We start from the raw sequence: 144,179 nt of genomic DNA, 5'->3' as shown, positions 1-144,179 counted from the left end.
ACTGGGGTGTACTGTAGGTCGACGCAAAAATGCATAACCCGCATTTTGGAGGGAGAAAACTGGAAGCCATGGGAGATGGCCCACGCAGAGGTCTGTCGGATGCCGCTTTGGAGCCGGCGCTCAGCAGATGCTACTGACAAGGGAACCTCCCCATCGCACTCCCCTCAGATTTAGTTATAAGTTGGCACAGTGGATAGGTCTTGAAAAACTGAACACAGATCAATCGAGAAAAATGGAAGAAGTTGTGTGGTACTATGAAAAAAATAAGCAAGATATACAAACTGAGTAGTCCATGTGTAAGATAGGCAACATCAAGGAGAGTGTGGGCTAAGGAGCGCCGTGGTCCCGTGGTTAGCATGAGCAGCTGTGGAATGAGAGGTCCTCTGTTCACGTCTTCCCTCGGGTGAAAAGTTTAATTTTTTATTTTCAGACAATTATCAATGTTAAGGCACTCACACATAATCAACTTCGCTCTCCAAAATTCCAGGACATGTTCAGATTTGCTTGGACATATGCAGGATTTGACGGTCTACACACAGAAAAATTTGAAAACGTTAAAAACATATGTTTTGACAGAGCACAGGGAAAACTGTTCAACTGTTGCATTAATTTGTTGCAGTTTATGTGACAAACTCTTATGCCTTCATCACTTTTTGGAAGTGATTATCACATCCACAAGAAAACCTAAATCAGGCAAGGTAGAAGAACCTTTTTACCCATTCGCCATCGTGTGGAGGAATCGGTTGACCTATGACCTTGCGGTTCCCATTGGAGAGGCACGTCCTTTCGTCTACTAATCGCACGGTTTTGCGGTGCGGTCGCAAAACACAGACACTAAACTTTATACAGTGAACAGAGACGTCAATGAACGAACGGACAGATCATAACTTTGCGAAAATAAAAATAGTCAACTTTTCGCTCGAGGGAAGACTTGAACCTGGGACCCCTCGTTCCGCAGCTACTCACGCTAACCACAGGACCACGGCGCTCCTTAGCTCATTTTATCCTTGATGTTGCCTGTCTACCTCATGGACTACTCAGTTTGTATATTTTGCTTATTTTTTTCGTAGTTCCACACAACTTCTTCCTATTTGCTCGATTGATCTGTGTTCAGTTTTTCAAGGCCTATCCACTGTGCCAACTTATAACTAAATCTGAAGGGGGTGCGATGGGGAGGTTCCCTTGTGAGTGGGAGCTGCACCAGATGCAAAAATAGTCAATGTACAATGCTGGGGTAACCAGGTGCCCAACAGGTCACAAGCCCATTGATAGCAATGAGGAAGAGTGTGACAGCACAGAACATTGTTCTCCTGAATCAGAGGGGTGCTGAGTGAAGTGATAAGAACCTGGAAGAGCCAGTGAGATAAAAACTCATGGATAAAAACCGGAATGGGGCCACGGAAGCCCCAGTCATGAAGGGTAACTAAAATGTGATGCTACCAAGCCATGTCGTATGCCTTATGTAGGTCAAAGAAGACTGTGACAAAGTGCTGGCAATGAGTAAATGCCTGACAGATGGCTAATTCCAATCAGAGTAAATGGTCAGTTGGAGACCATCTTTCCCAAAAAGCTCATTGATACAGGGACAAAAGACCCTGAGATTCGAGTACCCAACATAATCTGAAGCTGGCCATCCTCTTAAGCAGTTTACAAAGTACATTAGTCAGGCTAATTGGGTGGTAGCTGTTGAGAGACATTGGGTTCTTCCTGGGCTTAAGGACAGGAATATCTATACTGTATCGCCATTGTAACAGAAAAGCACGTGTGAGCCAAATGTGGTTGGAGACCCTGAGGAGATATTGCCTCTGAAAAACGTCCAAGTGTCGGATCATCTGGTTGTGGATGGAATCGAGGCCTGGGGCCATGTCTTGTGAAGAGCTAAGGCCCTGCAAAAATTCTCATTCACTGAAGGGTTCATTATAGGGTTCAGTGTTGTGCAGGACGAAACAGAGGGGATCTATTCAACTCTGCATTTCTGTCAGAGGTTGTAGTATAGGAAGAGGACATCGATGACGTCACAAAGTGTGTCGTGAGGTGCTCCGCGAGGACCAATGGATCAGCGCACAGAGCACCTTGGAGGTTAAGACCCTCGACAGTTGACTGTTGTAGGTGGTCCAGAACGCTATGGACCTTGGACCAAACCTGTGATGAAAAGGCATACATCTGCACGGAGATAACATAGCGCTCCCAACATTCCTTTTTACTCTGCCTAACGTAACGAGACTTAGCATGGAGATGCTTAAAAGTGAGGAAGTTGATTTGTGAAGGGTGTTGCTTAAATCGCTGCAGCGCCCGTCGGTGGTTCTGGACAGTGACAGCGACATCTTTGGTCCACCACACTACCACCCGATGATGAAGGGGACCTGTGAATAGGGGGACCGCAGTGCCAGCAGTATGAAGAATAGTAGCAGAGAAACCTTGTATGACTACATCAATGGAATTCGAGAGGGAGGTGTCAAAGTGCATAGCAGATGTATATAAAGGCCAATTGGCCCTGCACAATGCCCACCATGGGAGTCAGTCTGCCTGGTGGCAGCAGGAGAACGACAGAATCACTGGAAAGTGACCACTGTCACAAAGGTCATCATGGGATGACCAATGTAGGGAAGCCACAAGGGCAAGGGAGGAGATGGTGAGATCGATAGCAGAGAAGGTGTCATGAGCGGCACTGAAGTGGGTAGAGGAACCATCGTTGAGGAGACACATATCGAGGTCTGTGATAAGTTGGTCAATTAGGAGACCCCTAGGCGTTGAAGTGACACTCCCCCACAGTGGGTGGTGGGCACTGAAGTCCCCAAGGAGGAGAAACAGGGATGAGAGTTGCTAGATTAAGGTAGACAGTGCAATGTGAGGAAGTGGCCTATCTGGAGGGAGGTAGACATTGCAAATGGTGACTGCCAGAGTCGTTTGCACTCGAACCACTGTTGCTTCCAAGTTAGTACGTAGAAGGATCCAGTCATTAATGATTGAGAGAACCAAAGTGCAGACCCCACCAGATGCTACCCCGGGGCAAGCATGGTTCTGACAGAATGCCCGATAACCACGAAATGTTGGAGAGTGGTCATCACAGAAATGTGTTTCTTGAAGAATAAACAGAATGCAGAATAGGAGGAGACAAGACGTTGCATTTCCGGTAGGCGATGATAGTATGCATTGCAATTCCACTGGATGACCATGTTGTGAAAGTTTGTTAGGCATTAAGAAGCTGAGAGGAGGTAATGTCACTTGGTCTGTAGTCATCGTCAACAAGGACAAGTGACATCCATAAATAAAATGTTAGACTCACGTTGCGAGGTGAGAGATGGCACATCCAGGGGCTCCGGAGGGTCCTTGTCTTGGAATTTATTCTTCTTGTTCTTCTCTTTCGGTGCATCTCGTGTCCAAGTGGTGGTAGGCGTCTTCTGGTCTGAGAGACGCTGGGGAGATGGGTCTTTGGAGGGAGCCCGATCACGGGCAGCTGATGAAGAAGAGGGCACTTCTTCGGCGGGAGTGGCTCTCGGATGGGAGGTTGTGGGAACTGCAGGGGAGGGGGAGGGGATAGGCGGATGTGGCTGGGATAAGGAAGAGATAGAAGGAGGGAAATAAAGTAACAGAGGCAAAAGTTGAAGATAGTGACACTATATTAAGTCTCTGATACTTTTGGCGAGCCTCAGCATAAGACAGACGATCTAGGGACTTGTATCCTTGGATCTTCTTTTCTCTCTTGTAAGCTGGGCAGCCTGGCGAATGAGGGGAGTGGCAGTCAGCACAATTGACACGCACACACAGGTGGCGGAAAACTGGGGTTTCCCTCATGAAGTGGGTGTCCACAGTCAGCACACAGAGGGACCACCATACAGCAGGTAGACATATGCCCAAAATTCATGCACCGAAAGCACCACAGAGGTGGAGGAACATACAGCTTCACGTCACATCTGTAGCACATAACCTTGACCTTCCCCGGGTATCTCCCACGAAAGCCAGAATGGAGGCGACAAAATGAATACCACACACCACTCCAGATTAGGCCGGAGTTGCTCATCAGTTGGCACGATGAGGTCCTTATGAAAAATCACTCCCCGGACCATATTCAGAGACTGGTGAGGAGTAATAGACACCAGGACATTGCCAAGACGATCACAGGCTTGAAGAGCTGTGGCCTGGGCGGCAGAAGAAGCTTTGATCAAGAGGGCCCCGACCGCATCTTAGTAAGAGAGTCCACTTCACCAAACGTGTCCTCAACATTTTCCACGAAAAACCACAGTTTTGTGGCAATGAATGTATCATCATCCATCCTAGTACATATGAGGTAACGGGGAAAGAGTTTCATCCCAAGACGGCGATCCTGGCCCTCCTCCCATGGTGCAGCCAGGTAAGGGAAGGTTGTTGGGTCATACAAAGCACCATTCAATGATCCTTCACCATTCGAAGAGATGGCTGTTTGAGAACAGCCGAATTTTTGCAACTTGTTACACTTCATGTGCCAGGCAACTGCCCTGATACCACCCACTCCGACCAGGGGCTCTCCCCATGGGTGCTACCCAGCCAAAGCAAGGGCCGTCTGACATGGCAGCCATTGCCAGGAGTTCTGGTGCTCCAAGAAGATAAGCTACTACTCCTTGGCATACATGGGGAGGGAACAGCTCGGGTATCAGTAGTGTGGTCCCTATGTTACCAGGGGGCTCAGCCAAATGGGTACATAACAGCCCCACCACATGGACTGGCTACACATGCTGGTGATCTAGCAGGGTGGAAGGGGGATACAGTGGGAAAGGGAGAGTGGAAGGAAAGTGGGAGAAGAGTACACACCGTAGATGCTAGGGAAGGAGTTCTTCCCCATATGGCTCACACTAAAAACAGGAAATTTTGAAGTGGAGGTTAGACCTCAAGCGGGGACCTAAGCGCCAAGAAGGATGAAAGAACAGGCAAAAGGAACAAAATTGCAATCAATACAGGAAACCAGGTGCATAGCCAGGTCGACATAAATCAGAACACAGAGAGGGGTAGGAGGGGACAATAGGGAGGGAGCGAGGATAGGGAGGGAGGACAGGTTGAAGGAAATGCAGCCAGGGAAGGAAGAATTGGCTTTAGTAGCTAGGGACCCCATGTGCGCCAACACGAACTCATGAGAGAACAGTGAGCCCCATGGAGGTCAAAGAAAGTCCTGATTGATTTATGATTGTAGCAAGGAAGGACCCTCAGCAGCTAAGATTTTCGAGTTTGAACACGAAATGGACAAATCAATGTACTGAGATTAGGAGTTGTTGGCAGCTTGGAGCTGAATCACTTATGATTTGTCAGACTTTTTGAACGTGAGTGCGGGAACAGTACTAACATTGCAACCGGTGTCCATGAGGAAGTATGTGCCCGAGTTGTGATCTATTACATACAGTCAGCATTGTGATAGTTTATCCATTGTTGAGGAAGTGTGTCTGGGTCAATAAGTGTGAAGACAGCTTATCGTTTGTGGATGGCCTGATACAACTAATTCGGTTCACACTTGGAATTTTGGGTGTGAGCAGGGAAGCTGACAATTGCTTGCAGTGTCGCCAAATTGTGTGTGGTACCACACAACAGGTGTAGTAGTGGCAATGGGGATGGGAATTGCACTGTTATAAGCTGCAGCAGTGATGCCTTGCACAGCTGGATGGGTACGCCCAAGGTTACAACAGTGACATCTCTGTCAATTGTTCTCAACTCTATTCAGGGTGGCTCGGAGTGTCATTGGTTGCAGCGTTCAGATGAACTGTGATGGTATGGTGTTTTGAAAGTTTTTATGGTGTCGATGTTGTAGGCCCATATGTAATCAGACTGCTAGGGCAACTTTTCTCTCTATCAGCTAAGTTTTATGCAGAATCAAGGCGAGTTACAGCTGCTGAGGAAGTTTCACTATACAGAGATTCCAAAGAATGTTGTCCGGCATGAGATTTGTGCCCAGCAGAGTTTGCTGTCAGCACAACTATGATGGAGGTTTGTATTGCAACAATGTATTGTCTATGGTCTATCCTAACTGTTGTTCTGGGGTATATGCCAATTGTCATAGTAAGGCTGATTTTACTGTGGCATATTTCTCATGCACAGGTGGCGCAAGGGTGATGTTGCTAATGGTGTCGCCAAGCTCAGCAAAGTGGCAGACCAATGTCATGAACTCAGAATTGTTGATCAATATTCCAAGCGCTGCCAAAATGTATTCTGCTGATACGAACTATAGGGCTGATTGCTCAGGGTAGAATGGAGGCAGTCTAGGATGGTTAGAAAGTTCGGAGGGCCGGTGTAGAGCATGTAACAGCAACTGCTAGATAAGAACACTGGTGCCATACGTTGTCCGGAACAGCAGTATGTGCAGCTGAAATTTGCCGTACGGCTGGCATGGTTGACACAATCAGCTTAGAATGTTTGGACATTGATCCTCAAGTCCTGGATGATGATGACTTGAAGGGAGGGGCACTCAACATCATGGTCATCAGCGCCATGACGAAATGTCAGCATGCCAGTTTCATGGGTGGGGATGTAGGCTGCCCCCACATGTGTAGCTGGCTATAATGTATGAAAGTCTGCCTCCCTTCCCCACCAATTTAGGGATGAGGCCAGAGAGTTCACAAAATTTCACCACTCTTTTAACACTGGAATCAGTATCTGTGAGGATGGTGGGCAGAACTCCATGGAGACTGAGAACTTAAGTGTTGCAGAGCACTGAGTGAGTCAGGATAGACAAGAAATCTTTTACAGTGATGTCTGTGAATCCTCTCCATTGTCATCAGAATGCCATGTAATTCCACATCATAATTTGTAAATTGTTCGGGACAATGGACTTTAAAAGACCCTATCAGAGAAAACAGCAGAATAACCGAAGATGGGGATCCATCTGTATAAACAATGATAAAACTGTGGTATGTACTTAAAATGGACGAAAACAAAGTTGTAAAAACATAATCTGCAATACAAGTTTCTTCGTATTGCGTCAAGCTTAAAATCATTTTGGTCCTCTGAAGATACCAAGGCAGCAGTGTGTTCCATCCCTGGCTGTGTATTTTGATACCTGATAGATCCAGATCCTTGAGACTGTGGCATGTATGCCAAACTGCTTGGTCGCATGGGACTGATTCCTGAACAGCCGTTCAAAGGTGGATTGGACCACTGCACTAAATGCCAATGACTGAGGTGATGCTGAGATTTTTAGTGCCTATCGAGCCAAAAGGATACAGCACCGAATCCAGAGTGGTGGTTCACCAGCCTCTGCATACAGACTCGAAACTGGGCTGGTCCGAAAGGCTCCAGTCAATATCCGAATGCCTACATGGTGGACAGCAGTAACATCTTCAGGTAGGAGGTACAGCTGATTTTTAGATCACACCCCATGATTGAAGAAATGCCCTATTAAACTGTTGGAGGCAGGACCTGTCAGCTCCTCATACTTCTCTGCTAAGGCATTTCAAAATATTCGGCTTGAAGCCCTTTGTTTGTGGGTCTTTCAAGTGTGGGAGCCAAGTTAATTTCTAGTCAAATAATAACCTCAAAAAACGCGCAGTTTCTTGAAAACGTAAAATATTGTACACCACTGTGAGCACTGGTTCGCTAAAACTTCGATGAGTATGGTTAAAATTGATACATGTAGTATTCTCGGGTGAGAACCAAAAACCAGTTGTCCTGGCCCAGGTTTCCAGCCTCCTAATAGTCAGCTGTAGCTGCCTCATCATTGTTATAAGATCAGATGAAGAGGAGAAGATTACAAAGTCATTCACAAACAAAGACCATTTGACAGGGCTCCTGACTGTGGAGGAAATGCCACTGATAGCGGCGGCAAACAATGTGACACTGAGAACACTGCCTTGGGGGACCCCATTCTCTTGTTGAACATAGCACTCAGACAAGGCATCGCCAAAGTGATATTGAAAATGCTGGTCCTTGAGAAAAGATTGGCTAAGAAGAGGCAGGTGTCCACGTAGTCCCCAGTCATAAAAATTGGTGAAGAATGTTGTATCTCCAAGTAGTCATATGCTTTTTTGACTTTAAAATAAAAACCAACAAACCTGTATCGTCATCTCCAGTAGAATTAAATTGTTGAGGGATGGAGCAGTACCGCCTCAAACTGCACTAGGTGACCTCAGGATTTTAGCAGCCTGACGAGGCAGCAGCTGACCATGCGTTCAAGAGTCTTACCATACAACTGGTGAGGGCTACAGTCCGGTAACTGTTAGGGGCACTATGGTCCTTCTCTTGTTTCCAGAATGGAATTAATGTTGCCTCCTTCCAAGTCGTGGGGTTCTGTCCATCAAACCAGATCTGATTGAAAAAGAGAGGAGCTATTCTTTCACTTCAGGGCTCAGATGATGAAGTATGGTGTAACAGTCTCATCACATCCTGGAGCAGTGTCTCTGGCTCCAGACAAAGCTAATTCCAGTTCCCACATGGAAATGGAAGGTTGTAGACTTCCTCATGATGCGAGAAGAAATCGAGCTCTCTCATGTCTGCAGTCCTATGAAGCACCTGAAAAACAGGAGCTTGTCTGGATGACATAGTGACATTAAAGAAGGGTTGAGCTAAAATCTCAGCCATGTCTTCTGATGTGTGCACCAAGATCCCATTACTTGGCAAAGTCATAAGGGGACATGTACTGCCCTTGCCTGAAATCTATCTTATTGAGTCGGAAACTTGTGCAGTGAAAGTGGACCGATTAATGGAAATCATGAATTCCCTCCAGGAAGTCCTCTTTCATTCTCTTATCACTTGCCTCGCACGTGCTCTCACAGATCTGAAGGCATTATGGTTTTCTGTAGTTGGACGGTGTTTGAAGTTCTGCAGAGCTGTTCGTCTGGCCCCGATTGCCAATTGACAGTTGTCATTCCACCAAGGTACAGGCTTTCATCTAAGTTGGTTACTAGATAGAGGGAGGGACTGTGGCAGCCTGTTGGATCTCACAAGTGATATGGGCCACCATCTCCTGTGCACAATCGTTTTATTCAAAAATAGCTTGTCGACTGTACGGAAACCAATTTCCTCTTTGTATCATCCATCTGCATGATCTCCTGTCAGACGCCATCCCAGTTGCCACACAGATCCACACCGGGAAGTGGTCACTAGAATGTAAATCTGTAGCTACTTCCCACTGAACTGAGTCTACAATAGCTGGGGGAACAAAAACAAATGTCAATGGCTGAAAAAGACCCTGTAGCTGTGGAAAAGTGTGTCATCTGACCTGCGTTCAGAAGGCAGATATTCTCACAATAGACGAGTCACTCGATCATACGACCCCTGGAGCAAGTGGTAGCCGAGCCCCACAGCACAGTGTATGCATTGAAGTCCCACACAAGGAGGAATGGGCGTGGGAGTGCCTGGAAGAATTCTTTCAGTGTGTCTGCATCCAAAGTGTCATTAGATGGAAAATACAAGGAATGCACTGTGATATTAAAGGGTGCCAGAACTTTCACAGCAATTGCTTGTATGGTCGTGGTAAGAGAGATAGGAGAGCAGCGGCATCTGTCATAAATGAAAACAGCCACTCCATCTTTAGCCCTATCTCCAGTAATATCGTCCTTCCTGTATAGGTGGTAACCCATAATGCAGGTGTGTGAGTGACTAAGATGTGTTTCTTGTAAGCAGATGCAGAATGGTTTCTGCTGGACTAGGAGCTGTAATTCTTCCTAATGTGAGCAATATCCATTTAAATTTCACTGCAACACAGAAGTCCTTGTGGAAGCCATTGTTTAACAAAGGTTGTTCTTGTCTTTCTCCCTCAGAGATGGTGATTTACTGGGGAGTTCAGGAGGAACGTTAGCCAGTTCCCAGCTCTCCAGTTCCTCTGATTGGGAGTCCTTATCCTCAAGAGCATAGTCCCTATCAGAGAGGGAGAGAGATTGCTGATCTAAAGGTTTAACTAAGACTTTCTTCGATTTGGAACAACTTTTTAAAGGACAGTTTTCTTTCCTTATGAGAGGAGGTGGTTGCTTGGGTTGAGTGGACGGCTTAGTTGGCTTTTGATGGTGGACAGTGGTATGTGGCTTAGATGATAAGCTCATTGCTGACGGCTTCCAAGTGACTTCTGTTCCAAGTGGAACATTTTCCCCACAGGTACACTAACAAGTGCATGTGCTCATACTTGAATTTGTGGTCCGAGTTTGTGTGGGGGCATCACACTTAGCAATTGGCATCTTAAGGGCTGATGCAAAAGAAGTAGTAAAAACTGGCGGTTGCATAGCTTTGAAAGCCTTGCTAGCCCCACCATCAGGTATGCGCCTGGACTTTCAACTCCTGAATTTGCCTTTCCTCGTTGTAAATCTTACACTTTCTGCTCCATACTGGGTGACCCTGGTGCAGTTTACACATTTCGGAGGAACTGCACAATTGCCCGATTCGTGAGCTGAGCCTTCACAATTGCTACACGTAGCCTCCCATTACACCCCATAGTGGCATAGCCCAATCGCTGATGTTTTTAGCATCGCATTGGGTTAGGAACAAATGGGCGAACCTTAAGATGGATATAGCCTGCAAGGAAATGCTCGGGTAATTCCAGAATACTAAACTTTAGAATAAATGTTGCAGATTTTTCCAATTTGCCATTGACTCTCCTCATATACTTCTGCACATCCGTGACAATCATTTTTCCATTCTTCACACAACTCTCAGGGTCCACCTCCATTATATTGGAGGAGATAAACAAAACCTTCCTAATGTTTAGTCACCTGAGGCCTTACATCGCAGAAGCTTACATATTTGGTTTGCATTAGCAGTTTCAGCTACATGTGTTCCATTATGAAGTTCTTTGACACTTTTTAGAGACCCAGTGATACCTTCCAGTGCCTTGTGAATATAGAAAGGGGAGATCTTATCAAAGGTTTCCCCTGTTCGCTTGATTACAATGAAAGTGTAATGGCACACTAATGCCCTGTTACTATGATCTTGAGACATCTTTTTGGGAGGACTACCAACCAAGATCTCTTTTGTGAGTGGGTGTAGGTACTGCCTGATGGTACACCCATCCTGGCAGTAGTAGTAGTTTCGTGAGACCATACCACTGGGATCCCACAAGAAGCTAGGGACACACCCATTGACCCAGGCAATGTCCTGCATGCCTGAGCAAGCCTTATACAACTGGATGGCAGTAGGTGCCCCAGAGGTTGCCCGATAGACTCTTTTACCTCAACATCCATTCACTTCATCAGGATGTAGCACACCCTGAGGTTGAGGGGATTTCTTTAGAGAGGTGTCTACCTTTCTTGCAGTCCAGACGGTGAAGCCAAGGCACCCATTCTCCGAATCACACAACATTCCACCACTGTGCACCTGGAAGCAGCATGTGCAGTGCTGGATGATGATGATGATGATGGTAATAGTATGTCGGACAGTGGTGGCCATTGTTGGGGTGCTTGGCACTGAATTACACACACACACACACACACACACACACACACACACACACACACGAGACTGGGTAGTGCGCTTGCTCCAATTTAATCCTTGTTTCTTGATTAAAACACTTACTGCACTGACAGCACACACTGAAGCAGAATCAATGTGCTGTCCTCATGTGGAGCAGCTGATGTGTACAGTGAAGCAGAAGGTGGCTACATTGTGAGTGCAAAGTAGAATAAAGCAAGCAAATTTTCTTCTGGCGTGGTTGTCACGGGTCACCAATGTGGTACACCTTCACTACGAGTATGGAAGGAGGTACCAGTAAGTCATTCAACACGGTAATGAATAGATAACACTTTATTACATGAGAACACATGCAAGACACCTACACAGTGCAAAGTTTGAAACCAGACTGTCTTTGATCTCCAGTCCCACCTCAGAACTGTGGCTCTGTGGTCCCTGGCATTGACAGTGCTTGTCACCAAACACTATTGTATGTTATTTTTAATTTTGTCCTCTGCCGGAAGCAGTTGCTCTTATTTCTAGTATAATAATTATGCGTATCACCACACTTGGTTACTTCGTTTCTACTATTCAGAAACACAAAGCAAGTTTATACAGATATACGGAATATACTGTTAAATATTTATAGTCCACAAAGGTTTCATTAAAGGACTCTCTGGACCTTAGTCCATACATTACTCTAACTGCTCTCTCCTGTAATATTAATATTCTATTCAGGGGCAGGTTTGCAGCACAGCCACACAGTTCAATATCATAATAAGGAATGGATAAATTGTTCCATAGTACACAATTTTTAGAGTCTGATTTGGATCAGACCAGTTGGCTTATCCAATACCAGCTGCTGCTGATTTTTTCACATACAGAACAAATGTGGTCTATCCAACAAAGATTTTTTTTCCATGTGAACACCAAGAAATTTAATGTTATCTGTTTGTAATGATGTAATACCACATATATATTTCTTAATTTACACTTCATGAGAGCCAGTTGTTTTAAATGTTAGAGGCTGGTATTTACTGATGCTAGTGATTAGATCTTGGTGTCAAACATATGTGGTTACTTGGGTGAAAGATTGTGTCATGCCATTGAAATAAACCACGAAGAGGAAGGAACCAAGGCTTGACCCCTGCTGCACCCTCTGGATTACTCTACTTCTTGAAGACTAGAAATCTATGACATTTATTTATTTTGCATGAAAGTTTAGTTCACTGCTTGCGATTTCTTAAGTATGTGGACAGTAACTGCACATGTAAGTCCTTAGTGTTATCAATTCCTTAACGAGCCTCCCATGGTTGACAGAGTCAAAGACATTGGAAAGAATTAAGAATATACCTGTTGTCCTTATTCCTTCATCTAGAAGGTTGCACATTTTATGCGAATTCAGTAACTGCAGTTGTGCAGCTATCTTTCCTAAAGCCGTGCTGTGTTTCTTTTAAACTATTTGTTTTTTGTAAATTAACCAGAGAGCAGTGGAATGATGTTGTTGTTGTTGTGGTCTTCAGTCATGAGACTGGTATGATGCAGCTCTCCATGCTACTCAATCCTGTGCAAGCTTCTTCATCTCCCAGTACCTACTGCAACCTACATCCTTCTGAATCTGCTTGGTGTATTCATCTCTTGGTCTCCCTCTACGATTTTTACCCTCCACACTGCCCTCCAATACTAAATTGGTAATCCCTTGATGCCTCAGAACATGTCCTACCAATTGATCCCTTCTTCTAGTCAAGTTGTGCCACAAACTCCTCTTCTCCCCAATCCTATTCAGTACCTCCTCATTAGTTCTGTGATCTACCCATCTAATCTTCAGCATTCTTCTGTAGCACCACATTTCAAAAGCTTCTATTCTCTTCTTGTCCAAAGTATTTATCGTCCATGTTTCACTTCCATACATGGCTACACTCCATACAAATACTTTCAGAAACGACTTCCTCACACTTAAATCAATACTCAATGTTAACAAATTTCTCTTCTTCAGAAACGCTTTCCTTGCCATTGCCAGTCTACATTTTATATCCTCTCTACTTCGACCATCATCAGATATTTTGCTCCCCAAATAGCAAAACTCCTTTACTACTTTAAGTGGCTCATTTCCTAATCTAATACCCTCAGCATCACCCGACTTAATTCGACTACATTCCATTATCGTCGTTTTGCTTTTGTTGATGTTCATCTTATATCCTTCTTTCAAGAGACTGTCCATTCCGTTCAACTGCTCTTCCAAGTCCTTTGCTGTCTCTGACAGAATTACAATGTCATCGGCGAACCTCAAAGTTTTTATTTCTTCTCCATGGATTTTAATACCTACTCCGAATTTTTCTTTTGTTTTCTTCATTGCTTGCTCAATATACAGATGGAATAACATCGGGGATAGGCTACAACCCTGTCTCACTCCCTTCCCAACCACTGCTTCCCTTTCATGTCCCTCAACTCTTATAACTGCTATTTGGTTTCTATACAAATTGTAAATAACCTTTCGCTCCCTGTATTTTACCCCTGCCACCTTTTGAATTTGAAAGAGAGTATTCCAGTCAACATTGTCAAAAGCTTTCTCTAAGTCTACAAATGCTAGAAACGTAGGTTTGCCTTTCCTTAATCTAGCTTCTAAGATAAGTCGTAGGGTCAGTATTGCCTCAAGTGTTCCAACATTTCTACGGAATCCAAATTGATCTTCCCCGCGGTCGGCTTCTACTAGTTTTTCCATTCGTCTGTAAAGAATCCGCATTAGTATTTTGCAGCCGTGACTTATTAAACTGATAGTTCAATAATTTTCACATCTGTCAACACCTGCTTTCTTTGGGATTGGAATTATTATATTCTTCTTGAAGTCTGAGGGTATTTCGCCTGTGTCATACATCTTGCTCACCAGATGGTAGAGTTTTGTCATGACTGGCTCTCCCAAGGCCATCAGTAGTTCTAATGGAATGTTGTCTACTCCCGGGGCCTTGTTTCGACTCAGGTCTTTCAGTGCTCTATCAAACTCTTCACGCAGTATCTTATCTCCCATTTCATCTTCATCTACAACCTCTTCCATTTCCATAATATTGTCCTCAAGTACATCACCCTTGTATAGACCCTCTATATACTCCTTCCACCTTTCTGCTTTCCCTTCTTTGCTTAGAATTGGGTTTCCATCTGAGCTCTTGATATTCGTACAAGTGGTTCTCTTCTCTCCAAAGGTCTCTTTAATTTTCCTGTAGGCAGTATCTATCTTACCCTTAGTGAGATGAGCCTCTACATCCTTACATTTGTCCTCTAGCCATCCCTGCTTAGCCATTTTGCACTTCCTGTCGATATCATTTTTGAGACGTTTGTATTCCTTTTTGCCTGCTTCATTTACTGCATTTTATATTTTCTCCTTTCATCAATTAAATTCAATATTTCTTCTGTTACCCAAGGATTTCTACTCGCCCTCGTCTTTTTACCTACTTGATCCTCTGCTGCCTTCACTACTTCATCCCTCAAAGCTACCTATTCTTCTTCTACTGTATTTCTTTCCCCCATCCCTGTCAATTGTTCCCTTATGCTCTCCCCTCTCTGAAACTCTGTGGAATGTTAACCACTTCAAAAACTTTTCTAAAGGTAGGAATCAATGATATTTGGCAGAAATCTGAAGCCTCTTTTGTACTCCTTTCTTATGCACTAGATTTTAACAACACTTATTTTTAGACTACTAGGACGTTTTATTTAATACTACAGTATTTAAGGTAAGTTATTGATTTGACTACTACTTTGATACTTTTATTTTAAACATAGCATTCGATACCATCCCATGAAGCTGAGTATTTGTTTTTTAATGTAAGGATTATCTTGCTCATATCATTTACCTTAACCTCCTGATTCAAAATCCACTGTTTGAGTGAACTAATTCAGTATCACTGAATCACATCACTCGAACAATAGATTTTGAATCTGAGGAGGTTAAAGTAAATGAAATAAACAAGATAATCCTCACATTAAAGAACCAACACAGCTGGATGGCATGGTATATCAGGTGCTATGGTTAAAAAATGTATAAAAGAAATAGTTAAATCACTAACTTACCTCAAACTGCAGCATTAAAGAAAACACCCTGGTAATCTAAAAATAAGTCAATATCAATAATATGTGATTGATTTTCTGCTGATGATATGAAATATTTATTAAAAAGGTTGCATACTGCATCTGGGTCTTTTATAGTATTATCATCCCGTATAATGCACAAGAGTCTGCTATCCCTAGCCGTGTAGGTTTTTAATACTTACTGATCAGTTTATTGGAGGCCTTGCTTACATTAGTGGACGGTGATATTTCATTACCATGGATCTGTTTTCTAAGGTTTGAAAGTTCTGCTTTAGTTTTTTTCTGTTTGGAAATATGCAGTTTTGTTCATCTGTACACGACATGTAGGTCATGAATATTCTGTCTAAGTTCATCAAAGGTGGCTGGAAAACTTGGTTTTGTTATTTCTTTCACTTTGGGTGCATATGGGCCCTGCCTGCATTTCTATAATGGAGCAGCAGGAATCAAAGTGTCTCAGTAAAATAGTGTTATATGACACTTCCACATGGTAGACTGGGTACATCTCTCTCCAGATTTTTTAATTTTAAGGGAGCTGATGTTACTGTTATGTGGTTACTTCCCCAAGCATTTACTTAAGGTTTGTTCATTTGTAGATGCAGATGACAAACTTAATGATTATCAGTAAGCAGTATAAAGGACACACTCCAAGGCACAGTCAATGAAAACACTGACAAATACACAGAAAACTGTAAGCATGAACCTCCAACATGTGAGAATATTATCCCTTGTTATGCACATACACATGTTGGCAGAAACAGTATTTTAAATCTACAGCATAACATATTTCCTGGCCTTCACTCACATAAAATTTTTATATTACTGAAACAAGCTATGAGAATAATAGCATCTAAGAAAGCTGAGCACCATGAACCACTCTTCCAATCGTTATAAATCCTGCCATCACCAAGCACTTATATACTACATTTAACAGAAAAGTGCTTATAACCCTTTCACAAAAATGAAGACACTAGTAAAAAAATGTAATTATAAAACAAAACTACATGTCAATTGTGTCAAATGTACAGTAGTAAAAAATACAGCCACCTCCATGCAGATAAAAGGACACCCAATGGCCATTCAAAATAAGATATACACTGAAACAGTTGCTATAAAGTTACTGTTTCTATATTTCTAGAAACAAAACTGTACATATGTTATCTTTCTAGTCATACAAGTATGGTATTTAATATGGTATACTTCTTAGTAAAGCTTATGTGTTGTAACTCAGCATATAGTGGAGATGCTGAGTTGCAGATAGGCACAACAAAGAGACCCTATCAATTAAAGCTTTCGGCCATTAAGACAGTGCATGATGGGAGTGATGACTGAGTGGGGGTAAGGAGAAGGCTGGGGGTGGGGAGGGGGGGATAGTATGGTAGGGGTGGTGGACAGTGAAGTGCTGCAGGTTAGACGGAGGGCAGGGGAGAGGTGGGGAGGGGAGGGGGGGGGGAGTAGTGAAAAATGAGAGAAATAAAAAAAAACTGGGGGTGTTAGTGGAATGACAGCTGTGTAGTGCTGGAATGGGAACAGGGAAGTGGCTGGATGGATGAGGACAGTGACTAACAAGGGTTGAGGCCAAGAGGGTTATGGGAATGTAGGATGTATTGCAGGGAAAGTTCCCACCTGCACAGTTCAGCAAAGCTGTTTTTGGTGGGAAGGATCCATATGGCACAGGCTACAAAGCTGTCATTGAAATGAAAGATATCATGTTTGGCAGCTTGTTTAGCAACAGGGTCGTCCACTTGTTTCTTGGCCACAGTTTGTCGGTGGCCATTCGTGTGGACAGATAGCTTGTTGGAAGTCAAGCCTACATAGAATGCAGCACAGTGGTTGCAGCTTAGCTTGTAGACCACATGACTGGTTCCACAGGTAGCCCTGCCTTTGATAGGATAGGTGATGTTAGTGACCAGACTGGAGTAGGTGGTGGTGGGAGAATGTATGGGACAGGTCTTATATCTCGGTATATTACAGGGGTATGAGCCATTAGGTTAGGGACTGGGAGCGGGGGTTGTGTAAGAACGGAGAGCGGGGGTTGTGTAAGGACAGACAAGTATATTGTGTAGGTTCGGTGGACAGCAGAATACAACTGTGGGAGGGGTGGGGAAGATAGTGGGCAGGACATTTCTCACTTCAAGGCACGATGAGAGGTAATCGAAAGTTTGTTGCCGGGAATTCCGACGTGTCCTGGGGTCTACACAAACACCATGGAATGGTGGGACTGTTCTGGGCATAGGTGGACTCCTGAATTGACGTTACTGGAGGGTGGCGTGGGTAGCACTGGTCGATAGCTTGTTAGCTGCTCAATGAGTCAGTACACAGTAGAAATGACTTACCAGGGCATGAGCGGATGTACTCAAGAGCATGAGATATGGCCGCCAGCTCTGCAGTGAGAACACTGCAGCCAACTGGCAAGGAGTGCTGCTCAATATGTCCTCCATGAACATATGCGAAGCCTACGTGACCATCAGCCACTGAGCTGTCAGTGTAAACCACTTCACAGCCCCGGAACACGTCAAGAATTGAGGGGACGTGACAGCGAAGAACAGCGGGGTTAATGGAGCCCTTAGGGCCATGAAAAAGGTCCAGACAAAGCTGCGGCTGAGGCATACACAATGTAGGCGTACGTGAATGGACCACAAGTAGAGGTGGTAAAGGGAAGGACTCCAGTTCGTAGAGAAGAGAGCGCACGTGAACCGCAATTGTTAGGCCAGATCTGGGCCGCCGATGCAGGAGATGGACTGCTGTGGGCAGGAAAAGTAGACGGTAATTCGGATGCTCAGGGGAACCATTAATGTGTGCTGCATAACTGGCGAGCAGTTGTGCACATCCGATCTGCAATGGAGGGACACCAGCCTCAACCAGTACGCTGGTCACCGGAACTCGTCCTAAAAGCTCCTGTCGCTAATCGAACCCCACACTGGTGCACAGGGTCGAGTAAGTGCAATGCTGAAGGCACTGTTGAACCATAAACCACACTCCCATAGTCAGTTCGGGTTGGGCAAGGGCTCTGTAGAGCTGCAGCAGTGTACAGCGATCTGCACCCCAATTGGTGTTGCTCAGGCAACAGAGGGTATTGAGGTGCTGCTAGCACTTCTGCTTAAGCTGATGAAGATGAGGGAGCCAAGTCAATCGAGAATCAAAAACAAGTCCTAGGAATTCATATGTCTCCACTATAGTGAGTGGATCATCATTCAAGTAAAGTGTGAGTTCCGGATAAATGGTACGATGCCAACAGAAGTGCAGGATACACGACTTTGTGGCTAAAAACTGGAATATGTGGGCTAGAGTCCATGACTGTGCCTTGTGGATGGCTCCCTGGAGGCGCCACTCAGCAACAATAGTACTGGAGGAGCAGTACGAAATGCAGAAGTCATCTGCATACAGAGAATGTGAGACGGAGGGGCCGCTAGACCATTAAAAATAGAGAGACACTCAATACAGAGCCCTGCGGGACTCCATTCTCCTGGATATGGATGGAACTATGGGAGTCACCAACTTGGACACGGGAAGTACGGAGCGACAGGAAGTTTTGGATAAAAATCGGGAGTGGTCCCCAGAGATCCCACTCATACAATGTGGCAAGGATATGATGTAGCCAAGTCGTGTCATATGCTTTACGTAAGTCAAGAAAGACAGCAACCAGGTGCTGCCATCTGGAAAAGGCTGTTCGGATGGCAGACTCAATGGACACAAGATTATCAGTGGTAGAGCGACCCTGGTGGTAGCTGCCCTGACATGGAGCCAGCAAGCCACATGACTTCAGGACCCAACCCAACTGCCGACATACCATACGTTCCAGCAGCTTACAAACAACATTGGTGAGGCTGATGGCCGATAGCTATCCACATCAAGTGGGTTTTTACTGGGTTTGAGCACCAGAATGATGGTGCTCTCCCACCACTGCGATGGAAAGACACCATCGCACCAGATACAGTTGAATATGACGAGAAGATGTCACTTGTAGTCAGATGACAGATGGTTAATCATCTGGCTGTGGATGTGATCAGGCCCAGGAGATGTGATGGGGCAATGTGCAAGGGCACTGAGGAGCTCCCACTCTGTAAATGGGGCGTTATAGGATTCACTGCAGTGAATGAGAGGACATTCCCTTCCAGCTGCCGTTTGAGTGTGCGAAAGGCTGGGGAGTAATTCTCCAATACAGAGGCGCGAGTATAGTGCTCAGCAAAGTGCTCCGCAATGGCATTTGCGTCGGTAAACAACTCGACATTTATGGTAACACTGGGGACAGCTGTTGGGGCCTGGTACACGAAAAGACGTTTGATCTATGCCCAGACTTGGGAAGGTGATGTGTGGCACCCAATGGTGGAGACGTATAACTCCCAACACGCTTCCTTCCGTTGTTTGATAAGGTAGCGAACACATGCACGGAGCCGTTTAAAGGCTATGAGGTGCTCCAGGGAAGGGTGCCGCTTATGCCGCTGTAAAGCTCGCCGATGCTCCTTAATTGCTTCAGCGACTTACGGCGACCACCAAAGGACTGCCTTATGCCTCGGGCACCCTAAAGATCGAGCGGTCGCATTTTCTGCCACAGAAACAATTGTGCTAGTCACCTACTCAACCATCACATCGAAATTACCGTGTGGGGGAGATTCAGCGCTGACAGCAGATGTGAAAGTTCCCCAGTCCACCTTGTTCAAAGCTCATCTGGGCAGGCGTTGTCGTGCCTGATGCTGGGGCAGTGACAGGAAGATGGGGAAGTGGTCACTATCATACAGGTCATCATGTGCTCTCCAGTGGATAGATGGGAGTAATTACCATGAGCCACACTGAAATGTGTGGCAGCCCCAGTAATTAAGAGGCAAAGGTCGAATTGCGACAGTAAAGTTTCGACATCTCTGCCTCGGACAGTAAGCATGGAACCACCCCACAAGGGGGTTATGGGCGTTAAAATCTCCTAGAAGTAGGAAAAGTTTAGGGAGTTGATCAATCAGTGCAACTAATACATTCAAGGGTACTGCACTATCTCGAGGAAGATATACATTGCAGACAGTTATTTCCTGCGTCATCCTCTGACAGCCACAGTTTCAAGAGGGGTTTGAAGGGGCATATGTTCACTACAGAGCGGGTTTAGGACATAAACACAAACTCCACCTGACACTCGATTATAGTCTTTACGGTTCCTGTAATATCCCTTATAGCCGTGGAGGGCAGGGGGTCAGCAATGCTGGGAACCACGTTTCCTGAAGGGCATTGCAGATAGCAGGTGTAAAGCTTAACAGTTGCCGTAGCTCAGCCAGGTGGTAGGAAAAACTGCCGCAATTCCACTGCATGACGACATCGTGAGACTGGGAAGCTGGGAAGGCATGGAACATTTAAGGAGGCAGTTTACGCCTCAGAGTCACCTGCTGCCACCGATTTATTGCCAGAGCAGCCTATATCCATTGTGTCTGTGGGTCTGGCGAGATCTAGGTCCTCAATGGATGCCAAAATCTCCACCCCATCCTCAGCCGCAGAGGTTGTAGGTAGCTGTGGTGTGGGTGCCACCACAATTTCCTTGGTCTTAAGGGTTTTCTTTTTAGATTTCTCTCATTGCTCCTTGGATTTCCCTGGCTGGGAGGACTTCACCGGCTAAGTCTCCAGGACTGAGGATGAGCATGAAGCCCAATGACCAGCTGCTTTTGGGCTCTTCAGCCACTGGCGGGTGTCGTCTTTCCCACTAGAAGAAACCTGAGAAGGAAGTAACCCAAGGGACCCCTTCATAGCGAGAAAATCCGAAGAAGACTTACGTTTCTCCGGCTTAGAAGTGGGGATGGATGTCCCCAATGGTTTGGGGGTGGGGTGGGGGGCATTGCTCCCGAAGTAGGTGGTACAGGAGAAACAAGGAGGGAAATGGCCCCCACCATCAAGGGGGCAGGTGTAGTCTTCTGGCTCTGAGAGGTGACCTGGGTTGGAGGAGCTGATGGTGCCAGAACTGTTGTGGCAGCGGCATAAGACGATGTAATACGCACAGGATGCAGGCATTCAAATTTTCTCTTAGCCACAGTGTGGACCAGTCTGTCCAGGGTCTTATACTCCATGATTTTCCTTAATTTCTGGTGAATCCTGCAGTCAGGCGAGCAAGGCAAATGGTGCTCTCCGCAATTGTCACAGATGGGAGGTGAGGCACATGGAGTATTGGGATGTGATAGGCGTCCGCAATCTCAGCATGTGACGCCGGAAGTACAGTGGGAAGACATGTGGCCGAACTTCCAGCACTTAAAACACCGCATCGGGGAGGGATATAGGACTTTACATCTCACCGGTAGACCATCGCCTTGACCTTCTCGGGTAATGTATCACCCTCAAAGGCCAAGATGAAGGCACCGGTGGCAACCTGATTATCCTTTGGACCCCGGCGGACACGTCAGACGAAATGTACACCACGCCGCTATAAATTGGTGCGCAGCTCATCATTGGACTGCAAAAGAAGATCCCTGTGAAATGTGATACCCTGGACCATATTTAAGCTCTTATGGGGCGTGATGGTCACAGAAACATCCCCCAGCTTGTCACAATTGAGCAACTCCAGTGACTGGGCACAGGATGCTGTTTTGATCAAGACTGACCCAGGTCTCATTTTGGACAATCCCTCCACTTCCCCAAACTTGTCCTCTAAATGCTCAACAAAAATCTGAAGCTTCATCACCATGAAAGATTCCCCATCAGATCTTGAACATACAAGGTACCTGGACAAATAAGATCCGCTGTTTTCCTTAGCCTGATGTTCCTCCCACGGTGTGGCCAGGGAAAGGAACGATTTGGGGTTGTGCTTCTGTGTGTTGAATTGAGCTCGTGATCACTTAGAGACTGCTGGTGTTTCACCACCAGCAAGAGACGATTGTCTACACTTCATCGCTTGTCATGCACCCTGATGCTACCCACTCTGACCAGGGGCCCTCCCCACAGGCACTACCCAGCCACAGCAAAGGCCACCTGGCGGGATGGCCATTGCCAGGAGTCCCAATGATGCCCCAGGGGGATGGGCATCTACCCCTCGGCATACATGGGGAGTTAATGGCGCAGGTATCAGCAGAGTGATCTCTGTGTGGTCAGGGGGCAACAACCAACAGGGTACATGGTGGCCCCACCACAACTGACTGGCTACCGTGCTGGATATCAGGTGCATTGTCAATGCAGAAATGGACACTGAAAATGCACCCAGGAAGGTGTCCTCGCCCAAGAGATGGAGAATGAGCGGGACTGCAATGCGATGACGAGGAAGTGGGCTAAAGATCTCAATGCACGATGGACACAATGCACCTTGTAAGGCGCCCTTCCCCATTTGGTTCGCTCTTCGGGAAAATTTTGAAGAATGGAGGTCAAACCCTACAGGGGACCATCACATAAAGGCCGAAACGTGTGAAACGCCTTTTAGTCGCCTTGTACGACAGGCAGGAATACCTCGGGCCTATTCTAAGCCCCGGACCCGCAAGGGGGTGTACACCTGACTCTACTGATTTAATTCATGAGAAAAATTAAAATAAAATATATGGTAATCTTCCATGAGAAATAAAATCAAGAAAATGAGATGCAAGGTTTGAATCATATTTTAATCTTTACTGGTAGAACACAGTTCCTGTTCTATTAAAGAATGTCTGGCAGTGTACTTCTAATTTTTGTATTCTTTAATAGTTTACTGTTAAATTATTTCAGGAATATTTTATTGTAGTGCTGTACTTTCATAGTATGTAAAAAAGTTGTTATAATGTAATGCACTTTGCAGCCATACATTCCAGTAAAACTGCTTAAATCTTGGTTAATCAAATTACTGTATTAATAAGTCTATTTCAGCGAGGAAAATGCAGTTCACAAATGTACTTATTGAAGTCTTTCACAAAACACCCACAATTACTTCATTATAATGCCATATCACAAATCATATGTACACGCATCATGCATGCAAACACTTTTAATCTAGTTTGTAAACTTAATATTACTTCATTAATATTCCCGATTTCTTTGAGCTTCACATCCGCGAATCATTAGACTTCAAGAGTGAATTTAGAGTTAAAAATATTTCATGAATGTACTAACAGAAGAAGATATTTCCGATGGCATGTGTATGATGATGTCAGTGATTGTACAGTGTGCTCAGTGAAAATAGATGCAGATGGCATTTAACTATATTTTGACCGCTCTCTATAGACCACAACTAAATACTCTCGTCTTGGTTATTTTGTACTTATAATGCTGAATATCACTGATTGTTTCTGTGCTAGTGTGGTGGTTTCTTTGTTAGTGTGGTGGTGAGTTTGACAGTGTCATTGACATGTGAATTGTATTCTGCAGGCCCTGTCTACATCTTGCATAGTACACCTGCAGGGTGTTTCACAATTCACATTACACACTTCTAGAAGCTGTAGAGGGGACTTGTTAGATGAAGTTTTACACTGGAGCCTATGTCCGGAAACTTCATCCGACGATGATATAGAGTGTCAAAGTTTTAAGCGTTGGCACCTGAATTTGTATGTATATATACGATGTGATTCTATGATGATGTTCCAGTCTTTCAAGGATGATGGAGAAGGATAAATGCATGAATCTGAGGAGAGGAACTGTTCTGATACCTCCGACAGTGGAATACATGTACTAGTACCTTTGTTGCTGAGATTGTAGAATACGCAACTTTCAAAGATGGTAGTATGACCCAAGAAAAGGAAACAATATCCAGTAAATATGGGCCCTAACAGGCAGACCTGAGGAGAGATGAACACTTTTACATCTTTGCTCCTGTGAAATACATCTCCTCTCCTAAACAAGTGCTCATAGCTCGTAAGGTATGTATTTTAGAGTGCATATTTACTGCCCATTTTTTCTTGCTTTGGTCCATGTTACCTCCCCTGAATGTTGCCTGCCCTACAATCTTAGCAGTAATAACACCAGTATATGTATTCCACCGTCAGATGTATAATGACAGTTTTCACTTAAACTTTACACTCATTTGTTTCTGGTACAGGAACCCTTAACCTCAAATTAATACAATTATCCTTCTCCATCATCCTGGAAAGTTTGTAAAATCATCATCACAGAATCATGCTGTATATACACATTCAAATACAGGAGCTGGTGCCTATAGCTTAGATGCTCTGTAGCATCATCAGATGACGTCTCGACATTAGTTCCTGTGTAAAACTTCATCTATTAAGTCCCCTCTACAACCTTTAGATGTGGGTAATATGAATTGTTAAACACCCTGTATGTATTATTGGCTGTTTAGCATACGTGCATGTTGTTGAGCACAACAATTTGACACAAATTTTATGTAATTTGTGGAAGTCTTAACAAATATACCGAAGTTACTCTTAATTTCATTATTCCTTTGGGTTTAGTTGTAAGTGTATGGTGGTGAGAATACTACATGTAAGTCTTTTTTGGTAAATTTTCTTGACAAATTATGTATTAGTATCTTCACGATATGGATGATAAATAAAGCTACATTACTAGTGCTCCCCTTCTTCGGAAATAGCCCCCCCCCTCCTCCCAAAACACACACACACACACACACACACACACACACACACAAAACAGAAGATTACTTGCTGTTTGTGATTTAATCACAGTGTGCCTTGCCCACATGAATTTTTAATGGCTGATGGAACATTTGCTGAAGCTGTCCTTGCAGGAAGGAAGATCAGGGTTTCATATACCAGTGAAGATAAGGTCATTAGCGATGGAGCTTAAGCTCGCTTGGATCAGAGAACCAGTGTTCTTTTCACAGAACCATGTCTGTATCTATGTTGTTTAAGGTAACTATGTGTAAACTTCACTCTGAATGCCTAGATGGAAATTTGAACTGCTGTTCTCTCACATGTTGGTCCATTGTGTTAATTTGTTCACAAGCTTGCTTCATAAATTACCCTCGGACATGGCTCTGAAGACACACTGCACATCATGGCATCAGAACTTGTAAAATTCAATGTAGTGTGAGATGACAGTAGAAGCCACTGAAACAGGCCCTTTAACAGATTCTGTAAAAATAATCTTCATAATTTGTTAGCAGTTGTTCACTGTTCACATTACACTTCCTTCCATTCTTGCAGTTTCCTCTTTGAGACTACTACTTCATAAACATACTGCCTCCGCAACTACTGAGTCATATTTAGCAGGTATTTTATAAGGAGTGAGTGTCTCATCTCTTGTGGAAACTGGTAGATTTAGTCATGGACAAGTCTCTAAGTACAACTTATTTCAATTTCTTTCAGTGTCATATTATTAATGACCAGTTACTATGGAAACACTCCAGACATGGCACAGAAATTCTAAAAATGTAAAGGATCATGCCACTGTTAGAATAATGTGCAAATGTAGACCCAAGGGAGACTGTCAACTCTCTTTTATTAACATGAAAATAGTAAGAACAATTCTAGAATGATGTTCTGATCAATCTACAGCCTTCAGCAGCTTCAAAGTTACTGTTTATGACTGTTTACTGAACGGGGGAGGGGGGGGGGGGGGAGGGGAGGGGAGAAAGAGTTCTATCAACTGAGTGAATTCCTTGATACGAGCAACACTGGTATTAGCGTTGAAGAATACCTGCATAAAAGTAATCCTACTTTTTAAAAGAATTACGGAGTGAAACAAGAAACAAAAGCAATAGCTACTTTAATGATGAAGACTATTCCACTGTTTGTAGTCAACAGTAAATGAAGCGTTGAGATTAATTGAACTCTAATCAGGCTATTTGTTATAACATCATTGTGATATGATTTTCAACATTTTATTCCACAATGTTATTGTCATGACTTGCTTCACCACTATTAACCTCTTCCAAATTTTTTGCATTCCACAATAGTTATAGTTTTATTAAATAAATTGGAAAATGTGCAAGCATTAGGCATAATGTAATTTAAAATTTTTGAATAAGATATTACTTTCCATCTGCCAGGCACAGTGTAAGAATATAATTTTGGTCTGACAGCTCAATCTGTTTTCAGCTTATAAACTGCCTTTATTTTAACACACAAAGAAGATATTTATTCATTCACACATCCTTTCCCACAAATCCCACCATCAAGGAGAGCCTTCAGGGATATTGAACGAGCAATGTTAAGCATTTCCATGGAGAAGCAACCAGCAAGTTCTATAATGTATACTAACAGCCAATTAAAATGACAGTGAAATCCCTATTTTACATTTTCGTGCCGTCCAGACCTAAGAAACGCAAAACTGAGGAAAATGTTACCCCCCCCCCCCCCAGAATATGAATAAAAATACACGTAACTGGAATATATGATTAAAAATTACAATCCTCTCCCATACTTTGTATAAAATCTGTCTAAGTGAAGGAAATTAAAAGTACAATACAATTTTTAGAAAATTATTTGCAGTAATGAATTTCATCAGTTCTCAAAAAATTGCAGATGTGTAACAGCAAGTAAAAACTCTTCAAAAAATTGAAATTTGCATCTGGGTACAAGGTCATTGAGCTGTTTTCAGACACGCTATTACTACAAATTACATGTTCAAAACATGCATTTTTGAGAGATCATCCTTTGTGCTCACCCAGGGAAAAGGAAAAATTGATGAACATGTTGAATTAAACCAAAAACATCACAGCAGATAACTGGTTAAACGTCAAGCATAATTGTTGAGGTCTGCTTAAAGACATACTTCATCACCAGTTAAATGCTCGCCTTATGAGCTTCACTTTATACACTCACCACTGTTAAAGTGTTACAGTTTGTGGTGCAAAGTACATACATGAGTAGTGCACTTAGTTGGTGCAACTGTATCATGTCTGATGTGAACATGAAAGTCTTTAAAATGTGCTATCGCAATACCCTCCTTCTATTTCCTTCTGATATCTTTGTCACGGTACATCACCTGCACGCAAAGTATATTTTCAGCACTTCACAAAATGCTTTCATCCCTACCTGCAGTCCTGTTGCTGAAGGGCCACCCCCCTCTGCACACATCCAGTACGTGTTAGTGTGATGGCTGCACTGGCTACTGAGTGACTTAACAAGTCGTCAGCAAATAAGAGTTCACTAACCGAAAATGAGTGAAGTTTCCTTGATTATGACTGAGCGTATTCTTCGAGACTCAGTGTTTGAATTTAAAAAGGTTGACGATTTGACATTGTTGCTGATTACAGTACATCAGAAACACATGCAAAAAGATGAGACTGAGTTATAAATAGCACAAGAAAAGACAGTGGCTGGACCCATTCGTCACGTATTGGCTCAGTCCAGAACACTTCGCATTTACTGTCATGTTTTTCCATTACTGCTGCAACCTAGCAGTACTTATTTCATAATTATGTGGTGAAGCTAAATGTTTCAAGTTGTGCTGGCAACACAGATTGCGGATTATGTCAGCATTTCCTCTCTCACATCTCCCCTCTCCACAATGGCCTAAAATATTCCCTTAATTTCACCACCACCCGTGGTGCAAACCATCTGTGTTTTGAGGTGCATATAACTTGTTCAGTCACATCAAATATCAATAGGAAGAAAACAGTGTGAAGTCAAGCAAGATGTCAAGTAAGAACTTAGAATCGAGGTAAATCTTACCGGGAAGAAATGTAAAACTGGGGAATTTTTAGCATTGATCTTATGGGTTTTGACAGGGGCTACAAATTAATTGTGTAAAATCATGAAAAACGTAAAATCAGAGAATGTAAAATCAAAGTTCCACTGTAGTTCTAATCCAATCATATTGTCCGCCCCTGGTAGCTGAGTTGTCAGCGCGACGGAATGTCATACCTAACGGCCAGGGTTCGATTCCCAGCTGGGTTGGAGATTTTCTCCGCTCAGGGACTGGGTGTTGTGTTGTCCTTATCATCATTTCATCCCCATTGACATGCAAGTCACCAAAGAGGTGTCAACTTGAAAGACTTGCACCAGGCGAACGGTCTATGTGACAGGAGGGCCTATCCACAGGGCATTTCCGTTTATCTAATCATATTGATATTTGCAGTAATCACTTGCATTCCTTCTGTCCAGACTCTGCAGCAAAAATCCTTAAATATGCAAGCCCCTCACTAGACTCATATCTCTTTCGACAGACCTCTTATCACCCCCTGATCCATACACCACCGCCTTCTACCTGCTTGCTAAAATTAACAAAAACAATCATCCTGGCTGCCGTACAGTAGCTGGCTTTCAAAGTCCTCAGAGAATGCACCTTGGCCCTGATTGAACAGCAACTCGAAACTTTCATCCAGAGCCTCGCATCTTATATAAAAGACACCACCACCTTCTTGAATGTCTGTCAAATCCATTCCACACAGTAGTGTTTTTATTTAGAACAGGATGTAGCAGAAAGATCTGACAGTTCTCAAATAATAATACCCAATTTGTCACGCCTTTTAATATGTTTACTGATACAAGATTTTGAGAGTATTTTACAAGGGAGGGGGGATCTATAAAATGAAGTCTTAGGACTTGAAACTGATGCCACCTTAGTGGTGTCCATTTTTTTGCTATGCACTCTTTGAGTCTCCTTTCGCCTCAACATTTGGTACAGCTTGATAGAGACTTTCTAGCGAATGGCCTCTTTTGGCTTTTACTATGTCTTTAACCCTCGAATAATCAATCACAATGGTGACAAGTATAAGGTAGAAAACTAAGGCCAATATCACTCCTTCCAGCATTAACCAAAATATTAGAAAAATTGATGAAGCACAGAACCAACAAATAGCTAAATGACACTTTATTGCTAAACAGTACTCAGCACGCGTTTCAGGCAGGTAAAAATATAGAAACAGCAGAAATGTACTTCATCGAAGGAATAATTAAAAATATAGAAAAAGACAATAGCGTAGTAGGAGTAAATTTACATCTCTCCAAGGCATTTGATATTGTCAGTCATGGCATTCTTTTAGAAAAATTGGATATATTAGTTATTCAAGGGTCAGGGAAAAGTGGTTTGAGTCATAACTGTAAAACAGAACACAGATTGTAGGATGATATCAGCTTGCTTCAACCACAAAATAAATTTTATATCATATGAAAAAAAAAAAAGTGGAAATAGAAGTAACACAAGACAGTATCCTAGGTCCCACATTGTTTCCTGTCTAACAAATGACATCCACACATCAGATGGTGTATCACACGGCATTCTATTCACAGATGGTACTAGTGTGATAATAAGTGCACCAAAGCAACTGCTTCAAACAACTACTGATCAAGTCATAAATAACGTCCACACCTGGTTCAGTGCAAACAGGTTGCACTAAACACAAATAAAACAAATTACACCCAGTTCGAAAATATAAGCCAAAACATAAATCTTCATCTGCTGTTGGGTAACAAAACCATAGACAGAGTGACACCTACAAAATTTCTGGGGATTCTTGTTTATGAAAACTTAAATTTTAATGACCATGTACTGAAGCTTTCACAGAAACTAAATTCAGCCTGTTTTGCTATTATAATTATTGTAAATGATTGTATCACAGAGGTTTTGAGGTTCCAGAACTTGCCACATAAAACATTTTTATATATTTTTTTTTTTGCAGATGACTATATGAATAACACCACACCGTCATCCACAGGCACACTGCAAACCCTTATTCACAAAGTTTCAAATACTAAAAATATTCATTACAGACATACAAATGTGTTGTATATGACAGGGCTCACCTTGTAGATTTTCAAACAAATGCCAACTTCCATAACAGCAATAACTGAAATAGCACAGCAGTCTATACTTTGCGAACTAAAAGAACAAACACTCAAAGGCATGTGAGCCATGCTGGTCCACACCTTTACAACAGGCTGCCAGTCAACATTAGAAAGTTAGACATGAAAACAAATTTAAAGCAGAATTTAAAAAAATTCTATCCTAACAATGTTTCTCCTTAGTAAATGATTATGTATACCAACAAACATTTTCTGAAATTATTTATATTAGGGTAAAACTGAAAATTCCATCTTTCACCCCTAAACCTCTTAAGTTATTAGAATATGTAACAGAAAGCTGTTGTGTGGTGTACCACAAGCATAAAGTTGTTGTACAACGTATTCTATGATTTTGCATTATTCTGTGTTATATTTTATGACCTTATTTGCTTGTGCCTGTACTTTTTTATTTACCTATGTGTATGTTCTATTTGCTTGAAATGGTTTCCCGTAAATTACATGTACACTTGGCCAACATCCATAAAATATTTATTGTCTATGAATGGATACCCCATCTGGTTGGGACCACATTAATTTAAGATTTTGAAGCTGTCTTCTTAATTCAGCTACCGAAATGTTCAAGTAATGCTCTTCAGTTACCGTAACTGTCTGCATATCTAAGGCTCACATGATGCAGTTCAAAACCAAACAGTCAAAATGTGAGCAGATTAAGATTGTGCACAACAATCAAGGTATAAAAGAAATTGACTCAGTCAAATTCTTAGGTTTAAATGTAGATAAAAATTTGAGCTGGCAGGCACACATTGAACACCTGGCAAACAAACTGAGCAGCTTTGCTTTTGCAGTGCAAATATTATAAACTGCAACTGACATGGACACATGAAAAGTAGAATATATGAGCTACTTCGAATCCATTATTAGGTATGGTATTGTTTTTTTGGGATAACTTGCCAAACATGGTGCAGATACTAAAAATACAGAGAAAAGTAATACGAAATATGTGCACTGCAAACCACAAAGAACCATGTCGACCATTATTTAGAAAACTAAAAATATTAATTTTGCTGTCCTTATACATAAATAAGATTATTATATTTTTGTACACCAGACATTAAACTCCCCACCTACCACCTCAGACTGTATGCCCAGGGACCTCAATACATGAGAATGAAAATTTGAAGTAAATTAAAAGGGAAACAGTTTATGCAGATGAATTTAGATTCACTTAAAAGAAACCTATATGAGGTACTAACACTGAAGTGTTATTACTCAGTGGATGAATTCATGTGGGACAAACAGGAAATTTGAGTTGGATACAATGTATTACATATTCCAAGAAATATCCTTATTATAGTGCTATTATTTATTAATGTAAAAATCATTGTAACTGTTTTATAAATTATTGACATGTCTCCTGTACACAAACAAAATGGATTGCAATTGTACACCATGAGATGAATAAAACACAATTCACAATTCTGCCATCCCCCTCTAAGAACTATTGCTGAATGAGATACAACTACTTTCAAGTCACCATATCACTGTTGAAGACATGTTATTGCAAGTCTTTAGGGATTTTATTTAACAAACAGCATAAGTTAAATAGTGAACATAATCAAATAAATGGAAACGAGCTTTGTCATTCATCATGAGATCAATATCCCCAGCAAAGCATTTGTTCTTCACCCAGCGAAGCATTTGTTCTTCAACTATTACATAGTCTGAGTGACCTTGGAATTCCATTGCTGAACCATGGCTATTTGTAATGATGAAAGTGTAAATTCTAATGAAGTATTCATATTACACTGTGGTCAGAGGCATGCATAGCAGAAGCATGCTTTCCAAACTGGATCATGTAACTAATGTTCACAACCTGTCTAACTTATTGGAGTTTTCTGGTTTTTGGGTTGATAAGGGACCTGCTAATTGTCATTTTAGAGCTGAAGCTGTATTTTCTTTCATCCTTAATAAAATTGTTTTATGGAATAGAACCTGTCCTTTTTGATCCTCCTGAAAGTCCTGGCAGAACTGATCCCAGAGTTACAAAGTAAGAATTGCTAATTCAAAACAATGTTTTCACAACAAATGCATAGTGCATATACATCCAGATCTTCAGGGTTACTGAAATGAAATGAAATAAGCAACAATGTGTTGGTGTGCAACAATGTTAGCTCCATTCACGTAAAGCAGGTCGTACCGTACACTTCGGTTTAACGGTAGAATGCTAGGGAAGTGCAACCAGTCTACAAAGGAGACCGCTTGCAAATCACTTGTTCCACCGGTTCTAGAGTATTGGTTGAGTGTGGGAGACCATACCAAATAGGACTAACAGTGGAAATTGAACATCTACAGAGACAGGCAGCATGTTTGTTTAATCCATGGCAGAGTTTCACAGAGATACTGAAGGAACTGAACTGGAAGGCTTTTGAAGATAGCTGTAAACCTTCCCAAAAAAAGGATATTAACAAAGTTTCAACAACCGGCTTTAAATGGTGGCTCTAGGAATATATTACAATTCCCAACATATTGCTCACATAGGGATCGTGAGAATCACCATAATGGAACAGAGAGAAACGCTAAAAACTGGTACAGTGGGATGTACCCTCCACCATGCACCTCACAGTGGTTTGCAAAGTATAGATGCAGAGGTAAATGAAAATGTTGTGATATGAGTTACCTTGTCCTTCATAAAAAAAAACTTTACTGTTCAGACAGCACTGTAGCTGATTATATACCGGAAGAGTTAAAAACCAGAGCAGTATGAATTTTAGACACTGCAAATCTTTTACGACTAGCAATGATCTTAGCTGGGGTTGGTGTAGGAGCTGCATTAATGGAAGGAAGTAAAGAAAATGAGAATTGGCAAAGGAAAGAAAAAGGTGGGTGTACAGATGGCATGGTGGCAGTAATGAGGAAATGGTTGGGCAAAGGTGATGGACCAAGGACAACGATTAGCATATAGTATATCAATGTGTTTGCTAAACACAGAATATGTTATAGAAGAATTCCATTCCTCTTACACTATAGTAGGGGGGTGGCGGGAAGGTTGACAGCATGGTTTCAAGCATATCTGTTACAATCTGTCTCAATAATCCCTATCCTTCATCTGTCCCATCTCTCATCCCCTTTCTTTCTCTAGTTCCTAAGACAGTCTCCCATTCTCCCTTGTCATTTTTTCATTCCACACTTGGGCTTCACTTATATTAGTTTTCCTATCGAATTCTCTTGACGTCTTCCTTTTTCTGTACTATTTTCCAAGTATTTCTTCTAACAGTTTCTACTCTGCCCATTAACAGTTTAATACTGACTGTACAAAAGTATTACTGTTTCACCACTCTATTGAAAATCGTAAACAATACGTCGCAATACGAAAATATTGCAACAAAACAACTGACAAATTAACAGGATCTGCATGGGAATCTGAAGTTTGGGCCAGGGTAAGAAAACACTTTGCGAGATGTAGGCATGTGTCCGTTGTTCAGTCTACAAAGAAATACTCTTGAAACGAAGAACACTCTTCTAGCGATACGCTTACATCTGCTATCCGCACATATACACCATTAACATTATTTCACTTAATATGAGAACCATATGTCCTGATTAATGACGCGTTTAAAATTGTTCAACGAAGTTGCCGATTCCATCTGGAAGCACATAATTTTCCAATCACGCCGAGAAAACCGGTGACTCACAAACTTTCTGATCTTTAACTGCGTCTCGTTTATTTACGTTTCATTAACTTTTAGCTAGTCACAGGCGATTCTGGATTGAAATGAGTAATTTTGTTAATTTACAACATCATCAACCCACCTGCCACTCGCATTTAATAGTAACTTCATAGCTTAAGTTTTTTAGTAGGATGAACACGCAAAATATTTTTTTCACAAAAAGATGACAGCATCCCACTTCGTATCTTAGTCTCTATCATGTGCTGTGTGATATCCGACTATCTGGTAACACTTCTGCAAAAACGAATATTAAACCGTATTTTCAACTACGCAAAGTATTACAAAGCAAACTACGTTAGTATATTTTCAGGCATTACATGTCTCGTCTATTAGGAGATAAACCAAGCAAAATTGGGCTTTATTACGATGATACTGCGAACGGACAAGATGTAGTGGTACCCAAGCGTTCCCGCGCATACTTCGTATTCCTCGACAGAAATGCTACTTCCTCTCTCACCCATAACACAAATTTAAGTTGCTCTTTCTATTTCTGCTTTTCATATTGGTATCACTGTCATCGTTACAGAGCTTAAAGATCACAGTACTGCTTATGGACTTCCTGAGCCGGAGGGGCGGAACACATGCGCACAACTAAGTTCTTAGAAAAATGTGCAATGTGAGAAAGGCTTCTATGCAAATCCAAAATTGATATTCTTACTTTAAGAATCTATAATAGTATTTATAAGGAACAACTTACCAATATTGCCTTCATTTAACACTTAAAATGCTATTCATTCACATGTTTATTTCTCAGTAACAGGTCTAAGTTACTTTATGTTGTTTGAAAACATTATTTCTCTTAAAAATATGTATATGAAGAATGTTTCAACTAACAATTAGGATTTTTGCTCTGAAAAATTTCTTTGCTATTTCATGTATCGAGAGCAAGGAAGTTCGGTGCAAAGACCCACCAATGGAATGCACCCTTCGTAATCCCGCCGACCAAGCGCTCGGAACAATAGAACGCCATCGTATCGCCATTTTGTAATCTGTCGAGAGGTTGGAGGCATTGAGCGTTTAGTTGTGTTGTGTAATATTTGATCATTTTTACCAACTTTTCTGCAAATTGCGGCAGTATGGCAGAACTTCAGGGGCCAGCAGTGTCGCAAGATGCGTTATCCGTAGCACAGTTGGAGTTAGGAGGTAATCCAAACGCATTTGCATTAAGGAGGCCTTTTGATCCTGTTGCACATGAGTTAGACGCTACTTTCCGTCTGACGCGTTTTGCTGATCTGAAAGGATGAGGGTGTAAAGCTCCTCAGGAGGTTCTGTGGAAACTCCTCGAGGGGCTCCAGCAAGACGATAACAATGCACAGGATGAACATGCACACTTCATGCATATGCATATTCCTCGTATTGGAATTGGTATGGATTCCTCCGTGACTCCACTGAGGCATGGAGGGCTGTGTCTTGTGCAAACAACAGATTTCTTTTATCCATTAGTTGACGATCCCTACATGATGGGTAAGATTGCTTGTGCCAATGTGTTGAGTGATCTTTACGCCATGGGTGTTACGGAATGCGACAACATGCTGATGTTACTTGGTGTGTCAACAAAAATGACTGAAAAGGAAAGGGATGTTGTTATTCCACTGATTATGAGAGGATTTAAGGATTCGGCGTGGGAGGCAGGCACCACCGTGACAGGAGGTCAAACTGTTGTGAATCCCTGGTGTACAATTGGAGGTGTAGCGACATCTGTGTGCCAACCAAATGAATATATTGTTCCTGATAATGCAGTTGTTGGAGATGTATTGGTTTTGACTAAGCCTTTAGGCACACAAGTAGCAGTTAATGCACATCAGTGGTTAGAGCAGCCAGAGAGATGGAACCGCATTAAACTTGTTGTGTCAGAGGATGATGTTAGAAAGGCCTATCAGAGATCGATGGATTCCATGGCAAGACTTAATCGTATAGCAGCTCGTTTGATGCACAAGTACAACGCACATGGTGCGACAGATGTTACAGGCTTTGGATTACTTGGTCACGCTCAAAATCTTGCTAGACATCAAAAGAATGAGGTGTCTTTTGTGATTCATAACTTACCAGTTATAGCTAAAATGGCAGCTGTTGCAAAAGCATGTGGTAATATGTTTCAACTTCTCCAAGGACATTCCCCTGAGACATCAGGGGGGTTGTTAATTTGCCTACCAAGAGAACAAGCAGCAGCATACTGTAAAGATATTGAGAAACAGGAAGGTTACCAGGCATGGATAATTGGTATAGTAGAGAAAGGGAATCGCTCTGCAAGAATAATTGACAAACCTCGTATCATTGAAGTTCCAGCAAAAGAAAAGGATGGAGAGTTGTGGTAATACAAGTAAGTTGTAATAATTTACTTTTCTGTATCTCATATTAAAGATGTTTAAGTTTCTGTATTGGCAGACTAAAATAGTATTACTCATTCAGATATCTATTGTGTGAAATGAGAATTGGAGAACTTATTTTATTTGCTGTAATGAAATCCTGCTTTATTTGCATAATGGTGACCTACTGGATGTAATAATGTTTTACTAAAACATGTATTTAAATGCACACTGTAGAATTACAGGATGTTTTTGACGTCAGCAGTTTGAGTTGTTTACTCATAGATTTTGTAATTGGTAAATGTTGCTTGACAGCTTGTTTACCACAAGTTCACTTTATTTTGCCTTTTCTGTATCTAGAGAAACTCATTTAGCTTATTGTTGTTGTTGCCAGTGTTACTTGAGTGTTTAATAATTAACATCTGTTAGCATATGTCAAAATATTCAGCATTTTAAAATCAGCTTTCTTTTCTGTAAAGGAACTTAAGATTTCATCTTCAAATTTATGTTTCATATTTACGTTAAAGCTCGCTTCAAAATATGGAGAAAACATTGACTATTTGCAAATCAGTTCAGCATCAAAGCTGCAATTTTCTGGGGGGGGGGGACGACGACGACACTAGATTTCCTGGGCTAGGATCTGTGGTGTAGCCTGGACTGAAACTGATGATTGTACCAGATTGAACTGTCTTTTTATGATCACACTGTTTATTGCACTTTTGCTTTTAAAAACTAAAACTGCAAGTAAAATTCATAAAACCTGTATTACATAGGTGACCAGTCTTGTATGGATATGTTGGCACATGTTATCTACTTTGTATTGTCCGTATTCTGTGAAAAGTGAGAGGAGTGGGCATGTATGTATATACTTGTTTCTATATGGGAGATATGAAGTTAAGGATATTAGCTCAGTAACTTATCAGTAAAAATGTTCAATTTAAACTCAATCTTATATTTGTACAGGTGAATTGCTTTCAGTGTATTGAAAGTGATTCCAATACGAGTCAGAATATTTCTCAGTCGACTCACCAGAGTTTCCCTGCAAAGCTAACAGTGCATCTAATTTAACACTCCCAACTCCTCATTCAATATTTTCGTGAATCTTGTGATGTCTGTATGTTGTAGTGTAGTAATGCTTATAGCTGAATTAGATTAAGCTGTATAATATAATGTGCAGCATGAAATGAAAAGTGATTCCTGACATTTAGTGTGGTAAAGGGGGAAGGTAGCATCATTGCAATATGTGTTGAGCAAACCAGACGGAAGTCACTGATGCCCCCAACCGAGTACTGTTTCCAGACAAAAGTGCCAACAGTATGGTTTACCAGTGGAATTTCTGGTGACATGGGGTTGGCCATAGTTATTCATCAGAACAACTATGCTATTACCCTCCTCTGAGTTACATATAAAGTCACAGGCTATTTGAACAACACTATAGGTGGTGGTCTTAACTGAGAAGCCGAAACAATGAGAACTCCTACTTCGTAGCTAATTGACCTCTTTTTGAAATGCAGTACAGCAGTCTCTCTTTGTAACATGGATTCAGCTACTTGACAGGTTTCTAATGGTAAGTGACACTGGATGTCGGTACACAGGTCATGCAATTTCAGTAAATTATGGGCATGTGGTTTGTGGGTGTGGAGCTGGCGGGTGATACTGTACCAAGTGGATTTCATTGTGTTCTGATCAGGTAAATTTGATGGCAAATTCTACACGACTTCACTATTATGCCCCTTAAACCACTGTAGCTTGGTCCTGATATTCGATGTGGACAGTTATCCTGCTGGAAGATGCCATCACTGTTGAAGAAATAAAGCATGAGGGAAAGCAGGCAGTCCACAAGGTAGACATGATCCACAGTGGCTATTGTGCGTTAGATTCCTATCATTGGCCCCATGGAAGTGCTGGTGAATGTGCACCATAGCATAATAGGGGTCAACAGAAACATCCGATCTCACGCGTCGGCTTTGACCCGTGACGTAAGGGTGTTGTGGTGTGTGATGTCATTACGGCGCGGAGTTTGGTTTGTGAGTGTGGCATGTTTGTAGATGTCGTGTTGTTTGTTGTGCCCTCTGGTGGTATGTTCATGATTTTCGTTTGTTTGGTGTGTTGGGCTCAGTTTGCTGTTGCTCAGTGGTGAGTGCTGCGTGCGTCTTTTTGAAGCGGAATTTGTATCAGTGAGTTAACGGTTTTGTGTGATGGTTAATGTAATGATGATTGCTGTACGTCGGGTGAGTTTGTTATTAAGTGTATTCGGTTGTGGTTTTTTGTTCAGGAATGGATATGAAAGACCAGATTAATAGTTCTCGGTTGAGGGCTATGATGGGGGGGACAGCTTTAGAGCTGATTAAATTCCTTCAGCTATTTGGCTTAATTGCCGAAGTCGTGAAGTGCGGTGTGTGCCGTGAACCAATGAAATTGGTTAAAGTTCCGGCCTCTCGGACCAGGGACGGTTACATGTGGCGCTGTCGCAAAGATGACATATGGCGTTCCATACGGCGTGGTACCTGGTTCGAGAAGTCTAGATTGGGCATGCGTGAGATTGTGCTTGTTACATATTATTTTTGTTATAGATCCCCACAGAGTTTTTGCGCGCATGAGACTGGTGTGAATGAGAGGACTGTTTTAGATTGGTATTCTTTTTGTCGTGAAGTGTGTTCAGAATTTATTAAGTACAGGGGTAAGTTGGGGGGGCATGGGGTGGTTGTGGAGGTGGACGAGTCACAGTTTGGGAAAAGGAAGTATGGGAGGGGGAAGTCTGTGGCTGGTCTTTGGGTGTGGGGGGGCTGTTGTTCCGGGGGGTGGGGGTTCCAAATGTGTTTTTAGGGTTGTGGAAGGGAGGTCGAAGGCTGAATTAGTGGGGTTAATTGAGGAATATATAGAGCCGGGGTCCACAATAGTGTCTGATGCTTTTTTTTCTTATAGGGGGTTGGGTGAGAGGGGATTTAATCATTTAGTAGTGAACCATAGTTTAGAGTTTAAGAATTATGATACAGGGGCTTGTACTAATACAATAGAGGGGATGTGGGGGGCGGTTAAGTCAGTTCTTGGGAGGGGGAAGAGGCGCTTTTTGTTGAGTTGTAGTGTGTGATTGAGATGTTTTTTATGTTGCATTTGGTTTTTGTTTGTGGGTTTTTTATTTTGGGGTTGTGGGGGGGGAGGGGGTTGAGGTGTGGGTGGGTTGGGTTTTTCTTTTGGTTCAGTATTTTTTCGTTGGTTTGTGTGTGTGTGTGTGTGTGTGTGTGTGTGTGTGTGTGTGTGTGTGTGTGTGCGCGTGTGTGTGTGGTGGCCAATCTAGTTTGTGGGGCTGGAACTTTCTTGTGGTAAGTTCCCTTTTTTTTGTTTTTGGCGTATGTGTTGTGTATTGGGGTATAGGAAGTGTTTCATTGAAATTTGTGGCTGTGAAGGTTGGTATTGGTATTTGTATTGGGAGATGTTTTTGAGTTACATAGGTCAAGGGTAATGGTCGATCGTAAGTTATGGGATTGGTAGCTGCTGTTGAGCTATATAGTTGGGGGGAAGTGTTCAATCTCAATGTTTGGTGGAGTATGTTGATTTTTGTAATGGGAGATGGGATCGGGAGTTGCTGTTGAGCTATATAGGTCAAGGGAAGTGTTCGATCCCAATTTATGGGATCGGGAGCTGCTGTAGATATATGTAGGTCAAGGGAAGTGTTTGTTCGCAATGTTTTGCGGTGTATTTTGATTTTTGTATTGGGAGATGGAATCGGGAGATGCTGTTGAGCTATATAGGTCAAGGGAAGTGTTCGATCCCAATTTATGGGATTGGGAGCTGCTGTTGATATATGTAGGTTAAGGGAAGTGTTTGTTCGCAATGTTTTGCGGTGTATTTTGATTTTTGTATTGGGAGATGGGATCGGGAGCTGCTGTTGAGCTATATAGGTCAAGGGAAGTGTTCGATCCCAATTTATGGGATCGGCAGCTACTGTAGATCTATATAGGTCAAGGGAAGTGTCCGATTCCAGATAATAATGTGTTTGTGGTATTTGGTGAGTTTTGTGATGTTGATTTTTTTCGTCGTCTTGCGTGGTTTTGTATGCCGGTGGGTGGTTAAATTTGTTTATATTTAGTTTTTCCCCACCCAAAACCCCCCAATTTCCCACGCTGGTCCCGTTAGAGTCATTAGGCTTTCTGTGAAACCTGTGTGTGTGTTGTTTTTCTATGTATTTTCGTCATTATGATACGTATGCAATGTTTTTATATCCGCCATATTGGAATTGTCGTTTATGGTCGTTTCCGCCATATTTGTGACGTCATGGGTCAAAGCCGACATGTGGGATCGGACGCTTCCGTATTTCCCATAATAGCGACTCCACTGAACAACCATCTGTGGTACAGTAGGTGTTTCAAGCTGCTGGTCACGTGGCCGACTGCAAATCTAGACATGATCATAACCTGGTGTCATAAGAAACTTGTTTCATGCAACCAGGCGACCCATTTCCTTTCATCCATGGGCCAATTTCTATGGTCCTTTATTCACTACAATCGCAAATGACAATGTCATTGGGTCAAGCTGGCAATGTGTAAGGTTAGTCAGGCATGAAGCCCCATGTTCAACATTGTGTATTCAATTGTCTTCACTGAAACGCTTCTGCCATCACAAACATTGTACTGTACAGATTGCTGTCTATCTTGCATTACGGTGTTGGCATACCTCTGACCTCCATGTTCTGTGATGTATGGAAGTGCAACACTTTGTCACCTACTCCTTGTTTCACTGCCCTAGAACCTCCTTCCATAAATGCTCATGACAGTATCGTGCAAACAGCCAACATCCAGCACTATTTCAAAGATGCCCTTTTGCTGGTGTAGGGCCACAACAGTCTGCCCATAATGAGTCACTTATATCAGTGGATTTCCCCATTTACAGCCTGTATCATTGCTAAACTTATTCCCCATTCGTTGCTACTCCAGTTGTTACTTTCATCTCACCAATTGCTTTCAATGCCACCAAACTGCATGTAATCATATTGTGGGTTGATGCTCATAATAGTTTGGTTCATCAGTATGCGTGGTCACAATTTAAGGTCCAGTATCCTTAAACGACCTTCTTGAAACTAGTGGATGTGATCCAAATTCAAAGAGCTGCAGCACTTTAAAATAAGTTAACCTTACAGTATAGAAAAGGAATACTGTGTTAAATTGTACACAAGTTGGAACATATTTTCACTACAGTTTAATTTTAAACTTGTTATGCGCAGTTTAACATTTTTTTTCTCATCAGTTATTGGAACTGAATTGTTGGGTGCAGCTGTGCTTTAATGATTGATGGCGAAACTGTGGGATTGAATTGGAATGTTTGAATTCTGCCCTTTCCAAACTAATTTTAAGGATTTCTTGCTAAATAAGTAATTTGAAGTGTTGTTAACATGCATAAAAATATTTATGTAGTACCAGTAGGGTGGCATCTACAGGACATTTGATAGATTTTCTGCTAATGTGTATAATAGAGCTACTGCTACTTGGTGGCAGCTCTTATTTCTTGCTGTTAAATTATTGCCTGTTCAATCATTTTTTTGTTAATATTGTTGTTCGACTCAGCAGTGTCATAGTAGGGTGCTGGCGAGTTGAAAAACATTTCAGATGGGATGTATTAATAAACTGGATTTTCAGTTGGAATGATTCACTACAACCAGTATGTCTTAAAATATAATGGCAGTACCATAAATATAATGGCAGTACTGTATTTTAATCCAGGTATCCTCTACAGTTTGCCGATTTCAGCACTGCAGTGGCTTTTACGTGGGTGCCGTAGTAGATGTCATCTACTTTAATAATTTGATTTTACTGCTTACATTAATATTCCAGGCAATAATGAAGACTGCTCTAACTTGTGTTTTGCTAATGACATAGTTGTCCGTGGTTTCAATTGGTATAGTGTAATTATTTGTCCATGAATCACTTTAAAAACCGTATTGGACATAAATTCTGAAAATATGTAATTACATTGAAAATATAAATTTGCTGTAATGACATCAGATGATTATTCTATTTGCCACAAATGTGTGTGTAATGAGTGTTGTCTTGTGTGCTGGTGCCCCCGCTCCTATCAGTTCATCCATATCCAACAAGATCTGGCTTGTGATGAAAAGCTAATCATTGGCATAGCGCAAGGTTTAGGAAGGAAGGTGACAGATTGTTTTGAAAGTCAGTGAAAGAATAAGACTGCAAAATATTTGTTGTGCTGACAGTCAGATCTGTTGTGTAGCCGGAGGTCCAAGACATCAGTGACAGTAATCTTTCCATATTACATTCACATCAACTGGACATGTGAATCTTGCCTTGTGATTGATGCAGACATTTTTAATTTCACGCAGAATAACTGTTGCCAATGTTTGCTCTCTTTTTATGGATATTGAAAATTGCCTGGTAAATTTACACACATTGTGTTATTAAATGGGTAAATATCCGATGTTTATTTTAGCCTGCATTATTTAAAATTGGTAAACCCCAATTGCTTAAAGAATCCAACTCACATATAAAAAAAAAAAAAAAAAAAAAAAAAAACTTCAAATGTCTGATTACTTTACAAATGAGTCCGTCACATATTTGTCGTTAAGTCTATAAGTGAGAAAAAGTTTAGAACAGGTTTTGAAATTATGCTTACAGTTCGTTGGAAGTTAGTTGGTTTTGTGTTCCACGGATCATTTGCACAGTAAATCGTAGTGGTGTAGAATCAGACATTTGGTATTCACATCACAAATTGTAAAGGTTGAAATTACGTGTAAATTCTGTTGGAAGTTGCTAATGCACTCATTCTGCACTGTCAGTTACCCTGCCTCAAGACACAGGCAGTTTCTAACGGTAATGCTTATTATATTAATCAGTATAACATAATATTATATGTCTTAATTCAGTGAATAATTGTGAAATATCGAAAAAACATTTATTTGCCTCTGGAAGTTGTTAGCTAAGCATCCTACAACTAGGTTTGGATTCCAGGATAGTCACCAAGTAATGTAGATGTCCTATATTATCTGTGTAAAATTTCAAAAGGCGGCGGGGGAGGTGTGTGTGTGTGTGTGTGTGTGTGTGTAGTGTAGTGTAGTGTAAATTTTATTGTCTTTCTGCTTGTATTCCTGTTGATGTAAAAATCATTACTGGTGATTGCCATGTGTGCTGCTATACCAACACTTAATGCTCCACCAAACATATGTTGCACATTTTTAAAAGCAGCATCACTGTTCTTGAACTTTGCTTGTCATTCATACTATTGATGATTTGTTCTGTTTTTCTGTGCCATTATACATTGGTTAACAATAAATTATGTAGATCACATGGAGTTGGTGTTCTGCAAATTAATTCTGCCATTGAATAAAATCTTCTCAGTTTTCAAGCCACATGAATGCCAATAAATTTCAATGGCTAGCTCTGACATCGTCGTCTGGAGTAAATCTACTCTGTCAGAACTGGCAATATTTCCTACTTATATACCTACCGTAACGACCGCTGGCACCAATCGGAGAGGGTCGAAATAACGTGTGAACAGAAGGAGAGTTGGGCAGTTACTAGCAGCTCCAGTCCGCTGTGGGGCCGAGTGATGTCAGGTGGCTCAAGGGGCCGGCACCACGTTTGAAACTGCCGTTCCCACCTCCCTACAAGCGTTAAGCAGCCACCGTTGCTTCCTTTCGACATCCAAAGTCCACCCCTCAGCTGCAGCTTAATGTGTACCCCTGGTATCTGTTGAAATTGTTGCTGTTCATTCTAATATCGGCCACCTCTTTTATAACTGAGTCCCAGCATGTTGACGCATGGGCCAAGACTCTTGTGTTCTCACACCTTATTTTGTGATCGTTTTTGACGCAGTGCTCAGCTATGGCTAAGTTGTTGAGCTCCCTTTGCTTAATATGTCACTTGTGCTTCGTACAATGCTCTGCAAGTGGGTGAATTGTCTGGCCCATGTACACAAAACATATTAAGCAAAGGGAGCTCAACCCAAGTTGGCCATAGCTGAGCATTGCCTCGAAAATGGTCACAAAATACAGTTCGAAGACACAATATTCTTGGCTCAACCGTCAGCATACTGGGACTCAGTTATAAAAGAGGCAGTTGAGATTTGAATGAACAGCAAAAATTTCAACAGAGACCAGGACTACACACTTAAGTGGGGGGTGGGCTTTGTATTTCGAAAGGAAGCAACAGCAGATGCTTAATGCTTGTAGGGAGGCGGGAGCGGCAGTTTCAAATGTAGTGCTGGTCCATTGCGCCATCTGACGTCACTCGGTCCCATGTTGGGTTGGAGCTGCCATGAGCTGCCCAACTCATCCTCCATGCATGCGTCATTTCAGCCCTCTCTTAATTGGTGCCAGTGGCCATAATCATAGGTATATAAGTGAGGAATAGTGCCAGTCCTGGCAGTCAGTAGTTTTACTCCTGATGACGATGGCAGAGCTAGCCATCGAAAGCTCGAGAATTTTATTGGAATTGATGCAGTTTGCAAATTGAAGATTTTATCCAGTCATGCCCCCGCGAAAGACTTGGAAGACATTCTGCCATTGGTGAAGCAAAGCTGATATGCTGCCAACCTACACACAATAGAGGTAGTGACCTTGTTTTCACTGCTCCTGTCGTAACTTTGGGCCACAAGTGTCAAGAGAGAATTCAATTTTAAAACAGTGAGATTTAGAGTGTACAGGATGGAGAAAAATTGTCACGAAATTTTAACCTGGATAGCTGATGCACAACATGCTCCGATTGGCTGTGGGATTGCCCTGTTGCTGGATGCTCTGGACAATGCATGACCGCGAATGCTTTGCCTGCCGGAGATCATGATGTATCCAAGGTGAGGGACGTTTGTATGTGTGAACTGACATCATAGTGCTGCCCACCAACCAACGAATGGCAACAGAGCAATCCCACAGTCAACTAGGCTGTGTGGTGTCAAGTTTCTGTAGTTTAAAAATGGTGCGTTGTCGACCTACACAACATTACTATTTTTGGTTCCTACTGGCTTCAGCTATCCAGATTTAATGTTTTGTGACACAATTTTTCTTCACCCTGTATAATAGACTGAAATTAAGTAGACGCTTTGTTGTAGAGATGGATTTGAATAAGTTCACTAAGGAATTAAATACAGTATTATGATGTAGAACTCCTGTTATCTGAAGAGTCAAAATATTTTTTCCTTCCCGAGCAGAATTTCCCTGTAGCGCATTAATAATTTTTTACTCCCCATTTTGTAGTAGAAATGGGCATGTCTTTGGAGTCTTTTTTTATGTATAAAATTTGTAACCCTTTTTCACTTGAATTGAGATGTTGTGTCGAGTTTGCAATCATCATTTGATCTTCTGATTGAATTGGGTGTAAAGATAAAGTTGTTCAATGTTTTGATCCTGCTCACACATTTCTATAAGCTCATCAAATGTCAGTTTCTGAGTGTGTGAATCCAGCAGTTCTTGAATGTCGTCACCAATCACTTCCAAATTTCTGGTAATATCGACCACTTCCTAGTCACATTATCAATTTAATCAGGATCTAGGTTTCAGTCGTGGCAAAAAAATACAGACAGATTTCTTCCAGGCACCATTTAAAGTACTTTGTGTGTGTGTGTGTGTGTGTGTGTGTGTGTGTGTGTGTGTGTGTTTGTGTTTGTGTTTGTTTGTTTGAAGTTTCATTCCAAAATGTCCAGTAATTCTCATGGTATGTGAAACATTAAATTGCTTCCAAAAGTCTTCAACATAGAGCTCATTTTGTCTCATAGTTACATGGAGATATGCAAATAACTGTCCTGTGTAGTAAACCTTAAATGTTTTAATGACACCTTAGTCCATCGATTGAAGCCAGCTGGTCATATTCAGTGGCAAAAATGCTGCTTTTCACAAGCACGTCAAATTAATTGGATTAAAAGGAGGATGATTTGGTGCATTGTCAATTAATAGCATCACTTTAAATGAGATTTGTTTTAATTGGCAATAATGGTATAGAGTGATGACCAAGCAAGTCAAAAATGGAATCTGTCACGGAAGCTCAAAATTTCTGTCAATCCAGCTTTAGATGTATTTTTAATGCATTTGGATTTTCTGATCACAAACTAAAAGTGATTTTAATTTACAGTCACAAGCTCCATTTGCAACTCTCAGTTGGTCTTGGACAGCTTCAAAACCTGGAAAGATATTCTCTTCATGCACGATAAGTTCTTTTAGGCACCTTCTTGTGGAACAGACCCGTTTCATCTACACTGAATATTGTTTGGCTTGAATAGCCGCTTTCTTCTATCATTACCTTGAGTTTCTCTGGAGAGAGCCACAGTCTCTTAATCAACACTGGCCACATGTATTTTAAGTTTAGAGAAGTTTCTTTTATAGGCTTAGAGTTTTGTGTTATTTTCAAAGTCTGTCTTTAGCTTCATCATTATTTGACATTAATGATATGAGATGCCAAGACCTTTTACGCGTGTACTGTAATTTTTTCTACTGATATCTCTAGGTACATGGTCCAAGACATGCTGATTTATTTATTTTTAAAATCCTCATAGAATTATTGAGTGAGGTAGAACAATGGCCTCACATTTAGGAGGATAACAGGTTCACATCCACATTAGAATTGCCTAAAACACTCTTTGTATTCAAAATGTGTAGGAAGTTAAATCATTTCATTATTATGTTAATGTTCACATCTCAACAAAAAATAATTTTTTGGAGCTGAGACTCCGCCGCATTTTTTAATAGTAAGTGTCTATATCGTCATTAGGAGTGCATTACAAAAAATTGAGCTTTTTATAGATGTTCAGTTAGTCAGTCCAGTGGCTGACATTTCATTATCTACACAAGTTACAGTCGGAACTTTCCCATCTTTAATCCTTTTGCTGCTACAGACGTGCTCTCTGCATTGAGGATTTTTTATATACCGGGTGATGCAGCTAAGTCATAACACCCCTTGTTTCTCCCCAACTGTAATAGATACAAAGATGCTGTTTGGACAGTGAATTGCAGGGACAGGGCTACTTGAATACATCACATTTCATGTTTGTGCTGTTTTTTATTACAGAGATACGAGGCCAACTTTAGTTTTTTAAATGGGAGCCTATGTTAAATTTTAGCGTAACATGATGGGCTTAAAAAATGGTTTCAAATATCTGTATATCATAATATTTAGGCAAATAGTTTTTGCGACCTTTCATGTTGTGTAGAGTACGTGAGTCCGTCCTTACACACACACACACACACACACACACACACACTCTTACCCGACAATAGTAATACATACTGTGATATTTTGCGCAAAAATTAACTGATGATTTCGCACAAATATTATTCAGTTGTTTGACAACTGTGATACCAAAATAGTAGACAATGTACAGTATTAAAATACTACAAGATGTTAATATGTTTTAAGTAACAGAAATACAAATGTAAATGAGGAGCAGCTTATAGGTCACAATTACTTCATACGTATTTATTTTTTATTTGAAAATATTTACTATTGATCACAATACAAAGCAAATACACACAAAGATGCAAAATACGTACTATACGTGATACAAAACTTTACTGAAGCATGTGCTCAAAATGTTTCCCCTCTGCTGCAGTGCACATTTGTAGTTGCCGTTCGAACGATTTGTGAATGGCTGCGAGGGTGTCACTTGAGATATCAGCACACGCTTCGATGATACATTGCTTCATGTCGTCAGGTGCAGTTGGTATTTGAGCATACAATTTGTTTGATTGCTCCCCACAGAAAAAATCAAGAGGGGTCAAATCAGGAGACTGGGCTGGCCACTTCACTTCACCACGCCATCCTATCAACAATCCAGGAACTTTTCATTTAACAGCTCTGTTGCCACACGAGAAGAGTGAGCAGAACAGCTCTCATGTTGGAACCACATGCACTGACTAGTAGTGGTACCTCTTCCAGCACAATGGGCAGATCCTCTCGCTGGAACTGTGCATAGCTATTGCTATTTAGTATACCCGGAATGACGTATGGCCGCACAATGACTTTTCCGATGATGCTGCACCACACGTTAACACTCCACGGTTGCTGATGCTGTACCTGTCGAAGCCAATGAGGGTTCTCTATTGACCAGTAATGCATATTATGCAAATTCACATTACCGTGGCTGGTGAAAGTCTCTTCATCAATAAAAAAAACTCCCATTGAAAAAATCGTTAGATCATCTCGTAGGCGCTGCAGAGGGAAGTGGCAAAATTCCTGGCGCCGTTCTAAATCCACACTGGAGAGTGCTTGATGTAATGAGAGGTGAAACGGGTGAAATCTATGCTGGTGCAATATGCGTAGAACACTTCTCTGACTTAACACCACATTCCGAGGCGATACTTCGTGACGAAACAGTAGGGTCGTTATGCGCCAATGCTAGAACGCTTTCTTCATGTACCTCGCCAGTTGTAGTTTCTGCCTTGTCCTCTGTATGGCGTTCCATGATCCCAATTCAAGTAGTTTCTTGCAAACATGTGGAAGAAGCTGGTGCATAGAATGCTCACGATCAGGATACCAGCTCTCCATATTGCTTTATTGCTCTAACAGCATTCCTTCTGCTTGTACCATACAGTAGAAGCATATCTAACTTTTCTTTGTTGGTATACATGTCTGCCCCAAGAAACTGACGGAAATGCACTGTCTCATTACCACAGTAGCACATTTATACCCTTCTCTCCAGCGAACTTGTGTGTCACCTTGTGGAATTATCGAGAAGCAGGAAAACAACGCCTTCCTTGTTAAGTTCCTCAGTGGTCAACAGGAAAGGTCGCATTGGACAACGCTGCTTCGAAGGACGAATACAATACAGGAACGTATCTGTGTCTCAAAACTATTTGCCAAAATATTATGATATATACATATTTGAAACTGTCTTTTTAAGCCCATCATGTTACGCTAAAATTTAACATAGGGTTCCATTTAAAAAACCAAATATGGCCTCTTATCTTTGTAATAAAAAATAACACAAACATGAACTGTGATGTATTCAAGTAGCCCCTGCCCCTGCCCCTGCAATTCACTGTCCAAACGGCATCTTCGTATCTATTACAATTATCGAGATACAAGGAGTGTTATGACTTAGCTGCCTCACCCTGTATAATACTGCTCGCCAAATGCTGGTGCTTGTGTTGACAGATGGCAATATGAAATACTTACCTTCATATTTTTCAAAAATTAATAGGTGAAAAAATTTGAATTTTTTTATCTTACGGTCTTATATCTTTGCTAGATAAGACTGAATTTCTTTCCATTATATGTCATAGTTACTGTGCAGGATTAAATAAAGTAAAACATTGCGCGAAATTTTAAGATCTTGCAGAGGTAAAAATGCATTCCTTAGACTTTTCCTGTGGTTGATTTTAATTTGCACATTGCAGTCAATGAAATGTAGGTAAAAGATGGAAAATTTTTTTGTATTGAGAGCAGAATTGAAATCTCATTTTGTTCTTGATTTAAGGGCTTTTATATTTGAAGGGTGGCCGCGAACAATTCACCTATTCACTTCCTTGCGCATAACAAATAGTGTCATAACAATCGTCATATCTCATACATGATTCAGGGTATCAAAATTAGATATTTTTGCAAATGATAGCACACAATGAGGCACGTACATTGTATGATAAATACTTGAAACTTTGTCGCTCTGTGGCAGCACTGAGTTTGTGGTTCAGGAAACATGCAGACATCTGTAGCACTGTAAGGAAAACCAAGTGGCACTCGTATATTTGTCCATAGCATCTGGGGGAATGATGTAGCAGGGCGTGTAACCATGCCCACGGAAGCCAAAGTGTTGAAAAGCCTCTTGGAGGCCTCAAGATTCTTTTGTGAAGCATGTTTCGAGCAAGGGCTTCCAAGCTATTGCGGAAACTATTTCCTTTCTTTGTGTGGCAGTCAACAGTCTTGAGTATACTTACTTCACTTCCATTCTTGTTTTGGCTGCCTTTGATGTTCACCGTATTATTTCACTAGTTTCTGCTGTATTTCATCATCATCGTCATTCATTTTCCCAATCGCTTTGTGGCTGAAACAGTTTTGTTCCTCCTCCTGGGTTTGACATCCATTTAAAAAAATTTTTTCTGTAGCATTGACCAACTGGAGAAGAATGCATTCGCTTAAAAGCCAACATGGCAGCCACTCCATTGTGGTGGGGTTGTTATGTATCCTTTTGGTAGAACCCCTGACAACACAGGGGTCATACCTGATGACTGAGCTGCTAATGCCATACTTGGGTCAAAGAGTTAATGTCCATTTTATTGGGGAATCAGGACTCCCAGCAACAGCTCATGCTGTATTATCTTTGCTGTGACTAGGTGGTGAGCCTTTGCTGTGGCTAGGTGGTGACTGGGGAGAACCTTCGATCAGAGTAAGTGGCATCAGGACAGGTGTTTTGGGCTAAAACATATTGAATTGAACGAATGCAATTCTGCTATCTCAGCAAACATATCTAAGAAAGAAAAGAAAAGAAACACACAGTGCGAGGTATGTTGTGTGGGAAGGCACACACATCTGGAAACGCACAGCTCGGGCACTGGAGTGTGTCGAAGCCTGAGGCTGAACTGTAGTGACTGTGTGTTCTGATTTGTTTGGGTTTCTGAATACAGAAGATATGTAACCCTTTTGCCATCTGTATATTGCAGATGGATGACCTGAGCCTGACAACATTCCTATGCATGTGCTACATTCCTCCACACAGTTCTTGTATGGACTTCTGGCACAGTAATGTTGATGATAGCAGTGCAACATGTACCAGTTCACTGCAGAAATGTGTATGGCAAAGCAGATGGCAATGAGAGAGCTGCGGCAAGGTCATATGCAGAGTATTTTCCAGGCAGATGTAACCATCATTCCATGTCTGTGGCCATTCATAGATGCCTCAGAGGAGTGGAGAAGTTGCATGTAGTTGTTTTCTGCCTGAGGTTTGTCCATTGTACAGTAAAGTAGTAGCACTTCATGCTTGGTACTTGCAAATACTATCCCCAGGCTACTGTTTGCCCTCTGTTAACTGCCAAAATGTTATCTACATCTATACTCCGCGAGCCACCTTACGGTGTGTGGCGGAGGGTACTTATTGTACCACTATCTGATCCCCCCTTCCCTGTTCCATTCACGAATTGTGCGTGGGAAGAACGACTGCTTGTAAGTCTCCGTATTTGCTCTAATTTCTCGGATCTTTTCGTTGTGATCATTACGCGAGATATATGTGGGCGGTAGTAATATGTTGCCCATCTCTTCCCGGAATGTGCTCTCTCGTAATTTCGATAATAAACCTCTCCGTATTGCGTAACGCCTTTCTTGAAGTGTCCGCCACTGGAGCTTGTTCAGCATCTCCGTAACGCTCTCGCGCTGACTAAATGTCCCCATGACGAATCGCGCTGCTTTTCGCTGGCTCATGTCTATCTCTTCTATTAATCCAACCTGGTAAGGGTCCCATACTGATGAGCAATACTCAAGAATCGGACGAACAAGCGTTTTTTAAGCTACTTCTTTCGTCGATGAGTCACATTTTCTTAGAATTATTCCTATGAATCTCAACCTGGCGCCTGCTTTTCCCACTATTTGTTTTATGTGATCATTCCACTTCAGATCGCTCCGGATAGTAACTCCTAAGTATTTTACGGTCGTTACCGCTTCCAATGATTTACCACCTATGGCATAATCGTACTGGAATGGATTTCTGCCCCTATGTATGCGCATTATATTACATTTATCTACGTTTAGGGAAAGCTGCCAGCTGTCGCACCATTCATTAATCCTCTGCAGGTCTTCCTGGAGTACGTACGAGTCTTCTGATGTTGCTACTTTCTTGTAGACAACCGTGTCATCTGCAAATAGCCTCACGGAGCTACCGATGTTGTCAACTAAGTCATTTATGTATATTGTAAACAATAAAGGTCCTATCACGCTTCCTTGCGGTACTCCCGAAATTACCTCTACATCTGCAGATTTTGAACCGTTAAGAATGACATGTTGTGTTCTTTCTTCTAGGAAATCCTGAATCCAATCACAAACCTGGTCCGATATTCCGTAAGCTCGTATTTTTTTCACTAAACGTAAGTGCGGAACCGTATCAAATGCCTTCCTGAAGTCCAGGAATACGGCATCAATCTGCTCGCCAGTGTCTACGGCACTGTGAATTTCTTGGACAAATAGGGCGAGCTGAGTTTCACATGATCTCTGTTTGCGGAATCCATGTTGGTTATGATGAAGGAGATTTGTATTATCTAAGAACGTCATAATACGAGAACATAAAACATGTTCCATTATTCTACAACAGATTGACGTAAGTGAAATAGGCCTATAATTATTCGCATCTGATTTATGACCCTTCTTGAAAATGGGAACGACCTGCGCTTTCTTCCAGTCGCTAGGTACTTTACGTTCTTCCAGAGATCTACGATAAATTGCTGATAGAAAGGGGGCAAGTTCTTTAGCATAATCACTGTAGAATCTTACAGGTATCTCGTCTGGTCCGGATGCTTTTCCGCTACTAAGTGATAGCAGTTGTTTTTCAATTCCGATATCGTTTATTTCAATATTTTCCATTTTGGCGTCCGTGCGACGGCTGAAGTCAGGGACCATGTTACGATTTTCCGCAGTGAAACAGTTTCGGAACACTGAATTCAGTATTTCTGCCTTTCTTCGGTCGTCCTCTGTTTCGGTGCCATCGTGGTCAACGAGTGACTGAATAGGGGATTTAGATCCGCTTACCGATTTTACATATGACCAAAACTTTTTAGGGTTCTTGATTAGATTGTTTGCCAATGTTTTATGTTCGAATTCGTTGAATGCTTCTCTCATTGCTCTCTTTACGCTCTTTTTCGCTTCATTCAGCTTTTCCTTATCAGCTATGATTCGACTACTCTTAAACCTATGATGAAGCTTTCTTTGTTTCCGTAGTACCTTTCGTACATGATTGTTATACCACGGTGGATCTTTCCCCTCGCTTTGGACCTTAGTCGGTACGAACTTATCTAAGGCGTACTGGACGATGTTTCTGAATTTTTTCCATTTTTGTTCCACATCCTCTTCCTCAGAAATGAACGTTTGATGGTGGTCACTCAGATATTCTGCGATTTGTGCCCTATCACTCTTGTTAAGCAAATATATTTTCCTTCCTTTCTTGGCATTTCTTATTACACTTGTAGTCATTGATGCAACCACTGACTTATGATCACTGATACCCTCTTCTACATTCACGGAGTCGAAAAGTTCCGGTCTATTTGTTGCTATGAGGTCTAAAACGTTAGCTTCACGAGTTGGTTCTCTAACTATCTGCTCGAAGTAATTCTCGGACAAGGCAGTCAGGATAATGTCACAAGAGTCTCTGTCCCTGGCTCCAGTTCTGATTGTGTGACTATCCCATTCTATACCTGGTAGATTGAAGTCTCCCCCTATTACAATAGTATGATCACGAAACTTCTTCACGACGTTCTGCAGGTTCTCTCTGAGGCGCTCAACTACTACGGTTGCTGATGCAGGTGGTCTATAGAAGCATCCGACTATCATATCTGACCCACCTTTGATACTTAACTTAACCCAGATTATTTCACATTCGCATTCGCTAATAACTTCACTGGATATTATTGAATTCTTTACTGCTATAAATACTCCTCCACCATTGGCGTTTATCCTATCCTTGCGGTATATATTCCATTCTGTGTCTAGGATTTCGTTACTGTTCACTTCCGGTTTTAACCAACTTTCCGTTCCTAATACTATATGCGCACTATTTCCTTCAATAAGCGATACTAATTCAGGAACCTTGCCCTGGATACTCCTGCAGTTTACCAATATTACGTTAACTTTTCCTGTTTTTGGTCTCTGAGGACGGACGTTCTTTATCAACGATGCTGATGTTCTCTCTGGTAAGCCGTCAGGTATTTTATCGTTTCGCCCAAGGGGGGGTCCCTCTAACCTAAAAAATCCCCGTGTGCACGCCACACGTACTCTGCTACCCTAGTTGCTGCTTCCGGTGTGTAGTGCACGCCTGACCTGTCTAGGGGGCCCTACAGTTCTCCACCCAATAACGGAGGTCGATGAATTTGCAACCATTATAGTCGCAGAGTCGTCTGAGCCTCTGGTTTAGACCCTCCACACGGCTCCAAACCAGAGGACCGCGATCGACTCTGGGCACTATGCTGCAGATATTAAGCTCAGCTTGCACTCCGCGTGCGATGCTGGTTGTCTTCACCAAATCAGCCAGCCGCCGGAAGGAACCAAGGATGGCCTCAGAACCCAAGCGGCAGGCGTCATTCGTTCCGACATGTGCTACTATCTGCAGCCGGTCACACCCAGTGCGTTCAATAGCTGCCGGAAGGGCCTCCTCCACATTACGGACGAGACCCCCCGGCAAGCACACCGAGTGCACACTGGCATTCTTCCCCGACCTACCCGCTATTTTCCTGAGGGGCTCCATAACCCGCCTAACGTTGGAGCTCCCTATAACTAATAGGCCCGCCCTCTGTGACTGTCGGGACCTTGCCGGAGAATCGGCCACTGGCCCAACAGGCGAGACATCCTGTGGTGGCTCGGAAACGATGTCATCACCACTAGGAATCACCCCGTACCTGTTGGAAAGGGGTAAGGCAGCTGCCACGCGGCCAGATCCCACCTTCGCCTTTCGGCCAGGCACACGCGAGCCCACCACTGTCCGCCATTCACCCTGGAGTGATGGCTGACCGGTAAGATGCTCACTGCCGGAAGACGCAGCGACATCAGGGGTTCCATGTGATTCCAAGGCCACCGAAGTAGGCATAGGTCTCACCACAGTTGCCCCAACGCCACTACGAGCCGACGCCTGCGCCTCGAGCTCGATGAGCCTAACAGACAAAGCCTCCACCTGCCCCCGAAGAGTGGCCAATTCTCCTTGCGTCCGCTCACAACAACCACAGTCCCTACACATGACTATGTTTACCCTACTCTATACGGTGACAAATTCCCAAGATAATCTTCTGATGAGCTACTCTGATAATCAAGAAACACTCACTGAAATACGAGACGCGAAAACTACGCTAGGTTTTCCCAGAAAAACTATTTAAAAGCTAAGCGCAGCAAATAAGTACAGGGTGGAGTTTGCACAGAGGTACAATGCCTACTCCAGCCACAGTTCCCGAGCTTCGGATGAATGCACGTTTACTAGAGATGACATATGAAGATGATTACCTGACATTGCCAGCTTCATTGGAAATGCTCTCAGAATCTAAATACAGTTCTTACTACACAGTGTGTATTTTTGTGTAATCTGGGCGAATAAAGTTCTGTAATGACAGCTGTGTTTATGGCATTTTAAACTTGGACAACATGTGTTTGTGCAGACACAAATTCTCATGTTCAGATGATTCAAAATTACCAACACAGGATTGGTATTAACGTTGGGGAAGGCATAATTGGTGACCCTATCATTGGGCCATATCTACTGCTAGACGGACTAACCTCACATTTATTAGAGATGTTTTGCCTACACTAATGCGTTTAGTGCCACTAGATGTTCTGAGACACATGAGACAGAAACACAATGGATCTCCAGCACACTTTGATGTCGATATCTGAAATCACCTCAATGTTGCATATCCCAGTCGATGGATTGGTAGAGGTGGACCACGCTCATCGGATCTGACACCTCTCGCCTACTTTCTGTGAAATAGCATGAAGTGTGTTGCGTATGGCACACTTGTAATGTCAGCAGAGGACCTTATTGTTTGTCCACAGAGTGATTGAAATGTTTCAGAGACAACTGCACATATTTGCTCATGTGCGTGAGGTTAAGACCACTGATACAGGCTTTGCATTGACGTAGGAGGCATGCTGTTTGAAGCCTGTTTGTAATGGAGACAGAGCGATAGGCTGCTCATGTTGGTTTATCGACTTAATGTGGAATTCACATGCCTCTCAGACTGCCACACTCTCCAGTGCCGTAGTTCTTTGTCTCTGGAGATGGGTTCCTTCTTGAAAACCGGTCAGTGTGTGTTCCTGCACAGCATACTTAAGCATTGTCTGTATCGCCACAGATAAAACTCACTTCGCTGATACCATTACCCAACACTTTGTGGGTACCGTGCATTGAGTCGCAATCTTACTGGCCCTAAGAGGATTATTGCTGGGGCTTGTATGTTGTTCCGTAAAGATGTCAGTGAGTGGATTCCCCTCCATACCATGTTGGAAGCAGTAGCAGTTAAAGTGCAAATTGCCACAGTGATCATCATTTGTGACATTTATTTATCTCCCTTGAAGTGACCAACTGCTCTCCCCCATTTCTCTCCTACTTGGGGATTTCAGAATGCACAATCCCTGTGGGGAAGTAATACTTAATCTGGTAGGGGTCTTCTGATTGACCAGTTTCTTTCTGATATCTCTCTGTGTCTCCTCAACGACTGTACTCGTACCCACTTTAGTGCCACTCGTATGACCTTTTCAGTTATTGGCCTTTCAGTCTGTTCCCCCAGTCTCATGACTTCGCTACATTGGTTACTCCAGATGGTATTTGTGACAGAGACCACTTTTCTGCCCCACCAGGGGGCTTGCCACTCTCTGGTGGGTTTGTGCCTGGCTACCACGGGCCCCCAGCCTTTGCAGCATTTTTTACCTTCCATGCTACATGTCTATCCTCTTGCTATTCTTTTTCCCCTCCCTTAGGGAACATATCTGGGATGTTATTGGGAATGTTCTGCATTGTGTGTTGCTGATGTAAGAACAGTCTCGCTTTGTTTTGTGCTCCCTTTTCTTTTCTTTGTTTCCCTTTTCCTCTCGTTCCTCCGCTTCGGCATTTGAGGTTCCTCTTTTTCTTCTTCCTCCCTGTGTGCTCCTGAAGGCCGGCCCATGGTGACTGGGTAACGCATAATTCCCAGCCCCGGGTTGACGGGTAGGGTTTCCATGTACCTCCTGGTACAGGCCAGGCCCAGGGAGAGGTGATTGCCTGAGCTGCAATCTCCCCAAATTGCTGATTGGTCCCTCTGTCAGGTGTTTGGGAGTTGTGACCTGAGGTGTGAACAGTCAGCTAAGATGGGTGTGCCCCCTTGTGAAGGGAGCCTACAGTTGGAAGGAGCACACTGTCGGAGACGCTGGCAATCATGGGAGATTTTCTCACAATGAGTCAATCATCTTCCCAATCAACGTCCATGAAACGTAAATGTACTGAGGATAGTGATTCAAAGGCACTTCCTGCTGCACTATGGTTCCTCATGGTCTCACGTACTGAAGACAGTCCTTCGCCACGGTCAATCCATTCATTATTCAGGAACATGTTGATGCAATTGTCGGCCCTGTGAAATCCTGCTCTCATTTACAGAGTGGTACTTTGCTTTTGGATACTACTTCTGATTCTCAAGCACAAGAACTGCTTGCTGCCTTACTTCTCCATGGCTACCATGTTTGTGTCGAGGCCTATAGAACTTTGAATTCTTCCTGCGGAATAATTTACACCAGGCTGCTCGACGGTCTGAGGCCAAAATCCAATCTTACCTCTCTGTTCAGGGTGTCATTGCTGTCCATCGTGTAATGAAAAATGTAGATTCCTCCTTAGTGCCCACCCCCACTTTTTTCCGCAGCCAAATGTGTAACCTGTGGTAGGGATGCAAACGAGAGCGATTGTCTGCCTCCGCCTCCCCTCTGTATCAACTGCAATGTTGACCATGCCACCTCCTCTCAGGATTGTCCCTTGTATCTTGATGAGCACGCTGTCCAAGAGTTCCGGGTGAAGGAAAAAGTACCTTACCCAGTCGCTCGCAAGTTACTGGCTAGTTGCAAACCCTGTGTTCTCCCGTCTGGCACCTATAGTTCTGTTCTTGTTACCCCTCGCTCCATGAAGGACATGGCCACACAGAGATGCAAACACAAATTCAGCTCTGAGGTTGTGAAATTGCCCAGAGTCAAGGTACCATCGCAGTCCCCCTTACAGCTGTGCAACACACTGTCAAACTCTCGCCTCTAGGGACGAAGCCACCAGCTACACAACCAGTAGGCCGGAAAGGACAGGAGTAGTACTCTCGTGTAGACTTCCTGTGTCCCTCCAGCCAAACAACACCCGAGTCTTCATCTGCTAACTGGAAAGGCTCGAAGAAGTCCACCAAAGGCAAACCATCTCTTTCGCCAACTCAAAGATCCTCTTCTACGGTGTTGCCACGTGGTACCTTAGCCTGGCCGGCCTCCATATCACCAGTGTGCACGACCAACCGATTTTCAGTGTTGGACTCCATAGACCGACCACACACGCAATGCGATGCTTCTGTTGACCCTATGGAGCAGGATCCTGCTTCTGTGCCCTATAGTAGCAACTCTACACTGGCTGTCACACGGCAGTTGCCGAGTTGACACCCCTACATTTTTTCCACATCATGACAGTCCTCCAATGGAACGTTCATGGCCTTCAGTCCCACGAAGAGAATTTATGGCTGCTTTTAGCATCACAGCATCCCCTTCAAGAAATGAAATTGCACCCTCACGATTGCTTTGAGCTTTTACATTTTTTACTGATTCGCTTTGACATTCCCCCTAAGGTCGGCATTCCATCTCAAGGGGGCGTTATGCCCCTCGTACGGGATGACATACATAGTCAGCGAATCTCTCTGACTACCCATCTTTAAGCTGCTGCAGTTCGCCATTTCCTTCCCCCACCTGACTTTTCCCACTGTACCATTTATATCCCTCCATCATTTGATGCCACCAGGGCAAACTTCCTTCAGTTTATTGGGCAGCTACCTCCCCCACTTTTGCTACTCATTGACTTCAATGCACATCATCCCCTTTGGGGTTCTCCCAGGACCTGTCAGAGAGGTGCCCTCTTGGCTGACCTTTTTAACCAACTTAACCTCTTCTGCCTTAATACTGGAAAACCCACTTTCCTTTCAGACTCTTCGCACACCTATTCCCATTTGTACCTATCCTTTTGCACAGCCCAGCATGCCCATCGTCTCTAGTGGTACGTTCATTCTGACACCTACTAGAGTGTCCATTTCCCATGTGCTATCAGTAGCTGACTCCTACCCCATCCGCGTCCATGCCCAGATGGTATCTTACTAAGGCTGACTGGCAGCTTTACTCCTCCCTGGCGACCTTGGAAGAACAAGATTTCCCCAGTTGAGATGGCCAGGTGGAATATCTCACAAACGTTATCCTTACTGCTGTAGAACGTTCCATTCCTTTCACTTCCCCTTTACCATGTCATGACCTAGTTCACTTGGTGGACTGAGGCATGCCTCAATGCCATTCGCACAGGGAGATGTGCTCTCATTGTTTTCAACCGTCATCTTACAATGGCGTGCTCCATTCATTATTAACAGATGCGTGCAAATTGTCGTTGTGTCCTTCGGGATAGCAAAAGAACTAGCTGCATTTCATTCACTAGTACTTTTAACAGTTCCATCCCTTCCTCTGTCATGTGGGCCAACCACTTACTGTTCTCTGGGACCAAGATCCATTCCCCAATCAATTTCCGGTCTGACAGTAGCAGACAATGTTATCAAGGATGTTATTGCTATCTCAGACACCTTGGGCCACCATTTTGCGGAAGTTTCAAGGTCTTCTGACTATCGCCCTGCTGTCCTCCATCGCAAACGAGCGGAGGAGGCTCGGGCAAAACCCTTGTTCTCTGAATCATGAGTACTACAATGCCGCCTTTACTATGAGGGAGCTAGATCATGCTCTCAGTCCATCCCGATCTTACGGCCCAGTGCCAGACACCATCCATATTCAGATGTTCCAGCACCTTTCTCCTGTGGGCAAGCACTTTCTGCGTAAAATGTACAACCGCATCTGGGCAGAGGCCATATTTCCCGGCCACTGGCATGAAGCCACTGTCATACCCATACATAAGCCTGATAAGGTCAAAAACCTTCCTTCTAGCTACTGCCCCACCTTTCCTACCAGCTGTGTTTGCAAGGTCTTGGAATGTATGATTCATGTGCAGCTGGTTTGGTGGCTAGAGTTTTGCAGTTTACTGATGAATGCACAGTGTGGATTTCGAGCGCGGCATTCTGTAGTTGACCATCTCATTACTTTGTCCACGCACGTCTTGAATGGTTTTCTGCGGAAATCCCAGACTGGTTGTGTTTTTCAATTTGGAGAATGCCTCAGACACCAGCTGGAGAACTGGTATCCGTACTCTTTACACATGAGGCTTCTATGGCCGCCTGTCCTTCAAATTTTAAATGTAAGAGTTTTCAAGATGAGTGTGGGTTCTGTCTTGTCAGACACCTTTACCCAGGAAAACGTTGTGCCTCAGGGTTCCGTCCTGAGTGATGTCCTCTTTGCTATCGCCATTAGCCTTTCAATGACCTGTCTCCCGCCGGGCATCTCTGGCTCCCTTTTTGTTGACGATTTTGCCATCTTTTGCAGTTCTCCAAAGACCTGTCTCACTGAGTGGTGCCTTCAGCGATGTCTTGAGTTTCTTTACTCCTTGAGCATAGACCCCCCAGGGGGTCCACATCTCTTTTGTGGATACGTGCGTGGCGAGCACGGGGCCCCGAGCCATTGCAGCCTTCTTTCTCTCCCGGGCTGCATTTCCTTTTCCTTCCCCTCCTTTCCCCTTCATGCTCCTTTCCCCTCGCCCTCTCCTCTCCCACTATTGGTGTCCTTGCTTATGTTGGCCCCGCTATCCTCCTGGTTCTGTTGGTTTTACTCTCTGGCTTTGTTGCGTCCTTATCTCCTCTTTTTGGCATTCCTTGGTCCCCCTCTGGGGTTTGACCTCCATTCCAAAATTTCTCTTCCGTAGTGTGAGCCATTTGGGGAAGAGCACCTTACCTAGTGTCTCCGACGTGCGCCCTCCTAGTACATTCCACCTTTTCTTTCACGTCGTGGTCTGATGCTAGGGTGCATAGCCAGCACGGTAGCCAGCCCGTGTGGTGGGGTCGCTATGTACCCTTTTGGTTGAGCCCCCTGAACACACAGGGATCACACTTCTGATACCTGAGCTGTGACCTCCTCATGCATGCCTTGGAGTGGTTGCTCGTCATCCTGGAGCATCGGAACTCCCGGCAATGGCCGCCGTGCCAGACGGCCCTTGCTGTGGCTGGGTGGCGCCCGTGAGGAGAGCCCCTGATCGGAGTGGGTGGTATCAGGGCGGACGCTATGCAGATGAAACGCATAAGGGTCCAAAACTCTGGCCGTTCTGCGGCCGTCTCTCTGCGTGGTACTGATTCCTCAAGTGCTGCTTCTCTTGCCCCTTCGGCCTTCCCTTCCATGGCTACCCCCTGGGAAGAGGGTCAGGCCCGTCGTCTAGGGGCAAAACCTTTCCCCCGTTATCTAGTTTGCACCAGGACTGATGGAGATACTTTCACCAGTGTCAAGCCTTTATTCTTTGTGGAACACATTGAAGACAAGTTTGGCGAAGTGGACTCCCTGAGCAAGATGTGGTCGGGTTCGTTGCTGATTAAAACTACTTCAGCTGCCCAATCTGCGGCCCTTCGTGCCTGTACCCATCTTGGCACAATTCCTGTGTCTATTACCCCTCACCAGTCTCTAAATATGGTACAAGGTGTGATTTTCCACAGGGACCTCATCCTTCAAACTGATGAGGAACTTCGGGACAATCTCGCACGGCGGGGTGTTCACTTTGTTCGGCGTGTTCAGAAGGGTCCTAAAGATAACCGTATTGATACTGGTGCCTTTATCCTGGCCTTTGAAGGGGATACCCTTCCTGAGAAAGTTAAGATTATGGTCTATCGCTGTGATGTGAAGCCGTACATCCCACCTCCTATGCGGTGTTTTAAGTGCTTGCGTTTTGGCCACATGTCTTCTCGCTGTTCCCAGGACCCTCTCTGTGGTGACTGTGGACGTCCACTCCATGAGGGGAGTCCCTGTGTTCCCCCTCCTGTATGTGTAAATTGTCGTGGTAGTCATTCTCCACGTTCACCAGATTGCCCAGTTTATAAGAAAGAAAAAAAGATCCAAGAGTATAAGTCCCTCGATCGTTTAAGCTACACAGAGGCCCGTAAGAAATATGCACGACTGCACCCTGTGTCTATGACATCAAGTTACGCCTTGGTTACATCTTCCCCCCCTTCCCCCCCCCTTCCTTACCCCCATCCCGGACCCCCCTCCTCCCCCCCTCCCCTGCGGCTCCCACACCTTCTCCTCTGGGTGCTGCTCCCCCTCCCCAGCCGGAGAAGTGTCCCACTCCTTCGGCGTCTGCCGGTCAAGGGCGCCTCTCCCGGGATGCCCCTTCCCGGCACCTTCCAGGTCAAAGGTCTGCTGCCGCGCGGCGACCGCGAGAGCCGCGGTCTGTCGGCCCCCAGGTCGCCCGGTCTCTTTCTGTTCCTGATCTTGCTGCAGCTGGCTCCTTTATGCCACACAGCCCTCCTCGATCTCAGCCTGAAAAGAAGAAGAAACATAAGTCCCGGGACAAAGAGCCTCTGGTGTCACCGGAGGTCCCTTCCCCGACTTCACAACTGGATTCTGACCTGTCGTTTATGGATGTCGCCCCCTCCTTGTCTGTGACGGGTGGGGACCCGGCAGTATGACTGGATTTAGCGTGTTCAGCCCTCATTTAAACCATCGTTCTGTGGTTCTCCAATGGAATTGTAATGGCTACTATCGACACCTTCCGGAATTGAAATCCCTTCTTTCGTCCTACTCTGCAGCTTGTGTGGTTCTCCAGGAATCACATTTTACTGATGCTCACTCACCGACCCTCCGTGGGTTCCGTGTTTTCTGTCGCAATCGGGTCGGACCCTTGCGGGCTTCTGGTGGCGTTTGTACGTTGGTCCGTACCGACATTGCTTGCACGTGGATTCCTCTCCAAACTACATTGGAAGCGGTTGCTGTTAGGGTCCACTTAGACTCTGCAGTCACCGTTTGCAATCTTTATCTCCCTCCTGACAGGGCTCTTACACCTGCTGCCTTAACCACCCTTCTTCAGCAACTTCCTCCTCCCTTCCTCCTCCTTGGGGATTTTAATGCTCATCATCCTTTGTGGGGCAGTGCCTTTCCATCTAGACGAGGTCTTCTTATAGACCAATTTATTGCAGACCACGACCTGTGCCTTCTTAATGATGGCTCCCCTACTCATTTCAGTGCTGGTCATGGTACCTTTTCTGCCATTGATCTTTCTCTTTCTTCTCCCTCTCTCCTCCCTTCATTACACTGGTCGCCACACGACGACCTTTGTGATAGTGACCATTTCCCGTTGATTCTCACGCTCCCTTCGCGCTCCCCGATGGACAGGTTACCTCGTTGGTCTTTCCACCGCGCCGATTGGCCTCTATACACTGCACAGGTCGAGTTTTCTCCCTCTTTGTCGGGTTGTATTGATGACGTCCTACGTGACGTGTCTGACGCGATTGTTCGCGCTGCTAACGTTGCTGTCCTGCGCTCATCTGGACTATTTCGTCACCGGCAAGTCCCGTGGTGGAGTCCGGCCATTGCCATTGCCATCCGTGATCGCCGTCGAGCTTTGCAACACTTCAAGAGGCACCCATCCGTAGCCAGCCTTACTACTTTTAAACGCCTTCGCGCTAAAGCCCGTTATTTAATCAAACAGAGCAAGCGGATATGTTGGGAACGATTCGTTTCTTCCCTTGGTTCCACTGTCCCTCTGTCGCGGGTATGGGCTACACTTCGTTCTCTCCAAGGTTGCCATCGGCAGTCCACCCTACCAGGCCTTCACCTCCCAGATGGCATTTGTACGGACCCATTAGTTATCGCCGAACATCTTGCGACCCATTTTGCAGTGGCATCGGCGTCAGCCTCCTATCCCGCTGCTTTCCTTCATCACAAGCAGTAGGCTGAAGCTCTCACCTTATGTTTCACCACTTGTGAGTCAGAATCTTATAACGCACCTTTTACTGAATGGGAATTTCTTTCTGCTCTGTCTTCTTCTCATGATACGGCCCCTGGCCCAGATTCCATTCATAACCAACTGCTTCAACATCTCAGTGCTCCACAACGGCAACATCTTCTTCGGGTGTTTAACCGTATCTGGCTCCAGGGTGACTTCCCTTCTCAGTGGAGGGATAGCATTGTGGTTCCTGTCCTTAAGCCTGGTAAGAACCCCCTATCTGCTGACAGCTATCGGCCAATTAGTTTGACCAATGTTGTTTGTAAGTTACTTGAACGGATGGTAGCCCGTCGGCTCACTTGGGTCCTCGAATCTCGGGATCTATTGTCCCCTTACCAGTGTGGCTTTCGAGAGGGACGATCTCCAATCGATCATTTACTTCGCTTGGAATCCGCAGTTCGGCAGGCTTTTTCCCAGCGCCGCCATTTGGTTGCAGTGTTTTTTGACCTTCGCAAGGCCTATGACACGGCCTGGCACTATCACATCTTACTAACCCTTCATCAGTGGGGTCTTCGGGGCCCACTCCCGAATTTTATCCGCCAGTTCCTGATCCATCGGTCATTCAGAGTTAGAGTTGGTACTGCTTTTAGTTCTCCACGGACCCAGGAGACGGGCATCCCACAGGGTTCTGTCTTGAGCGTCCTTCTTTTCCTCATTGCTATCAATGGACTTGTGGCCTCTGTCGGTCCCTTGGTCCCCCTGCCCTGTATGTGGATGATTTCTGCATTTGGGTTAGTTCCTCCTCGATGGCATCTGCAGAACGGCAGCTCCAGGTGGCTATACGGCGTGCCTCTGCATGGACCCTCTCACACGGGTTTCAATTCTCTCCTTTAAAATCGCGGGTGGTCCACTTCTGTCGCCGTACTACGGTCCACCCTGATCCAGAGCTCTATCTCGCTGCACAACGATTGCCTGTGGTTTCACAGTTTCGTTTCCTGGGTCTTCTTTTCGACAACAAGCTCACTTGGTTGCCCCATATCAGACTCCTGAAGGTAGGATGTTTACGTAAACTCAATGTCCTTCGCTTCCTTGCCCACTCCTCTTGGGGTGCGGACCGTTCTCTCCTCCTCCGTCTTTATCGTGCTCTAGTTCTGTCTCGTTTGGACTATGGTTGTCAAGTTTATGGTTCAGCTGCTCCTTCCACACTGCACGTGCTGGATCCAGTCCACCATCGTGGTATCCGTTTGGCCACCGGTGCCTTCCCTACTAGCCCTGTTGATAGTCTCCTGGTTGAAGCTGGGATCCCACCCCTTTCTGTTCGGCGGTCCCAGCTTCTGGTGTCTTATGCCCTCACTATCCGTTCTTCTCCCTCTCATCCTTCCTATTCTATCCTGTTCCCAGACCATGGACGTCGCCCACCCGACTCCCGCCCTCGGGCGGGTTTACCGGTTGGGCTGCGCCTTGCGTCTCTTTACCGTGATTTTCAACTTCCTTCTTTGTCCTGTCTTCCTCGCTCCCTCCCCTCCACCCCTCCTTGGTTAGTTCCTCGGCCTCGAATTCGGATGGATCTCCGCCGCGGTCCGAAAGATTCCATCCCCCCGGTGGTGTTTCGTTCCTTTTTCCGCAAAATTTTATGGGAGTTTCGGGATGCTGTTGTTTTTTACACTGATGGCTCTAAATCTGCTGATCATGTTGGGTATGCCTTCACGTCCTCTGTTGGAACGGAAAATCATCTGCTGCCACCTACATGTGGGGTGTTTACTGCGGAATTGATGGCAATTTCCCGGGCCCTTACCTTTATTAAACAATCCCACCACAACCGCGTTTTGTTATGTACGGACTCGATGAGTGGCCTTCTTGCTATTGACCGGTGTTTTTCGCGCCATCCCTTGGTCTCTGCCATCCATGACCATCTCGCTGATATTCACCGTGCTGCTTGTTCCATTGACTTCCTATGGGTCCCTGGCCATATGGGTATCCCGGGAAATGAGCTCGCTGATCGTTTGGCTGAGGGAGCAGTTACTTACCCCCCGTTTCCTGTAACCCCTCCTGCAGCGGATTTCCGGCTTCACATCAAATCCCACTTCGCGCAGTCATGGGCCAATTCTTGGGAGGCTACTCCACTGTCTAATAAACTTCGTGCAATTAAGGTGACACCAGGCCCATGGCGTTCTTCCTTTCGCCTCTCCCGAAAGGACTCGACCACACTGTGTCGTCTCCGCATTGGTCATACCAGGCTGACCCATGGTTTTCTTTTGCGTGATGAGCCACCCCCGCTATGTGGTTGTGGAGCCTTCCAGTCAGTGGCCCACATTTTGGTTGAATGCCCCCTTCTTTTGGCTCTGCGTACTAAGTACAGACTCCCCCACACTTTACCTTTGATGTTGGCTGACGATTCCCGGATGGTCTCTCTGGTTCTCGGTTTCCTCCGGGAGAGTGGTTTTTATTCTCAGTTTTAAGGTTTTTAATCTCTCTGGTGTTGGGGCAGGGCGGTGAGTGTTTGGGTGTCTCCCACTGTAGGCAGTGTTTAGAGATTCCCGATTCACCTCCCTGACCGGAATCCTCTTTTCTTCCCCTTTTACTCTTTTTACCCTTTTTTACGGCTTGGTTAGTCTTTTTATTCCCATACGTATTTTCTGCATTATAGCAGTTGTACCTTTTAAGTCACAGGTGGTCTTGCCTATGCTGCTTCAGCATAGTGTTGGGTTCGTTCTCTTGCCGACTTCCCTCATTTGTTTTTACCAATGACAACGTGACTGCCCTTTACGTTTTTTCCCTTTTTCCGTTTTATTGTTCTGACTTTTCTGAGATGTCCCGTTAGCAGAATGGAGTATATTTGAAACAAGGGACTGATGACCTCGCTGTTTGGTCCCTTAAACCTCAAACAACCAACCAACCAACCAACCTTGAGCATAGACAGTGGCTTTCGCTTTTCCATTGATAAAACCGTCTGTATGAATTTCTGGCAACGCAGTTGGTTCCTCAGTGTCCTGTGCGTCCCCAGTTGTACTTCTTGGTTTGCCTCCGCCCCTCCCCCTGCGTGTCTGGGGGTTAGAATAGGCTCGAGGTATTGCTGCCTTTCGTAAGAGGCAACTAAAATGAGTCTCACATGTTTCGACTTTTGTGATGGTCCCGTGTAGGTTTTGAACGCCATTTTTCAAAATTTTCCTGAACAGCAAGCCAATTGAGGAAGGGCACCTTACATGGTGCAAAAAAACTTTTCATAACTGGGATTCACAGTTATGAAATTTCTTGAAAGACATCATGTTTACGCCAGTGGCTGTTAAACTTTTTATTTTCACTATTGCAATTTCGGCCTTTACCATTATCAGTGGCAGATGTTTTGGCTTTAAGCCATGTCTACTTTATACAAGCTGATACATTTATATGTCGTTGTCATTTGCTGTTATATACGTTCGTAACGTCGCTAAGTAGTGCGAGCACACATGTCCATATATCGTAAAACAGCACAGTCTGTATATACATGTGTTCTTTCCACCATTGCTAGTAACTTTTGCACTAAACTTTTGAGTTCGCTGCTGTGGTTTAGTGCAAAAGTTGCTTAGCAGCATTACAAATATAAACAGCAAATGACAATGACATATAAATGTTTCAGCTTGTATAAAGTAGGCATGGCTTAAAGCCAAAACATCTGCACTTGATAATGGTCTAAGGTCGAAATTGCAATAGTGGAAATAAAAAGTTCAACAGTCACTGGCGTAAAATTGATGTCTTTCAAGATGGTGCAAAGTGTTCATCATGCGCTGAGATCTCTTGCATCCTTCGACCTGGATCTGCACTTATGCTCATTCTCCAGCTGTTGGGCGAGGTCGCCCTCCTAGGTGCATTTTCCTCCGTCCTCTGTGCAGTATTGCTTTGTGCGCTATCACCGATAATGGACTCGTAGCTCGTTTGCACATGATATGCAGCACGGTGGCCAGTCCATTGCGGTGTGGCTGCCATGTACTCTGTTGGTTGTAGCCCCCTGACCACACGGGGATCGCTCTGCTGATGCCTGCACCATCAACTCCCCACCTATGCCAAGGAGTAGATGACCATCACCCTGGGGCATCGGGACTCCCGGCAATGGCCATCCCACCAGGTGGCCTTTGGTGCGGCTGGGTGGCGTCTGTGGGGAGGGCCCTTGGTCAGAGTGGGTGGTATCGGGGCGGATGACATGCTGTGAAACGTAGTATGTCATTTCTTGCTGGTGGTCAAACACCAGCAGTCTCCATGTGGTCTAGGTCTAACTTCAATGCTAAGAAATACGACCCCAAATTGTTCCCACCCCTGGTCACACTATGGGAGGAACGCCAGGCTAAGGATGGCAGCGAAGCTTATTCACCTCAGTACCTTGTATGTACAAAAGCTGATGGGGAATCTGTCTTGTCAGTGAAACCTCAGTTTTTTTGTGGAGCATTTAGAGGACAAGTTTGGGGAGGGGGTGGGTCTGTCCAAAATGCTGTCAGGGTCGGTCTTGATCAAAACAGCATCCTCTGCCCAGCCATGGGCACTACTCACCTGTGACAAGCTGGGAGATGTTTCTGTTACCACCACACCCCATAAGAGCTTAAATATGGTCCAGGGTATCATATTTCACAGGTACCTTTTTTTGCAGTCTGACGATGAGCTGCACGCCAATTTAGAGTGGCGAGGTGTACAGTTTGTCCAGTGTGTCCACCTGTCTTAGAGGGATAATCAGGTTGCCACTGGTGCCTTCATCTTGGCCTTAAAGGGTGATACGTTGTCCGAGAAGGTCAAGGTGATGGTCTACCGCTGTGATGTAAAGCTCTATATCCCTTACCCCGATGAGCGCTTTTAAGTGCTGGAAGTTCGCCCATATGTCTTCCCGCTCTACTTCCAGTGTCACTTATCTAGTTTGTGGCGTTCTTCACATCCCAATACTCCCTGTGCCCCGCCTCCCATCTGTGTCAACTGCAGAGAGCACCATTCGCCTTGCTGACCAGACTGCAGAATTCTCCCAAAAGAAACAAAAATAATGGAATGCAAGACCCTGGCCCAACTGACGTACACTGAGGCTAAGAGAAAATATGAGAGGCTACATCCTGTGAATATGTCATTCTGCGCCGCCGCTACAATAATGGTTCTACCATCTCCCGTTCCGCCGTGTACAGTTGGCTCTCAGAACCGTTAGACTCCACCTGTCCCCTTGATGGTGGGGGCACTTCCTTCCCTGTTGCTCCTGCACAACCTGCTTCAGGAGCAGCAGCACCCCTTCCCCCCCAATTATCGGGGACTTAAGTCCACACTTCTCAGCCGGAGAAGTGTAACGTCTTTTTCGCTCCTCTTGCCAGGAATGAGGGGTCACTCCCTTCCCAGGTTCCTACCGGTGGCTGAAGCAACCATAGGTAGCTGGTTGTAGGGCTCACTGTCCTCCTCAGTCCCTGAGACTGAATCAGTGAAGCTTTCCCAGTCGGACAAACCTAATGAGCAGTGGGAGAAACCTAAACACAATAAGACCCCCAAGTACCAAGGCACTGCAGTGTCACACCATCACTACCTACAAGCTCTGTGTCTGAGGATGTGGAGATTCTGGCATCTGCTGAGGACCTAGATCTCACTGGGCCCTGAGACACAGTGGATGTCGTTCCCGCAGGTACTTAGCTGGTGCCAGCAGGTGACCCTGAGGTGTAGCCTTTTACACTAGCCCAGTTGAGAGTCTGTATGTTGAAGCTGCCCATCCCTTAGTGCAACGGGTCCAGGAAAACTGTCACTTGGTCACTCTTGGTGGAGCCAGTGTGATGTTTCTGTGGGTTCCTGGTCATGTCAGTCTGCCAGGAAACGAGGCTGCTGCCAAGGCTGCAGGTCTTGTACCTCAACCTGCGAGTCCATGTATTCCCTCCAGTGATCTGTGTTGCTGTCTGTCAGGAGGTGATTTCCCTTTGGCATCGTCAATGGTCCTCACTTCACGGGAATTCATTTTAACTAGGCTACATATTGGGGACTGCCTTTTTAGCAATTGTCATTTGCAAAGTGGCGTTACCCCACCACTTTGTACACATTGTGCCCAAGTTTTAACTATTCGCCACTTCCTGATGGGTTGCCCATTTCTTAACCATTTATGTTCGTGCTTGGGTTTGCCGTCTGATTTATTGGTCGTTTTAGCAAATGAGACGTGGGCTGTCAACCGCGTTTTATGTTTTATGCTGAAGCGGTATGGCAGAGACCATTTAATGTCTAGTTTTGGACTTCCTTTTCTGTATGGTGTTCTTAGCTCTTTCTCCATGTCCCTGTTTTTAGCTGTCTTCTCCTATGTCACTTGGGACTGAAGTATAGTCGCTTTTTATCTTCTGTCTTTGTGTTACCTTGTTTTGACTTGGGTGCGTAAGACCCCAGTTGTTTTTGTGCCCTAAAACAGTACACTTCCCTGTAATCCTGTCACTTCCTTGTCGCCATCTGGTGAACCAGGTACCGTAATGACCTCTTCGAAGAGCCAACTGTCAGTTGTATGCCTCTGCTGTCACCCTTGTCCCCTATGTCAGATCACATCAACAAGGTTGTAAGAGATGTCAACGATGCAATGACCGTGGCACGAGAGCAGCTATTCCTCTTTCTGCAGGCATACTCTGCTGCTGGCCACACCCATGGTTGGCCAAAGATGTAGCAGCAGCAGCAGCAATTCTGGATAATTATAGGGTCCTCTGTCTGAAGTGGCATCCATAACTGGCTGCCCTCCTCACTTTAAAAACTCACTGCACTAAGGCTTGCTATCTAGTTACACATTGTAAGAAGGAATGTTGGAAGCACTGCATCCCCTCCATAGGATATGCCGCTTTGTCTCAAAATCTGTAGTCCTCTGGGCTGCCAAAATTCAGCAACTGTTTCGTGTGTTGCCCTTCAGGGTGATGTTTGTGCAGGTGCATTGGTTCTTGCTTAACACCTAGTGACTCACTTAGCAACAGCATTGGTGTCCTCTTCTTACCTATCTATCTTTCTAAGGCAGAAATAGTGGAAGACAACCTCTTCTGTTTCTCCCATTACCAAGCCAAATTATATTTTGAATTTTTTCTGAAATGCTGCGTGTACTCCTTGTCTTAAACTAGTTTTGGCTTGCAGGACTCTTGTCTTCAACGTGGGGAGATGTATCATCATCCCAGTCCTTGAGCCAGACAAAAATCCAACATTTAACGACAGCTATTGACTGATTAGCTTCATCAATGTACTCTGCGAACTCTTGAGAGGATGGTTGCATGCAGAGTAATACTGGGTTCTTGAATTGGAAGCAGTTTGTTCCGTATCAGTGTGGTTTCCAGGGAACTTTGTATTGCAATTCCCATATTACCATCCTGATATAAAGTTTTTTATTGTTTGCTTGGAGTAAAGGCCGGGATTGGTGTTCTAGTTACGGTTTATAATTATTTCTTCAGTTTCTTTTTATTTCCCTCCTATAGCAATTGTTTTATTGTGTTGAGTTTTTTGTTGTGGTTTCATTTTTAATGAACCTGTGGCATTTGCTTTGCTTGGGATCGTACATAATCAAAATTTTTGTCTTGTGGTAAGTGTGTTATAGTTTTCACGATGTCATGTCTTAATCTGCAAGTTTTATATATAAACCAAACCTGTATCACTGAATATTTGGGAGTTCCTACCTCCTCTTCTAACTCGGAGGTTAGATCCCCACCTAACATCCATACATTGTGTCCAGAATGTTTTAATTTTTTGTGATTTCTTTTTTTAAAGAATTTGGACTAAATATGTAATTGGAATTTTAAAATATAGTTATGAGTTTATGCTCTAATAGTTTGTGTGCTCATTCTCGTGTTGTTATTGAAGAACCACAACTTCAGATCAGAAGGTTCTAAATTAAATTTTCTTAGAATCTGCTTTCTAGATTTCTGCATAACTAAAAGAATATATTAATTTGGTCAGTAGATATGAAATTTTAGAAAACTACTCTTAGTACCAACAAGATAGCAACATTATTTTGTATTTTAAGTTTTGACTGATGAAACTTCAGTTGAGTCCCAGAGCTGTAATTCGTGTGTATTTGTGTGACTTCAAGTTCCGTATGTGTGTATGTTTCGTTGCTATTGTGTTTCTTTCATTGTAGATGTTTATTTGACCCCTTTGGGACAGTCAATGTTCATTCAGTTTGTCTGTTCCAGCTATTTATTTTGTTCAAACTCCACAAACTAATTTTGCGTTGTCTTTCGTATCTGTAAAAGTGTTGATTTAAGCTCTTCTTCGATTGTCATTCAAACTGTTGTTTGAAACCAGATTTTGATACTGCTGATTCAGTTCAAACATATACAAGAATAGAAGTTACAGTGTTACAGATGCTGGCTATAAAATTTGATTTTTGAACATAAGATATTCAAATTTACATTGTAGAGCATTGTGTAGTAACAGGGAGAGTACATCGTGCTTTAATACAACTTTCAGTCTTTGTATTCAGTGCATTCTGCCAATAAGCCTCTGAGTAACGAGATTATTTTCAATTTTACCATTATTTATTATAAGAAAGATCAATGTGTGAAGTAGTAAAATTTTCAGTTGCGTAAAGCAAAAGCTCGTCAAGTCACCAATGTCAAAGTTGCCGTGTGAAGTGTTGTGACATTGTTGCTGTATACAACAAGACTTGGCGGTAATATTTTACTGATGTTTACAGGCACTGTTGCAGTCTGATAGGTTGTGCCATGTTGACACTAGAAACCAAGTGGCATGACTGAACTTGGATTGTGTAGAACAGCAGTTCAGATGCCCTCTGGCTATCCAGATTCTTATTTCCCATAAACTCTTTAGGTTTATGTTGGGGTGGTTCCTTTGAAAAGGACATAGGCCATTTCTTACCCCCCCCCCCCCCCCCCCCCCCCCCGGTCTCCATGCTCATCGAAACTTGTTTTCATTCTCTTAGTAGTCATGTCAGTGGGTCATTAAACTGTAAGCTTTCATGCATTGAGATAGTAGACTGCCTGCCTGGAAGAAACGTTTGGTGATCGTATAGCCAGGCTCACATGGTAAACAGACGTCACTGGCATCGTGTTTTAGAACAGTAGGAGCAGCTTACTGGCCTGTTCTTCTTTCTAGGAGTGTCGTTATCAATTTGCTGTTCTTGCAGTATTAGATTCAGAAATTTGCTGCAGCTAGTCATATTTGACAATTTGAAAGTGTGCTTAGGTTGTAAGTCTTACAGTTGCTTGTTGTTGTTGTTGTCTTCTGTCCTGACACTGGTTTGATGCAGCTCTCCATGCTACTCTATCCTATGCAAGCTTCTTCATCTCCCAGTACTTACTGCAACCTACATCCTTCTGAATCTGCTTAGTGTATTCATCTCTTGGTCTCCCTCTACGATTTTTACTCTCCACGCTGCCCTCCAATGCTAAATTTGTGATCCCTTGATGCCTCAGAACATGTCCTACCAACTGGTCCCTTCTTCTTGTCAAGTTGTGCCACAAACTTCTCTTCTCCCCAATTCTATTCAATACCTCCTCATTAGTTATGTGATCTACCCATCTAATCCTCAGCATTCTTCTGTAGCACCACATTTTGAAAGCTTCTATTCTCTTCTTGTCTAAACTATTTATCGTCCATGTTTCACTTCCATACATGGCTACACTCCATACAAATACTTCAGAAACGCTTTCCTTGCCATTGCCAGTCTACATTTTATATCCTCTCTACTTCGAGCATCATCAGTTATTTTGCTCCCCAAATAGCAAAACTTCTTTACTACTTTAAGTGTCTCATTTCCTAATCTAATTCCCTCAGCATCACCCGACTTAATTTGACTACATTCCATTATCCTCGTTTTGCTTTTGTTGATGTTCATCTTATACCCTCCTTTCAAGACAATGTCCATTCCGTTCAACTGCTCTTCCAAGTCCTTTGCTGTCTCTGACAGAATTACAATGTCATCAGCGAACCTCAAAGTTTTTATTTCTTCTCCATGCACTTTAATACCTACTCCGAATTTTTCTTATGTTTCCTTTACTGCTTGCTCAATATACAGATTGAATAACATCGGAGACAGGCTACAACCCTGTCTCACTCCCTTCCCAACTGCTGCTTCCCTTTCATGCCCCTCGACTCCTATAACTGCCATCTGGTTTCTGTACAAATTGTAAATAGCCTTTCGCTCCCTGTATTTTACCCCTGCCACCTTTTGAATTTGAAAGAGAGTATTCCAGTCAACATTGTCAAAAGCTTTCTCTAAGTCCACAAATGCTAGAAATGTAGGTTTGCCTTTCCTTAATCTATTTTCTAAGATAAGTCGTAGGGTCAGTATTGCCTCACGTGTTCCAACATTTCTGCGGAATCCAAACTGATCTTCGCCGAGGTCCGCTTCTACCAGTTTTTCCATTCGTCTGTAAAGAATTCGCATTAGTATTTTGCAGCTGTGACTTATTAAACTGATAGTTCGGTAATTTTCACATCTGTCAACACTTGCTTTCTTTGGGATTGGAATTATTATATTCTTCTTGAAGTCTGTGGGTATTTCGCCTGTCTCGTACATCTTGCTCACCAGATTGTAGAGTTTTGTCAGGACTGGCTCTCCCAAGGCCGTCAGTAGTTCCAATGGAATGTTGTCTACTCCCGGGGCCTTGTTTCGACTCAGGTCTTTCAGTGCTTTGTCACTCTCTTCACGCAGTATCATATCTCCCATTTCATCTTCATCTACATCCTCTTCCATTTCCATAATATTGTCCTCAAGTACATCGCCCTTGTATAGACCCTCTATATACTCCTTCCACCTTTCTGCTTTCCGTTCTTTGCTTAGAACTGGGTTTCCATCTGAGCTATTGATATTCATATAAGTGGTTCTCTTTTCTCCAATGGTCTCTTTAATTTTCCTGTAGGCAGTATCTATCGTACCCCTTGTGAGACAAGCCTCTACATCCTTACATTTGTCCTCTAGCGGTGCCTGCTTAGCCATTTTGCACTTCCTGTCGATATCATTTTTGAGACGTTTGTATTCCTTTTTGCCTGTTTCATTTACTGCATTTTTATATTTTCTCCTTTCATCAATTAAATTCAATATTTCTTCTTTTACCCAAGGATTTCTACTCGCCCTCGTCTTTTTACCTACTTGATCCTCTGCTGCCTTCACTACTTCATCCCTCAGAGCTACCCATTCATCTTCTACTGTATTTCTTTCCCCCATTCCTGTCAGTTGTTCCATTATGCTCTCCCTGAAACTCTGTACAACCTCTGGTTCTTTCAGTTTATCCAGGTCCCATCTCCTCAAATTCCCACCTTTTTGCAGTTTCTTCAGTTTTAATCTGCAGTTCATAACCAATAGATTTTGGTCAGGGTCCACATCTGCCCCTGGAAATGTCTTACAACTTAAAACCTGGTTCCTAAATCTCTGTCTTACCATTATATAATCTATCTGATACCTTCTAGTATTTCCAGGATTCTCCCATGTATACAACCTTCTTTTATGATTCTTGAACCAAGTGTTAGCTATGATTAAGTTATGCTCTATGCAAAATTCTACCAGGCGGCTTCCTCTTTCATTTCTCTCCCCCAATCCATATTCACCCACTATGTTTCCTTCTCTCCCTTTTCCTACTCTCGAATTCCAGTCACCCATGACTATTAAATTTTCATCTCCCTTCACAACCTGAATAATTTCTTTTATCTCATCATACATTTCATCAATTTCTTCGTCATCTGCAGAGCTAGTTGGCATATAAACTTGTACTACTGTAGTAGGCGTGGGCTTCGTATCTATCTTTTCCACAATAATGGATTCACAATGCTGTTTGTAGTAGCTTACCCGCATTCCTATTTTCCTATTCATTATTAAACCTACTCCTGCATTACCACTATTTGATTTTGTATTTATAACCCTGTATTCACCTGACCAAAAGTCTTGTTCCTCCTGCCACCGAACTTCACTAATTCCCACTATATCTAACTTCAACCTATCCATTTCCCTTTTTAAATTTTCTAACCTACCTGCCCAATTAAGGGATCTGACATTCCACGCTCCGATCCGTAGAACGCTAGTTTTCTTTCTCCTGATAACGACGTCCTCTTGAGTAGTCCCTGCCCGGAGATCCGAATGGGGGGCTATTTTACCCAAGAGGACGCCATCATTTAACCATACAGTAAAGCTGCATGCCCTCGGGAAGAATTACGGCTGTAGTTTCCCCTTGCTTTCAGCCGTTCGCAGTACCAGCACAGAAAGGCCATTTTGGTTAGCGTTGCAAGGCCGGATCAGTCAATCATCCAGACTGTTGCCCCTGCAACTACTGAAAAGGCTGCTGCCCCTCTTCAGGAACCACACGTTTGTCTGGCCTCTCAACAGATACCCCTCCGTTGTGGTTGCACCTACGGTACGACCATCTGTATCGCTGAGGCATGCAAGCCTCCCCACCAACGGCAAGGTCCATGGCTCATGGTGTGTGTGTGTGTGTAAACTTCATTCAGTCACCTCTGTGCTGTCTTTGAGAATTGGGACTACGCAGGGACAGAACTTCCCGGGGTCTCCATGGCCATGGACTGCATGTGGCATGAGTGACACCTCTAGAAACACTTTGTATTAGGGTTACGAATGCCACATGTCAGGCTTATCATGGCCCGCCCCAGGAACAGAACCTTCAGTGTCCAGATAACATATCCACAGCTAGGCCAATACAAGTGAGAGTACTGCAAGGGTTCGTTCTTGGCCCCTTTCTGTAGTCTCTCTAATAATCGGACAAGTCAAAAGTCAAAATAGTTGCATTAGTGTTGTGTTACCGATCAAAGTTTATATCATGTGCCACTGTCTCCAGATGGCAAGTGGTATGCTGGGAGTTAAGACTACTATAATCCGTTCACCATAATAATAAACCTGATGTAAACACTGCACTATATATTCTTCGGCGTTTTCGGATTTCCGTTTCACGTGGGACTGCAGCCAAGCTGTCTAGAGTACTGTCTAATACCATAATAAGGGTACCGTTTGTGCTGTGCGTTAAGCGCACATCGACTTAGCGATTATACGGGACACCAGCTTTACTGGCGCATGTAACTTGCACAGCACTGGTCGTACAGCTAGCCAGCAGTGATGTGGCCAGCTGCAGTTCACAAGTAAAAGGAGATGAGCAGAGGAGCTTCGAATGTCATTTAATTTTTGAGCAGAATGAAATAATACACTGCAAATCTCCCACAATACACTCCTTAGACGAAAACCGCAACACATTATTGTTTTTAACTAACATACTATTGTAATTAAAAAAAGAATGATGAAAATTCCTGATTTAACGGCAAGGTAATTTTTCTGCATGGTCTGTGTGTAACATAAGAGAGTATTGAAGGATTTCTCCATATAGTTAAATACTGAAGCCACTGAAGGTATTACAGTCAGTCGGCTGGTAATCTCTTAGCTCCTTCCTTATCCGAATCCGAAAATACGTTTCGGTTCTGGGAGTGTCACCTACGTTGATAACGAGCATATCAACAACAGAATCCACAAAGTCAACCAGGCAATTCATTTTCTCTTCTTTTATGACGCGCCATGCTATATTCTGCCTGCATTCGGCAGTGACGTGTGACAAAGCTGCGTGCGTTAGTTCCAGTGCGTCTGGTAGCTTAACAGTCTTTGTTACTTTCCGGGCCAAATCGCACTGCTTGGCTCCAGATCAGATCTGTTGGGTTCATATAGTAAAGGTACAGTAGCAACTGTAAAAATGCAGCATTTGTATAATGTGCTTGATGCTGTGAAAAAGATTGTTTTTCTTGTTTCTATGATACTTATCTGTCTCTGTGTTATAAAATGATGGACATGGTCCAAATAAAGAGAATTTGATTTTTCATTTTTGCGTTAAAAATTAAATTGTTATGTTTTCTTAATTTAAACATCTTTTATTAAGTCTTTCATAAAACCGATAATTAAGAATTTGTATTTGAAATGGAAACAGGAGTTTCATGTCCAGGATGTAATTAGAAACAAGACGACATGCATTATTCACAAAAAATGATGATGAGTTTTATAATTACAAGATGTAGGTATTTCAAATTGAACGAGAGAAAAAGACACTGCGGGGATTTGAACCAATGCACATGTAACCACAATGAGTTCACATTCTATTACGCTACGGAGTGCGCTACACATTCAGTGCAGGAGAGTTTATCAACTGCAGTATAAAAACTGTTGGGAAAACTTTAAAGCCATTACCTCCATAAATTTGTGAGATACATAAAGAATAGCCTATTTCTCGGCAATTTCACTATGGAACAGAAAGCAGCCTCAACCATTTTCATACTGCGAATTAACATCACGACAGAGCACAACGCTGCAGAGGCTGTGACTGTACACGATTTTTTAAATAAAAACTACATAGCTAATGTGTGATTAAGAAAAACGTTGATGGTTGTTAGTACATTTGAATATCTTAAAGTTTCATTTAACGTAACTCAGTAATCATATATGTAATTATGTAATACGTAAGTAGGACCTATTTCCACGAGCGTAGCAACGCCAGACTTTAAAGCCATTACCTCCATAAATTTGTGTGATACATAAAGAATAGCCTATTTCTCGGCAATTTCACTATGGAACAGAAAGCAGATGCTATGGCTTCTGACCAATCATCGTGTTTGTGTTTGTTAATTCTTATGATGAACAGATTAAAAGTGCGGTCTGAAGTGCAGTGCTGCTGCAAAAAGCCAGGTCTGGACAATTGTCCGAAAAAGAGTGCCAGTAGTTCTTCAGCCATTGGGGAGCATGGGAGGCCCCATCCCGTAGTCTTGCATTGCGAAGTATCTTGGGGTAACCCTAGATACACACCTCACCTGGGAACAACGCATTAGATATGAGACGCTTTCGTTTTATCCCATTCTGAATCCAGAGTCCACTCTGTCCTAACACTGCAGTACTACACTATATCTAACATTGATGCAGCCAGTATTATTCCATACCAAACGGTTCAGGAAAGAAATAATTGGTTGCTCGACCATCTCAGAAAATATTGATATTTGCTGGGTGAATTTTCTAATGTTTGGTGGGCTGAAGAACACTGTTAAAATTTTTTATTGTATATCATTTCAGTTTCTGGGCTCAAATGGTCATTTTGCATGTAGAAGCATCTGTGGTTTTTTGAATTATCCACTAATGAGATGCCCCACACCTTTCAAATAAGAAGTGTTTAGTTCAGAGCATGCTCCTAGTCCACCACCAGCAATTGAGAGTGAAGCTTTGACAATGTTACTACTCGTGCAGGCGACATGTCAGAAAATTTAAAGAAATTTCAACTGAAGACCCGAGACAAGCCAACTGGCAGTTTGTCAAGCCTGTGTGTTGTCTTACCCTTTCCACCAACTGTTCACTTGTATTCAGTTAACAATGAGCCCCTGAAGTGTGCTGTTTAACAATAATTTAAGATTACAGTGAAGAAGAAAGTGTTGATTTACTTAAGAGTTGGCTCAGAGGTGAGCTGAACTTGCAAGTACCATGAAATTAAATACTTAAAGAAATTTCATTGAAGTTTTGTGCAGTCTTGCTTGGACCCTTTTAAGAAGCATAAAAAACCTATAACAAAAGGTCTGAGAGAAATGTTTGATCATTATTTTAAAAATAAAAGCCCTTATACCAATATAATACCAGGAAAGTCATTGTGTCCAACATGTTGTTCTAAAATATTCGTTATTAACAAAGAAAGAGTGAGTGATAGGTTCAGATAAAGAAATTAGTGACTCATTTGAAACTATAAAAAAGTGGATTTAGCTTGTGAACTCCTCAATGTATCATGTGCTAGTAAAATTAGAAAATTAAGTGAAGAAAAAAGACCTTTTGCATTGAATGCAAAACTTGAGAAAGTAGCAACCACTGTCCAAAATAATTTGGAAGTTTCATTTCAAAAGAAAAGGTGCAGTAACCTGGATGGAAGTTCTCAAAATTCCCTGACCAAATACGATGATTTGATAGAAAAGCTAAAAACTAAATGTCATATTTCAAACAAAGAGGATAAAGTTAAGATTCCAAATTCTGGAAGTCTAGCAAAAGTTAGCCAACATTCTGACAAATTCATCGCCAACTAAAAAGGCGGTTCATAAAAGAGCAAGGAATTTTACCTTTAGTACAAAGGAAAAATACAATATCATAGAAGCAAACATGATCAAAAGGTTATAAAGTTTTATGAAGATTATGATAACAGCCAATCGACGCCTGGCAGAAAGGATTGTTTTTCTGTGAAAGAAAATGGTACTAAGGTTCAGAGACAAAAAAGGTTAATACAATGTAATTTAAATGAAAGCTTCACTGACTTCAAAAAAGAAAATATTGACATTAAAATGATATGGTCAAAATTTTACAAATTGAGACCGAAATGCCGCATTGTTGAAGGGGCACCTGGCATCCATAATGTTTGTATCACCAGAATTTAAAGTGGATGATAGATGGGCTCAGTCATAAAGAGTTGACCACAAAGATCTTTTGGCAGTTCCGGTTTACAGTATTGACAGTTAAAGTTGTGTGATCATGAGAAAATTTCAGTACTGTCCAGGCAAACAAGCTTACCTGACATGTTTGAAGAATCAGAAGAAGACAATTTGACGCCTGACAGAACACAAACAATGGATGACACAAGATAGAATGGTAATGGCAACAATTACAAAACTAAAAGTTTTTTGAAGTGTTGGTAACTAATCTTGAAAACACATAATTTTATTGCCAAAGCTTGGTAAATTTCTGAAAGAGAAAGCAAACCTTGGTAGTTGACGAATGCTTCGTTCTTACTGGCTTTTGTGTAAACTATTCTTTTGTTCTTCAAAGATGAAGTACAAGGACACCACTGGGCAAACAAACAGGCCACAGTTCATCCATTTGTGTTGCATTATATTGTAAGTGACTACTGTGAACACAATGCTACTGTACATTTTTCAACTGCAGTTAACTACATAAAACTGCATTGCTCGTCCATAAACAAACTGACCAACTTCTCTGGTGGTGCTGCAAGCCAATGTAAAAACAAGACAAAAAAGTTATTACGATCTCCTCTCACAAAGAAGACCGTGGACTTGACAGCCCTGGATCTAAGATGTTTGCGAACCAGGGTAAAAACTTGATAGTGGCACCCCCTTTCAACATTTGAGATAAAACATGTATGTTTGGGAAAATGTAAGACATGTTATTTGGTCTTGAGTGTGCCAAAGTGCTGTGCCACACCTCTTCATACAGCATTCCCATAAAATAAAAAAGCCACATGATTAATACTGGGTGGGATTATTTGTGACCAGGAGAATAAGAACTCTTCAGAAAATTTGCATGCTTTATTGCCTATTAGCTTATAACTTTCTCTTTTATACAACATAAAATTAAATATAGGAAACGTAAACCAGTAAAAACAAGAGACAAGTAGGACAGTACACAGTTCTTCAGTTCTTAGGTCCCAGCAGCTTTCCTTTCTGCGGTATGCCTCCGGATCACGTTGTGCAGATTCCACAATATTTCCATGGAGCTACTATCTGACATCTTCAGGTGGTTTAACCTTGCTGGTGGCTAAGTATGACTGACGGTATCTGCACATCGACGCACCTTTTCTAGAACATGTGCACGAAGAATGCGCAGGTGTGGAAATCACGCATGCGCAATGATTTGTAGATAGATGGTACCATACTCAAACGCCCTCTGCTGAAAATCGCAGAGCGGTTCTCTGAGCGTGCACTGTATGCTGTGTTTACTAACAGTGCGGCCAGACATTACTCACTAAAGACCGTACTAGACCAATGTTATGACAGGTCTGTTATCGAAAAATCTTGATTTTTGTTTCGTGATTTATTAGAGCCAGTGCAGGGTTTCAGGCTGTGCTCAGTTGAAATGCCACATCCCTGTTGATGTGATTAGTGGCTGTACAGATATGTATTGCTTCCTTAATGATACAATCCCAGGAAGATGATGCCGGGGATAAAACGTCCGTCTTTCCATAAATCACGCGATGTCCTGTATTCAGAAAGTGTTGTGCAATTGCTGCCTTTTCCGGTTGACGAAGGCGTGTATGATGCTGATGTTCATCGTGGCATTGTACTGTGCGACATGTCTGGCCTATATATACTGCCCCACATTGAAAAGGAATCTTGTACACACTGCATTTCCTCAGGCCAAGATCATCCTTAACCGAACCCAATAGGTTCCTCAGTTTTGCAGATGGTTGAAAAACACACTTAATGCCATACATATCTTCCGAGGACTCTTCTCATTCTTAATGACATGGCACCAAAATGCGGCAAATAGGCCAAAGTGGTGGGTGTCTCTGTATCTTCATTCTTCTCCATAAATCGAACATTCACTCGTTCGGGATTATATGACTCAGCTGTTACAGCCCCGTCTCCTTTTCTCTGCGGGAAAGTTTTTGTTTCTAGATGCAATGGGGATTCCCCTAGCAGAGACGACATGTAAACTATGCTCGCATTTGAAAATCAACTTCATGATTCATTCAGAAATCGACTTAGAATGTGTTCAGAAATGTTCAAAAACTGCAAGGGATGCGTTTCAAAATCATATAAATAATTGATAGAGCAGCGTGCTTTGTGGAACAAGGTTTTTTTCTTCAAGAATATGAATTTGGTGCCCCCTGAGATTTCTGCTCGTTACAGATACCTTGGTTTGCCCCCATCTAGATGTGGACCTGGAACTGATACAGAGTGGCAATTTTTTCCATCGTGCCACGAGAAGAATGCATGTGATGGTGTCAGGGATACAAAAATGTGAGCTGTTGCAAAAGCCAGTCTGCAGTGGACGAATGAGAACCACACCTTGACACCACAAGAGATCTTTAAATTCTGTAAAGAATAGGTAAAAGGGATTACCTATGGTTCTGTAAAATGTGAAAAATACAAAAACTCTGTGCCAGTGTCTTGGAGGAAAGATTCAACACCTAATTAGATTAAAGGCACATGATCTTTTCATTGTATTATACTTAAGCCTCACATCTTGCTCCAGTGTAAGTTCCCACAAATATCCCCTGATAGTGAACTTCATCATTGTGGAAAATGTGTACCACTGACACTTCAAACTATGAACATTGTGGATTTTGTTGATGACTAACTATGGTGGATTGCTGAAGTTAATAATATTGATTATCAAAGCCAAGATTTGCGTGTTACATTTTACCACCCACCAGGACCAACAAGTTAATATAATTAGATGGCTCATTAAAAAGAAAAGATTATAGATATGTTTAAATTATGTAACTCGTACACTTTATCTGTTAGTCCTGATATTGCAGATATTAAAGAAATGTATGTTTGACTTATATTGGTATTATTATTTATTTATTTTTGCAAATTCCCATTAAATCTCAGAGTTTGAAATTTATGCTGAAGTTTGAATTTGCAAGCAGTACCTTTGAGCCATTAAAAATATATTAAGGAATACATTCAGCAGCTAGATGATCATGGATTTAATTTATCGTTCAGTGTGTGCTGAACTAAATGCTTCTTATTTGAAAGGGCTGGGACAACCCATTACTGAATAATTTAGAAAACCGCAGATACTTGTAAATGCAAAAAAACAGCTTGCAGCCTGAAACAAAAATAGCCACTGTTTCTAAGTGGTAACCAATGAAATTTTTTAAAAATATTTTTGAGTCCACCAAACATGAGTAATTTGGCAAGAGAATATCAATTTTTTTCCATCATGGTCAAGCAACCAGCACTGGACCACTTAGAATGGTTTGATCCACCAGTGCTAGAATTAGGGTTGAGAAGAACGCATGTATTTTTAAAAAAGTGCAACCCAGTGGGTTAAATTGTTTTTTGTGAATTTTTCTTGTACTGACAAATAGTTCAGTTTAAATTATTCAAAACTCTGACCCATTCTTACTACTACTACTTTATTCTAAATATGTTGAAATCGTAACAGAGCACTCTGAAGTAGTCCACGCTAACATTAGAAAAATCTTGGATAAAGTTGAAATTTATGAAGGTGCCATTCAGCTCCTCTGACAACTGCAGGTTTGCAGAGTCCTGGACTTTTAAGCAGATAGCACAAAGCTTGCACAGGTTGTCAAACTATGGATCGATCTTTCAGAAAGTGCTTATATGGAACCATGGTTCGTTGAGGTTCTTCAATCTGAAGACAGATCCAGTGCAGCTCTCCGTGCTACTCTACCTTGAGCAAACCTCTTCATCTCCAAATAATTACTGCGACCTACATCCTTCTGAGTGCTTACTGTATTTCTCTCTTTGTCCTGCCCTGCAGTTTTTGCTCTAAACACACACACACACACACACACACACACACACACACACACACACACACACACACACACACACACACACTTATTAAATTGGTGATCCTTTGTTGTCTCAAAATAACCCTTCTTTTAGTCAAGTTGTGCCACAAATTTCCTTCCTTCCCAATTCTACCAGTACCTCCTTACTAGTTATGTTGATCTATCTATCTAATCTTCAGCATTCTTCTATAGCAACATATTTCAGAAGCTTCTATTCTCTTCTTGTCTGAACTGTTTGTTACGCACATTTCACATTTGTACAGGGCTACACTCAACACAATACTTTCAGAAAAGAGGTCTTAGCGCTTCAGAGTGTATATTCAATGTTAACAAATTTTTCTTCGTGCTATTGCCAATTTGTGCTATATATCTCTACTTTGGCCATCAGTTATTTTACTGCCTATCGGATTATTCGGTTACATTCCATTATCCTTGTCTTGCTTATGTTGATGTTAATTTTATATCCCCCTTTCAAGACACTGTCCATTCCATTCCAATGCTCTTCCAAGTCTGTTGCTGTATCTGACAGAATTACATGTCATTGGCAAGCCTTAAAAAAAATCCCTGAACTTTGATTCCTACTCCAAATTTTTCTTTAGTTTCTCTTACTGCTTGCTCAGTGTGCTGATTGAATATCGGGGATAGGCTACAACCTTGTCTCACTCCCTTCTACACCACTGCTTCCCTTTCAGGCCCCTCAAGTCTCTTAACTGTTATCTGGTTTATGTACAAAACGTAAATAACCTATTGCTCCCCATACTTTACTCCTGCTACCTTCAGAATTCCAAAGATTATAGTCCAGTCGACTAGATTGAAAGCTTTCTACAAACGCAGTTTTTCTGTTCTTCTTCTGTAAAGAATTCATGTCCCCTCCTGCAGGTCCGGGGGTAAGAATAGGCCTGAGGTATTCCTACCTGTCGTAAGATGCAACTAAAAGGAGTTCCACAGGTTCCGGCCTGTACGTGATGGTCCTCTGTAGGGTTTGACCTCCATTCTTCAAAATTTTCCCAAAGAGTGAGCCAGTCGGGGGAGGGTGTCTTACATGGTCAGGGTGTATATGACCCGGGACAACCAGGAGATCTGGGAAAAACCCGGGAATTTTGTAATTTTGACTGGTAAGAACAGATACTCTAACAAAGGATATTATTGTATCCCGCTACTGCAGAATAATTCTTCAACAATAAAACATAAACAAGAGAAAAAAAGTGAAAATAACTTAAATTGCAAAGGAAATGCATCATATACGATGACACACCGTGCTCATGCAAGTGTCTGCCAACAGCAAAATGTGTCAAAGGCTTTAGGAAGACTATGCAATGCTTCATAACAACAAATTGCCTCTGATGAGTGTGTAGTCACAACTGTTTACATTAGATTCGTTTTAGCAGTTATGAGCGGGCTCATGCGCATGCACAGTTGTCATGTTTGACTAGTAGATTATCCCGCTTCTGGCTGCAGGAATGTGGCTGTTGGCTGTGCAAGTAGTCACTGCAAGTGGCTAAATGCTACCAGGAAAAGGGGCGCCAAATTCATATTCTTGAGGGGGAAAAACCTTGTTTCAAAAAGCGCCTAGCATTCAGCGCACATTTGCCTATCGATTATTCATATGATTTTGAAACGCTTCCCTGTTGGTTTTTGAACATTTGTGAACACATTTTAAGTTGATTTCTGAATGAATCATAAGTTGATTTTTGAATGCGTGCATAGTGTACGTGATGTTCCTGTCAGGAGAATCCTTGTCACATCTAGAAATAAACTTTCCGCAGACAGAAAGGGATGGAGCTATACAAGCTGAGCGGAGTAAAGCCGAATGGATGAAGGCCAATCGCTGTCTGATTATGTGGTTGATTGGGTTTGCGAATGATCAGCATTGTTACAATTACTAGCGACATCCATAGATTAAGACTACCAGAATGAAAATAAAGGACCGACAGGAATAACAGGTTAGAAAGATTACGTGTTATCTTCTCGATGTATCCAAGAAAATGAAATCTTGACAGAAAATTTTTGGCCAGATTGCTACACTAATAAGGATCAGTTGTACAGTCCCCGGCTAGCAGCCGCTTAAGTACGAATATGTAATAACACCTAGCAGGAAAATAATCGTGGGATAATTAAACCCGTGATTCTGGCAGGGTTAGTGAAGTTAATCGGCGAACAAATTTTGACAATGGCAGGAATAGCTACAGAATTGGTGATGACAAGATTGTTTGTTAGAACGAGGAAGGAGAAGAAACGGGGCCATCGCACAAATTATGGAAGAATAAAAAGATTCAAAATTTATATAAAAATTTTGTAATACTACTGTTCGATCTCATGCTTGAGAAACTGGTGGATATGAATGAAATGTGAAACTATTTCCTAACAAAGCTTTTTGCTTGTAGTAGGCCTAATAGACATTTGATATTGGTACTTCGTGAATTATATTTGGTCGTTTTATAGAAATGACTATTTGTGTCAAAACAGTCTCGTTTATTTGGTGTGTGTTACAAAATTGCTGCAATATTAGAAAGGCCTATTTTGTTTTATCTAGCAGTGACAAAATCGACATAAACAGATCGAGAAACCACACCAGTCTTGGGTATTTTATTTGTATTAACAGCTTTTTCAGAATTAGATAATGACATTTTGATTTTTCATGTAGCAAAACGTTTGACGAACTTTGATGAGGTAATAGATTCTTTCGCAGAAAGGAAAGCACACCATGTAAAGCTGTAGCAAAATTGGAGAGAAAAAAATGCTAGGAGCTAAGGATTGAAGGAAATGTGTACTTTCTTGCTTGTCTCTTGCCTTTATTCTGTGTATCCTATATTTAATTTTTTGTCACACACAACAACACGTTATTGGCTAATAGGCAATAAAGAGTGCAAATTTTCTGAAGAGTTCTTGTTCTTCCGATTACAGATAATCCCATCCGCTATTAACTGAGATTTTTTTATTTTATTTTTTAAAAAAAAGGGTGGTAGGCTGTCCAACCGGCCGACTGAGCAGGATAGGCACCACACGACATTTCAGTTTCCACTGTCCTGAATATAGTTTGATGGCATCCATTACAAAATATACATGTTTCAATTCCACAGAGTGAAATACAGTGACATGTGATAGAAGAATGCTGTATGATGAGGCGTGGGTGGCACTGCACGTTGGCACAATTAAGACCAAATAACATGTCTTATGTTTCCTCGAACACATGTTTTATGTTTCAGACTTTTCAGAAAGATGTGCGCTACAAGATGAAAATATATTTGAAAATTCGATTTTTTTAGTATTGACCCGGTTAGCAAATATCGTAGATCTGGGGCTGATCCGCAGAGCAGTCTGAGTTATAGTGGGTAGTCTCCACATGGCCCGTGTTTACATTTAGTGATTTTGCTCTTTACCCTCATGTCAAATGAAAACCAAACGGATACCTGTGGCCGGGAACTATAAAGTGAGTTAAAATACATTCACATAATCACTGAAGGCTAATATATGTTTTTAGTTTCAGATTTTGTTTTATTTCCACCTTTCTGACAGTCAAGCATTAATCGCCTTCCAGAACAATGAAGTTATTTTTGTCTGTTTGCTAAAGAAATGTGACTTTTATAAACCCTTTCCACAGAGGCAGTCAATGTATTTCAAACGAAATGTTTAATTCCACACTACTGGCTAGTTTCAACTGTTCGCTGCATTTAAAGTGCACAAAATCTTCTGGCACATACGGCGTTACGCCATAATAAAGAATCAAACATGATATAATATAGTACTGATGCTCCAAGAAAATTTACATCCCGAAAACCACACTGAAAAGCTTAATATCAGGTTTAGGTCTACTTCATTGGGAATTTGGACATACAAATGTGCCCTTTAAATGTGCATGTTTTAGTATGGTTCACGAAATTCCAATGCTCTTGGAGTATCCTCTGATATCTTGTTTCTTTTATGATCTTTCAATGTTTCACACGTACGTACATACGGGATTCTTACGTCAGGGTAGCTGCGCAAGTGAGGTGTCGCCTGTTACCTGCGCTCTCCGGCAACTGCTGAAAAGAACCTATTCCTAACAGGTCGCGGGAAAATATTGCGAATGGTGGTTTGAAAAGTTTCAAAGTAAATATCCTTTTACGTAAGTTGAACTAAGTGCGAGAACGTACCATGAATTTCTTAAATCACAGAGCGTTTGAATCTCATTTAAAAATCAACTCTTTGATGATGAGCTATTTAGAATTTCCAACCCTGAAGACCAGACATTTATGTCATTATTAAAAATTTTACTGGCACATTGTGTGATATATCTTAAAGTGTAACACGCGCAAAAAAAGATCAACATTATATGTGAAAGCTTAGCTTCTCTTGCAGCTTATTAACGTGAGAGACCAATATTGTAAATGAAAGCTTTTCTTTTCTTGTAGCAATACTATGTATATTAATTTAACCCTAGGATGCATATACAGGGCTCCTAGGCCCTTGTATGTCTTAATTTTTTTTTTTAATCTGTAATTTTTTGTTTGATTTCAAACTGCTTTCCAGTACTCTTTCACTAACACTGTGACATTCCTCCTATCAAGTCTGAATGAGATACCTTTTTAAGTTTATACTATAATTCAATAAGTTTACCCATATACTGTGAATGCATAAGCAGGGCTTCAGAAGCCCTCGCACATTTATAAATGTTCTTTAGCCTATATTGTCTTCAACATTTGTTTGGGAACAGTTATTAGTTCAACAATAACTGTAGTCGTATTTCCAGCAACAGGAGTGCCAACAGCAGCAGTGGCTGTAGTAGTAATAGTATAACTAAAAAATAATGCACACTACTTTCACATATTGGCAATGTCGGTGTATTATAGATCTTTTTGCTATCAAATGTTTTATTATTGCATAGTATTGTTATCCTGTGCTGCTCTTGTCAGTCTCATTGTTACTGTAGTTTGTTTGTTGCTGCAAGGCCCATATTGTTACGAGTATGACTCGTTTAGTGCTGCACAAGCTGCTGTTCGAAAGACAGGCCTTTTGCTATGGCTTCGACACGCAAAGCAAGAGAGTCAGTACATGCAAATGCAGCTAATTTTGAAAGTGTTGTGGATCAGTGGTTTGAAGATGATGATTCTTGCGAGGAAGGAAATATTTTTGAAGATGCAAGTAGTGAAGAATCAGCCAATGAACCTGCAGATGTGAATATTGACGCAGATGACAGTCCTTCCGATAATATTACTTCATCAGTCTGAAAATGGAAGAACCATCACAAAAAAGTATAGAAGACCACACATACATTAGTAGGAATGGAATGATTTGGAAATTAGATCCTCCTGCAACTTTTCGTACACTTGTCCATAATATCGTAAAGAAGGCACCTGGTTTGAAAACCTGTAAACCTGTAAACCTAAGGATGCCTGGGACTATTTCATCTCCAAGGAAATACTAGAGGAAATCATCAACTGCACAAATATTGAAGGCAGAAGAGTGGCTGCTTTACGTGGTAAAATGTGGAAAAACATTTTGCTTGCTGAAATGGAGGGTTTTCTTGGTCTTTTACTGCTTTCTGGTGTTGAGAAGATTTGGGATGTCCCTATTAGAGAATTATTCTTGGATAAAAAGGCAAATCCTGCATATAAGGCCACCATGTCAGTAAATAGACTCGAAGATATAAGGAGAATGATTAGATTTGATGACAGGCGTACCCGTGAAGCTCGATCTGCAGATGACAAACTTGTAACTGTTCGCTGTGTATGGGAACTATTGCTTGACAAGTGTAGAAATAGAATGATTCCCAATGATTCGATCACAGTTGACTAACAGCTAGTCCCATTCTGTGGAACATGCAGCTTCACCCAGTATATGCCCTCTAAACCAGCCAAGTATGGCATAAAAATATTTTGGTTATGTGATGTATATCTGCATATGCTGTAGACGGAATTGTTTACACGGGAAGGAAGCCCCATGAACCTAATCAGAAAAATCTTGGATTGAATATGGTGAAATATCTTGCTAAAAGCATTGAAGGATCATCAAAAAATATTACTGTTGACAACTTCTTTAGTAGCGTGCAGCTGGCAGAAGAGATGCTTCAGAAGCAAATTACAGTGGTGGGAACAAACAAACAAAATAAACCAGAAATTCCTAATTAGATGAAACCATCTGCCTCAAGAGCAATTCATTCCTCTTTGTTTGCATTTAGAGGTGACTTGGTGAGTTATGTTCCCAAAAAGAAAAAGTCTGTAGTTCTCATTAGCACAATGCATCACGACAGAAACATTGGTGAAACTCATGCAAAAAAGAAACCAGACATAATCAAGTTCTATAACTCTACGAAGGGTGGAGTAGATCAAATGGACCAGAAAATTCGTTATTACACTTGCAAGAGACAAACAAGATGATGGCCATTTGCATTATGGATGAATATCATGGATGTTGCAGCAATGAACAGTGAAATTTTATTTTCCGCCCAACATCTAACATACCATAGTGGAAGAAGTGATAAAAGGCGTTTGTTCCTAAGAGATTTAGCAGAGGAAATTGTAAGACCACTACTGGAACTTCGTATTCAGATCCCTAATCTTCCAAAGAAAATCGTTGATGCCATGCAAAGGTGTGTTGTTCAAAAAGATGTCGTATTGCCGAACCAACTACCTCTTTCAGGAAAAAGAACAAGATGCAATTATTGTCCATATAATAAACACAGGAAAAGTGCTATGACATGCATTAAGTGTAAAACCAACATTTATAAGGAACAAAAGTGTACACATTTTAGTATGGTTCACGAAATTCCAATGCTCTTGCAGTATCCTCTGATGCCTTGTTTCTTTTATGACATAATGTGTGATCTTTCAATGTTTTACACTTACATATATACGGGCTTCCTACATCATGATAGCAGCGCAAGTTTGGTGTCGCCTGTTATCTGTGCTATCTGGCAACTGCTGAAACGAACCTGTTTCTAACAGGTCGCGGGAAAATATTGCGAATGGTAGTTTGAAAAGCGTTACTTCCCAAGGAAATATCCTTTTACTTAAGTTGAATTGTGTGCAAGAATGTACCATGAATTTATTAAATCAGAGCGTTTGACTCTCATGTAAAAATCAACTCTTTGATGAGGAGCCATTTAGAAGAATTTCGAACCATGGAGATCGCATATTTATGTCATCATTAAAAATTTTACTGGCACATTTGTGTGATATATCTTAAAGTGTAAAATGTGCAAAAAAGATCAACATTATATGTGGAAGCTTAGCTTTTCTTGCAGCTTACTAACCTTAGAGACCAATATTATATGTGAAAGCTTTTCTTTTCTTGTAGCAACTATTAACTTTCCCTGTGTGTGTGTGTGTGTGTGTGTGTTCATGCTACTTAACAGTGATATTGTTGTTGGCTGACTACACCACGTGTCCTATGCTGTGAATATCCGCTGTCATCGGCTGGTGAGATCACGTGACACGAGCTATGACGCTTACAAAAGCGCATTGCAATCTCAGTTTCAATGATTTGGAAGGTAACATGCGGTGTTTGGTGGAATTCCAATGTATATTTTCGTAATACGAAAATACGCAGCATACATGTTGGTGCACATCAAAGATATTTCCAAAACATGTCTTTTTCCCCGAGTTTAGTTTTCTAAAGTGATGGGAAATTCTACGCCCGTGTATAACACCATAACCATTCAAAGAATTGATAAGGTAAACTATACTGTCACTTCACACGGAAAAAGCATTTTTTCACCTGGGAGAAAGTATATTTTTAACCAGGAAATTCGGGAATTTTTTTCCTTGGCCGCGTATACATCCTGATGGTGCGCTGTGTCCGTCGTGCATTGAGATCTTTAGCCCACTTTCTTGTCGTCGCATTTCAGTCCTGCTCATTCTTATTCTCTTGAACAAGGACACCTTCCTGGATGCATTTCCACCATGCACTACGCAGTGTTGCTTTCTGTGTCGACGATGGCCAATGGACTTCTTTGTACTTGATATCCAGCATGGTAGCCAGTCCATTGTGGTGTGGCCGCCATGTACCCTGTTAGTTGTAGTCCCCTGACCACACAGGGATCACTCTGCTGATGCCTGTGCCATTAACTCTCCACGTGTGCCAAGTGTTAGATGCCCATGCCCCTGGGGCATCGGGACTCACGGCAATGGCCATCCTGCCAGGTGGCCTTTACTGTGGCTTGGTGGCGCCCGTCAGGAGGGCCCCTGGTCGGAGTGGGTGGCATCAGGGCGGATGATACGCCATGAAGTGTAATCATCCATCTCTTGCTGGTGGTGAAACACCAGCAGTCTCTAAGCGATCAAGAGGTCAATTCAATGTACATAAGTACAACCCCAAATCGTTCCCCTCCCTGGCCACACCATGGGAGGAACGTCAGGCAAAGGATGGCAGCAGATCTTATTCCCCCGGTACCTTGTATGTTAGAGAGCTGATGGGGAATCTTTTGTGAAGATGAAGCCTCGTTGTTGAGCATTTAGAGGACAAGTTTGGGGAAGTGGAGGGATTGTCCAAAGTGAGACCTGGGTCAGTCTTGATCAAAACAGCAACCTCTGCCCAGTCACGGGCATACTTGTAACAAGATGGGGATGTTTCTGTTACAATCATGCCACATAAGAGTTGAAATATGGTCCAGGGTATCATATTTCTCAGGGACCTTCTTTTGCAGTCCAACGATGCTGTTTGTGCCAATTTAGAGTGGCGAGGTGTACATTTCGTCCAGCGTGTCCACCGGGGTCAGAAAGATAATCAGGTTGCCACCAGTGCCTTCATCTTGGCCTTTGAGGGTGATACATTACCCGAGAAGGTCAAGGTGACAGTCTACCGGTGTGATGTGAAGCCCTATATCCCTCTCCCGATGCAGTGCTTTAAGTGCTGGAAGTTCGGCCATATGTCTTCCCACTGTACTTCCAGCGTCACATGCTGAGATTGCGGATGCCCATCACATCCCAATACTCCATGTGCCCCGCCTCCTACCTGTGTCAACTGTGGAGAGCACCATTCACCTTGCTCACCTAACTGCAGGATTCTCCAGAAAAAAAGGAGAATCATGGGAGTACAAGACCCTGGACTGACTGACCTACATTGAGGTTAAGAGAAAATTCGAACGCCTGCATCCTGTGCATATGACATCGTCTTCTGCCGCCCCTACAACAGTTCTGGCACCTTCAGCTTCACCAACCCCAGTCATCTCTCAGAGCTGGAAGACTACACCTGCCCCTTTGATTGTGGGGGCCATTTCCCTACCTGTTCCTCCCGCACCACCTATTTCGGGAGCATCACCCCCCCCCCCCCCCCGACCATCGGGGACATCCGTCCCCACTTCTAACCTGGAGAAACGTAAGTCTTCTTCGGCTTCTCTCACTAAGAAGGGGTCCCTTGGGTTACTGCCTTCCCAGGTTTCTGCTAGTGGGAAAGATGACCCCCGCCAATGGCTGAAGAGCTCAAAAGCAGCTGGTTGTAGGACTTCACACTCATCTTCAGTCCTGGAGACTGAGCCAATGAAGTCCTCCCAGCCAGGGAAACCCAAGGAGCAGCAAGAGAAATCCAAAAAGAAGACCCCCTAAGACCAAGGAAATTGCAGTGGCACCCATACCACAGCTACCTACAAGCTCTGCATCTGAGGATGGGGTGGAGATCCTGGCGTCCACTAAGGACCTAGATCTTGCCAGACTTTCATACACAATGGATATAGACTGCTCAGGCAGTAAGTCGGTGGCAGCAGGTGACCCTGAGGTGTAAACGGCCTTTGAATGTTCCATGCCTTCCCAGTCTCACAATGACATCATCCTCCAGTGGAATTGCAGCGGTTTTTTCGCCACCTGGCTGAGCTACGGCAACTGTTAAGCTTTACACCTGCTTTCTGCATTGCTCTCCAGGAAACCTGGTTCCTGGCAATGCAGACCCCTGCCCTCTGTGGCTATAAGGGATATAACAAGAACCGTAGCAACTATAATAAAATGTCAGGTGTCTATGTCCTGAACGTAGTATACAGTGAACCTGTGTCCCTTCAAATCCCTCTTGAAGCTGTGGCTGTCAGGATAAGGACAACGCAGGAAGTAACTGTCTGCAGTACCCCTGAACGCATTGGCTGCACTGATTGATCAACTCCCTAAACCTTTCCTACTTTTGGGAGATTTTTAACACTCATAACCCATTGCAGGGTGACACAGTTCTTACTGGCCAAGGTAGATTATGTCGAAAATTTACTGTCGCAACTCGACCTCTGCCTCTTAAATACTGGGGCTGCCACACATTTCAGTGTGCCACATGGCACATATTCGGCCATTGATCTCTCGATTTGCAGTCCTGGTCTTCTCCCATCTATCCACTGGAGAGCACATGACATCCTATGTGGTAGTGACCACTTCCCCATCTTCCTGTCACTGCCCCAGTGTCACGCCCATGGACGCCTGCCAGATGGGCTTCAAACAAGGCAGGCTAGGACACTTTCACCTCTGCTGTCACCGTTGATTCTCCCCCACATGGTAACAGTGATGTGGTGGTTGAGCAGGTTAACAACAATGATCGTTTCTGTGTCGGAAAATGCTATCCCTCGTTCTTTAGCGTCCTCCCGGCAAAAGACAGTCCCTTGGTGGTCGCCAGAAGTTGCTAAGGCAATTAAGTGTCGGCGAGCTCTAGAGTGGCATAAATGACACCCTTCCCTGGAGCACCTCATAGCCTTTAAGTAGCTCCTTGCCCACATTCTCTAACTTAATCAAACGACAGAAGCAGGAGTTTTGGGAGAGGTATGTGTCGACCATTGGATGCCATACGTCCCCTTCCCATGTCTGGGCCAAGATGAAACGAGTTTTTGGGTACCAGACCCCAACAGGTGTTCCTGGTGTTAACATAAATGGCGTGTTGTCTACCGACACAGACGCGGTTGCTGAGCACTTTGCTGAGCACTATGCTCTCGCCTCTGCATTGGAGAATTACCCACAACCTTTCACACTCTCAAATGGCGGATGGAAGGGAAAGTGATTTCGTTCACTTCATGCCACAGTGAACTCTATAATGCCCCATTTACAGAGTGAGAGCTCCTCAGCGCCCTTGCCTGTTGCCCAACACAGCTCCTGGGCCAGACAAGATCCACAGTCAGATGATTAAGCATCTCTCGCCTTTCTACAAGTGGCATCTCCTTGTCTTCAACCAGATATGGTGCGATGGCATCTTTCCACCGCAATGGCGTCAGAGCACCGTCATTCCAGTGCTCAAACCCAGTAAGAACCCGCTTGACATGGATAGCTATCAGCCTCACCAGCATTCTTTGTAAGCTGCTGGAATGTATGGTGTGTCGGCGGTTGAGTTGGGTCCTGGAGTCATGTAGCCTCCTGGCCCCATGTCAGGAAGGCTTCTGCCAGGGTCACTCTACCACTGATAATCTTGTCCCCCTCGAGTCTGCCATCCAAACAGCCTTTTCCAGATGCCAACACCTGGTTGCCATCGTTTTTGACTTGTGTAAAGCATAGAACACGACCTGGCGACATCATATCCTTGCCACATCGTATGAGTGGGGTCTCTGGGGCCCGCTCCCAATTTTCATCCAAAACTTCCTGTTGCTTCATACTTTCCATGTCCAAGTTGATGCCTCCCATAGTTACCCCCATATCCAGGAGAATGGCACCTCGCAGGGCTCTGTATTGATTGTCTGTTTCTTTTTAGTGGCCATGAACAGTCTAGCAGCAGCTATAGGGCTTTCATTCTTACCATTCCTGTATGCAGACGATTTCTGTATTTCGTACTGCTCCACCAGTACTGGTGTTGCTGAGCCGCGCCTACAGGGAGCCATCCACAAGGCACAGTCATGGGCTCTAGCCCACGGCTTACAGTTTTCAGCCGCAAAGTTTTGTGTCGTGCACTTTTGTCGGCGTTGTACCATTCTTCCGGACCCAGATCATGATTTTACACTCACTGTAGTGGAGGCATTTCGATTCTTAAGACTGATATTCGACTTTGGATTAACTTGGATTCCTCACCTTCGTCAGCTTGAGTGGAAGTGCTGGCAGCACCTTAGTGCCCTCAGTTGCCTGACCAACACCAATTGGGGTGCAGATCACTGTACGCTGCAGCAGCTCTACAGAGCCCTTGTCCGATCCCGAATTGACTATGGGGTTGTGGTTTATGATTCGGCAGTGCCCTCAGCATTGCATTTACTTGACCCTGTGCACCACTGCAGGGTTTGACTAGCGACAGGAGCTTTAAGGACGAGTCTTGTGACCAGAGTACTGGTGGAGGTTGGGTCCCTCCATTGCAGATCAGACGTGCACAGCACAACTGCTTGCCAGTTACACTGCACATATTCATAGCTCTCTAGAGCATCTGAATTACCGTCTCCTTTTCTCACCCGCAGCAGTCCATCTCCCGCATTGGCAGCCCAGGTTGGGGTTAACGATTGTGGTTTGTGTGTGGTCCCTTCTCTCTGAACTGGAGTCCATCCCATTATCACCTCTACTACTTGTGGTCCATTCACATACGCTTCGGCTGCGGCTTCGTCTGGACCTTTTGCATTTCCCTAAGGACTCCATTAACGTGCTGCTCTCCACTGTCACTTCCTCTCTATTCTTGATGTGTCCTGGGGCTCTGACATGGTTTACACCGACGGCTCAATGGCTGATGGTCACGTAGGCTTTGCATATGTTCATGGAGGACGTATTGAACAGCACTCCTTACCAGACGGCTGCAGTGTTTTCACTGTAGAGCTGTGGTGGTTGGTGGTCATATGTCGTGCTCTTGAGCACATCCGCTCGTGCCCTTGCGTGTCATTTCTCCTTTGTACTGACTCATTGAGCAGCCTACAAGCTATTGAGCAGTGCTGCCCTCGCCATCCCCTGGTAGTGTCCATCCAGGAGTCCATGTATTCCGTGGAACGCTCCCATCGTTCAGTGTTGTGTGTGTGGACCGCAGGACACATGGGAATCGCAGGCAACAAACCTGCCGACAGGCTGGCCAAACAGGCAATGCGGAAACTGCTTCTGAGATGGGCATCTCCGAAGCTGACCTGCATTCTGTCTTATGCTGCAGGGTTTTCCGGCTTTGGGAGAAGGAATGGCATAACAATATCCACAACAAACTACGTGTCATTAATGTGTGGAAGTCTTACATGCAGGACCCTCGCAAGGAAGCAGTTGTCACCTGCTGGCTCCGCATTGGCCATACATGGCTAACGCATGGTTACCTACTCCATCGCGAGGACCCACCTCTGTTTCGCTGTGGCTTCCAAATGACAGTTGTCCACCTCTTGCTGGACTGCCCACTCTTAGCCACCCTTCTGTGGACTTTTAACTTTCCCAGCTCCCTACCTTCGGTGTTGGGCAATGATGCCTCAGCAGCAGCTTTAGTTTTATGTTTTATCCTCGAGAGTGGGTTTTGTACTTTTATGTAGGTTTTAGTGCATGTCTTTTGTCCCTCTGTGTCCTCCACCCTATTGCTTTTAGGGTGGAAGTTTTAGTGTGTTGCAGAGTGGCTGGCTTTTCCTTGTTATTCTCGTGGTCGGCCAGCCACTGTAACATGCTATCTTGTTTTACTCACTTCTGTTTCTAGCGTCTCTTGTTGTTTTTCTTGTCCTCTTTAGTTCCTTTTAGTGTTCGTTGCCTTTCCTTTGTTCTTGTGGTTTTTCCTTTCTTTCCATTTTGTGTTTTATATTTCTCATTCGTTTTATTCTCACACTTGTGGCATGTTTTTATTAGGAACAAGGGACCGATGACCTCGTAGTTTCGTCCCTTCCCCCCTCTTTTAAACCAACCAACCGAGAATTCATATCATTATTTTGCAACTATAACTTATTAAACTGATAGTTCATTAATATTCACACCTGTTAGCACCTGCTTTCTTTGGCATTGGAATTAATATTGTTCTTGAATTCTGAGGGTATTATACCTGTCTTGTACATATTACACACCAGGTGGAATATTTTTTTCACGGTTGGCTCTTCCAAGGATTTCAGTAGTTCTGGTGGAATGTCATTTACTCTAGGGTGCTATAAGAAGTTAATAAAACAGTGAAAGGAACAAGAACTAGGATCCTTTCGCTGCCTTGCTAGTATGTTCGAGCCAAGATTTAGAGGGAGCAGGTTAACTGATGAACAAGCAGAAAGTGCAGAAAACTGGCTGCTCATAGAGATGCATCCAGAGTGGATTTGACTCTTACGTCTTTTAGGGTTGCTGATTCTGATTATTTTCCTGCCACTGTGTGTGATGCATTTGTAACACAATTCCATCCAAACAAATGGTGGAAGATGATGGAGCTGAAACCAGTTAACACAATGGAACTTACCAACTTCGTTTATTAATTTTGTATGTTGGTTTGTTAATTTTGTGAAAAGCCTCATTTCTTGCCCAGCCAGCACTGCATCCATTTAGAGAATCTTCTCCACCTACAGGCTTGTTTAGCCAAAATTAAGAAATAATTTAGGAGAGAAAAGAGCTGAGAAATCAGCGAAGATCTATAAATTTTTTGCATGCTTCCAAAAAGGAGTAATTGTACTTCATCAGTCATTACGGTCCCACATTAATGCTAATAAAATATTTTCAGGCTTCTAGCTGTGTGAAATGTTTAAAATATCATGAACTTTCAACCGAGCTCTCCTCTGACATTCTCAAAGGTAAATGACTGCTGTATTGCCGTGGCCTCACTCGCTGGTGCCCTGTTCCTTACTGCTAAGTTGCGAACTGCCATCCTTGTTCATGGTGTTTTCTGATATTTTTATTTCTGCTACTTCTTTTATGGTGCTATCACGAAATCCCTTCGTCCTTATAATGACAAATCTTTTGTTGGAAAGAATTCGGCGTCAATTTCTTTTTTAGCATGTTCTGCCACAGCTGATTTTTCAGTCTAGAATTGGCGTAAGCACATCGTTGCTCCGCAGTGTGTGATGTTTGACGTAGCAGCAGCCACACTGACATTTTATTTTGTTTATTCCAGTTCTAAATCCTAGATCATCCTTCACAGACCTCAGGAGTTGATGCTTTTTCCTGGGGACTGAACACGGATGGGGTGTTGTTTTCACGAGCCAGATAATCTTTTCCTGAGACTGTGCCACAGAAAGAAAAAACACAAGTTTCTTGTTCTCTTCTTTGGCGGTTTTATTCCTACTTTTCTCACCAGAAATAGCCCGTGATAAGAGGTGATGAATGGATCCATGTGTGTAGGCTTGCTGTATGCTCTGTGGCCGAGTTGTCTCAGTGGGTTGAAGAGAAGCAGCTATTTTGTGGACTTCGGTAGCCCATAGAGCATAGGTGGTCTTTATGCCTGAGGAAGGAGATTCTTAATAAAGGCCTCTTCCAATTATGAATGTTTCAGGTGCTCTGATGTCTGTTGTCACATCCCGTGGCAGTTTCTGGAAGGTATCCTCCTTGAGAATCAACTGAAATTTATCGTTGCTGTCAGTTTTATTCAGATTGACACATGTGCTGCCCTTGTCTACTGTCAGAACCATGATGAGGCGATTGTTGTGGATAGCGTGAAGTCCATAGCATTCAGCCGTAGTCAAATTAGATGACGGTGGTTTAGATTTTGAAATAATTGGACACGTTTCATGACGAATATTGTGTGCACTCTCGCTAGATATCTTTACCATGTGGCCCCAGCCTTTACAGCATCTTTTCTGTTCCATGTTGCACGTTTGTCTTCTTGCTGGTCTTTTTTCCCTCCCTTGGGGACCATGTCCCGGCTGTTTTTGAAAATGTATTCTGCATTTTCAATTGTCAATATCAGAATACACGGTACTGGCCAGGCCCAGGGAGGGGTGATTGCCTGAGCTCCTACCTTTCCTAATTGCTGATTGGTCCCTCCGTCAGGTGTTCGGGTGGTGTGACCTGAGGTGTGAACGTATACCTAAGGTGGTTACACCCTCTTCTGAAAGTGGCCTCCAGTTGGAAGGAGTGCCACCAGGGATGCTGGCAAGCATGGGGGATTTTCTCACCATGAGCCAATCATCTTCACAGTCAGTGGTTATGAAACGGAATGAGGCTAACAATTCAAAAACCCTTAGAGCTGCACCAAGGTTTCTTGTGGTTTCATGTACTGAAGATGGACAGTCTTTTGCTACTGCAATTACTGACCCTGTGAAATCCTGCTCTCATTTATGCAATGGCACTTTGCTTTTGGAGACAACTTCTGATTCTCAAGCACAACTACTGCTTGCAGATTCGCTCCTCCATGGCTATCCTGCTCGCGTCGAGGCCCATCGAATGCTGAATTCTTCCCGTGGTATTATTTACACTAGGTTGCTCGATGGCCTGACAAAGGCAGAAATCCAAATGTACCTCTCTGATGAAGGTGTCATTGCAGTCCATCAGGTTACAAAAAAAGTAGATGCATACACACACACATACACTTTTGATATAGTGATTCTTGCACCAAAGATCAAAGCAAGTTATGAAGTTGTCACTGTCAGACCATATATTCCGAACGTGATGCACTGCTACAAGTGCCATTGTTACAACCACACTCAAGAATCTTGTGTAACCTGTGGTACGGAAGGGCAAATGCCCATCTCCTTGTCCCCGTTGCATCAACTGCAATGGCGACCAAGCCACTTCCTCCCATGATTGTCCCATGTATTTAATGAGCAGGCTGTCCAGGAGATCTCGGTGAAGTAAAAAGTGCCTACCTGGTCATTTGCAAGTTGTTGGCTAGTTGGAAAACCTGTGTTCTACCATCTGGTACCTACAGTACTGTTCTCCACAAAGGACATGGCCATGCAGACATGCGATCTCAAATTTTGCACCATGGTTGTGAAATCGCCCAGTGGCATAGTAGCATTTCTGTCCTCTCCACCAGCTGCGCAAAATGCCACCAAACCTCTGCCTCACGGGGTGAAGTCACCAGTTACACAACCGACAGGTCGGAAAGGACAAAGGAACACTCCCATGAAGACTTCCTACATCCTTCGTGTACCAACATGAGAGTCTTTCTATCAAGGATTCAAAGGCAAACGGTCTTCTCCTTCACAGACTCGAAGATCCTCTTCAACAGTGTCGCCGTGTGATACCCTTGCCTGGCCGACCTCCGTGTCACCGGTGCCCACCAACCATTTTTCTGCCTTGGACTCACAGGCCGACAAGCCGATGCTTCTGTAGACCTCATGGAGCAGGTTGCTGCTGCCTCTGTGCTGTATGGCAGCGAGTCTTTGAAGGCTGGCACTTGGCAGCCTCCTCATGCTCTCCTCCAATGGAATGTTCACGGTCTTTGTTCCAACAAAGATTATTTACAGCTGCTCTTAGAATCACAGCATCCACTTGTTCTCTGCTTTGAGGAAGCAAAACTGTGTCCTCACAACCACTTTGAGCTCTCACATTTATTCCCGGTCCATTTTGACCTTCCCCCTGCAGGTGGCATTCTCATGGGACAGTCGTGCTGCTTGCACAGGATGACGTCCATAGTCAACCCATCTCCCTGACTACCCGCCTTCAAGCTGTTGATGATGTTCGCCTTTTCCTTCCTCACTTGACCGTTTCCCTTTGCACCGTTTACATCACTCTGCCATTTGTTGTCACCACGGCAGACTTCCTCCAGCTTATTTGGCAGCTAATTTACCCCTTTCTACTGCTCTGCATCTTTAATGCGCACCATCCCCTTGGGAGTTCTCCCAGAACCTGTCAGAGAGGTGCCCTCTTGGCTGATCTTCTCAATCAAAATAATCTCCTCTGCTTAACATAGGAGCACCCCTGTTCCCTTCGGACTCCACACACACCTATTCCCATTTGGACCTCTCTCTCTGCACTGCCCAGCTTGCCCATTGTCTTGAGTGGTCCATCCTCTCTGGCACCTATTCGAGTGACCAGTTTTTGTATATTATCTGTTTGCTGACGTGTGCCCCACCTACGAGCACACCCGAATGGCAGCTTACTAAAGCCAACTGGAGGCTTTATTCCTCCCTGGCGACCTTTGATGAACATTATTTCTCCAGTTGTGAGACCAGATAGAATATCTTACAAACATTATCCTTACCACTTCAGAATGTTCCATTCCTGATACTTCCTCTTTAGCACACTGTGTCAGAGTCCCTTGGTGGACTGAGATGTACTGCAACGCAATTTGCGCCTGGAGACGTGCTCCCTGCATTTTTAACTGTCATCCTATGAAGGCAAACTGCATTTGTTAAAAACAGTTACATGCACAGTGTCGGCATGCTCTTTGGGATAGCAAAAATGCTAACTGGATTTCATTCACTAATTCTTTCAACAATTCCAGTCCCTCTTCTGTCGTGTGGGCCAACCTCCGATGGGTCTCTGGGACCAATATCCATTCCCCAATTTCCAGCCTAACAGTAGCATACAATGACATTGTGGACTCTATTGCCATCTCCAACACTTTGGGCCGCTATTTTGTGAAGATTTCTAGCTCCTCCCACTATCGCCCTGCCTTCCTCCATCGGAAACGAGTGGAGGAAGCTCGGGCGATACACTTCTCTTCTCAGAATCGTGAGTGCTACACTGCGCTTTTACCATGAGGGCTTTAGATGGTCCTCTCAGTTCATCATGATACCCCACCCCAGGGCCAGACGATGTTAACATTCTGATGTTGCAGCATCTTTCTATTGCGGGCAAGCACTCTTCTTCTTCATACGCACAAGCGCACCTGGGCAGATGGCACGTTTCCAGACATTGGCGTGAAGCCACTGTCATACCCATACCTAAGTCCGGTAAGGACAAATTCATTCCTTATAGCTACCACCCCATTTATCTCACCAGCTGTTTTTGCAAGGTCATGGAATGTATGGTTCATGCCTGGCTGGTATGACGGCTTGAGTCTCACAGTTTACAAACCACTGCACAGTGTGGATTTAGAGCGTGGCGGCATTCTGCAGTTGACCATCTCGTCACTTTGTCCACACATCATGAGTTGTTTTCTGTGGAAATCCTAGACTGTGGCCGTATTCATTGATTTGGAGAAAGCCCACGACACCTGCTGGAGGATTGTTATCCTCTGTACTCTCTACAAGTGGGGTTTCCGTGATGATTTTGCCATCTATTGCACTTCTCCTCAACCTGTCTCATTGAGCATGGTATTCAGGAGTGGCTCAATTGTCTTTACTCACCTGGCAGCCCACTGTACGCAGTCCCTTAGTGGCCTACATGTCCTCAGTGGGGAGCAGATTGAGCCACTCTCCTCTGTTCATACTGGTTACCTTGTCCGTTTGAAACTAGACTTCGTGTTTTGTTTTGCATATGCATGTCCATCCCTCTTATGCTGTCTCAATACTATCCACCATCGTGGCATTCTGTTTGGCCACTGGCACATTTTACACTAGCCTGGTTGAGAGTCTGTGTGCAGAAGCTGCTGAAATACCACTGTCCTCCCGCCGTGACTTTCTCGTCGGCAGATATGCATGCCATTTGTTTGCCATGCCTGGCAACCCATCCTATGCCGCCTCCTTCGATGACTCCTTTGATCGCCAGTATGGGACTCGTCCCTCTTCTCTCTTACCTACTGGAGTTCACGTTTGGCTCTTGCTCAGGCAGCTTAACTTCACACTGCCTGCAGCTTACTCAGTTGGTGTAAACCCATCACCACCTTGGCTTTGTGCAGTGGCCTGTGTTCACCTTGGCCTTTATTTGCTTCCTAAGGACACTGCTCCAGGCCTCGCTTTATCGCCTCCAGTTTTACAACCTTTGCATGGAACTTTCGCGATAGTACCTTTTGTGTACACTGATGGCTCCCGAACTGACCTTGGTGTTGGTGTGCCTCCGTACTGGCACAGATGTTTTTCAGTATCACCTTTCGGAATACTGCTCAGCATTTACAGCAGAGCTCTTTGCCCCGTATCAAGCCACGCTGTACCTCTGACAATGCAGGCTTTTCAATTGCCTTGTCTGTTCCGACTCTGTGCCCTTCAAAGCCCCTGTGTGTTGTACACCATCCAGCCCCTACTGAAATGGGTCCAGGAAAGATGTCACTTGTTCATGATGGAGCCACTGTGATGTTTATGTGGGTTCACAGTCACGTCAATCTAACAGGAAATGAGGCCGCTGACACTGCTGCACAGGGTGCAGTCTTCGTACCTCAGCCCATTAGTTCTTACTTTCCCTCCGATGATCTCTGTGTTGTCGTCTGCAGCAGGTGGTGTCACTTTGACGTTACTACCAGTCCTCCCTTCACAGAAAAAAGCTCCGGGTTATTAAGCTTCTCCCAGCCACTTGAACGACCTCTTCTCGGTCCTCTCGCCATGAGGAAATCATTTAACCTAGGTTACATTTTGGTTGTCTTCGTGTTCTACAGTTCTAATTGGATGCATTATGACTCTAGTTATTTTTGTGCCGTAAAACAAAATAGACAAACCAGGCATCTTGTCGATTGCTTCTCAACCCCACAACGTGTATCACTTGGGGTACTCAAGAGGTGCTGGTGCAAAGTTAAGACTGTTCTTAAGTGCTGAAATGGCACCCGTGTCAATATGTCTTCGCGTATTGATACAGTTCGTTCAGTAGATTTTCGTTCTGCACCGTGTTGCTGTTGAGAGAACCTGATGAATTTCTCATTCTGTTTCTTTGATAACACCTGTTGTGCTATGGTAGCCACATTGATCCACTCCTAATCTAGTTCCGAGGGTGGACAGCCAGTAGCTTGCGACCATTTGAATTAGCTCACAACCATTTTAATCCAGCTGCCTCCTAGTGAAATGTAAGCTTCCCCACAGCAGGGCAGAGTTGGCATGATGATAGATTCTTCTGGCTGCCAAAGTGTTCATGTGATGACGCAACATGACAAATCTTGGAATAGTTTTTCTCATCTTGGCAGCGTAGCAGGAAGGTTAGAGAGCTTAACAGGTACCCTTCTTAGCACACAGTTTCCCCAGGCATTTAATGCTGCACCATGTTTCCTCTATGTAAAGGTATGTAATGTATGAATGTGTGGTCTTGCAGTGATATGAATTAATAAAATTTTCCAGGACTTCCAGCTGAGTCAGGTGGTTAACTTCCCACGAACTTTCAACTGAGTTCTCCTCAGTCATTCTCAAGTGGTAAAAGACTGCCGTGTCGCTGTTGCCTCACTGTTATATAGCAGAACTGCTGGCTGTGACGTCACTGATGCTGTCTTCCTTGCCAACTGTGGTAATGTTTATGTCCCTTGTCTGTCGTGGTGAGCTACAAACTGCCATCCTCATTGATGATGTTTTCAAATATTTTTATTTGTACCACTTCTTTTATGATGCCTCCCAAAATCCCTTCATCCTCCTAATGACAGATGAGGTTGAAGCATTTGTGATAGCTGGCAAGGAAGAGGGCACCAGTGATGTCACAATCAGCAACATGGCTATATAACACGGAGGGTACAGCACTCATTTACCACTTGACAATTTCCGAGGAGAACTCGCTTGAAAGCTTGTGAGATAGTAACCAACCGATGCGGATAGAAGCGCAAGAAGATCTTAATAATTTATATTGCAACGATACCATGCATCCACATTAATCCCCCCCCCCTCTTCACTCCCTCCCTCTAAGTTAAATGTTATATAACTATGTTTAAAATATTGCAAGAAAAGTTTAAACCAAATATTAGTTCTACTCAAAAGAATGTCACCTTCCCTCCATGGATTCCCATTTGAGTTCTGGGAGCAACTCCATATTACTTGTGTGTTGTTCAAATTTACTGGTAGCAAATCAAAAAGCCTGCTCCTAAATTGCTTTGTCGTCATCCTTTAATCCAGCCTGATTTGTATGCCAAACACTCAAACACTAATCAGCAATACATCACACTATAGTTCAATTCTTTTATCTTGGCGGGTCGCGCATGCCTGCCCAGACGCGGGAGATTGCTGCGTTGCCAGTTGCACGCGCCAAGAGAAGCAGCGCCATAGTATAGTATAGTTCGCAAACTTACGTTTAGGGGGGAGCGCGCAGTTTATGAAGAGACGTGCTCCCCGCATTCTGCGCTTTGCGCGATTTTGTCGTCACTGCACTGCTCACCTGTGCAGACACATGGTGTTCAGACTGCTTTGACACACTTATCATTCGATTTCACAAAAACTATTTGGCCCAAAAATTTGATTTTTTACACATCTTCTTGACTGATACCTTCCCCCCATAAATGACTTAATTTTGTTTCGATGTTCAACGCAGTTATTGTGCAGCATTAAATGTAGCAAACCATTCCACGAAATTTTGAAGAGTTTGCAGTAGTAAAAGCCCACAGCGCATACTTTCTGTACGGTCGATTGTAGTTGCCACTAGAAATTTCAAAAAATTACATTCAAACGAATAAAATTCATGAAATAAGACTTCGATATTGTTTTCAAGTAAAAAAAAATATTAGGCACCGAACAAGATTTGAACTCAGAACCTTTAGCTTAGTAGCCCAACACCTTAACCATTACGCTAACGCATCTCATCGTTCAACCGGATTCCTAGAGAATTTTAATGAGTCACGCAAAATACCGACACTGTTGGTATGACTATGAATTACTCAAGTTTCGTCGAAGTACAATAGGAAATAAATAATTACCGCTGTTCTTTTTTGCGAAAAAGCGGTTAGTGAGAATGAATTTCCTTGCTATCGCCTGAATTAGGAGACTTATTGGTTATTAATTAGTTAATAGAATATGAAGAAGCAGTTGGTATAAAGAATGCTTTTTCCAAACTTTCTTTTATAGAAAGTCTGCTATCAAGACATTGCTTTTGTTCAGTTACTTTATTTATGACTGAACGTTTCTAAAACTGAAGACACTCGTCCGTGCTCTGTACTGCAGTCGAGCTCTGGAAACTTCGTTCTCTGTTCATTGGCTGACTGTGTTTTGTGACATCAGATGCGCAGAACGAACCTAAACTCGGCCGCCGTCGTAAATGATGCGCACTTTAGTGTGCTAAATACAATCTCCTTTACAGGTGAACCACTTTCCTAAAATTCTCCTCTTTAACCAAAGTTGACTATTTGATTGACATTTTCATTGCGTTTCATACTGGTTTGCAACGTCACGCCCGGATATTTAATAAATGTTGTATCTCCCTACAGTCACTCGGCGATGACACCTTCTCTTACACCACAGCATTATCAGCAGGCTGATACTTATCCTGTCTCCCAGATCATTTATGTTTATAGACAATAACAGCGGTCCTGTTACAATACAGTTCCATCACTTTTTGTGTAAAACTGCTGTGCAACAGTCAGGACCATCGTAAAACATTAGATCAGTGAAAAGTGCAAAGTTAGGAAATGTAGGAATAGTACTAACCACGTAGCTTGCATGACAAAGAGACAGTTAGGCTTGTCCATTTAGGTTAGTGCATCGTTGCCTCTGTCGTAGAGCAGTAATGTTATTTTGAATTACTCTGTGAGGTTGAGTAATGACAGTATTCTTACTTACTGATAAACTAATAATTTATTGCTTGGATGAAGCTTGTAATTACTTAAATTATTGTATTTAAATTAGTGAGACAGCTTGCTACTTTTCTCTTGTTTTTAAGGTAAAGTGTGTAAATTTTTAAACTTATTCAATTCTTTTTTGATAACAATTTTTGGTCTTATTGGATTTTCATATTGAAGGCCTTTCTCTGGGTTTCTCTGTAGATATTTGTAAATTAAATTTGTTGCTCACATGATTTGATTTAGATACTATCTTATCTTCTAATCACCTACAAACATTATTCTTAAGTTACTGTTGCAAATTGTCAAGTTGCCTCATCTCTGTATGTCATCTTTTATGACTTCGTCTTCTATGTGTTGAATAGTGCTGATGATAGCAGGTGCTTCGATCTGATTCTTGTTTTATGTTTGCTGTAAGATTAACCATATAGCGTAAGTGTTATTACCTGATGTTACTCATTTTGATGTTTATATCTGTCTTTTTGTTACATAAAGAGAGAAGGTTCTATGGAGCTCTTCTCATTTCGAAAAATAATAAATAAATTCCACAAACCTATTCAAAGGACCTGTTCATTCTGTTTAATAAAACTTCAATTTCTCACCAAATAACAAAGCAACTTTGAAAATTATGGACTTGATGGTAGTATGAACCTGTTTCAGTAATTGACACTTGTTTCTTATTCATTATTTATTATTATTATTATTATTATTATTATTATTATTATTATGTCAGATAGACCGAGGCTGTTATAGCCTTTCTTGTAAATTTGCAATCTAGTGTCCTCAGTCCATTTAGGTACAAAACTGGTGACAAATATCTTTATGTAATGATAAATTTTGGTATTATTTTTTGCAGATTTCAGTTTTATTTAAGCCATTTTCTGTTATTTTCACAAAATTTCTGTTCATATTGTGGTAGTAAGCATCAAACAGTTGAGTATTTAAAAATTTTGTTTTAACAACAGAATCAGGTTGTGGTAGGGTAGTGATGAAATACTCAGACAGCAAGGTTTGTGTGGCTAAGAAAAATTCCAGATTGAGCACAAGACTCGCAGGACTGTCAGTGTCAATCTCAAAATATTTTTTCAGTGAATGTATTATCTTCATTCCATTGACATGGAATTCCATTCTGTTGGCAGTGAGAATGAATAGTGCGTATTTTATTTATTCAATGTTCTTAGGAGTCTGATCCAGAATGCATTTGATTTCCAGTGTTGGTTGAATAATTTTAAATGTTTCTTGCAGAATGGCTGGTGCTAAGAAGTTACATTCCACTATTAATAATTTCTCTCTCTGAGCTAGTCAGTCCTATGCAAGCCGCTGAACCTCTGCATAACTGATGCAACCGAAGTCGATTTCAGCCCGCTTACTTTATTCAGACATTGATATCTTTGTGCCATTTTACCCCCTACACTTTCTTTCTTTACCAAATTGACATCTTATTTATGAACCAGGATCATTTTATATTAAATGCTAACAGATTTCTGTTTTTGAAATATTATTTTGTAGCTATTGTCAGTCTGCATTTATATCTTCTCTAGTATAACTGTTTGCTTCCCAAATTTCAGAACTCGGTCAATTGCTTTCAGTGCCTCATTTTGTAACCTACAGTAATTCCATCAGCCTCGATTGCTTTAACTAGACTACTTTACATTACTCTTTTATGTTTCTCAATGTTAGTTCTGTAATCTATTTTCAAAAAATGCACTTCAGAGTCTTTTGCCATCTAACTGCAGTCTGGTATCTATACAGGTTGTATATAACATTTCCCTCCCTGTGTTACAAAAACTTCCTCTCACTCTGTAAACATAGATTTGTCTTCCTTTAACCATCTTCTAAAGTAAGTTGTAGGAGGGTCATTATTGCATTGTGTGCTCCTACTTTACTTTGTAACCCAAAGGGATCCGTTAGTTCCGTCTGTCACAGATAATACGCAGAAAGTTAAATGTGTTGTATTGAGCCAATTGTAGGTGATCTTGACGTCCCATAAAAAGTTAATTCAATACATTTTGTGATAAATCCCACAAAAAAATAATTCATATGCCACAGTGGAAGGTTTGGTTTTGGACAACTGTGCCTTCAGTGATGTGAAATTTGCATTTAAAAGCAAGGCATGGCATACATCCTTTTTATGGAAAGTTTTTGGTGGAATCTGGATAATGTAGAAGTAAAGTGGGCCACTTCACTGAAAAGTAGAAGCATTAAGCTCTTGACAGGCACACGACAGAATCAAAACATGCTAGCTTATGAAAAATCCTTTAATGAGCTAAAGCACGCATATGCAACTACTCCTCCCCCCCACGCGCGTACACACACACACACACACACACACACACACACACACACACACACACACACACACACCGAGTGGTCTAAGATGAGGGTGTTGTCAGGTAGGCAGCAGGTATACAGGATAGCAATGTGACATGCAGATGTGTTGAGCAGGACATTAGAGATAAATCACTACTTCACGACCTGTGCCTAACACATTGGATTGCATTCGGGAGGACGGTGGTTGAGATCCTTGGTTGACCATCCTGATTTAGGTTTTCCGTAATTTCTATAAATTAATCTAGGCACAGGCCGAGATGGTCCCAGTGAAAGGGAACGGCTGATTTTCTTCCCCATTGTTGCCACAATCCATCTAATGACCTTGATGTTGATGGCATGTTAAACCCAACACACACACACACACACGAGGAAATGTGCTAATTTTGGAACTGGCAGCAGAGGGATGAAGGGAAACGAAGTTGGATGGAGGAGGAAAAGGACTGGTGAGGTTTAAGAAATGGAAATAGTTGTGGGAAATTCACCCCGATCTGTGGACATGGGGTTACTTATCGAGCGGGATTAGAGGAAAAGACAGATTGTTGGTATCTGTACTGGACAAGATTTGAAAACTGGATAACTTAAATGTGGAAGAACAGGTAATAAGCAAGACAGAGATTACTGAAAAATATCCTGAGAAAGAGGCCAGGTGGGAGAGGTGGATGAGAAAAGTCAGAAAATATTCATAAAAAATAGAGGATAAAAGGAACAGATAATGAAAGGAAAAACTGAGAACACAGGATTTAACATAAATTTAGGCCACATTGATAGTGGAAACCAAGACAATTCTTTCATGTTAAATATATGGTGAAACAGGCACCTACACATGCTATCTGGATTCTCCCCAACATAAGTTTCTTGGAACTTAGCACATGAGAACTGGCTTTGTGGTCTTTGCTTGGTTTTCGGCACCCGCCTAAATTTTATGGTAATTTCTGTGGTCTTGGCATTTCCATTCATTAACTATTCCTTTCTTTCACTTCCTTTTATCTTTTAGTGCTTAATGGCCTTTTCCCCTTGGCTTCACCCGCCAGGCTTCACCCGCACATGCATTATACACGTACATTGAACACACTACCTTCTTCCCTCTCTGTGTCCATCTCATCCTCCTGCCTTTCATTTCCTCATCTCCACTCTTTGCCTCTTCATCTCCTCCTCCCCCCTCGTTCTCCATTTCCTCCATCCCCTCTCTGACCGTATATTCCTCCCCCTCTCTCCTTCCACCTCTGCCCCCATCTTCTCCGTTTCCATGTCTGCCTCCCTCCCTCTCTTTCCATCCCCTGCTGTATCCATCTTAACATGTCCCCAGCCATGCTCATTGGCACATGTAAGCCCTGCTGTACAATTCAATAAAATAGGCCGACACTATTCCCACAATATGCCTGTGATGCAGGCTGCACATCAGGGGTTTGAAAATCATTTATTTGCCCCTGACATACAGGCTGCCATGCAAAGCAGATCCATAAAGCTTGGCCAGTACCACTGCAACATAAAACACCAGTCATGTAGGGCAGTCTAACAGGGCCCAGAAAAATTTTTGTTGTGCCTGTCATGTAGGCTGCCCTGCAAAGCAGGTTGATTTTGCAGGCCTCTACTGTTCCTGCACAACATGCCTGCTGTGCAGGGCAGCCTATGTGCCAGGGACTGCAAAGAAACTTTTTGCACATATCTCCCCTCTATTGGAGCTGCTACTTGAGAGTCCAGCTGTTTCTGTGCCAAATTTAGAACTTTCTAAACAAATTTTCCCTTTCCCCTCTCCTGTCTAACATGTATTATGCACTTAGTTCTCTGCTCTTATGAAACTTTCGCAGTATTTTTACAGTGAACTCCCATCTTGCTTATTACCATATCTTCTGCATTTAAGTTGTTTGGTTTTCAAATCTCATCTGGTGTGGGTACCAACAGTGTAAGCCTTTCCCTTTCCTGTCCAGTAAGTTTACCCTGACTTGAGGTTTATTCCATCCCTCTACATTTTCCTTCAGCTCTACTGTGAGGAGGAATCATTGGCTCCAAAATATCACACTTTTCCTCATTTTGTATGTATTTGTAGTATACCTCTTGTAATTATTTATAGAATTCTGTTGTAGCCAAACTTCATCTGGGCCATGTAGTAAAAGTGGTGATGAACACCATCTCCTAGTTTTTTTTTATAAAATGCAGAAGTGAGTTTTTAAATTTTATATATGCAAACAGCTATTCTTGTTAACACTTTTCTCCCTCTTACCAATTTTTACCATGCTGAATCTGCATACAGTTATTTTGTTGTCCGTTTTTGCAGCAGTAGTCATAATCGAATTCTCACAGCTTTTATTATTATTATAGTGCTTGTTAGTAATGTGCGTATCATGAGTGCAGTAAAAGACATTTCTAAGAATGGGTAGTGGACACACTGTGCCTGGATGTCTGGCGTTGTTTATTAGATTAGCTCATTGGAAAAGCCGTATCTGTGTAGTTCTATCTTAAGTATTGACGCACGCTGTCTAGTTGCTTTGCTGAAAATATTCACTACTGGTTCCTTCAGCTCTATGCTGTGTCAGCATTTGCCTTTGCTAGTGTGAACCATTAAAATCCTGCCACTTTGATTGATGAATGTTCCTTCAGTATGGCAGAATCTGCTGGCTGTTGATCATAAATGAGTATGCATAAGCTAAATTGCAAAATGAGAGAAGAGTCAAATGTATGTCATTAAATGAATACGCAAATTAACTTTTGGGGAAAATTTAGTAATGAACTGAAGACCTCCGTAAGTTTAGGATATATTATATCATTATATATTATATAATTTATGAGCATTGAAATGCCTAATATCGATTTTCCTAGAAGTATATGTGGAATGAGATGCTAGTGTGAGTTTTTGCTCATTAGAATATTTTAGTGCATATTTAGATTTGTAAATATACTGTAACTATAATTGCCCACTGTTTCTTTCTAGGTTTTCAGGAGATAGTGAAACCCTACATGATTTACACTCACAGCAACCTCAGATATCAACCTGATTACTGGAAGAAATGTTTTAAGTTCATGGGAACTTAAAAACTGACAGCACAATGTTAACATTGTCATCATGTTACTACATAAATTATCTTGTTTCAAATGTTTTTGAATCATGTAAATATTCATTTGTTTGCACATGCTGAATGAAATGAATTTAAACAAATTATTGCTTTTAGCTTTTGAACAGTGGTTTCTTTATTGAACTGTTGAATTAATTTGTGGTAACCTGAAGTTTATGGGGAATGTTATATTCTTCTGTAACCTTAACTGTCAGAAATTCACCAAGTAGAGCAAGAAATTTATAGCAGTGTTCATATTTTACTGACTGAATGCCACATTTAGAGATATGACTTTTAGGACTGTGGAAGTTGATGTAGCCAATTGTGTATATAGTAGACCATTATTCTGTCCTGGTTGAAAATAGCACTCTCCTGTTGTGCTTCATTACATAGAGTATCAATAAATGCCATGAACATTTTTTGCATTATTTTAAGAGATTATTGAAATAGAAAGAATATGTAACAAATGTTGAAAGAGTAGATCTGAAAGAAGCTTTGCTTTTTCTGGTGCCATCAGAGGGAGCATATACATTGTTAGAGTGGTTTATATTTGCACATATTTTTTTAAAATCCTTGTCTTGTGCATTTCATATTCTTAGCTTAAGCAGTTACATTTTAGAAATAGCTTATTTTTCACATTAGTATTATATCAATCATATTATCTCATTTGTAACTGGAGGGAGTTGAAATATGTACTATGCCTTAATATCTTCAAGGTATTGCGTTTGAAGTGAACTATGTGACAGTTTGATAGTATGGCAAGACGATTGACTGTGTGGAATTCTATCAAAGACAGAAATTTATTTTGAGAGAAGTGGAAGTTATTTAGAGTATCAGATTTTAATATTAGAGTCTTACATTTATGAAGTGATTCCTATTCTGAATTTAACCAACTTTGTTTGCAAATATATAGTTCATTTCAGCATGAATTTCTGTTAAATGTTCTGTTGGTTTAAATTGGTTTGGATTTTATGTAATTATAGGGATGTAATACCTAAAATCAGAACAAATATCCTACAATACATATAAGTTCTGCTTATATTGTTATTTGTGTTGATAAGGTTTATTTACATATTGACAACTTTGCTCTTTGATGTATTTTTTGTCCCCCTCATGCTTGGTTATGTAATGTTCTGATTTTGTTACATAGTTCGTAATAATACAATAAAGTTTGTCATATAACATTTACTACAACTACAGAAAGTTTTGTTTTAAAATGTAAGAATTTTAATGTAAGATTTTGGGCAAGCAAAGGCTAGAATTTTATGACAAAAATTATTCTGGGAGGAAAATAAAAGTAAACTGTGAAAAAAAGTTGTGTTTATTATCATATAAATAAAAGTATGATAATTATTAATATTGTTACTTGGAAGTGTCATTGTCATTATGAAAATTTATGTAGATGGAAGTAATTTATTATGTGATTCGCTTTGGAACAAACGCAAACTGAATTTTGTGTGTAAGGTTCTCTATCATGCACAGTCTTCCTTATCTGCCTCCTATGGCATTTTGCTAGACATTTGTGACACTTGCATTGATTAAACAAACCCATGATGAATTGTACAGTTCTTTAAACCTTCTGTAGCTCTTCTATTGGTCTGACTTGATTAGGGTCCAGGCTGGTGTACAAAACAAAGGGATTGGTTGAGTGAGGGTTTTGTAAAAATCTTTCTTGTAAGCTGTGTAATCAGTGTTGCCTGTTTATCTGTGTTATTTACATTTGTTTACTCATAATTAGCAGCCAGTCTTTGCTCAGTGTGCTAATCATCTGCAAGTTGATCCAGATTTTGTAGTGATTCCCTAACAGTTGTAACTACTTTGTCTGCAAACATCTTCGTAAGAATACAGATATCCACCAAGTTTATATATATACAATCATTAACAACAGTGGCATGGTGAACCCACTTTGAGGAATGCCAGAAGCATCTGGAATTTTATGACAGTTATGTCTGATGATGCCTCTCAATTAAGAAAGACATACTGAATACCGTTTGCTAGGAAGTCATCTGTCTTGCCTTGTGTGTTCTTAGTATTTGTTTACTGGGTGATGGCTTTCAGGAAGTAAAAAAAAAAATACAGCATCTACCTGAGCTCTATCTGCTGGTTTGTGCAGCTCCTGAATGAACAAAGAAAGCTGGATTTCATGTGATCAGCACTTGGTGTAAACCACTTAATTCCTACATACTATCTGTAATATCTCTAGAAAACTTGTAGTATGCAAGTGCAACATATGTTCCATAAATCTATAAACAACAATGTTAGGAAAAGAATAGATTGCTAGTCACCGTGAAGATTAGCTGTCGAGTTGCACACAGGCACAATGAAAAAGACACACATTATATCTTCTGTCCACAACCTTCTTCAGTAAATAAAACACACACATTCACACAGACAAGCACACATGGCCAGTGCCACTGGCAGGTCTGACCAGAATGATACTGTCAATATGAATAGCAATCTAGAGTGGGGTGGGGAAAGAGGGGTGATGGTACAGATGGGCGAGAGAGCTACTTGGCAAGGCGTTGCATGTGCAGCACTTGGAGGTGGGGTGCAGGGGAAAAAATGGTGAGTGGAAAAGGAAAGGAGCAGAGAAGGGGAAAAGACAGTCGGGTACATTGGCAGAGGGCAGCACACGAAGAGGGTGAGGGAATGTTGTTTTAAGGATAACACAATCTCTGCTCCTGAAATTATTTTGATCTCAATCTTTGGCAATATGCTGTTCCCACACCCTCCATCCAACAGTTTTTGCCCCCTTGTCCTGTCGCCTCCTCGCTTTTCGCATTCCCTCACCCTCTTGGTGTGCCGCCCTCAGCCAGGTACCTGCCCATTCTGTCTCCTTCCCCGCTCCTCTCCTTTTCCGCTCCTGATTTTCCCCTCCATATTCCACTTCCCGATGCTGCAGCTGGCAGTTTCTAGTCCCTGCGTGGCCCACCAGACAGTGCTCCCCCCCCCCCCCCCCAACTGTACCCCGCTATCCTCCCCCCTTCTCTGCCCCACTCCAGAATGCTGTTCACAGGACAGCCACATTCCAATCGGAGCAGCTAGCAGTAGTGGTCGCGCGTGTGTGTGTGTGTGTGTGTGTGTGTGTGTGTGTGTGTGTGTGTGTGTGTGTGTGCACGCACACTTCTTTGTTGAAGGTTTTAGCCGGAAGCTAGCAGTCTTTTCATCATGCCTTTCTGCAACTCAGTGGGTCATCTTTGCAGTAAGTAACAATCTATCTTTTTCCTAATATTTTTGATAGTCCAACTTTGAGTGTCCATAATTCTATAAAAAAGTTTATAACAGTGAGAATGTAACATACATATGCTAATCATTTGATAGAATATTGGAGACGTCAAAATATGGTTAATACAATTTCAGTTATGTAAAGCTACCATTAATAAGATCAGAGTTCTATTTACGCATTAATGCAACTTTTTTGTGAAAAGATACCTTTACATATTCACATAAGAAGACAATTTATAAACTGCATTCTGCCCAAATGTTCAGTTCATTGTTCATGAAATATTCAGCTGAGTAGTAGCATTGCTGAAGCAGAGTATCATGTAGCTTTTGTTTCAGTGAATCTAGGTTGATATGCAAAATGTTCTTGGGTTTTGATGGGTTATAAATTTTAATTCCCAAATTCTGGGGAGTTTTAGCATAGGAGTTTAAAACGCTGAGCAGGGAGCATAAAATTTTCTGTATTTATTATGAAAATGATAGTTGCTATTCACTGTACAGCGGAGATGCTGAGTCACAGATAGTCACTACAAAAAGACTGTTGGAAAGTGAGCTTGCCTTATTGAAAACACGCATGTGTGCATGCAACCACAGTGTCTGGCAGCTGGAGCCAGACTTGGCCAGAGACTGTGGCCGTGTGTTTGTGAGTTGTGTTTGCAGCCCCCCTCCCCGTGTGTGTGTGTGTGTGTGTGTGTGTGTGTGTGTGTGTGTGTGTGTGTGTGTGTGTGTGTGTTCTCCATGGTTTGTTTTTGTATTTCTTGTCTTATGAGTGTGATCAAAGCAGTTATTCTTGCATATTCTAAATTGGTACACCAAAAAAAATCAGATATATATAGAGGGTACTGTTAATGATTCCAAATTTTTATACAATGGATGACATGATTTCCTTGAGTGTACAGCAGACATTTCTAATAATTGTTTTCTGTAATTTCAGAATGCGCATTAGGTCACTAGAGTTTCCCAAAAAAATGCCACTGTACCTTACAATTGACTGGAAGTAGCTATGGTACACAATTTTCTTTGTGTCCCTGTCAGTGGCATTTGCCAATATTTGCATTGCAAAGCTACATAGTTTGTTTACTAGATATTCCACATGTTTATTCCCATTTAAATTCGGTTCATATTAAAAGTTTCATAGAATTCACGTCTGGATTTTGATTTTTATGGTTTGTCAGTTTCGTGGGGTGTTGACTGTTTTGTTCTGAACTGGATCACACGTGTTCTTGGGATGTTTCTAAGTGACCTATTGTACTGATGATGCTGACAGGAATGGTTTCATGCTCCTCAAGTAATACAGATGTGTCATCTGCAGATAAAACTGATGGGGCATTTATGTTGATTGACAGATTGTTACTGTAGAATAGAAACAAAATAGATTCTAGGATAGAACCTTGAGGGACGCTTTATATTACTGTCTTAGTATTTGGAAGAATAATTTGCTTCATTTGTAGAGACATCCACTCTTTGCTTCTTACTTCACATGTATGAAGTAAGCCAGTGTACAACACTACCTACTGCTAATTTCATACTTGTCAAGTTTATGGATAAGAAGTGAGTGATAAAAAGACAAAAGCTTTTGAGGACACAAAAGATCCTTGCAACTTTATTTGTATTGTCTAGTGATGTGCCAATGCTCTCCACAAACTTGTTAATATTTTTCAGTAACCTTCACTAAGCCAGAGTTCATTTAAACAAATGACTTCAATATTTTTGAACTTGAACAAAATTTGAAGCTCATCTAGTTTAGAACTTTCATCATCTGAGTATTCAGCATTTAATCCATTTACATTTTAGTGCACGATATATGCAACCTAGTCTCAGCTCTACTTACAGTTTTAGATTTACTATTGGTTGGAACTTGTTTAGATTCTTTAACATCCGTGAACATTCTACTACATGTTTCAGAACCCAGTCTGTTAAAATGTAAATCATCTTTCTCCAGACATTCCTAGTTTAAGAATTTACTAGGATCTATAAATACAGCTCCTACCCCATTACAGTACTCCTTGATTCTGAAATTTATTCTCACTATGTACAGTTTGCTCACTGATCTGTATATTATGTCACTTATTACAATCGTAGAAGCTTTGTAGAGGTCTATTGCTGTTGGAATAATGTTACTTGTCTCACTGGTGATTTCTACTGCACTGCTGATTCGAAGAGAATTTGTCTCTGTGTGTAGGAATACAATTTTGTATTTCAGCTGGCTTCGTCTTGTGAAGTTTCTTCCAAGCATATATTATTGAGGTGTTTATTGATCTGCTAAGACTTGATTTCTGGATGTACATCAATTTTTTCATTGGTACTTCGATATGTTTTTTGACATACTGTCACCAATAATGAGAAACTTGTCTTTGCCAGTATTGGTTTCATCATCTGAGCTGCGTATTTACTCTTGTGTTGTATGTCACTTTCGTCCACTTCTATTTATTTGGTGACTTACAGTCTTCAGTTTGTTCCAAAACTGCTACACATTGTTTTGAGGAGTGAGAAATTGTATCACTCAGCCCATTTTGGCATCTTTGTCCATTGTTAACGTTTTGCTCATTTCCTTGTTTATGGTCCACAACAACTGTTGTTTTCGTACAACTACGGTTCACTTGGCACTTCAGGTCTTTATTTTCTGCTGTCAATAATCATATTTCACTTTTCAAAATGTCTGTATCAATTAATAAGACTTTTATAATTTTATCAGTTGGTGTCACTGCTGAGGCTAAACAGATGTTTTCTTGTTCTAAAGAGTAGGAACACAATCACTATAGATTGTCACTAATGGATTTCAAATATACTTTTGTACATTTTTCATGTAACCAAAAGTTGTATGTAATGTACAGAATTCCTTCAACTCTGTCATCTATTTAGTGTGCATCCAAAGTTAAGTGCATTGGTGTTACAAGCTGTACTATTGGCTGGTGTGACCTGTGCCTTTTCTTTTAGGCAGTGTACTTGTATAATTTTATACTGTAGCAGTTCTTTCTATTTATGGCTGAAGTTTCATCAAGCTGTGTTACTTGGCAGTGACATATCATGCGGAAGGTATTTTTGTCCGTAAGTTTTGCACACCACTGTAGTAGGGAAAGTTCTGCCAGAATGAAAATAATTTTAAGAATAAAGGAGACCACTCACTATAAAGCAGTAGCGTTAGCTGTTGACAAGCACACACAATAGTGTGCCCTCTACATTTCTAGTTTGGTAAGTGGTTTCCTTTACCCTTAAATTATTTCCATTATAGGTCTATACTATGTAGAAATTTAACTTCATAGCTTCCAGCACTTGTAATTATACTATGATGACAACCTCTGGCTGGTTAAAATTAGTATCTGCATTTCGAAATGTTTGTTATTACAAGAAGATAGTCACTTTATCCGTTAAGTCATATTTTTCCAAAACTTTAAATCCTGACTTACCCCCCAAAATAAAGGGTTCCAGTGCATATAAGAATTCGTGTGTACCTAATGTTTAGATGTTGTACTTTCGGATTCTAGGATACTGATGTTCTGTTGTATACCTCCCAGATTACTCTATATGCTTTTTGTAATTAAAATGAAAGGGCAAGGTAGAAATTTCATGACTTTGACAGTGAAAGGCCATGTTACACTCATGCTGTTGGCTTCTTTGGGACATGACAATCCCATGCCGCTCTCACTATCTGGCTCCTGTTCTTCCTGTCGTTTGCCACTTCCTCGCATTTAGTGATACCCAGCATTCTGCAGTCTGAGATCGCCTTGTGTTACCATCTGCTTCTGGTCTCCCAGGGGGTCTGGAGCCTTCCATCTTCTTGTCGTATATCTGATGCACTATTCTGTAGTGGTCCATTCTAACATGGGCTGCCCATTGCAAATTTCTCGCTTTGGCGATGCTCGCTAACAAGGGTTGGTCAGTTAGCTTAATTAGTTCTTCATTGGATCTCCAAATCCATCTTTTGTATTACTTTGCCAAATGTTGGCCCAAAGATTTTTTTGTACGCTTTATTTAGGAAGTTTCGGTCGTGCTCCATACTTCAGCTCTGTATAGCCTGATGATTGCGTTGTAGAGTTTCAGCTTGGTTTTCCTCATCAAAAGTTTGGGAATAGAAGTTCTTGGAGGGAAAAGTAAACTTTATTTGCATTCTATAGTCAAGTTTAGTGTTAGACTTGTCTCTTATTGCAATCAGTTATATTTACACCTAGACATTTGGAATTGAGTGTGTTCTTGGAAGTGTCATTTTCTATGTGAAGGTTATCACATTGTCATGTAGTCATATTTTCCTGTCATATGATCATGTACTCTCTGTCTTCATTAATTTTTAAACTTATTTTCATGCCTGTTTCATTTAGTTTCTTGAACAGTTTATCAGTTTCATCACTGTTACTTCCTATTGGAACTAGGTCATCTGCATAGACCAGGATATTTTTTTTTTGTTTGACAGTGACACTCCCATTTGTTGCTCATTTGGTTTTTCTTACCAATTTTTCCCTGACAAGGTTGATAATAAGTGGGGATAGAATATCACCTTGCTTCAGTCCAGTTTTGTTCTCAAAAGTCTGATAGTCAGCCACAGTATGTCACCTTGCTTGCTGCCTTCTCCACATGTATTTTGACCAAGCTGATGAGTTTCTTGAGAATTCCATATTCTGCCACGATTTCCCATATCGTTTTTCTGTTCACCGAATTGTAGGATTTTTTGGAAGTATATGAACTGGTAATAGATACTCTTGTATTTACAATTTTTTTTTCATTGATGGTCTTGATGCAGAATATGCTGTCTATTGTTGATCTGTTTTTCTGAAAACCATTTGATAGTCCCCTCCTGTGCCCTCAGTATAGGAGGTGAGTCTTTGCAATATTAAATGTGACAGTACTTTGTACGTGGCTGGTAGGAATATTGGTCTGTAATTCTTGCATTTTCATTTATCTCCTTTCTTGGGTTTAGGGACAGTGGTTGATCCCTTCATTCATCAGATCTTGCCAAATCTTAAGGATAAAATGAAACAATTTTTCATGAAGTTTATGACCACCATATTTCAGCAATTCCCCTGGTGTTTCATCATTGTCTGCCACTATGTGGTTGTCAGTTTTTTCAAACTGTTGTTTACCTTGGGCCTGTGTAATAAGTTGTCAAAATATTCCTTCCAAGCCTTCTGCATATCATCTGATCCAGCGATAATGTTTCCATTTATATTTCCAATAGCTGCTGTTTGCAGTTGACATCCCTTTCTGCTGTTATTGACAGTGCCATATACTTTGCGAATGTTGTTTTCATTCTGGTCATTCTCAATACTCTCTATTGTGTACTTCAGGTAAGCCGTTTTCCTCTTTGTAGGGTCTTCCTTGTGTTTCCTTTTGTTTCTCTCTGTAGATGTGTTCTGATTCTTCGTTTTTTTCTGTCCTGTAGCGATGCCTTCCTAGCTGTGATGTGAGCTGCTACCACTGTTTTGCATGTATAATGTTGAATCACTTCTTTCATTCTACTTCTGGTAATGTATTTTCGGCTGACTCTTGAATTACTTTCTTGAAATTAATCCAGACTACATTGATGTCTTTAGTCTTGCTTTCATTCATCTCTTCTGTTTTTTGTCAAGTACTTCCAATCTGAAGCTCACTTCCACTTGTTACTGACTAGTTTCAGGATTGTCCCTCAATGGTTGGACATCATATGCACTGTGCATCCTTTGTGCTTCCTGTGATTTGTTTTGAGGTTGAGTTCCATGGATGCAACCACCAAGCTGAGTCATAGGCTATGTTGGAACCCCAGTACATGCAGATCGCTGATTGTACTCCATAGTCTGAGATCAATATGTGGTTGATTTGGTTCGATGTGTCTCCATTTGCAGAGTACCATGCCTCATTGCGTGGAAAGTTTATATTTCTAACATTTGTGCTTTCTGATTCAGTGACATGGATCATTCTCAGTCCATTTAATTGGTTTCATCATAGAGGCTTTCATTACCTGTCATTGGTTCCAAATTTTCTGTTTCCCTACCTTGACATTAAAGTTTGCCAGTACAATTTAGGTGTCATGTTGCAGTTGGTTGTCATACACACTCCCTCCAGGTATTCATAGAAATTGTCTTTTACATCATCTTCTTTGTTGTTTGTAGGTGCATGACTGTTGACAATCGACCTTACACCAGTATATGATATATTCTTTCATTAATTGCCCCAAACTGATAACTGTTTCAACCAGCTCCTTTGAAATGAGAGATGCTGTTACAAATTCATGCTTTTCTGTTTGTGCACCACTGTTAAACATAATGTATTGTCCGAGGTTCTGCATGTATTCTCCAGGAAATCTTGTTTCTTGCATTGCAGCAATTGTTACTTGTATTTCTTTATCTTGTATTGCAATCTTTGCATGTTTCCAGGTTTATAGAGACTCTTTGCATTCCATATACCAATTCATAAGTCAGTTTTTTGTTTGCCATGTCATCATAGAGCATTGTTTCTTAATCCATTCCGATGTGTAAGTTAGAGATTTGTTACTATTTCTTTTTGCTGAGAGGGTTGTTAGCCCTAAGCACAACACCCAACCTGTGAGACCAGAGACCCTTCTGTCAGGGTTACCATACCATAGGCAGTAGAAGGTAGGGAAGCAATAATTAAGGTCAGCAGAAGAGTTATTCATTCACCCAGTGGCTTTTAGATTAGGAAAGGGTGTGTCCTATCAATGAATGCCTTCTTTTAGTAAAGTTTTGCCTAATTTTCATTTTTTTTCCGCAATTCAATTAAGTACCTCCTCATTAGCTACTTGATTTGCTCATCTAAGATTCTGTAGTACCACATGTGAAAAGCTTCTTTTCTTGCGTGAATCACTTATTGTCCATGTTTCACATTCCTACAAGGCTATAGCCCAGGCAGATAAACTTTAGAAATGACTACATAACATTTAAAATTTATATGCAGTATAATAAATTTCTCTTTTTTAAAAATGATTTTTTTTCCATTGCATTTTATAGCTCTTTGTTTCAACCACCACAACTTATGTTGCTGCCAAAGTAACAAGTCATCTACTGCTTTTAGTGTATCATTTCTGATCTAATTTTCTCAGCATTAGCCGATTTTAATTTGACTGCATTCCATTACCCATGTTTTACTTTTGCTTATGTTTGTTTTTGAAGACAGTATCTATTTTGTTCAGTTGCTCTTCCAAGTACTTTGCCTTCAATGGCTGTATTACTATGTTATCAGCAATCCTCAATTTATTTCTTTTCCTCTGCTTCCTTTACTGCTTCCTCAGTGTGCATAACAAATAACGACCACCCTGTCTCACCCTTCTCAACGACTGCTTCCCTTTCACGAATTTTTTCTCTGCAATATGACGTCTATACAAGCTATAAAAAAATTTCACTCCCTGTATTTTATACTACTTTTAGATTTCAAATAGTGTGTTCCAACCCAAAAATTCCTCCAAACCCATATGAAGGCTAGTCTTTCTTTATCCTATATATTAAGAAGTTGTAGGGTCAGGACTGCCTCTTGCATACCTACATTTCTCTGAAACCCAAACTGCTGTTCCTCGAGGTACCCTTCTGCCAGTTTCTCTCTACTTCTGTTAGTAATTCGTGTCAGTGTTATGCAACCATGACTTATTAGACTGATAGTCCGATTATATTACACCTGTCAGCACCTGCCTTCTTTGGAATTGAAATTATTACATTCTTCTTAAAGCTGGATTATTTTGCCTTTCTCATATATCTTGCATACCAGTGGGAATAGTTTTGTCTTGGTCTACCCTGTCAAGAGTCTCGGTAATTCTCAGTGAACACCATCCATTCAATGTGCCTATTTTTAACCTAGGCTTTTTAGTGCTCTGCCTAATTATTATTGCAGTATCTCCTAATCTCTTCTATTTATTTCATATTTTTTTATTTTATTTTCCTCCTCTGCTTACTACTGACTTACCATCTGCACTGCTAATATCCATGCAGATGCTTTTTTTCTTCTCCAAAATTTCTGTCTCATGTAGGCAGCACCTAGTTTTCCCTTGTTCATGCATGCTTCCATAGGCTTGCTTTTCTCCTGCTTTGCCATTTTGCATTTTCTGTCACACTCATTTTTTTAGATGTTTCTGTTGTTTTTCACCTGTTTAAGTTGCATTTTTATATTTACTCCTTTTGTTAGTTAAAGGCAATATGTTGTGGGTTATCAAATGATTTTTACTAGGCGTTGTCTTTTTGCTTATTTGATCATCTGCCACTTTCACTATTTTATCTCTGAAAGCTATCATTTTGTCTCCTTTTTTTCTTGGGTTCTAGTCAGTTGCTGTCCAACAGTCCTTTTGAAACTCTCAACACTCTGATTCTTTCAATTTATCAAGGTCGTATCGCTTATATTTCCTACCTTCCTGCAGTTTTTATATATATATATATATATATATATATATATATATATATATATATATATATATATATATATATATATATATATATATATATATATATATATATATATATATATATAAAATTCAGGATTGCCTAAGTTTACATGTGCCCCTGGATGTGTTTTGAAGTTTACAATCTGCTTTTGAAATCTGCTGTATCATTACATAATCCATCAGAACACATATGTGGCCTTCTTTAATGATTCTTAAACAAAATGTTAGCAATGCTTAAATAATGTTCTGTGCATAATTTTACCAGGTGGCTTTCCCTTTCATTCTTTCTTACAGTCCATGTTCTTCTATTTTCCTCTTCTCTTCCTTTCTCTACTGTTAAATTGTAGTCCCCCATAATAATATTATTTTCATCTCCCTTAGTGAACTGTATAAATTCTTTTATCTCATCATACATTCTTACAATACCTTCATCGTCTATCTTATCTAGTAGGCACACGAACCTGTACTTATTAGATCTATCCCAGCATTACCCCCTGTTTAATTTTGTATTTATAACCCTGTACTCATATGGCCAGAAATCCTGTCATTTCTGCCACTGCACTCCACATATCCCATGTTTGAATTAAACTTCATCTCTCTCTCTCTTTCTCTCTCCCTCTCTCTCTCTCTAAGAAATGAAGCAGAACAGGAAGTACTGTAAATCAGTCCAAAATGCGAGAGAAAAGTTATAGTTGGAAAAAGGAGTGTGTTATCCTAGCAAGAATGTGAAACAAGTGAATGATTCTTCATTTTTGTCAATAGAGCAAAAAGGGAAGGAAATAAGTGGAAACAAGAGTCGTCACTTTTTATGTATAAGGTATAACATGGTTGTAGGAGCACCTATAAAGTTTTGCATAAATTTTCAGCTTGATATTGGGTAATTCTGAGTAGTCTCACAGAGAGTGGTAAGGTGACCATTTCAGAATAATCATATCTGTTACATGGATACCTACAATAATAAAACTGCTAACTGGCAAGGTCTGAAGGCTCAAGGGTATGTATCCGGTCATTAGTCAGGTACAAATTTCCCCGTTTTCAGAGCTCTACCATTCAGTAATGAGTTCGCCTGCAGACCTCAGTTTTTTTTATGCATCTAATATGTATGCTAAAAAGTTTATAGCGTATAAAAAGTAGAAAACGTCATTCAGATTTTTTATAAAGAATTTTGAGAAACACTTTTTTTTCCATGCTGCTTTTTTTTAAGCATAAGTTTGTACAGGGAGACAGTATAGACCTAAGCTGGTGCTCTGTAACTCGTTAGTCCTAATATTAATCTTGAATAATAATGAAAAGCATTTAGTGTTGCAATTAATAGTTCTTATCTTCACTTGAAGATGACTCCATGGGAAAAAAGTCAAATTTGACAAACTTCAATGTCTTGGGTGAGGAGAGGGTGGTATGTAGACAATTGTAAATCAACTAGATTTTTTTTGCTGAAACGTTTACATACCTGAAAGCAAACATAGGTGCAAAGAATAATATCATAACTCACTTTATTCATGGGCAAAAAATAAAATAAAAATGCCACTTAACACATGCCATCCACATTGAACACCACAGGGAATTGGTAAATAAAAACAGTGTGTATTCCTTGACAAATTGTCCCTAAAATATTTGTGGAATACCTGTAGGTCATAACTGTAAATAGATGAGAGCCGAAAATAGTTTTCAGTCATTTTTCTTAATGTATATGTTGCATTTCACTGTTAAATGCCTCGTCATTCTGAGACAACTTGGGTGCAAAATATGGTTATATATCGTTATTATGAAAAGGCTAGATTGCTACTGACTATATAGTGGAGATGTTGAGTCCAGAGGAAGGCATTTTGGCCGAGAGCTTACTTGTTTAGCTGTCTTTCTGTTGTACCTGTTGGTGAGTAGTAAACTGTCCTTTTCATAATATTGTCAATATTCCATTCTGGATTTTCCATTGTTTGTAGATCCTTATTCTGTTACTCTAAATTAAAAAGTTAGCTTGTATGAAACAAAAGAAAAGATGCAATCAATAATGAGACATTAAAATTACTTACATATGTACAAGTATACATTGAACTAAATATTCTGCAAAGGACAGTTTCATCAACAAACTCTGATATAAAGAAGCAATTGTATCTAGAACTCTTGATTAGAGAATGAAATAGGTTCACTTAAAGGTTAGTGACAAAATCTTTTCATAACATTTGTTGTCAAGTTTACACAGGCATGCACTGTGATTTTCTAATTATCGGTCATCCATCTTACATGTAACACTGGAGAAGTGGACCCAAACTGCATTTTTCTTGCTGAGTCATGAAAAGAATTGTGAGTCAGCAGGAGGTGTGCTGTTAATCTAAACATCTTTAAATTCTTGTGATACCTGGGAAATGTGTCCTATGAGCCAGTATTCGGCCTATTTGAAAACAGCATACTGCCTCGCCTGTAGCTTTTTTTAATGAATCATGTCCACAAGCTGCCAGAGCAAGAGTGGTCTCATTTGCATCTTTTGAAAGTCTCTTCATTAGAAAGGTGTTAGTAGCAGTGACTAGCAATGCAAGTGCAATCATGTTCCTTTGTTCCAAGAAAACTTCATACAATTTGCTCTCCTGTGAAGAAACAAAAACATGTTAGTGCCCTGCATTTTGTGGAGTGACCATGTGAACATTGTAATGGAGCTCCTCACTACAAAATGTAGCTCAGCTCACACTTTGCCAAATAAAACCCGCAAAAAAAAAAAGACAACTGATGGCTGTACTCTATCATTTGGAAGAGTCACAATAAGTGTCACGGAAAACATTGTACCTCTCACCTGTAAATGAACCTATTACATTTTTGGATCAAGGAAAACAATGTTGTATGCAAGGTGGAGGAGTTTTAAAGACACAATTTCGGTCTTTATATTTCAGTTTGTGTATGAAACTGTTCTTTGCAGAACATTTATTTTGGTATATAGTGGTATATATACAAACAATTATTAATGTCTAAAATTATTGCTTGCATCTTTTCTTTTGTTTATTGTAGTTGAGTTTTTAATGTACAGTAACAGAATGACATATTACCATATTTGTGCACTCTAAACTGTCTCTTGCAATTTGTTACACTGAAAAGGCATTTAATGGTGAAGTACAACATATATATTAAGAAAAATGATTGATAATTGTTTTCAGCTCTCACCTATTTACAGGTCTGACCTAGAGGTCATCCCCAAGTAGGAACACTTTGTCAAGGAATACACATGGTTTGTACTTACCAATTCCTTGTAGTGTTGAATGTAGACGGTAAGTGTAAGTGGCATTTTCATATTATTCTTTACATCTACATAAATACTCCGCAAGCCACCATACAGTGCATGGTAGAGGGGTACCTCGTACCAATACTTGTCATTCACTTTCCGTCCCACTCGCAAATAGTGAGTGTAAAAACGACTGTCTGTATGCCTCCATATGAGCCCTAATTTCTTGTATCTTATCTTCGTGGTCCTTACGCGCAATGTATGTTGGCAGCAGTAGAATTATTCGGCAGTCAGCTTCAAATGCCAGCCCTATAAATTTTCTCAATAGTGTTTCTGGAAAAGTACATCGTCTTCTCTCCAGGGATTCCCATTCGAGTTCCTGAAGCATCCCTATAACACTTACGTGTTGTTCAAACATACTGGTAACAAATCTAGCATCTCATCTCTGAATTGCTTCAGTGTCTTCCTTCAATCCTACCTGGTACAGATACCAAACACTCAAGCAGTACTCAAGAATAAATCGCACCAGCATTCTATATGTGGTCTCATTTACAGATGAACAACTCTTTCCTAAAATTCTCCCAATAAACTGTAGTCAGCCATTTGCCTTCCCTACCACAGTTCTCACATGCTTGTTTTACCTCATATCGTTTTGCAGCATTACGCCCAAATATTTAAAAGACTTGACTGTCAAGTAGGATACTCGTAATACAGTATCCGAACATTACAGGTTTGATCTTCCTATTCATCTGCATTAACTTATATTTTTCTGCATTTGGGCCTAGCTACCATTCATCACACCAACTGGAAATTTGGTCTAATTTGTCTTGTATCTTCCTACAGTCACTCAACTTTGACAACTTATCATAAAACATGTCATCGCCAGCTAACAACCACAGATTGCTGCCCACCCTATCCATCAAATCATTTACATGTACAGAGAACAACAGCGGTCCTATCACACTTACCTGGAGCATTCTTGACGACATCTTTGTCTCTCATGAACACTCGCCGTCAAGGACAACGTACTGGGTTCTATTATTTAAGAAGTCTTCGGTCCATTCACATATCTATGAACTTAATCCGTGTGCTCTTACCTTCATTAACAGCATGCAATGTGGCACGTGGCAAATGCTTTCTGGAAATCTAGAAATTCAGAACCTGCCTGTTGTCCTTCATCCATAGTTCTCGGTATATCATGAGAAAAAGGCAAGCTGAGTTTCACACAAGTGATGATTTCTAAAACAATGCTGATTGGCAGACATAACCTTCTCTGTCTCAACAAAGTTTATTATATCCGAACTGAAAATATATTCAAAGATTCTGCAACAAACAGAAGTTAGGGATATTATTCTGTAATTTTGCGGGTCCATTCTATTATATTTTTATATACTGGAGTCACCTGCAGTTTTTTACAGTCGTTTGGAACTGTGTGCTGGGTGAGAAATTCAAGCTAGGTAAGGGGCCAATGTCGTAGAGTAGTCTTTGTAAAACCAAATAGGGATTCCATCTGGACCTGGTTCTTATTTGCTTTCAAATATTTAAGCTGTTTCACTAAACCAGGTATGCTTATTACTGTGTAGTTCATATGGGAGACTGTCCAATGGTCAAATGATGGTATGTTTGTACGGTTCTCCTTTGTGAATGATTTCTTGAACATGAAATTTAAAACTTTGGCTTTTGTTTTGCTATTTGCAACTGCCACACCAGACTGGTCAACAAGGGACCGAATGGAAGCCTTAGCGATTTTACCTATGGGCAGAATTTTCTCGGGTTCTCTGCCTGATCTTTTGTTAAGGTATGACAGTGGTAGTTGTTGTATGCTTTGTGCATAGGTCTTTCCACAGACACAAGAATCTCTACTAACCTTTACTTGTTGTCATTTATGTGTTCTCTTTTGAACTGAGAGTGCAGCAGCCTCTGCTTTCTCAGCTTCCCAAAATTTTGTTACTAAACCATGATGGTTCTTTTCTATCCTGTGTCCGCTTACTATGCACATAACTCTCGAGACCAGATTTTACAATCTCCTTAAACTTTGCCTATAATTCCTCTACATCCATCTTACTGGAACTAAATGATGGCAATTCACTGTCTAAGTGAGATATTAATAACTGCTTATCTGCTCTGTCTAGCAGAAACACTATCCTAGCCTTATTGTCTGATTTATTGACTGCCGTAATCATAGTTGCTATAATGACATCATGATCACTAATCCCAGTTTCTATACTGGCATTGTCGATAAGGTCCAGCCTATTTTTAGCTACAAGGCCTAAGATATTTCCATTTCATGTGGGCTCCCAAGCTAGCTGCTCGACTGTGTGCCTGTTCCCCCTCCCCTGCAATGAATCCATAGACATCACAGTCAATCCTCGGCAGGTTAAAATCGCTTCCAAGTAGTATTGCACGATCTGAGTATTGACCATAGACTTTCTTTGAATGACTCTAGAATTGTCATAGCAAAATCGGGTGGCCAGTAAAAACATCCATCAATTAACTTGGTTTCACCTACACTTGTTATATGCAACCAGATAACTTCACTGCCACACATAACTTTGACCTCAATAGAGACAATATTTTTGTCAACTGCAATAAACACTCCCTTTCCTCTGGCCTCTAACCTTTCTTTCCGATACACAATCCACGACTCGCTAAATATCTCAGAGCCTTCTACTTTGGGTTTCAGCCAGCTCTCAATTCCAAGAATAATTTGAGTGAGATATCTTTCCTGGAGGGCAGTAAATTCAGGAACTTCATTACAAATACTTCGAAAGTTTACTGATGAAATTGTGACTGATGGAGTGCCTTTATCCTGAATGCCATTTGACTTCCCTTGCAGCATACTGACTGGCGAGTGTTCATCAGAACACCTCAAACTACTGTATAGCCTAAAAAACCCTGAAGTGCACTCCACAAGTACTCTGCTACCCAAGTAGCTGCTTCCTCTGTGTGTTGTGCACCCATGCCATATCAAGGGGAGTCCTACAAATCCCCACACGATAACACAGGTTTAGAAATCTGCAGCCAAGACCATCACAGAGTCGATGAAGCTTTTGGTTGAGACCCTCAACTCGGCTCCAAACCAAAGGATCCCTGATCAACTCTGGGAACAATGCTGCAAATTGTGAGCTCTGCTGGCAGCCTGTGTGCGAGGCCAGTGGCCTTCTCCACCTCCGCAAGCCGCCTGTACGAACAGAGAATCACCTCAGAACCCTTGCAACATGCGTTGTTGGTGTCAGTGTGAACCACAACATACACACCCCTGCACACTGGATAATCACAGGAAAGGCTGCCTCCACATCTCAGATGAGGCCCCCCAGCAGACATACCAAGTGCACATTGGCTTTCTTTCCAGCCCTAAACAATTACTGCTAAGGAGCTCCTTAACATGCTTAACACTGCAGTTCCCAATAACTAATAAGACCCCCCCCCCTCCATGTGCCTTCTCAGACCCTGCTGGAGTGGCCACCTATTCACTCACAGGGTTAATGGGTGATGCCAGGCGGCCAGTATCCACATTGGCCCTCTGTCTCGAGCAACGCGAACGTGTTACTGCCAGCCACTCACCCTGCTGTGAGGGCAGATCCACCGCATCAGGTGCACTAGAAGGTGCCTTGGAAGCAGAGCCTGTGGGCTAAACAAGTGATACCTGAGGTGTCCCATGTGACGTGCCAGATTCTCTGCCACCGCTGCAGCCCGAGGCAACATCCCGAAGGTGACTGACCATAGCCAAAAGCACATTCAGCAATTCATGAACTGCGACCACCTCCTCCTGTGTCTGCACACAGCATGCACACATCCTAGCAAGACTAACTGAAGAAGTGTACTATAAAAACAGAAAATCCTAGATACGCAATTTGTTATGCTCCTAATGTGTCATCAATGTACGCAAATGCATTAATGAGATGCATAGCTGGCTGTTCAGTGAGCAACTATTGTGCTAAGGCTGAATGAATTTACACTTACAAAAAGGCAAGATTAAACCTCTTAAACAGAGAAACATGCACAAAATACTATGTTGAAAACACAGAAAAGGTAAACACTCCCAAGATTGCTACCAGATATGTAAAAATAGATTTGTAATTATTTCAGCAAAAAATCGAGTTGAGATTCAATTTACTATATACCCTAAAGACGTAGAAGTTCATCAAATGTGACGTTTTTTCCCCCCAGTAGTCATCTTTAAGTGAAAGTAAGAACTATAGTGCATCCGCAAAGTCCCTCCATGGCAGCGAGCTTCACAGGTCTCACATAGAGGAAGGACATAAGTTTGGCAGCACTTGCATGTTGCTGTATAAGCAAGGGGCCAGGATTTGCTGCTAGTGGCTGCAGTTATGTTAAAAAGTGGGATTCAACATTATTGCAATTAAAACAATGAAATTAATTATACCAATTACAATTCAAAACACTGTACTCACCAATATCACAGTAGGTGCTGGAAATGTTTTCGTCTTTTTTGAAGGCATAGTTCAACACATTTACATTTATTTGTGAGCACCTTACCAATGTTTCACATGTAATCCAATGTAGGTAATCAATTATTGCTGTCTTCCGTTCATCCATATTCTTTGGGTTGTTTTGATACACAAATTTTCTAGCCACACCACAGAAGAAATAGTCAGTGAGCGCAGGAGCCTGAGACGTTTTGTAATTACTCTGTCTCAGAAGATTTCATCTAAAAGTTGTAGGGAGTGGTATGTTTTCATTGAGCAGGGCAATAAATGGACAAATTATCTGGGAACAGTAGCCATCAGAAGAGATAGTAGTATTCAAAAAGATCAGCCCTATAATCTGTGCTTATGATTTGGCAATGTGTACACTGATTTCTTTATGCAGTGGCGTTTTTCTTAAGGCATGTTAATTTTCTGATCACCAAATTAGTGAATTTTTGGAATTAATGTAGCTATATAGGTGACACCAACCCTCATCATTGAAAAATGTTAATCTAAAACACCAACTTGATGTCGGTTAATAAGTAGCTGAAACCATTCAGAATATGATATTCATTTCACATGATCCATACAATGTAATTGCACAGCAGTAATTTTATACGGGTACATCACCAGTTCTTTGGTTATGGTCTTATGTGCTGTTGTATGAAAGACTTTAGCCTCTTGTCATAATCTGCTCACTGACTTTTTTGGACTCTCCAACGTGATGCCTGTTCTGTTGTGGGCCTACCAGTTTGTGGTGCATTATGAACTCAACCTGGTGTCTGGAATTGGTGAATTAAACCATGTATAGTGTCGCGATGTTGACACCTTGATTAGGAAAGCCAAATCTAAATTTCCACCTCACATGTTCCATAAAGATTCCTCCTGCATGGAAAACCTCTTCCACTAAAAACCTCTCTCTGCAATAGTGAACTTTCACAACAAAAATAACAGCTGCATTGCTCGCGTATGAACCATGGACCTTCCGTTGGTGGGGAGGCTTGCGTGCCAAGATGATACAGATAGCTGTACCGTAGGTGCATCCACAACGGAGGGGTATCTGTTGAGAGGCCAGACAAACGTGTGGTTTCTTTCTGAAGAGGGGCAGCACCCTTCTCAGTTGTTGCAGGGGCAACAGTCTGGATGATTGACTGATCTGGCCTTGTAACACTAACCAAAATGGCCTTGCTGTTCTGGTACTGCGAACGGCTGAAAGCAAGGGGAAACTACAGCCATAATTTTTCCCGAGGGCATGCAGCTTTACTGTATGATTAAATGATGATGGCGTACTCTTGGGTAAAAATTCTGGAGGTAAAATAGTACCCCATTTGGATCTCCGGGCGGGGGCTACTCAAGAGTACGGCGTTATCAGGAGAAAGAAAACTGGCATTCTATGGATTGGAGTGTGGAATGTCACATACCTTAATCGAGCAGGTAGGTTAGAAACTTTAAAAAGGGAAATGGATAGGTTAAAGTTAGATATAGTGGGAATTAGCGAAGTTCGGTGGCAGCAGGAACAAGACTTCTGGTCAGGTGAATACAGGGTTACAAATACAAAAGCAAATAGGGGTAATACAGGTGTAGGTTTAATAATGAATAAAAAAAAAAATAGGAGTACGGGTAAGCTGCTACAAACAGCATAGTGAACGCATTATTGTGGCCAAGATAGACACAAAGCCCACGCCTACTAAAATAGTAAAAGTTTATATGCCAACTAGCTCTGCAGATGAAGAAATTGATGAAATTTATGATGAGATAAAAGAAATTATTAAGGTAGTGAAGGGAGATGAAAATTTAATAGTCATGGGTGAGTGGAGTTCAAGAGTAGGAAAAGGGAGAGAAGGAAACGTAGTAGGTGAATATGGATTGGGGGGAAGAAATGAGAGAGGAAGCCGTCTGGTAGAATTTTGTACAGAGCATAACTTCATCATAGCTAACACTTGGTTCGAGAATCATGAAAGAAGGTTGTATACATGGAAGAACCCTGGAGATACTAAAAGGTATCAGATGGATTATATAATGGTAAGACAGAACCAGGTTTTAAATTGTAAGACATTTCCAGGGGCAGATGTGGATTCTGACCACAATCTATTGGTTATGAACTGCAGATTGAAACTGAAGAAAACTGCAAAAAGGTGGGAATTTAAGGAGATGGGACCTGGATAAACTGAAAGAACCAGGGGTTGTACAGAGTTTCAGGGAGAGTATAAGGGAACAATTGACAGGAATGGGGGAAAGAAATACAATAGATGAAGAATGAGTAGCTTTGAGGGATGAAATAGTGAAGGCAGCAGAGTATCAAATAGGTAAAAAGACGAGGGCAAGTAGAAACCCTTGGGTAACAGAAGAAATATTGAATTTAATTGATGAAAGGAGAAAATATAAAAATGCAGTAAATGAAGCAGGCAAAAAGGAATACAAACGTCTCAAAAATGAGATCGACAGAAAGTGCAAAATGGCTAAGCAGGGATGGCTAGAGGACAAATGTAAGGATGTAGAGGCTTGTCTCACTAGGGGTAAGATAGATACTGTCTACAGGAAAATTGGAGAGACCTTTGGAGAAAGGAGAACCACTTGCATGAATATAAAGAGCTTTGATGGAAACCCAGTTCTAAGCAAAGAAGGGAAAGCAGAAAGGTGGAAGGAGTATATAGAGGGTTTATACAAGGGCGATGTACTTGAGGACAATATTATGGAAAAGAAAGAGGATGTAGATGAAGATGAAATGGGAGATATAATACTGCGTAAAGATTTTGACAGGGCACTGAAAGACCTGAGTCGAAACAAGGTCCCCGGAGTAGACAACATTCCATTAGAACAACTGACAGCCTTGGGAGAGCCAGTCCTGACAAAACTCTACAATCTGGTGAGCAAGATGTATGAGACAGGCGAAATACCCTCAGACTTCAAGAAGAATATAATAATTCCAATCCCAAAGAAAGCAGGTGTTGACAGATGTGAAAATTACAGAACTATCAGTTTAATAAGTCACAGCTGCAAAATACTAACGCGAATTCTTTACAGGCGATTGGAAAAACTGATAGAAGCGGATCTTGGGGAAGATCAGTTTGGATTCCGTAGAAATGTTGGAACATGTGAGGCAATACTGACCCTACGACTTATCTTAGAAGAAAGATTAAGGAAATGCAAACCTACGTTTCTAGCATTTGTAGACTTAGAGAAAGCTTTTGACAATGTTGATTGGAATACTCTCTTTCAAATTCTGAAGGTGGCAGGGGTAAAATAAAGGATGCGAAAGGCTATTTACAATTTGTACAGAAACCAGATGGCAGTTATAAGAGTCGAGGGGCATGAAAGGGAAGCAGTGGTTGGGAAAGGAGTGAGACAGGGTTGTAGCCTCTCCCCGATGTTATTCAATCTGTATATTGAGCAAGCAGTAAAGGAAACAAAAGAAAAGTTCGGAGTAGGAGTTAAAATCCATGGAGAAGAAATAAAAACGTTGAGGTTCGCCGATGACATTGTAATTCTGTCAGAGACAGCAAAGGACTTGGAAGAGCAGTTGAACGGAATGGACAGTGTCATGAAAGGAGGGTATAAGGTAAGGTGGGTAGATCACGTAACTAATGAGGAGGTATTGAATAGGATTGGGGAGAAGAGAAGTTTGTGGTTTAACTTGACTAGAAGAAGGGATTGGTTGGTAGGACATGTTTTGAGGCATCAAGGGATCACAAATTTAGCATTGGAGGGCAGCGTGGAGGGTAAAAATCGTAGAGGGAGACCAAGAGATGAATACACTAAGCAGATTCAGAAGGATGTAGGTTGCAGTAGGTACTGGGAGATGAAGAAGCTTGCACAGGATAGAGTAGCATGGAGAGCTGCATCAAACCAGTCTCAGGACTGAGGACCACAACAACAACAACAACAACAAGATGAACATCAACAAAAGCAAAACGAGGATAATGGAATGTAGTCGAATTAAATCGGGTGATGCTGAGGGGATTAGATTAGGAAATGAGACACTTAAAGTAGTAAAGGAGTTTTGACACTTAAAGTAGTAAAGGAGTTTTGCTATTTGGATAACAAAATAACTGATGATGGTCGAAGTAGAGAGGATATAAAATGTAGACTGGCAATGGCAAGGAAAGCATTTCTGAAGCAGAGAAATTTGTTAACATCGAGTATAGATTTAAATGTCAGGAAGTGGATTCTGAAAGTATTTGTATGGAGTGTAGCCTTGTATGGAAGTGAAATGTGGACGATAAATAGTTTAGACAAGAAGAGAATAGAAGCTTTCAAAATGTGGTGCTACAGAAGAATGCTGAGGATTAGATGGGTAGATCACATAACTAATGAGGAGGTATTGAATAGATTTGGGGAGAAGAGGAGCTTGTGGCACAACTTGACTAGAAGAAGGGATCGGTTGGTAGGACATGTTCTGAGGCATCAAGGGATCACCAGTTTAGTGTTGGAGGGCAGCGTGGAGGGTAAAAATCGTAGAGGGAGACCAAGAGATGAATACACTAAGCAGATTCAGAAGGATGTAGGTTGCAGTAGGTACTGGGAGATGAAGAAGCTTGCACAGGATAGAGTAGCATGGAGAGCTGCATCAAACCAGTCTCAGGACTGAAGACCACAACAACAACAACAACAACAACAACACCACATGCTCACGCAACACTACTAAACCCACCCTACCACTGTATGTCCAGGGAATATGTGCAGGGGGGACTCGACAGTGCTGCCAACCTTGTGCGTACCGCCTAGATGAGACACATAGGCTATCACTGCAGAGAGACTTTGCGGGTACACTGTATTAATGGTAAGCCAGATACTTTTCATTATTATTTTTACTTAATACTAGGACTAGAGAGTTACAGTGCACAAGCTGAGGTGTATTTTGTTTCCCTGCACAAAGTTTTGATTTTCAAAAAAAAAAAAAAACTTTAAGCATAGCATGGAAAAAGTGTATCATTCGACAGTTTTCATAAAAAGTCTGAATGATGTATCCTACTTTTTATATGTTATATCAAATTTTTGGCACACTTACCAGTTCATAAAGAAATTGACATCTGCGGGTGAATTCAGATAGGCACAATTAAAAAACGACACTTGCATAAAGTTTTCGGCCACAGGGCTTCACCAGCAAAAGAGAAATACACCAATCATACACACAAGCAAGCACACCTTGTGCACACGACTGCCAACTCCAGCATCTTGGGCTGGAAAGCAACTATCGTGGGGTGCAAGCAGCAAACTGGAGTAGGAGGGAAAGGGGAAGAGATAGCAGTATTTGGGTGGGGAAGAGAGACGAACGCTGTCTGGTGGAGCGTGCAAGGACTAGAATGCCAACAAGCAAAGGGTCAGAAGGTTTTGGGGCTGGGAGGTGGGGAAAAAAGGAGACAAGCGGGGAAAGATGGGTAGGTGCATTGGAAGACAGTGGCACATAAACAGGGTGGGAGACGAGAATGGGGAGGAGACAACATAACAATGGAGATCTGGAAACTGTTGTGTGGAGGGTGTGGGGCACTATGTTACCGAAGGTTGAAGCTGGGATAATTACGGGAGTTGAGAATGTTTTGTAAGGATAACTTCCATTTGCACAGTTCAGAAAAAGTGGTGATGGAGGGAAGGATCCAGATGGTTTGAATAGTGAAGCTGTCATTGATATCAAGTATGTTATGTTCAGCCGCATGTTGCGCAACAGGGTGGTCTACTTTGCTGTTGGCCACAGTTTGGCACTGAACATTCATCCTTGTGGACAGCTGGTTGGTAGTCATACCAATATAAGAAGCTGTGCAATGATTGCAGCAGAGCTGGTAAATGACATGGCTGCTTTCACAGGTGGCCTGCCCCTGATGGGGTAGGAAAAAAATCTGTGACAGGACTGGAATAGGAAGTGCTTGGTAGGTGGACTGAGTAGGTCTTACACCTGGGTCTTCCACAGGGACATGGTCCTTGTGGCAAGGGGTTGGGATTTAGAGTGGCATGGGGATAGACTATGGTGTTGTGGAGGTTGGGTGGATGACGGGAACACCACTTTAGGAGGGGCGGGATGTATCTCAGGTAGGATGTCCCTCATTTCAGGGCAAGAAGGTAGGCAACCAAAGCCCTGGTGAAGGATGTGGTTCTTGTTCCAGTCTGGGGTGGTACTGTGTGATGGAGGGGACACTCCTTTGAGGCTGGTTCTTGGGTCTAGTGCGGGATTGAGGGTGTGATGGGAAATAGCACATGAGATCTGTTTGCTTACTAGGTCTGGGGGACAGTGCCTTTCTGTGAAGGCCTTGGTGAGACCCTCAGCATACTGAGCAAAGGAGTTGTTGTCACTGCAGGTACACTGTCCCCAGGTGGCTAGGCTGTGTGGGAGAGATTTTTTGTTTGAAACAGATGACAGCTGTGGAAATGCAGGTACTGTTGGTGAGTTTAATGTGGACAGAGGTGTGGATGGAGCCATCGGAGAGGAGGAGGTGGTAAACATCCAGGAAGGTGGCATGCTGGGTTGTGAAGTGGATAGGAGAGAAAGTATTGAGATTGTGAAGGAACGAAGATAGGGTGTCTTGGCTGTGAGACCAGATCATGAAGATATTGTCAATGAACCTGAACCTGACTAGGGGTTTGGCGTTTTGGGAGGCTAGGGAGGTCTCCTCTAGGTGGTCCATAAAAAAAATTGGGGTAGGAGGGTGTCATGTAGGTGCCCGTGGCTGTGCTGCAGATTTGTTTATATGCCTTCCCTTCAAAGGAGAAGTAGTTGTGGGTTAAGATAAAGTTAATAAGGCGAATGAGGTAGTGGGGAGTCTGAAGGACGTTAGGAAAGGTAGTGTTCAATTGCAGTAAGACTATGGATGTTGGTGTATATGGTGGTGGCATCAACAGTGATGAGTAGAGATCCAGGTGGTAGAGGGGTATGGATGATAGAGAGTTAGTGTAGGAAGTGTTGGTGTCTTTGATGTTAGAGGCTAGATTATGGGCAAGTGTTGGTCAATGAGGGCCGAAATTATTTCAGTGGAGATACAATAACCAGCCACAATGGGACATTTGGGATTGTTGGTTCTGTGGATTTTGGGGAGCATGTAGAAGGTGGGTGTGCTGGGGTGTCATAGAGGTGAGAAGAGAAATGGATTTAGGGTAGACGTTCTGGGAAAAGCCCTGCTTTAAGCAGGGATTGGAGGTTGGACTTCTCGGATGGGATCACATTGGCAGTGTTTATAGGTTGATGAGTCATAATTTCTTGTACTAGGTAATGACTGCGATTCATTACAACAGTAGTGGAACTTCTGTCTGCAGGTATAATGAATAAGACCAGGATTTATTTTGAGGTTGTATATAATTATTCTTTCTTCTACCGAAGATTGGTGTTCTGTGGAACAGATCTGGTGAGAGATGATGAGGCTAAGAAGGGAAACTCTCTATTGCACACTCCTCAGATTTAGTGGTAAGACAGCCCAGTGGATAGCCCATCAAAAACTGAACACAGAGCAACCATGAAAACAGGAAGGTGAAAAAAAAAAGCAAAATAGAAAAAGTGAATGATCCAAGAACAAGAACTGCAATAAAAAGCAGGCTCCAACAGCAAAGGCGTCATGGGTAGGCATGGGTAAGTGGTCATGGTGTTGGACTGCCATGCAGATGAGCCGTGTTCGGAACTCCCTCGTTCTACCTTTTTTCCACCCCAACAACATTATGAACTATCTGTCCAGTCATTGAAATATTTGTTCTCTTTCTGTAGTTTTGGCAGTTGTCATACTATACACTAGTTATAGAATATGAGTCATGTGGTAAGAATATGTTACTGTGTTACCGTTGCATGTAAATGTGTTGAATAGTGAGATCAGGTGAGGTACTGCATAGACATTTAATAGAAATAAAAACAACTGGTGTGAACTATGTTACAACAAAGGAATTCAGGTGTCAAGACTTCCAAACCAGAACACAACTTCAAAAACATTAAAAAATACATGTTTTGATAGAGCACAGAGTAACTGTGTGATTGTGAAATGGTTGTGTTTATTTGTTGAAGCTTATGTGACAAACTATTATATTTTCATTATTTCATTGGGAGTGATCATTCACATTCATATGAACATCTATATCGATCACAGAGGTGTAGCTCTCTCACTTAGCAGTCACACAAATTAGGTGCATTGATAAGAGTTTGCTATCATATGACACGCACTGTCACTAATTAATGCCGTGTATGACACACCAGATGTGTTTTCCCGTGGAGGAGTTGGTTGACTTGTTGCCATGTCATCAAACATTTGCGATTCCCATTTTAAAGCCACTTCCTTTTGATGCTGTTAGAGTAGTTGTGCAGAATCAACTGTCATTAAATGTCCCTACCTTACACCTCACTGTTGCTAACAAATGTTACACCATGACAGAGACATAAATCTGAATATAACAGACATGTCAGTGACTGCATGGACTGCCCATAATTTTGTGTGTGTGTGTGTGTGTGTGTGTGTGTGTGTGGAGGGGGGGGGGGGGACAATGGTACAATGGAGCTTTGAATATGGGTTCATTCGCTTTGAAGTCCACACAAATTTGAATAAAATGAACAGCGATGACAAAAAAAGAAAAAAAAATTGCAGGAGGGAGGTTTGAACACGGCTCAGCTGCATGGCAGTCTAACACTGTAACCACTTATCCACGATGCCATTTTTGTACTTGGCTGCTCTATATTGCACTTCTTGTTCTTGGTCTGTTGACTACCTCTATTTTGCTTTTTTTTTTTTTTTTTTTCCCTCTCCACAGTCCAGTACATCCTTTTCCTGTTTTCATGCTTGATCTGTGTTCATTTCTTGACGGGCTGTCCACTGGGCCCTCTTACCCCTAATCTGAGGGGCGTGCAGTGGGGAGTTTCCCTTGTAAGTTGGAGCTAAGGAATTCTTGGAAGGTGGCAAATGGGTCTCTACTCTTCACTGTTGACGCCACCTCCCTATACACCAACATCCCTCATGCCCATGGTCTTACTGCTATTGAAAATAACCTTTCCCAACATGCTTCAGAGTCCAAACCCACTACCTCATACATATTATCAACTTCATCTTAACCCACAACCACTTCTCCTTTGAAGGGAAGGTATATAAACAAATCCGTACCAAAGCCGTGGGCACCCGGATGGCACCCTACCATGCCAACCTTTTTATGGGCCATGTAAAGGAGACCTTCGTAGCTTCCCAAAATGCCAAATCCCTAGTCATGTTCAGGTTCATTGATGATACCTTCATGATCTAGACTCAGGGCCAAGACATTGTATCTTCGTTCCTTCACAACCTCAATACCTTCTCTGCCATCTGCTTCAGGTGGTGCTCCTCAGCCCAACATACCATCTTCCTGGATGTTAACCACCTCCTCCCTGATGACACCATATGCACTTCTGCTCACATTAAACCCACAACAGCCAACAGTACCTGCATTTCGACAGCTGTCATCCCCCTCACACAAGAAATCTCTCCCATACAGCCTAGCCACCTGGGGACAGCGTATCTGCAATGACAAGAACTTGCTCAGTGTGCTGAGGGTCTCACCAAGACCTTCACAGAAAGGCACTGTCCCCCAGACATAGTAAGCAAACAGATCTCCTGTGTCATTTCCCCCTCACACCCCCAATCCCCCACCAGTCCCAAGAACCAGCCACAAAGGAGTGTCCCCTTCATCACCCAGTACCACACCGGACTGGAACAACTGAACCACATCCTCATCCTTCGCCAGGGCTTTGGTTGCCTGCCATCAAGCCCTGGAATGAGGGACATCCTACCTGAGATGCATCACACGTGAGAGTTGCATTTATGTGTGTGTGTGTGTGTGTGTGTGTGTGTGAGAGAGAGAGAGAGAGAGAGAGAGAGAGAGAGAGAGAGAGAGAGAGATCTATTTTTGATGAAGGCCTTACGGGCTGAAAGCTTTATTTGGAACAGTTTTTTTGTTGTGCGACTCAGCATCTCAACTATATGGTGAGTAGGAACTTGCTTTTCATAACGTTATTAGTTTATATGAACAAACATGACATACTTGTACCATCATACCATGGTTCCAGAAAGAGTAAATCTGCAGAATCAGCTATTGCCTGTCTGATAGAATACATCAGCTATTGCCCATCTGACAGAATACATTATACTATCATTAGATGAAAAAAAAATGTGTCTCCAGAGTTTTTGGATACTTCCAAAGCATTCGACGCCACTGACCATGAAATGCTCATACAAACATTGGAGGGAAGACACACCAGTTAGGAACCAAAGCCATCGAAAATGGAGCACTCCAGGTAAGAATATCAACAATGTAGCAAAAGACAGGTTGCTACTTACCATAAAGAAGTCATGTTAAGTTGCAGACAGGCACAATTAAAAGAAACATAAAGCTTTCCACCACGGCCTTCATCAGTAAAAGAGAGACACACCATTCGTACACACAAGCAAGCACACCTCGTGCACACATGACTGGCAACTCCAGCATCTCGGGCCGGAGATGTTGAAGCTGGTGGTCATGTGCACATGAGGTGTGCTTGCTTGTGTGTATGAATAGTGTGAGTCTCTCTTTTACTGATGAAGGTTGTGGCTGAAAGCTTTCTGTAAGTGTCTTTTAATTGTGCCTATCTGCAATTTATCGTGTCATCTTGACGGTAAGTAGCAATCTGTCTTTTCCTACATTGTAAATATGGAGTACTGCAAGGTTTGGTAATAGGACCATTGCTGTTTATAATGGAAATAGGTCTGGTACTGAAGATAAAGAAAAACAATTGTATGCAAATGACGTAACAGTATTGGATAGTGACAAAAATGTGGAGCAGCTTGAGGAAAGAGCAGATGTTTCAGAAAACATTGCAGCTCAATAGCTCATAGAAAATGAACTAGTGATAAACCTGAAAGAGTGGGTGTGCAAAGGGAATTCTGAGCACATGGGTTTTGAGTAGGGTGATACAAATCTAGAGGAAATAGAATCCATTGGATCCTTAAGTATTAGTGTGGAAAATGAACTGAAATGGAAACAGCATACTAATTCTGTAAGAAACTCGACTCCATCATATTCATAATGAAGCAGCTATCGTAATATACAAACAGCTTCTGTGCAAAGTATGCTATGGACTTTGAATTGTACCTGTAGGATGGACCGACAATTTTGGGAAACTCAAAAATTCAGGAAACACAAAGTGTGTTAAAAATCTGTGGTTGTAATAATTGTGTAAGTAGTGTTACTAAATAGTTGTTCTTTAGGAAATACGTGATAGTGAATGTTTTCCTCTTTTTTTCTATGTCCTATATTAAACGTGCACAGTGTAATCCTATAGGATAAAATTAAATTAAATTCAATCTACTCAACTGCTGTTTTTATCTAATACTTAAAAAAAAAGCATATATGTAACTTTACACAAAACAATATCAGCTGTCTGTGTACGGGCAAATTAAAGATATGTTTAATACAAATATTAAGAGTTAAGTAGAATTTACATCATAGAGTGTAAATATTCTGATGAACAGTGGAAAAAGCAGCTAGAAAGGCAATCTTTTATTTTGTTTTTGAATATTCCAAATTTTCTATTAACTGGCTGATGTCTGCCAGTAACCTGTTACAGACTTTTGCACTAGAATATAAAACGTTATTCTGAAAAGCAAAAGGAATACATAGTCTATATGGAAATTATTTTTACTCCTGGTATTGTGAATGGCATAATTCATCTTAAATTTATTGTTGTCATAACCACAAATGTGTTAGGGGGTGTATGCATTTGGACATAAACGCAATTGCAGTGCCTGAAGACAGAGAGAGAAAAAGAACGTGTGTTTAAGACAACAATAATAAATAATAACAATAATAATAATAATAATTATTATTATTATTATTATTATTATTTCTCTTTCCTGTCTCAGACATTATGTCTGGCTAAAAAAGGAAAGTGACGCGGACCCTGATCAAGAGTGACTTCCTTTTAACTGTACGGTATATGTTACATTGCATTTAGGAACTTTCGGGTAACTGAACATGATCAATAATTACGGATTTCTGTAGTTATATATATAAGTTTGGATGTAGCTGTATTGCATTGATGTACTAGTGGATATTGTGTGGTATGACTCCTGTAGTTGACAGTATAATTGGTATAATGTCAACTTTATCCTGATGCCACATGTCTTTGACTTCCTCAGACAGTTGGATGTATTTTTCAATTTTTTCTCCTGTTTTCTTTTGTATATTTGTTGTATTGGGTATTGATATTTCGATTAGTTGTGTTAATTTCTTCTTTTTATTGGTGAGTATGATGTCAGGATTGTTATGTGGTGGTTTTATCTGTTATAATGGTTCTGTTCCAGTATAATTTGTATTCATCATTCTCCAGTACATTTTATGGTGCATACTTGTATGTGGGAACATGTTTTATAAGTTTATGTTGTAAGGCAAGCTGTTGATGTATTATTTTTGCTACATTGTCATGTCTTCTGGTGTATTCTGCATTTGCTAGTATTGTACATCCGCTTGTGATGTGATCTGCTGTTTCTA

The 144,179-nt window shown here is 42.0% G+C and overlaps 1 protein-coding gene across 1 annotated transcript; it reads left to right on the top strand.

Annotated features, from left to right (window-relative positions):
* Positions 1 to 34,681: 34,681 nt before the first annotated feature.
* On the top strand, positions 34,682 to 112,638 carry LOC126253372 (inactive selenide, water dikinase-like protein). The gene is made up of 2 exons (XM_049954653.1): positions 34,682 to 36,044; positions 112,393 to 112,638. Exon 1 carries the CDS (start codon positions 34,801 to 34,803, stop codon positions 36,037 to 36,039), a length of 1,239 nt encoding a protein of 412 aa, XP_049810610.1. The 5' UTR covers positions 34,682 to 34,800; the 3' UTR covers positions 36,040 to 36,044; positions 112,393 to 112,638.
* The last annotated feature ends 31,541 nt before the right edge of the window (positions 112,639 to 144,179 follow it).

The sequence above is a fragment of the Schistocerca nitens genome, chromosome 4 (genome assembly GCF_023898315.1).
Source record: "Schistocerca nitens isolate TAMUIC-IGC-003100 chromosome 4, iqSchNite1.1, whole genome shotgun sequence".
Taxonomy (NCBI): domain Eukaryota; kingdom Metazoa; phylum Arthropoda; class Insecta; order Orthoptera; family Acrididae; genus Schistocerca; species Schistocerca nitens.
The sequence above is the reverse complement of the archived record's forward strand: the minus strand, read 5'-3'. Positions and strand labels throughout refer to the sequence as shown.